The sequence below is a fragment of the Homo sapiens genome, chromosome 3 (assembly GCF_000001405.40).
Source record: "Homo sapiens chromosome 3, GRCh38.p14 Primary Assembly".
NCBI lineage: Eukaryota > Metazoa > Chordata > Mammalia > Primates > Hominidae > Homo > Homo sapiens.
The window spans coordinates 153,178,384-153,322,562 of NC_000003.12; the positions used below are offsets into that span (position 1 = coordinate 153,178,384).

Genomic DNA, 144,179 nt, shown 5'->3' on the forward strand with positions numbered 1-144,179 from the left:
TGAATGTGTAGTTCTTAAGAATAGAAGGTTGAGGAAGGTCAAAGGCAATGTGGTGTTTGTAGAATTTGCAGATTAAGAACAGGTAGGTTGCTAAGTGATTGAAGTATTTACTTAGAACTGCAGCCATAATATTTTACTGTTTTGAACTAGGAAAAATGATGTTAAAATGCACATTTAAATTCATGATGTATGGAACTCATGAATGAGATTTCTTAGCTCATTAGACACTATAGATAATGATTTTTTGGTGGTGGTGTTTTTGAGATGGAGTCTTGTTCTGTCACCCAGGCTGGAATACAGTGGCACGATCTCAGCTCACTGCAAGCTCTACCTCCCAGGTTCAAGTGATTCTCCCACCTCAGCCTCCCGAGTAGCTGGGACTACAGGTGCATGCCACCACACCCAGGTAATTTTTTGTTTTGTTTTGTTTTTGAGATGAAGTCTCGCTCCATCGCCCAGACTGGAGTGCAATGACGCAATCTCTGCTCACTGTAACCTCCACCTCCCGGGTTCAAGAGATTCTCCCGCCTCAGCCTCCAGAGTAGCTAGGATTACAGGCATCTGCCATCATGCCCGGATAATTTTTGTATTTTTAGTGGAGATGGGGTTTCACCATATTGGCCAGGCTAGTCTTGAACTCCTGACCTCAGGTGATCTGCCCACCTCGGCCTCCCAAAGTGCTGGGATTACAGGCGTGAGCCACTGCACCCAGTCTAATTTTGTATTTTTAGTAGAGACGGGGTTTCACCATGTTGGTCGGGCTGGTCTCAAACCCCTGACCTCAAGTGATCCACTCGCCTCGGCCTCCCAAAGTGCTGGGATTACAGGCGTGAGCCACTGCTCCCGGCCAATTTTTGTATTTTTAGTAGAGATGGAGTTTCACCATGTTGGCCAGATTGGACTCAAACTCCTGACCTCAGGTTATCCGCCTGCCTTGGCTTCCCAAAGTGCTGGGATTACAGGCGTGAGCCACCGAGCCCTGCTGTTACTGAACGATTTTTATTATTTATTTCCCTCACTAGAAGTTAAACCTCCTTGGGCAAGGACTGTGACTTACTCTTTTATCTCCAGTATCTAGAACAGAAGCTGGTGCAAGTCAGTACTCAGTATTTGTTTAATGAATGAATGAGTGAAAAAATTATTGATAAGGGGAAAGAAAGTAATTTTGACTGCAACGCTAAAAATAAATTACAATTACCGGAAGAATTGGAATGCCTGTATTTCAAAGCTCTGGGTCAACTTCAGGCAAATATTATAGAATGAAAATCTGTAGCCAGGCACTGTGGCTCATGCCTGTAATCCCAGCACTTTGGGAGGGAGAGGCGGGTGGATCACGAGGTCAGGAGTTCGAGACCAGCCTGGCCAACATGGTGAAACCCTGTCTCTACTAAAAATACAAAAATTAGCTGGGCATAGTGGCATGCGCCTGTGGTCCCAGCTACTCAGGAGGCTGAGACAAGAGAGTTGCTTGAACCCGGCAGGCGGAGGTTGCAGTGAGCCAAGATGGCGCCACTGCACTTCAGCCTCGGTGAAAGAGTGATACTCCATCTCAAAGAAAAAAAAAAAAAAAAGAAAATGTTGTAGGCTGTTCTTTTCTTTATCAGTTCTGAAAACTTATAGCTTGGAATGGCAATGCTCATAATTATAGTGTTAATTGGACTTAAACTTTTGTACAGTTGTCAAAAGCAAAGTCAAAATAGTTTCAGAATTTTGAGGAAAGAAGTATACTGCATTGTTTTATAGACCTATGTCCTCTTCTGCACTGGTTTTCCAAATGCAGGTGTGCCTTGGTTTATACAGTGGATATGATTCTGAAAAAGCTATATATCAAAATTAAATCATATTTAAAAACTTGCTACTTTTTAATGATTCAAATTTGTGTTATAACACTCTCACACTGGAATTTTCTCTTTCTTGCCCTTCCTTCCTCCCTCCCTCCCTTTATTCTCTTTCTTCCCTTTACTTTTCTTCTGTCTTTCTTTTTTCTTTTTCTTAGGTGGGATCTCACTCTGTCACCCAGGTGGGAATGCAGTGGCACCATTTCAGCTCACTGCAACCTCCGCCTCCCGGGCTCAAGGCATCCTCCCACCTCAGCCTCCTGAGTAGCTGGGACCACAGGTGCATGCCACCACGCCCAACTAATTTTTTGCATTTTTTAGTAGAGATGGGGTCTCGCCATGTTACCCAGGCTGGTCTCGAACTCCTGAGCTCAAGTGATCTGCCTGTTTAGGCCTTCTAAAGTGCCGGGATTACAGGCGTAAGCCATTGCACCTGGCCTCACACTGGAATTTTCTACGCACCTGATGAGGTATGCTTGTGGCAGTGGTTCTCAAAGTGGGGTCCTGGAACCAGCAGCATCAGCAGCACTTTGTTAAATATGCAGATTCTCAGGTCCCACCTCAGACTTAATCAGAAACACTGAGGGTGGGGACTAATAATTTTTACCCTCCAGGTACTTTTATTCATGGTAGTGTTTGAGAATCACTGCTTGATGAGATATAGAAATAAAAACTTGTTATGGATGGTGGCTGTTTTGTAGACAAGATAAAGACATATGCACAAATGACAGTAATAACTAATAAAAGTGACATTTGCCATAAGATGGTCATAAAGTGCAATTGGAATTTGGGGGAGATGTGATTACTTCATTATGAACATGATATCCTCATTCATTCATTCATTCATTCATTCATTCATTCATTGAGGCATTCTAGGTCCTAAGACTAAGTAAGGCACAGTCTTTGACTTAACAAGCTGAAGTGACATAATAGGTGGTTCTCCTTGCTAATTACCACATGGCTAGATTACACAATCCAATGATCTCCACACTTAAAAGTGCATTTGAATCACTTGGCAGGCTTATTAAAACACAAATTGTCAAACCCCATGCCCAGAGTTTCTGGTTCGGTAAGTAGGTGGGTGCCAAAAATTAGTATTTCCAAAAATTTTTCAGGAGATAACTGATGCCACTTGTCCAGGGTTTGCAATTTGAGAATCACTGATATAGTCAGTAATTTAAAGACAGTAGTACTAATGCCCAGAAATATGACTTTGTTTAACAAAGCTGGCCTAAGCTAGAAATGAAACCAGATTCCCAGTTCAACATAACCTCTACTGCAGCCTGCCTTTGTGACCCCTGAAAGAGGATGCCTGTTTGATCTCACAGGGATTCTAACACTTACAGGACAGTAAAGAATGGATGACTTTATGATACTTCATCTGTCTCATTTTTATGTTGTATTTTAATTTCTTATTCCAAAATCAGCCATGTTTCTGACATCTACAATGCAACTGTGAACCATCAAGCTCTCCATTCTGTGTAGGGAGATCTGATCTGTACATAAAAGTAACATTTGAATTACAATATCACCTTGAAAAGAGTAATATATAATATATTTTATTATCTTCCTGATAATAGGAGGTTTTGAGGACAAAGATCCTCAATTACAAAATATTTCTCCCTTGTACCTCTCTGTTAGATGACTGTGAAACTAACAAAAGACCATGTTTGTTGAGAGAAAGGCATAAAAATATGTACTGGGAGACAAATCAGTGGAGATAATAGGCTGTGGGTTCTTTGCTGATAATTCACTCTATTTCAAAAGTATGTGTGGTTTATCCATAAATCCATGATTAAGTTCTCTAATTCTGTAATTTGGAGAAAATATATTAATCTTTTTTGAATGGAGATAAAGATAGATTCCCCCAAATTTAATTAATCTATTTTGCATCCTTGAATGATTACATGAAAACTCAGACCCCTCAGCATAAATTATGTAATTGAATTTCAAATGATAATGTGGAAAAATTGGGCATGGATGAAAATAATATATTCCCAATTGTATAATGACTTTCTTTGACCATTTAAAAATATTTTAATTGCTTTTATTTTAAATCAAGTATTTTAAGGAAACTATTTTGATGATTTGAAGGTGAGCACTGAGAAGGACTAGAAATGAGGAAGAGAAGTAGGGGCCTGATGGTATTTTAGTCTCAACAGATGAATTCTGGTGGATATTGGATGGTTGGTTTGCTTAATCCTGTAGTGATTAATGGCCTATCAAGGGATGAGAACATATTTTACACACTTATTTCCTAAATATATGTGCTAAATTCCTACCATGGAATCAATGCTATTACATAAAGGATAGGGAAAATCTCTCTGTGTTTAGGTTTCTCCTCTCCCCTGCGGTTAATCTCCCCTTTCTCCCATTTTGTCAAATAGGGTATAAAAAATGTTAAGACTTCAACGCAGTTAAATCTTAGGCACTTTCACTTGTCACAGTCATCACCCAGTCTCCCAAATTAAAGAGCAGCTGTTCAGATTCTCTTGGGTAGGACATGATGAGTCTTATTTCCTACTTCCTGTGGAGCTCAGTTTAAACTATTTCTGATCCTCTAGAACTTGAGGTAATCATCTACTCTGTAAAAGAAGACAAAAACTCAATATTACTTTCTTGAGTAATTTGGATGGCCATTTATTGCTTTCATCCTGAGAACAACTGGTTTATTTTGCCTCCAAATATAGCATTCTTAGAGTTGCCTGAAAGAATTTATTTCATATACCTATGTTGCATCGCTAGAAATAGCATAAAGTTTCTGCCCCCTGTGAAATAAAGCCAGATAATTGGGTGATCTCTTTTTTTAAAAAAAGAGTTTTTGTGTTGTCAGTAATCCGACTTCGGCAGAAAGCTGCTTTCTGATGCAATTTAACTCAGTTTTCTGAAATTGGCTTCTTGGGCTCTAAAAAGAAAAAGAAAAGTGATGGTTGAGTGAGAGGAAAGAGAGAATTTTAACTAAGGATGAACTGGATCTCTAATAGGTTTTTTTCCCTTCTATCTACTTTTCCTGCGAGTAGAGGTTTAGGGGAAATTTTAGTTTTGAAGTGCCTTTCAGCCCAGATTTCCTGGCTTTTAAGTATACAGAGTAATTTCATCACTGAATCCACTTGATTTCATTATTATGATGTAAAAATCAGGGTGGCAGTTGGGGGTTTGGGGGTGGGTGGTGACTCACACCTGTAATCCCAGCATTTTGGGAGGCTGAGGTAGGAGGATCATTTGAACTCAGGAGTTCAAGACCAACCTGGGCAGCATAGTGAGACCTCAGTCTCTACTAAAAATAAAAAAATAAAAAAAATAGCCGGGCATGGTGGCACATGCCTGTACTTCCAGCTACTGGAGAGGCTGAGGTGGGAAGATCGCTTGAGCTCAGAAGTTCAAAATTGCAGTGAGTTATGATTGCACTACTGCACTCCAGCTTGGGCAATAGAGTGAGACCTGTCAAAAAAAAAAAGGAAGAAAGAAAGAAAAGAACAAAAAGTAAAAAGAAAAGAAAAGGAAAGGACTGGGTGTGGTGGCTCATGCCTGTAATCTCAACACTTTGGGAGGCCAGGGCAGGTGATCACTTGAGATCAGGAGCTTGAGACCAGATGGCCAACATATTGAAACCCTGTCTCTATTGAAAATACAAAAATTAGCTAGGTGTGGTGGCAAGCGCCTGTAATCCCAGCTACTCAGGAGGCTGAGGCAGGAGAATCATGGAACCTGGGAGGTGGAGGTTGAAGTGAGCCAAGATCACGCCTCTGCACTCCAGCCTGGGCAACAGAGCAAAACTCAGTCTCAAAAAAAAAAAAAAAAAAAAAAGAAAAGAAAAGAAAAGAAAAAACCAGATGTTCTTAATATTAGTGTGTCAGATTGTTTTACCATTGTAGCTCAAACTTTAATATGCATGTAAGTCACCCAGAAATTTTTCTAAAATGCAGGTCCTGATTGAATAGGTTTGAGATTCTGTAATTCTAACATGCTCCATGATGTTGCTGATGGTCTTCACTGGACATAGTCCTCCCTTTGAATATCTCAGATGTATACCATGTAATTCATAAGTGAGTTTATATGTGAAAGTTTATTACTGTCTTGTTCCTTACTTCTCTCTCTACTTTTTTTTTTGATATACATGAGACAGCTTCTCAAGATTAAATAATTTCTCTGGATTTCAAAGGTTTCATTGTAGAAAAAAATTATGATTATGGAAAAGAGCTTTAAAAATAATTGTTTTCTAAGGTAGAGAATTTGGACTTAAAAGAAGGTTTTGTTTTCAATAATCAAAAGAAACCAAGGTTGAAACCTTAGCATCTCTTTGAATTAAAAAGTTTGAAAATGTGTCTAATTCCTAATGATTCATTTTGACTACCCTGAATTCTTCAGTTCTCATTTCAACATGAATGTCAGTGCTTAGAGAAATTTAGTGTCACTGAAAATCAGGTCCTATTTTATGAATATCAATGAATAGTTTTAAACCAAATTTAATTTTAGAATGTATGTTTTGTTTTGTTTTGTTTTGTTTTGTTTTTGAGACAGCGTCTTGCTTTGTCGCCCAGGCTGGAGTGCGGTGGCATGATCTCAGCTCACTGCAACCTCCGCCTCTCGGGTTCACGCCATTCTCCTGCCTCAGCCTCCCGAGTAGCTGGGACTACAGGCGCCCGCCACCACGCCCAGCTAATTTTTTGTATTTTTGGTAGAGACAGAGTTTCACCGTGTTAGCCAGGATGGTCTCGATCTCCTGACCTCGTGATCCGCCCGCCTCAGCCTCCCAAAGTGCTGGGATTACAGGCGTGAGCCACTGCGCCCGGCTAGAATGTTATGTTTTAAGAGTCTGGATACCAAATAAATATGACGTGGTTCAATGACAGTTGAATTGTTTCATACTTTTTATCTCTCTCTTAATAAAATATACATTTGGGGAAATAGGAGTCCAGGAAATTTGGAGTGCCAGTGAATGGATAGCATATTCTGCATCCAATGTGTAATTAAATTGTGGGCCCAAAAGCCTCACAGATAAGATTAAGCCTTTTTTTTTTTTTTTTTTTTTTTTTTTTTTTTTTTGAGACAGGGTCTCACTCTGTCGCCCAGGCTGGAGTGCAATGGTGCAATCACCATTCACTTCAGCCTTGACCTTCTGGGCTCAAGCAGTCCTCCCACCCCAGCCCTGCCAGTAGCTGGGACCATAGGTGCACATCACCACACCCAGCTAACTTTTGTATTTTTAGTAGAGATGGGGTTTCGCCATGTTGCCCAGGCTGGTCTCTTTCTCTTGGGCTCAAGTGATCTGCCTGCCGTGGCCCCCCAAGTGCTGGGATTGCAGGTATGAGTCACTGCGCCTGGCCTTCTGTTGTATTTCTGGGTTGATGCACAGATAATTTTATCTGTCAACTGTACCAATCAATTTCAACAACAATGGTTTATTTAGCACCTGCTGTGTGCCAGGTTTTATTTATATATATATATATATATATATATATATATATATGTATATATATATATATATTTATGTAATCTCATATAATCCTTGACATAATACTACATGTAGACAATGTTTCTTCTTTTTTATCCCAGAGAATTTAAATAATTTATGAGGTTGAGCAGATAAAAAGACACTGAGCTGGTTTGTTTCCTTCCTCCCTCCCTCCCTTCCTTCCTTCCTCCCTCCCTCTCTTTCTTTCTCTTTCTGTCTCTCTTTCCTTCCTTCCTTCTTCCTTTCCTTTCCCTTTCCCTTTCCTTTCTCTCACTCTGTCACCCAGGATGGAGTGCAGAGGTGTGATGTTGGTTCACTGCAACCTCTGCCTCTGGGGTTCGAGTTATTCGTATGCCTCAGCTTCCCAAGTAGCTGGGATTATAGGCATGCACCACCACTCCTGCTAATTTTTGTATTTTTAGTAGAGACAGGGTTTCACTATGTTGGCCAGGGTGATCTCAAACTCCTGAGCTGAATAGATCCACCTGCCTCGGCCTCCCGAAGTGCTGGGATTACAGGTACAAACCACCACACCCGGCCAACTGAGCTAGTTTTCTAATATGTCTATTCTCTGGCATGATCACAGCTCACTGCAGCCTATGCCTCCCAGGTTCAAGCGATTCATGCCTCAGCATCCTGAGTAGGTAGGGTTAAATGTGTGTGCCACCACACCTGGCTAATTTTTGTGTTTTTTAATAAAGATGGGGTTCCACCATGTTGGCCAGGCTGGTCTTGAACTCCTAGCCTCAAGTGATCTGCCTTCCTCAGCCTCCCAAAGTGCTGAGATAACAGGCATGAGCCACCATGCCTGGCCCAATAATGATGTTCTTATTCTCATGTGCCTCCTATACTGCTGCTCCTGAAATGCTAACTAATTTTAAATATTTGTGTACAACAAATATAGCTGTGGTTCATGTTGTTTCTGTTGTAGAAAAAAATAGATTATATTACATTCTTAAACCAAGTAGTTGGTATATTATGATTTTTGTACTTTTGATTTTCCCATTTGATTGTCTTACTCTGTTAATTAAAGGGATTTAAACTTTTTTAAAAAATTAGATGACCATGATAATAGTTGTTTTAAAAATGCTAATCCACATTTGTAGTTCATTAAAGGCAATCATGACAGCTCTGTCTGAGTCTTTGCCCCAGATATAGTTATTGGCATTTCTTCACGATTTTATTGCTTAGTTTTTTTATTATGACTGTAATGTTTAGCATAAAAATGATTCAATCATTACTTTATAAGTAAACAGATTTGTTTAAAGTCCAGTTTTTCTCAAATGAAACTATTATGTTAAAACTAACCTTTTCATAGTGATTTATTTCTACAGTTTTCTCTTCAATACTTTCTAAAGATAAAGTGCTTGTCTTGTTCATTTATAAAATCAGGTATGAGCATAGAATGGCAGCAAGCAAAAGAAATACAGATTATGTCTGGTGAAGCCACTTACATTTTCCTGTTGATTCCTACATTCTACTCATATCCACTTAAAATCTAACTCTAAAATGTCACACACTATATCAATAAACAAAACTTTTTGTAAAACTCTTACAATTTTTTGTCATAGTTGAAAAATGATAATCAGTTTTCCTATAAATTGCTTTGAAAATAAATTATATATTTTTAACTCTAACATCTGTTTTGAAGCAGACAAATCACTTGCCCAAGGAAGGAATTTCTCTTAATTTTTTTCCAGGAAATTTTTCCACACACTCATATAAAACTCTTATTTAAATAATTGTGGCTCACAATGTGTCTAGAATATTTCTTTCCAAATTAGGTCTGCTTTGCAAATATTAAATGGTAATCTATCCTCATGTAGTTGTGAGGGAGAGAAAGTGGAATGCAATGTTGTAAACATTGTTCAGCAAGTTACATTTGTTTACTATCACATGCATTAATCTGGAATAGTTTTATTCTTTATTCTCCCATTTGATTGTTAGATTGTCAGTTGGTGTCATTAAACTCACTGAAGGATAGTGTTTGTCACAAGTTCACTTAAGCAAGATGCCCATATTCTAGCTCTACATTTAAAGTTGCTTCACTTCGTAGGAACTCGTTTTGCATTTATTAGGAAGATTAGCAGGAATTTAAAAAAAAAATTTGTTTTGAAATGAGTTCTCACTATGTTGCCCACGCTGGCCTGAAAGCCCTGGTCTCAAGAGATCCTGATACCTTAACCTTCTGAGTATCTAGGTCTGTAGTTATGCACCACCACATCCAGCTAGATTTTTATTTTTTTAGTAACTTTTTCTATCATTTGATTAATGGAGTCACTTTTAGTTTGCAACAATCATGTCAGTGCAATTAAGGCATCCATTTATAAATGCTACAAACACAATCCTTTTTAAAAATTAAATTTTGGGTGCCTAACTGTCATTCGTGAATGTGCTTCCTTAGCTAGAGTCAAAAGATAAAAGCCTTGTTTTTTAATTAAATACTTTGGGTGGATGTTTGGAATGTAATTGAGATTTTTATTTTATTGAAGGCAACTTTTAATTTATTCTTTTGTTGAATCAAACTATAATGTATAGTGTTTTAATTAGAGCATAGTATCAGTCAGTTATGCTGTAGGTTTAAAAGAGTAATGGGAGTAGCTTACAAAATATTAATCTTAAGAACTCAATACATTCAAGCATTTCAGATTTTTAAATAATTTTAACCAATTATTTAAATAATTGGTTTTAAATAATTGGTTTCAAGTCATGTACTAATTTTAAGAGATTGTTGTGAATATGGTAGATATTACCTGAAACAAGACAATGAGATAAATGTTTCAGGCTTGAATTCTGGAAAGTACAACTGAATGTATTTTCTTAGCTTGTGCATGGGAAAATTGTCTTTAATAGCTCTAAAATACGGGTCTGAAAAATATAGGTATATTTAATAGGAATCATGAGATTTAGTTTTCAAAATTGAATATACACAGGAAAATCTTATCTTAAAAATAATCCAAGGCCGTGCATGGTAGCTCAAGCCTGTAATCCCAGCACTTTGGGAGGCCGAGACAGGAGGATCACCTGAGGTCGGGAGTTCGAGACCAGCCTGGCCAACATGGAGAAAACCTGTCTCTACTAAAAAATACAAAATTAGCCAGGCATGATGGTGCATGCCTGTAATCCCAGCTACTCGGGAGGCTGAGGCAGGAGAATCGCTTGAACCCGGGAGGCAGAGGTTGTGGTGAGCTGAGATTGTGCCATTGCACTCCAGCCTGGGCAAAAAGAGCTAAACTCCATCTCAAAAAAAAAAAAAAAAAAAAAATCCAAAATATGTATCTCCACTGAAGGGTTGCAATATATCAATGTATCATAAGTAATTATTTACTGATAGTAATTACATTATGAAACTTGGAGGAATGGTAACTTTTCTTTCTTCATTTTTTAATTATTATTTTTAAAATTGAGACAGGGTCTTGCTCTATTGAGACTGAAGTGTAGTGGCACAATCACAGCTTACTGCAGCCTCAAACTCCCAGGGTCAAGCAATCCTCCTGCCTCAGCCTCCCAAGTAGCTGGGACTTACAGATGAGTGCCACCATGCCTGGCTAATTTTCTTTTCTTTTTTTTTTTTTCTGAGACAGAGTCTCACTTTGCTGCCCAAGCTGGAGTGCAGTGGTACGATCTTGGCTTACTGCAACCTCTGCCTCCTGGGTTCAAGCGATTTTCTTGCCTCAGCCTCCCGAGTAGCTGGGATTACAGGTGCACACCACCACGGCTGGCTAATTTTGTTTTTTTTTTTTTTACCAGAGATGGGATTTCACAATGTTGGCTAGGCTAGTCTCGAAGTCCTGACCTCAGGTGACCCACCCCCCCTTGGCCTCCCAAAGTGCTGGGATTACAGGAGTGAGCCACTGCACTCGGCCCTGGCCAATTTTTATATTTTGTTGTAGAGACCAGGTTTCACCAGGTTACCAAGGCTGGTCTTGCTCCTGAACTCAAGTGATCTGCCTGTCTCGGCCTCCCGAAGTGCTAGGATTACAGGTGTGAGCCACCAAGCCTGGCTAGGTTACTTATTTTCTTTATAAGCAGAGTATATTCAAGATGAACTATTTTATGATGAGATTTTTACTCACATTCACTTGCATTCTCATGAACTCTCTTGAAAGGAAAAAAATGAATGAAGTTAGAGTGAACATTTTAGAGACTTCTTGGGAGTGTGTCTATGGAGATCATCACTAGTGAAGGTTTCTGCAGAAAAAAAGCTGATTGCTGCTCTTACGGGTCATTTGTTCACAGTGAAAGTAGCTTTTTAACTTGAAATGTCCTATTGTGTAGAAAACAATGGGAAATGGGATAAATTTCATATGGAGAAAATAAACGCTTACCTTTTCATTTTGATTTATTTTAGTTTCCAAAAACAGACTCGAACCATTACCATTTGACTTCAGATAAAGAATAAAACTTCAATAAAAGAAAAACCTTAAATTTGTATATATTTCTTAGGTGAAAATCAGCAAAATTCCAGAAGGATGAAGTTTATTTTTACATGTGTTTTAAGCATGCTGCTAAAAGATAAATGGCAATGTTATTTGTAGTTTTAAATTTCTTTTTTGCAAATACAGTTTAGAATTTGGGAGAAGGCTGGGCGAGGTGGCTCACGCCTGTAATCCCAGCACTTTGGGAGGCTGAGGCGGGCGGATCATTTGAGGTCAGGAGTTTGAGACCAGCCTGGCCAAAATGGTGAAACCCTGTCTACTAAAACTACAAAGACTTAGCTGGGTGTGGTGGTGCATGCCTGTAATCCCAGCTACTCAGAGGCTGAGGCAGGAGAATCGCTTGAACCCAGGAGGCGGAGGTTGCAGTGAGCCCAGATAGTGCCACTGCACTCCTGCCTGGATGACAGAGCAAGACTCCATCTCAAAAGAAAAAAAGTATTTGGGAGCAAAAGACAAATAAAGTGGCCTTTCAATTTTGTGCTAATGGAGGTATATGTCCATATACCCACAAGTACTTTTGCAATATACAGCATCTGAATTTGATTTCTGGAAAATGAAATATTGTGAGAGGGGGTTATAACAGTATAGTGAAATTACTTGTTGCTTTCTTTTGTGTGAAATGAAATGTAATTTCAGGCTAATTTAGGGAGTTGAGAGAATTATCTTGAGCTGTTTTACTAAAGTCTTTATTAGCTTCTCTTTCTCTCATTGTTTCTCAGATACTCAGATAGATTCAGTAAGTGCCCAAGGGTACAGCATACCACTTTGACTCCATCGGGAGTTCCCTGGCAGATACATATCAAATCTGAAAAACACAAACCAATTCTAACTACTAATAGTAGTTTTTCAGAAAAGCAGTGCATATTATTTAATTACGGATGATTTATTCATAAGCATTAGGAATATGAAATAAAGTTAATGTATGAAGATTGGTTTCTTACTCTGTGCTGTTATATGCAATAAGATATAAGGTTAACTGGCTTATCCTCAGTGACTTGACCTTTCTCTTTGTTTTCATTATCTTAACGATTTGATTTCATTAAAGAAGCATTAAACAAGGCATTTTATGGTGAATAGCTCAGGCCTTGCACTTTAGAATTCATCTCTTTGGCTATTAGTTGCAAATAGATTGAACTGTACATCAGTAACTCCTACAGCACTTAAAACTTTTCATTCAAAATTCTTAAGTCCTTGCTTCACATCAGAGTTACTTGTGCATTAGAAATTATGGGATTTTATCTGTAATTTTTTTTGTAGTGGCAAAGGGATTTAGGAAAATCTGGTTTATTATCTAGATCTTGTATTAATCACTAAAAGCAAGAAAATGCATAACAGATGATCTTTGTCCCTTCATGTTATGGAAGAAATGATATATTAGAAGAGCAGATGGTACTACAATCTGTTTTTGTCTTAAAATGATTTTCTACTCAAGACTTATTTGAGCCTAGCTCCTGAACAAATTTATTTAATCCCAGACAAAACCTATTCTAAAGTTTATAATACAGTCCCTGCTTCAATTTATTATATTTTTTCCTCCAAATATTTCCATTTTTTTGTTTTAAATATTAATCGAGTAAGTCTGGTTGGAATCTAGGACTAAAATCTGTAACTCTTAATATTCTATTGATAACTTTTGTTCTGTTATCCCCAAGTTTGCATTAATATACACATAGATTCAGGGGCCAACCCATTTGTAAATTGGCAGCTAATAGCAAGACAAAAAAGTTGATTCAGGACTTATAAAGTAATAATTTTAATTTAAAAAAACACTAAAGTATTTCTGAAACCAACCTAAATTTTTAAATTGAATTAATGTCTTCTGCATTTTCAAATTTTATTATCTTTACACCTATTTTTAAAGTTAATTTTAAATTAGCCTTAAAAATTATTTAACATCACCATTTTTCAAGTACCAAAATATAACTTCATCATCTTTTTATAGTTTTTTTGGCATTTGGCATATCTTCACTGACAGTTTATAAATAAACTCTTAAAAATATTATTTTCTGTGAAATAGAGAAATAGTTATAGGAAATTCATTTATCTATGATGCTATTCATCATTATAGTTAAGCTATGACTTGGCATTCCGTTTTATTTAATTTGGGGAAGACCTCTTTTCACATGGATTTGGTATCAATAATTGTGTTTTCCCACAATTTTTAATTATTTGCACTGACTTATAATTATGATAGAGTTCATATACTGTATTTAGGTATCAAGTTATTCCAGCTTTATAAAAAAGTAGTTAGATATAAGTGATGTAGTATTTTAATGGGCTGAATTATGTCCATCCAAAATTCATATGTTCATGTCCTCAGTACTTCAGAATGTGACTGTATTTGGAGACAGAATTTTTATAGAGGTAATTAAATTAAAATGAGGTCATTAGGGTGAGTCATAATCCAATTTTACTGATATCCTTAGAAGAAAAAGAAATTAGGACAGGCACATAGAGAAGTAAGACCATGTGAAGACATAGGGAGAAGATAGCCATTATAAGCCAAGGAGAGAAGCCTTGGGAGAAACCAACCCTACCTACACCTTGATCTCAGACTTCTAGCCTCCAGAATTGTGAGAAATAACTGAAAAATTTTTAAATTTATTTTTTTAAGACAGGCTTTTGTTCTGTCACCCAGGCCTGGGGTGCAGTGGTTGATGACAGCTCACTGCAGCCTCGACCTCCCAGGCTCAAGGGATCCTCCCACGTAAGCCTCCTGAGTAGCTGGGCAGGTGCACGCCACCACACCAGGGTAATTTTTTTTTTTTTTTTTTTTTTTGGTAGAGATGGGGGTCTCACCATGTTGCCCAGGCTGGTTTCGAACTCCCCTCTCAAAGTGCTGGGATTATAGGCATGAGCCACTGTGCCCAGCCAGAAAATAAATATCTGTTGTCTAAGGCACCACGTCTGTGATACTTTCTTATGGCACTTCTAGCAAACACAGGCATATTTAGGATCAGGAAAAAAAAAAATGTCTATTAGAATTTGAATTTCAAAGTTTAAATAATGTAATTTCATTGTTTGTTACTTTAACTACATAATGATCCAATGTGAGATTAAAGGAATTCCTAACTCAGATTTATGTGAGAAGCATTGAGGGAGAATTTGAACTTAATGAAAATTTATCACTTAGTCCAGTCAAAACACAGACATACATTGGAAGCTGAGGCACATATAATAGTGATAAAATCATTAACACTTATCATTAACACTTACATAGTGTTTGTTATGTTCCAGGCACTGTTCTGAATATTTTTTACTTATCAAGTCATTTAACCATTACAACTCTATGAAGTGTAATCTAATTACTATAATCATGTCTGTTTTACAGATGAGAAAACTGAAGCCAAAGAGGTTAAATAACTTGCCCAAGGCCATACTCACAGTGAGGAGTAGAACCATATATGAACCTAATCTTAACTTTCTGCTGGCCTTTTCTTTTCTTTTCTTTCTTTCTTTTTTTTTTTTTTTTGAGATGGAGTCTACCTCTGTCGCCCAGGCTGGAGTGCAGTGGTGCCATCTCGGCTCACTGCAACCTCCACCTCCCGGGTTAAAGTGATTCTCCTGCCTCAGCCTTCCAAGTAGCTGGGATTACAGGTGCCTGCCACCACGCCTAGCTAATTTTTGTATTTTTAGTTGAGACGGGGGTTCACTGTGTTGGCCAGGATTGTGTCAACTCCTGACCTTATGATCTGCCTGCCTTGGCCTCCCAAAGTGCTGGGATTACAAGCGTGAGCTACCATGCCCGGCCAGGCCTTTTCTTTTATTACACTCTGGGAGCTACAGTAAATGTCATGACAGAAGACAAGGGAACTACAAAGGGCACATAACATGTGTATGTCTGCATCTGTTAGGCAAGACTCAGCCAAGTCTCTAAGGAATGGTGTGGTCCAGAGAAGACCACAGACTTAATCCTTCCTAGTCCTACCATAGTTGATTGAGTTATCTGCCTTAACTGCCTACTTTAAAATGAGCATGAGTATTGAGAGCTTCTCCGCGTCAGGTGTGGTGGCTCACCTCTGTAATATCAGCACTTTGGGAGGCCAAGGTGGGGGTATTGCTTGAGGCCAGACATTTGAGACCAGGCTGGGCAACATACTGAGACCACTATCTCTATATTAAATAATATTTTAAATAAAATTATTATTATTATTTATTTATTTATTTATTTATTTATTTATTTATTTATTTTGAGACGGAATCTCACTCTGTCACCCAGGCTGGAGTGCAGTGGTGTGATCTCTGCTCACTGCAACCTCCGCCTCTCGGGTTCAAGCGATTCTCCTGCCTCAGCCTCACGAGTGACTAGGATTACAGGCGCCCGCCACCACGCTCAGCTAATTTTTTGTATTTTTAGTAGAGATGGGGTTTCACTGTGTTAGCCAGGATGGTCTCAATCTCCTGACCTCATGACCCGCCTGCCACGGTCTCCCAAAGTGCTGGGATTACAGGCATGAGCCACCGCGCCCAGCCAAAATTCTTATTTTTTTAACACAACTTCTCTGAAATCAAGGCAACAACCTGAGCTGACAGGAGAAAAAAGAGCAACTCTTTGTCACCCAGGTTGCAGTGCGGTGGTGCCATCTCAGCTCACTGCAACCTCCGCCTTCCAGGTTCAAGTGATTCTTGTGCCTCAGCTTCCCGAGTAGCTGGGATTACAGGGATGCGCCACTACACCCGGCTAATTTTTGTATTTTTTAGTAGAGATGGGGTTTCATCATGTTGGCTAGGCTGGTCTTGAACTCCTGGCCTTAAGTGATCTACCCGCCTCGGCCTCCCAAAGTGCTGGGATTATAGAAATGAGACACTGCGCTCGGTCGTTGTAAGTTATTTTTATTTTTATTTTTATTTAATTATTTTGATACAGTGTCTCGCTCTGTTGCCCAGGCTGGAGTGCAGTGGTGCGATCTTGGCTCACTACAGTCTCTGCCTCCCGGGTTCAAGCGATTCTCCTGCCTCAGCCTCCTGAGTAGCTGGGACTACAGGCGTGCACCACCACGCCAGGCTAATTTTTGTATTTTTAGTAGAGACAAGGTTTCACCATGTTGGCCAGGCTGGTCTCAAACTCCTGACCTCATGATCCACCTGCCTCAGCCTCCCAAAGTGCTGAGATTATAGGCGTGAGCCACTGCGCCTGGCTGTAAGTTATTTTTAATCACTGTCATATAAATAAATAAAATTTACAATTCCCAGGTGAGCAACTCTTAAATTCCCAAGCCAGTGCTACAAGAGCACTGTGACCTAAGTTGGCCATCTGTAGAAAAAACAAAGCAAAACAAAAAACACTTGGTTAATCCCTCTGTGTGGCATTCTGGAAAGGGAAAAACTGTGGAGACAGTAAAAGGATTCGTGGTTGCCAGGAGTTAAGGAGGAGGGAGGGATGAATAGGAGCACAGAGGAGTTTTGAGACAGTGGAACTCCTCTGTGTGATACTATAATGGTAAATACATGTCATTATACATGTGTCCAGACCCATAGAATGCACACCAAGAGTGAACTCTAACGTAACTATGTGCTTTGGATGATAAGGATGAGTCAGTGTAGGCTCATCAATTGTAGCAAATGTACCTGTTTGGTGTGGGATGCTGATAATCAGAGAGGCTATGCATGTATTGCAGCTAAGCGTATACGGAAAATCTCTGTACTTTTTGCTCATTTTGTTGTGAACTTAAAATTGCTCTAAAACATTAAGTCCATATGGAATAAACAAAACACATTTGATTCATTGTTTTCTGATTGATCGATTCATTCAGTAATTCTGCAGACATTTATTGACTGCCTACTGTGTACCAAGCATTGTATTAAAGTTTAGGGATGCCTCAGTAAACGAAACAGGTCAAGCTCCTGTGTTCATGGAGATTATGGGGAAGTCAGATAATAAGTAGCTACATGTAAAATATCAGGTAGCGAAAAGCGCTAAGAGGAAAATTAAACATCTTAAAGGGACGGAGTGCTGTGGGTGATGAGGGGCAGAGCTCTTTAGGCTTTTAGGAAATGCCTCTCTGAGAGGTTACCTTTAATAGACACTTGAGAAAAGTGTAATGGGCTGAGCCATATAAAGATCTTGGGTTAGAGCAACTAAGGCATAAGATCAGCAACAGAAAAGGCCCTGAGGCTTGGGATCTTTGAGGAAAATCAAGGGGCTTGTGAGCCTAGGGCTCAGTGAGTGATGGGAGAGTATTAAGAGAGGCAGTCGGAGAGTGAGCCAGGTGCCAGAGCACACAGAGGCTGGCAGGGGTGCAAACACAGGTTTTATTTTGCTTGTGATAGAAAGAGAGTTGTAAGGTAGGAAGAGAAATGATCTGATCTAATTTAGTCAATGGGGACAAGAGTGAAAGCAGGGTGGCTGTTAGGAAGCTGTGTATAGGAATCTGTTTGAGATCCTGATGTCTTGGAATAAATTAGTGCATTGAAATTGATAGGAAGTGAGTTGAGCCCAAGATCTATTTTTAAGGTATAGGCAAAGAGATTTTCTGGTGAAGTGCACAGGGATTGAGATTGAGAATCATGGATGTTACCAAGGGTTGGTTCAGATAGGTGAATGGTGGTATCATTTATTAAGATGAGGTACACTGGGGAAGGATCAAGTATGGGGATAAGAATTGAGAGTTTAGTTCTGGTTAAGGTGGAGCTGCTTATTAGTATTCGAGTGAAGATGTTTAGTAGGCTGTTGGATATTTGGAGTTCAGGAGACAGGTCAGACCTGAGATGAATATTTGGGAGCCATACTTGCATGGATCACCCAAGTAGTCAGTGTGTGGGGAGCGCTCAGGCCTGAGCTCTGGCTTTCTCCAACGTTTAGAGGGTCCAGTAAAGGGGACAGAGATGGAGGCACTAGTATGACTAAACTACTAAAAACAATGAAAATTGTAAATGTAATATCAGAATCATTAAAATTATTAAAACAAGAGACTGGGACATTCTAGATATTGCGGTACCCATAAATTAATTTATACCTGAAAAGATGCCCCCAAATCCTCATTCTCTTCTCTGCTATATTCAAGGGTATAATTGAGCTACCATCTTTTTCTCAGTCACCAGAGAGACTATGATTTTGAGGTTTAACCATGGATGAAAGAAATGCCAACATGTAAAGAACTTGTGAAGATATGAATATGCCAAATAAGTGAATTTTTGGATATGTGAAAATGCCAAGTTGCAAATAAACAAATATGTAAAAATGAAATATTTGTTGATTTATCGTGAGTGGCTTTTTCATAATTCTAAAGCTTTTGTTAACACTTGCATATCAGTATCACCTGGGAAGCTTTAGAAACATACCAATGCCTGGGATCTACCCCAGACCAATTACATCAGAATTTCTGAAGCATCAACTTTTTTACTTTTTTTACAACACTCCTCAGGAGATTCTGATATGCATCCAGGGTTGAAAACCACTTGCCTCTATGTTCATATCACTTTATGTAGCTGTAATTATTATAATAAATACAATATTGGTTTGATTCTTTTCATATGGTATTTCCTTTTTGCATAATCATTACAATTTGAGACTTGATAAATTGAATAATATTGACATAGTATCATATACAGTTCTTAGTCATTGTCCAATAGTTAAGACAAAGGTTGCATTTAATTTTGGAGGACATGTATAACACTGCAATTAATTTTTTCACCAGTCATATTGTATCCTTCAGCAAAATAGTAGGACATGATATGCAGTTCATTATATTCATATTACTTTCTAAGCCTTTAAAATGATTTACAATCCCCTGGAGTATTTGGGGAAACAGATTCATCACAATCTTACCCAAGTTGAGTGTTAGGTATTTTCTTTTTTAATTGCTAGAGTAGTGGATTGTATTAATAAGAGCACTTTTTCTTGCAAACAGTAGAAACCAACTTGAAGCCTCTTAAAAGAAAAATGAGAATTGCTTTCTTATGTGACTAAAAAGTCCAGAGGTTATCAGAATTTTGGCAGCGATGGATCCAGGGAGTGAAATAATGGTGCAAGATTCAATTTCTCTTTTTCTAGTGGTCAGCCTTGCATTATTCTTCATGGCCTTTATTCTTGGGCAGGACCTGCCAGTTTAGACTCTTTTAATACTCTAGCATAAGCCTGGGATTCATTCTGATCGGCTCAGCCTGAGCTAATCACTTTGGCTACATGCCTCTCTTGGACTCAGGTTTGAAATCTCCATATCAGAAGAACATGGATTCAGAACTGGAGGAGAATGATGCTCTAGAGAGATGCTAGGCAAGCAAAAACCATGTCTACAACATAGATTTGAGATTATGTGTAACTTTTAGCATGCATTTATGTTAATGTTCTAACATTATTATAGTACAATATGTAGGATGTTTACATAGCAACATATACCACATTATTTAATTAAGTAATCATTTTATTTATTTACTGAGGCAGGGTCTCTCTTCATCACCCAGGTTGGAGTGCAGTGGGGCGATCTCGTCTCACTGCACCCTCCGCCTCCCGTGTTCAAGCGATTCTCGGCCTCAGCCTCACGAGTAGCTGGGATTACCGGGGAGCACCACTGTGCCTGGCTAATTTTTGTATTTTTGGTAGAGACAGATTTCACCATACTGGCGAGGCTTGTCTGGAACTCCTGAGCTCAAGTGATCTGCCCGCCTTGGCCTCCCAAAGTGCTGGATTACAGGCATGACCCACTGTGACTGGCCTATTTTAAAAATTATATTTATTTAAATAAAGAATCCTATAAAATATTTATAAAAGAAAAATAAGTGATTTTCAGAATAACAACTTTGCTTGTTAAGAATTCTACATATATAAACTTTTTCTTGACATCTGTAGGTCAAGATTTGGCTCAAATGCTTATGAAATTAGCATTCATAAGCATAGGACATAGTGAAGAAAAACAAACATAAAAAAGAAATTAGCATTGAAATTATGAAATTAGACATGTAGAATGTCCAGTTGCACATATGGTATTCTATGTGATAGTTATTCTGAACATATTGTGCTCTCACAAATTATATCTCTTGAATTTTAGGTGTGGTAGAAGATTCAGCAGCTCCTGAGATATTTCTTTTTAATCTGTTGGTGGTTTATTAAAAAGAGAAATCATAACTTTAACCAGTCCATCACCATAATTTTAAAGTTTGCAAAACACAGCAGCAATCATATATAATTGAAGTTGTATTGGTAAAGAAGAATTATTAATCATTTATTCAAGGTGATGGAGCATAACACTCATGCCTAAAATTCTGAAGGGAAGATGAAAAAGCAATATAGCAATCTCTCTTAAAAGCCAGCTTATCATTTATACAGTACAAGGCACAGGAGTAAAAATAAAGTGCTTATGTTCATTTCTGAAGGCACCACTGATACATTAGAACCCAAAATGTGATAAGGACAAGATTAGATCAAATTTTCTCTGCAGTAATACTGAAACATTTGGTTACATGAGAAAAAATATTTATGCTGTTTCCTATTTGCTTCTTTTTGTTTTCATCTATTAAAATTAATGTGATCTGTAGTAGCAGCATGTCACATTCTTATGATACTTAAGGTACATTTTAATGTGCTATATTAACAAGAATACAGACTAGGAAAATGATTTTTTTAAATTTTTTTTTTTTTTTCTTTTAGGGATGGGGTCTTGCTATATTGCCAGGCTGGAATGCAGTGGCTATTCACAGGAGCGATCCCACTATTGTTCAGCACGGGACTTTTGACCTGCTCCATTTCCGACCTGGGCCAGTTCACCCCTCTTTAGGCAACCTAGTGGTCCCCTCCCAGGAGGTCACCATATTGATGTCGAACTTAGTGCGGACACCTGATTGGCATAGCGCACTACAGCCCAGAACTCCTGCACTATAGCCCAGAACTCCTGGGCTTGAGCAATCCTCCCACCTCAGCCTCCCAAGTAGCTGGGACTACAGGCCCACACCACTCTGCGCCTGGCTGTTTTTCTTTAGTGTTGACAAATTGAGGTCATTTGGCAAGAGAAACAGTGGAAACATAGCAAGGTGGAGAACATTTGTAATTATGGCATGGTATAATATTTTAAGACATGAATCTCTATTTACTTGTGTACACTAACGGCAACTAATAAAATGTCTCTGCTACAGATATACAACAAAATAATATATGTATGGATTGATATTCTTAAAAATTGAGGCTCATAGTAATTTGTCTTTTAACTTTAACTCATGAATTTTATTTGTAATTCATTAGATATAAAATTAGCTCAGAGACTAACTGTATAGAAGTAATATTGGTATTCATCTTCACCTAAGAATGAAGACATTCTTTACACCTAGAATCTTAAAAAATGTTTTTGGCTGAGCGTGATGGCTCATGCCTGTAATCCCAGTACTTTGGTAGGCCGAGGAAGGAGGATCACTTGAACCCAAGAGTTTAAGACCAGCCTGGGCAACACAGGGAGACCCCCTCTCTACAAAAGTTTAAAAAAGAAATTAGCCAGGCATGGTGGTACAGGCCTGTGGTCCCAGGTACTCGGAGGGCTGAGGCAGAAGAATTGCTTAAGCCTGGGAGATCAAGACAATAGTGAGCTGTGGTCGTGCTATCAGAGTGAGACCCGGTCTCAAAAAAAAACAGTTTCTTCAGCTATTTGGTTGGATACAGACAAACTTTCTATTACATTTGAATTTCTGGATCTTCAGGCCTGTCAAATCATTATGCCCTACCCCACATTCTATCCTTATGAATGTTCCAATAATAGACATATTTATAGATGATTTCTACATTTCTATGATTCTAATCTGGATGCATTCTTGCAAGTTAACTTTTCCTTAATTTATTCGTAAAATAAGAGCTAACACTTACTGTTTTTATATGCCAGTTATTCTTCTAAACACTTTACCTGGATGTTGGTACCATTTTACAAATGGAGAAACCGAGTCAAGGGAAGTTAAGTGTCATGCCTACAAACACATAGCTAGTAAATGAAGTTATTCTGGCTTGGATGTCCAATACTCTATGACCTCACATGGAGCCTTATCACCTTTAGGGGGGAACTTCTTTTCTTTGTAAGAGCTAAAGTGTCCATCTACATTTATAGAGCAGTGAAAGAGCTAAAGAGATAGTTGAAGCCTTTCTAGGACACCAATCAATGAGCTCTGAAGAAAATACCAGAAACCAGTTTTAAAATTCTGATTAAAATTTTCATAAAGCATGAAATTAGAAATTCCTCAGACTGTGCTGGGCACGGTGGCTCACGCCTGTAATCCCAGCACTTTGGGAGGCCGAGGTGGGTGGATCACAAGGTCAGGAGTTCGAGACCAGCTTGGCCAACATGGTGAAACCCCGTGTCTACTAAAAAGTAAAAATAATTAGCTGGGCATGGTGATGCGCGCCTGTAATCCCAGCTACTTGGGAGGCTGAGGCAGGAGAATCGTTGGAAACTGGGAGGCAGAGGTTGCAGTGAGCTGAGATTGCACCACTGCACTCCAGCCTGGGTGACAGAGCAAGACTTAGTCTTGGGAAAAAAAAAAAAAAAAGGAAATTCCTCAGACTACACATTTTAAGAAGACAGTATTGAAATTTAATTATTTCTATTGACCTTATGGAATCTAACAGTGGAACCTGACAAAAGTTTCTCCCAGCATTTTTCTTACTGTGCTAAAGAATCACATGTATGATATCACATTGAAGATTGAAACTCTTTCTCACTTAAAAAAATTTTAATGAATATGAGGGTCAAAGTTCTCTTGAAGTTTTCTTTATTTTAACAGAGATTACTTTTAGAATTAAAACTAAAAAGTCCACATAGCTAGAATGTTAGTATGCCAAAACAGTAATAATTTGGAAAAAATTGAGTTGGTTAAAAATCATAGCATTAACCATCTAATGTGGCAGTTCTCATTTTCTTCTCAGAACACTTTTGTGCTCTTAAAAATTGAGAATTAAAAGACCTTTTTTGTTTAGAAAATTTTATTTATTAGTATTTACCATACTAGAAAAAAGGAAACTTCTTTAAAACAATTAATTTTAAAAATAACACATCGTTTAATATTAACATCTATAATATGTTTTTTATATTTATTTATTAACATTATTCTTTTCTTTCTTTTCTTTTCTTTTTCTTTCTTTTTTTTCTTGGAGACAGAGTCTCATTCTGTCACCCAGGCTGGAGTGCAGTGGCATGATCTTGGCTCACCGCAGCCTCTGCCTCTCAGGTTCAAGCGATTCTCCTGCCTCAGCCTCCCGAATAGCTGGGATTACAGGGATATGCCACCAAGCCCGGCTAATTTTTGTATTTTTAATAGAGATGGGGTTTCACCATGTCGGCCAGCCTGGTCTCCAACTCCTGACCTCAGGTGATCTGCCCACCTCGGCCTCCCAAAGTGCTGGGATTACAGGCATGAGCCACCGCACCTGGTCATTAACATTATTATTTAGAGACAGGGTCTTACTCCGTTGCCCAGGCTGGAGTGCAGTGGCATGATCAGAGCTCACTACAGCGTCAAACGCCTGGGCTCAAGCGATCCTCCTGCCTTGGCTTCCCAAAGTGCTGGGACTTCAGGCGTGAACCACCATATATATGTTTTAATGAAGAAATAATATATTTTATAGAACATATAATTAGTGATAAGAATGCATTTTACATTTTTACAAGTATCTTTAATGTTTGGACTAAGAAAATACATTTGGATTCTAATATCTGTTTCTGGATTCAATCTGTTGTGATAATGTTGCTTTGATTGAAGTATAAGAAGACAGTCTGGCCTCATCCAGATATGTAGTTGGAAATAGCATTTTTAAAAAAGATAATTATAGATTTTTTTTCTCTTATTATATCCAACTTGTCAAGTGGTAGTTTCTTGAAGGTTGCTTGCAATGTGGATCTGAAACCATATCAATGAACTTCTCGTCTCTGTTACCTTAAAATTCATTCACTGTCTTGCACTTTAAATGGATCATTATCCATGCGTGATTCTGTAACATCATGCATTGGTCATTTAGAAAATACTGGCTCATTGATTTTGCAGATCTTCCAAATGTTGACATTTCTTTAGGCAGTATCACAAATCACATTTATTCTTATCATCACCAATTTCATCAGAAATGTCTTCAAGTATTGGGCAACTGACAAGCTCATTGTGGAGAATACAAGTTTTTCAAAATTCTAGGTTTAGCTTGAAAGCTTAAATTTTATCATTGGTGACATGTAACGCCAGTTATTTTTCTTGAAGTGACAGTAGAGTGACCAACTTGCTCAGCTTTGCCCAAGACCTCCAAGGGTTTGCAGATCTCACTTTGAGACCTACTGATTTAACAGAATATTGTTTATACAGTGCAAATCACGAATATTTGATATTAATTGCTCTTGAGTAAACATTACCACAGTTCTTACCTTTTTTTTGTCTTTCCGTTCATTGTTATAGAGGTCAATATCTCCATTTAAAACTATATTCACCTCTGGAAAAGGTACTTCAAATAACTTCAAATTATGAATCAGAAATACCCTCTTGATGTGGAGAAGGGTCAGTTAAAAAAAATACTGTGAATATAATATAGTGAATGACAGTCAGGGAAACACTGTCTCCCTAGGGGTCATGGAAATATATGGGCTGGTGTTTTGTTTTATTTGAATTTGTTGTTGCAACTGGGGAGAGGAGTCACTGGCATTTAGTACCCCAGGGTTAGGGATGCTAAATGGCTTCCCAACCAAGAAATCCAACCCCATTAACAAAAACACCACTTTTGAGAAACACTATATGTTCTCTAGCTTTCTGTAGTAAAATGACAAGTGCTTTGTTCCTTCAGGAGGAATATGTACCAAGGAACAGTAAGTGCTATGTCAAAGGAGAAGAAGAAATGACAACATATTGCTGGAAGGTATGTGTGCGAATGGGAATGGGACTGAGTTATATGGCCCTGTTAATAGAATTACTAAGGATGGAGGGAGGAGAGATTGATGGCATGCGTGAGAGCACCACGTCTTCCTTATGAATTACCTTCTCTATCTGGCACCCCCAGCCCTGGTTATGGTATCATTTCAACAAAGATGATTTTTAAGTTGTAATTTATAGTGTGATACATAATATATATACACATACGTTTATTGCGTATTCCAAAATACATTTCCCCTATATTTCCTTATTATTCAATAGGAGGCAACTTGACAAAGTTCTAAAACAAAAATAAAATTTCTGTTTTTTATATAATCTATATAGAATAAAACTGATAGATTTACTATTTTCAGAGTTTTTAGCTACTTAGTTCCTATTGTTTTAAAACAGGAAACTTAGACTCCAAGGAGGGAATAGACTTAGTAAAAAAAAATCACTTGGTAGCTCAATGAAAGTAACTGCCAATACATGGAGATAACTGGACTTAGAAGGTCATGACTAGACCAGGTATTTAGAATTTATTTGCATTTTAAAAGTCTAATCCATTCTTTTTAATTATTGCAAACTCATATGGGTGAAGCTTGAGGTTTTGCTTTTCGGTTTCAATGTTTTATAAAAGCTTAGCTTTTTAGTTGTGGTAAGTATCAAAAGGAAATATTGATTAAAACAAAGTATCTTAATAATCCTTTGTGCAATTTTGTCACAAAACATTCTCAATTTCTCATATACTTTTTTTTTTTTTTTTTTTTTAGGAGACCAGGTCTCATTCTGTTGCTCAGGCTGGAGTGCAGTGACACAGAGTTCACTGTAAGCTTGAACTCCTGAGCTCAAGCGATCCTCTTTCCTTAGTCTGCCGAGTAGCTGTGACTACAGGTGCATGCCACCATGCCTCAGCCTCTCAACGCACTGGGATTAAAGGCGTGAGCACCTACGCCTGGCCATGGACTTATTTATTTTTTTATTTGTCAGCTGGGAACTTTGATTCCTACTTATTTTCTGCTCTAATATTTTGGCTGTTTCAAGACTCCTAAGACATTATCTCTCAATGGTCAGAGAAAGACTAATACTATTTATTTATTTTCTATATCTTTGGTTGCCTTGATAAAACAAATAATTGAGGAAAAATAGTTTTAAACAAGAAACTTTACCTAATGAATCATCAGTGAACTTATCTAGTATTTGGCACTTCAGATCATGTTTCTCCTACCCCTATTTTAGTAGTTAGGAGAAATCTGTAGATTGTTTCTCTTTGAAATCAGAACAAGTGGATTTAAATCCTAGATCTGCTTCCATCAGCTGAGTGACTTGGCTAAGTTTCTTAAGCTCTCTAGGAATCAGTTTCTTCATTTGGAAAATAAGGAATGGGCCGGGCACAGTGGCTCATGCCTGTAATCCCAGCACTTTGGGAGGCTGAGGCGGGCAGATCACCTGAGGTGGGGAGTCCAAGACCAGCCTGACCAACATGGAGAAACCCCGTCTCTACTAAAAATACAAAATTAGCTGGGCATGGTGGCGCATCCCTATAATCCCAGAAACTTGGGAGGCTGAGGCAGGAGAATCACTTGAACCCAGGAGGCAGAGGTTGTGGTGAGCCGAGATCGCACCATTGCACTCCAGCCTGGCCAATAAGAGCAAAACTCCAACTCAAAAAAAAAAAAAAAAAAAGGAATGACATTTATTATGCGATTATTATGAGGATTAAATTATATTCAGCTTATAAATTAAAATTCTCAATGCCTGGCCAAGAGTTGATACTTAACAATGATTTCTTCTTAGATCTTCTTTAAAAAAGGTAAACTAAAATCAAATGATTTTGGATATGTGCTTAGTTTAGATTACAATTAACTTTGATTTGCCTTAATTTTGATTCATGTTTCAGTTTCTTTTGAGGTCTTATTTTAAAATTTGGTATTTGCTTAAGTGGATTTGAAATTTGAATCTAGGTAATAATTACCCATGTTGTTCTGACAGGAAAAACCTATGAATAAAAAGTGCTTTTGAAAAGGAGGTGGGGCCAGGCATGGTGGCTCATGCTTGTAATCCCAACAGTTTGGGAGGTTGAGACAGAAAGAATACTTGAGCCCAGGAATTCTGTGCAGGGAGACTGTCTCTACCAAAAAGAAAAAGAAAAAGAAAAAAAAGCCAAGCATGGTGGTACACACCTGTGGTCCTAATCTACTCAGGAGGCTGAGGTGGGAGGATCACTTGGGCCTAGTAGGTCTAGGCTGCAGTCAGCTGTGATCACGCTATTGCACTCCAGCCTGTCTTTAGACCCTGTGTAAAAACAAAACAAAAAAAAAAACAGGAGGTGGGCTTACGAGGTTAAGGAGGCCCCCAAACTGTCTAGGATTTAGCACAGCATCTGTCATCTATTGGGGCTCTTAGCTGATCAATGAATGTGTCCCATTTCTGCCTTTCACATCATGAGCATCTCTGGGTGTGCTAGTGTGCTAGTGGGCAGGTGGAAGGAAGCCTCTTAGGGTTTGGTTCACCACTGGATATTTTTTCCTTTTTCTTGACACAGGATCTCACTCTGTCACCCAGGCTGGTGTGCAGTGGGGTGATCACGGCTCACTGCAACCTTAATTTCCCGAGCTCAAGTGATCCTCCCACCTCAGCCTCCCAAGTAGCTGGGACTACAGGCATGCACCACCACGCCTGGCTAATTTTTGTATTTTTAGTTGAGATGGAGTTTTGCCATGTTGCCCAGCCTGATCTCAAACTCCTGGGCTCAACAGAGTCACTTGCCTTAGCCTCCCAAAGTGCTGGGATTACAATCAGGAGCCACAGTGCCAGGACAGATACATTTTTATTAACTTATTTATTTATTTATTTTGAGACGGAGTCTCACTCTGTCACCCAGGCTGGAGTGCAGTGGCGGAATCTCGGCTCACCACAACCTCTGCCTCCCAGGTTCAAGCAATTCTCCTGCCTCAGCCTCCCCAGTACCTGGGATTACAGGCGCCCACCACCATGCCTGGCTAATTTTTTTGTATTTTTAGTAGAGACGAAGTTTTGCCATCTTGGCCAGGCTGGTCTCAAAATCCTGACCTCAGGTGATCCACCCACCTTGGCCTCCTAAAGTGCTGGGATTACAGGCGTGAGCCACCGTGCTCAGCCATTAACTTATTTTTATCTGTTACAAAAATTATAAACATGATAGAACCATTAGTAAACACAAATGAGAATAAACAACAATTTAAAAATAATCCATAGTCATTGTTCTCAGTATTACAAACACTTTAACATAGATACATCTTTTAAACAAAAATAAGATGAGATATTTAATGTCACATTTCTGCCTGGCTGCTTTTAGGATGAATATTGGAGAGCTGGCTACATTAAATCCATAGTTTGAAAACGAGGTTTGGGTAGTTTTTTTTTTTTTTTTTTTTTTGAGACAGAGTTTCGCTCTTGTTTCCCAGGCTGGAGTGCAATGGCGCGATTTCAGCTCACCGCAACATCCACCTGCCTGGTTCAAGCGATTCTCCTGCCTCAGCCTCCTGGGTAGCTGGGATTACAGGCATGCGCCACCACGGCCGGCTAATTTTGTACTTTTAGTAGCGACAGGGTTTCTCCATGTTAGTCAGGCTGGTCTCGAAGTCCCAACCTCAGTTGATCCGCCCGCCTCAGCCTCCCAGTGTTGGGATTACAGGCGTGAGCCACTGCGCCCAGCCTGAGGTTTGGGCAGTTTTAAGGCATATGCAATTCCTAAGAGTCCTCAGTTTTTGAAGAATTGAATACCTATTTATAAATAGTAGCATTTAACAATACCTTATTTATAAGCTTTTCAAATCCATACTAGTACTATGTACTGAACTATTATTTCTGTGAATTATTAAGTTGCCTCATACTTTGAGCCTATTCATCCTGAGGACAATTCAGTTTTCAATAATTTCTAAGCCTTTATTGAAGTCTTGATTTCCCCTTCCATAGAAATAAACAGAAGGTAACTGAGAGAGACAACAAGCCTGTTGTTTATCAGCAAGCTTTTAGCACAAAATTGCTGTCTGCACAAGTGGTATCAGCAATCATTACACCTGCTTGCAAATGTGAAGACAAACAGGGCCATGATCGGTCAATCTGGTTATTGACTTCAGGCATCTCACTTCAAAGGTGATTGCAGTTTCACCAACTGTCCCAGCCATGTGTGAAAACTGTGCTTTAAGGAACTCTGCCACCAATGATAGGTTAAATGAGAAGATTGCTTTGAAAGTTTATGAAGATTCCCCAGGCAATGAGAATATGAGCTGTGATTCTAGCCCCTTCAACTGGCATTTGCAACCATTCTTTTAAATTCTAGTGTCAAATTTTAAGTATCTCATTGTAGTTTTTCTAACAGTAGCAAATTACAGAAAAGAAGATCTTACTTTTGACTTTTAAACAGCGATTAAGCATTTGCCTCTAAAATTCTAAATTTGCTTCCTTCATGGTAAGGTCAGCTTGGTTGAATTAGCTAAAAACGTGTACTTCTTCATATACTGACTTCCAGAACAGTTCAAGTGATCTTTCGCATTATGTTCCTGTAGATACATGAGATTTAGAGAAGAGGTAAAAGCTGAATTAGTCATTATTGCACTAATTTTGTAATTATAAATTTGCTTGGAGGTCCTTTAAAAGTTTTAATACAATTGATAGCTCGGCCTATTTAAAGAAACAACAGGTCTATGACTATGCACTAGGCTTAGCATTAAATTTTCACTGCTTTCTGATGTCAGTGCTTGTTATTGTCTTTGTAATTAAATCTAGTTTCCATTTGTCATCCAAACCAGGCAATCAGCAACTTTACATTTATCTTCCATTACCTTCAAAGGAGTATTTTGTGAATCCTCCATTTACTCATCTATTTTCAAATGCCCCGGCCTCTACCTGCCCATATCTCATGAGGCTGTGCACAAAAATAAATAAGGCCAGAAAGAATTGAGGTTTATAATTATACAGCTTATTGACCCTTAGAGTGGTGTTTTTAAAATTACTATTTTTAGTGATTTTTTTTTTTAAACAATTAAAGATTCAGAAAAAGGCAGAATTGTGGACTTGCTTTTCATGTCATCTCCACGAAGACGTTAAGAAGAGCTGCTCTGCACCCATCCTGTTTGTAAAAACAGCCTTCCCAGAGGAACCCCACACCATTATTGTTCTCCCCGTTCCTGCTGGTAATTGATTCAGGAAGCTTTCTTGAAGAATGGGGGTTTCTACTTCATTATCACTACTGCTGAATATTTTACACATGGATGGTAAAAAATTTTAATGCAAGAAAATTAATAGCAATACAACTATAATGAATATAATTTAGGCCTTCAGGGTACAGAATTTGCAGTGCTGCAAACATTCATTTTGAACATCAGTGATAATTACATTGTAGCTATAAAAATACAGAAAATGGACTGAAATGACCTTCCTTCTGTAATACTCTGCAAGTTGTTCGATAAAAGGAATTCTGTCACTTGTTCAGTTGTCTGTTTCGTATGTAGGGGAAGTTGGAGGTAAGGGTGTGTGGAATGGGAGACAATGAGAGGAAGGCAGATGGGAGTGTGGGATGTAGTTCTTTATTTTGTAATTGTATTACAGTATATAAGAAAGAGTGATGTTAGTAAGCTTCAGCAAGGACCCACCATAAATGTAGGTAGAGGCAGGTACAGAGAGCAGGACACCGAAACAAGTTATATGGTCTCAGTAATGGGACAATGCCACTTTGTTCTCTTCTTCTTCTTCTTTTTTCTTTTAGGGAATGCAAGTCAAACAATAAGTGGAAGACTCTTGAGCTTAGTCACCCAGGTTATGACATGAAGGTCAGTTTGGTCTCTCTCTTCATTTCCTCCCGCCCCACGGGGAGTCATCTGCTTGAGGAAGGAAAGACACATTGCCGGGCTACAGCGCAGGGCCCATTGTCATGCTGAGCCACCCTTGCTTCCCTGCAGGCCTCCTGAGTCGCAGCCTAGGAATGTAGCAAGAGGTGAGCCAGTGTGGCCGGGTTTTCCTCTCCCACACGCCAAATATGTCCACAGCTTCGGGTACCACTTTCCTCTGAGCAAATTCTTCCCCACTCTCTTTCAAAATGTTAATTAGAGTTTATCCACTATGTTCCCAGCATTACCACTTTTTGAGCAGGTAAATCAGATAATTCTTCTCATGAGCTTCAGCTTCCTGCTGAGTTGTGTACTCTCTCGCGGAATGACTGAGGAAAGGTGCTGTGCACAGTTGGTCCAGTTAATGTGTGGCTGCTCCACTCCTCCAGCTGAGACCATTTGTTTGAAGGATATTCCCATCAGTTACAATGGAATCTTGAAACATTTTCACTCCAGTATGCTGCAATCTTGCAATCTCCTTGAGCACTAGAGAGATTTTTTTTTCTTAAGGCTTTTTTTTTTTTTTTTTTTTTTTTTAGATTTCACCAGTAGGAGGAAGCCTCCCTCGAAATGAGCGAGGCTCAGCAGGTCTGGCACAGCTAACCTTGATCGTTCCTAGCTGGTATCTTATTGCTGCTTCTTGCCCAGCCTCCTTTCTGTTTTTTAACCTGGCCTCCTCTTTTATGTTCACTTATTTCATTATTTGAAAGAAAACAGCAGGACCTGGAAACTCTAGTCCAGTCATGCTCCTGGACTTCTGTCTTGCCCTGCGGTCTCTTTTGATCTAAATTTGTTTCTCACTGTTACAAATATGGTCGCTGAGAAGCCTGCAGAATCTGAAATAAACTAAGGGTTTGTATGAGGAAGCATATATTAATATAAGTGTGGAAAGCAAGGTTTATCTTCTATATATTCGTACCTGATCTCATGTTGGCTATAATGGCAGATACTGCATCCTTGCTTCCCAAGCAGAGGTTTTATGGCCACAAGGAAGTATGAGTTCCTACATTTAATTACAACATATGGTGAGTTACAACATGCTCTGCTGCTGGTTTTACCACTTGAGAAGTAATTGGGGGATTGTCCATTCTTAGATATTTAATTGCCTCAGGGCTGCAGAAGAGGTGTTGCCACAAGCTGGTTTCACAATGAAAGGCCACCTCAGGGATGCAATAGATTAGGCTGGCCTGCTTTTCTTGGGCAAAGACAACATGAACTCCAGGCTGCCTTTGTAATAAACTGCTCTTTCATCTTTATTTTTTGCTTTCTTGGCTGGCTTTTAGAAGAAAAAGTCAAATTTTAAAAGAAATGGTACTTAAATTGGAAATTGGCTGCTCACGATTCAGTTAGGGAGGGCACATGTGGCATTCTATCAATGACCCATCATGTACATATTTTTATTTGAATTCCTGTAAGTGGCTGCCCTTTTCCTAAATCTCCTTAATTTATTCAATAAAAGTGTTATCCCCTTGGGAGGCCGAGGTGGGTGGATCATGAGGTCAGGAGATCGAGACCATCCTGGCTAACACAGTGAAACCCCGTCTCTACTAAAAATACAAAAAAAAAAAAAATTATCCAGGCATGGTGGCTGGCACCTGTAGTCCCAGCTACTCGGGAGGCTGAGGCAGGAGAATGGCATGAACCTGGGAGGCGGAGCTTGCAGTGAGCCGAGATCGCGCCACTGCACACCAGCCTGGGCGACAGAGTGAGACTCCGTCTCAAAAAAAAAAGTGTTATTCCCTAGATATGCCAGACACTAAGGGTTTTAAATTTTATCTTTTTTTATATTACGTATTTCATGTTGGATATTTAAAATAATATTATTAGTTTGTGTTAATATACTATGTTCCATTTGAGCCATGTTGACTTTTTAAAAGAATTTCAAGATACAACTTATATCTACATTTGGACCATAATGTGAATTCATGATTTTCAACTCACTTGAAATACTAAGTTTTTAATTGAGTTGATTTGTTTTGTAGACTAACTTTATGTGTAATTGAAATGTTTCTTTTATAGATACTTCAGTACATTTTGTTGCCATGGATTCATTTCTCACATCTAATTCCTAACCCTGGAAAAATAATTTTTAAAAATTAGCAGAGAATATTTCTTTTTAGATGAGTCTTAAGACCTTTCCAGTTCCAGATTGCTTTCTGTTGAAATGAGAAGTTGTGTTTTAGAAGGACACGATTTATCTCCATGATGTCAGCCTCAAAAATCAATCAGCCTAAATAAGGAACTAGAGCTTCATGGAGAAAGGCTAATTTCACGGTTGTGGCAGGGAAGGTACATGATAAGCCTGGGATTTTTGTGTCAGAAAATAAGGAGGTGCTCAAATGATGGTGAGTATGCATCAACATGACACAGAAGCCAGCTTGAATGAATTCCAACTGGTATCCCCGTTCAAATCTGGGATAATTTTAGCAAGAGCGAGAGAGAGAAATTAATTAATTATAAATGAATGAAATAAGAATTAATGGGTCCAAACTCATAATAGCTAAATAAGGAAGAAGAAAAAGCTGTTTCTCACAGCAAAATCCTGGCTGATAGAGAAGACAAATGGATAAAATGGAGTTAGAAAATTACCATTTTATAACCATCAGAGTAAAACTGATTCTGGCTAGAATGATTAATAGATGCCAGATCTAGCAGAGGGAATTTTGATGAGGAGCAAGTTATTTACCCAGTCTCAAAATGCCTCTCCACAAGTTACTTAATAATGATGAGGGAAAATAGTGTAGAAGCAGAATAACATCCTACTTAACCAAGTAGATCAACACTGATATCATCAACAAGAGGCAAAGGAATATCAAGTGCCTCCCAATGTGATAACACAAGCAAAACAAAACATCACTCATGTGGTAATCCAACCAAAAATGGATTAGCTCTGTCTAATCATAAGGAAGCAGCAGAGAAACCCAAATCTTAATAGATATATTCTATGAAATAACTGGCCTGTATTAATCATAAATGCCAATGGCATGAAAGACAAAAGAATGTTGAGAAAGTGCTTTAAATTAAATGAGTCTAAAGAGACAGGACAACTTAATGCAATATGTAATCCTAGACAGTATCCTGAACTGGACAAAGATTCTTTAAATAATATTTTGGAAACAATTAAGGAAATTAAAATGAACTTTAAAGTATTCTATCAATGTTAAATGTCCTGAGTTTTTAAAATATTTGGTAATTATTACACATTTAATAATTATACTGTGGTTAAGGACAAAATTTTGTTCTTATGAAATGTAAGCTGAAATATTAAGGGATAAAGAGGCATTATGTGTGCACCTACTCTTATATTGTTCAAAAAATATATATTTAAAAATGTGTAATATATTTAAATAGATATACATAGATGAAACAAAGCAAATGCTAAAACTTGGAAAATCTGGGTAAAGACTTTTTCTATTTAAGTGTTCTTTTTACTGTTCTTGCAATGTTTCTGTAAGTTTGAAATGACTTCAAACACAAAAATAAAAATAGAAGGAGACAATCAGCCAAATTACTTTTGTGAATACTTAATACAGCCTCATTACTCTGAAAAACAAAAAGGTACTAAGAGACATAGAACTATTCATTAGAACTTTAAAATCTATAGGCTATCCAAAAAAGACAAAAAAGTAGAAAGAAACACCTTTAAAATCTAGTGGAGAAGACTATATTAGCATATAAAATAATTAAATGAATTAATCTTTTTAAAAAAACTTTTTAAGACAGAATCTTGCTCTGTTGCCCAGGCTGGGGTGCAGTAGTGTGATCTCGGCTCACTGCATCCTCTACCTCCCAGGGTGAAGTGATTCTCCTGCCTCAGCCTCCCCAGTAGCTGGGATTACAGGTGCCATGCCACTGTACCTGCCCCTGGCTAATTAAATGAATGAATCTTAAGAAATAAATGAGCTATTTATTATTGTTTATTCATACAAGTTATGGAATAAACCTTTACAAGTTAGGAATGTATTTATTTGTCCTAACTTTCTAGCTTTCTTTCTGAAGTCATGTAGACTCAGTTTATTATCTGGACTTTTTTTCCCCCCAGTTTGACTATGTAATAGAAAAGCATTGTCCTAGGATTCAGGATATGTAGTTCCTAGCCCATCTCTGTCATTTAAGAGCTGTTTGACTATGTCAAGTCACTTGACTTTTGTGGACTCAGTTTCTTCACCTGTGAAATAAGGAAGATGAACTCAAAAATCTTTGAGCTCTTTCAGCTTTAAAGGCCTATGATGCCACATGGGATGAAAATCATAAGAGCTAATGAAAATAGCTGGATATGTTAAATCTCCTTTGGTGATTTGCAGTTAGGATGCATAAGCAATTGATCAAACTTCTATGGAGGCTAGACACTTTGATGGTAAAATCACTTTATATTCCAGTGCTGCTTTTATTTTCTCAAGCATTCCCATGCCTTTAATATGATTTGACACTTCTAGCAAAGTTGCTGTGATATGAGTAGGGCATATATCATCAACTCCATTTTTCAAAAAACAAAACTGAGGCACTGAGAGGTTACTTACCTTTATACCTTTTTTTTTTGAGACAGAGTCTTGCTCTGTCGCCCAGGCTGGAGTGCAGTGGCATGATCTCGGCTCACTGCAACCTCCGCCTCCAGGTTCAAGCAATTCTTCTGTCTCAGCCTCCCGAGTAGCTGGGACTACAGGCATGCACCACCATGCCTGGCTAATTTTTGTGTTTTTAGTAGGGATGGAGTTTAACTGTATTGTTCAGGCTGGTCTCGAACTACCAACCTCAGGTGATCTACCCCCTTCGGCCTCCCAAAGTGCTGGGATTACAGGCAGAGCCACCATGCACGGCCACCTTTATATGTTTAAACAAATTAATATTTCTTTCTTGATCTATAAACTCAGAAATCTGGATTCATAGTCCTATAAAACAAGAAAGAATGCCCCACATACTCCCTCTGTCTCTGTGCTATCTGCATTTCCCAACTTTTTACATTGTCAATATTTCTATCAGTTGGGTTCTGTTCTCAATGACTGATTATTCTGTACTTTGCCAATAGGTTGATTGATATTTTTTAAGTAAAAGGATTTTGCACTATTATAATAATGTGAATATTATTACCTAAGGCACAAAGTAGCATGATTGGACCCATAAAGAAGGAGATATATAACTGTGTGTTAATAAACCTGTACTAATTGAAGAAGAATATTTCAAGTGTCAAGGTCAAATAGATTCTCTTCTTCAATTTATTTAAATATTACACAACATTATAGATTGTTTTATATTTATACCATGATTTCTTTACACATCTTTTCAAGAATTTGAATTTCTAATTCACTTTTTTTGTGAGCAGAATTATAATATGCCTTCAGCTTTCATCTTGTCAAAGATCATCCAGTTCTTAATAACAATATTTCCTACTTGAATATTTCTACTTGAAACTTACTCTTCAGAGCCCTCTGATTTCCTATTACTATTTGGACTGTTGATTTCCTAGGCTTGCTAGACAGCTCTCATCCAAAAATTATTTTTCATAGATTTCTAGGTAAAGTTTACTTTTTTCTCGGCTGCCATAATCTTCTTTGTCTTGGGTTACTTTTTATTTTTGCTCTGGTACGTCCCCAGATAATTGTTTTTTTCAGAAAGTATGCATGGGAGTTAAAAAATAAATTAGAAAAGTCCATAATTCTAGTTTCAAGAGAATTTTCCCTCAGAACTATTAAAGCATTTTCTATGATCCTCTAGCAACCAATTTTGCTGGGAAGGGACTGGCACCAGTCAGATTCTGATCTCTTTATAGATAATTGGTTTCTTTTCTCAGAAAGTTTTTAGGCTTTATATTTTGACATGGGGAAGTTTCAGAAAAGGTGTCTAGATGTGCATTTTTAAAAATTTGTGTATCATTTGCTGATCTCCTTATGCTAAATTGCTTAGTCAACAGAAACAGAGAGGCAGCAGTTACATGCCAAGTACACATAACAAGGATCTTAGCCCTTTATAGGAAGGTTGTTTGACTTCTTTAGAGATCACTTTTTTGGTTTTAGTTTAAATAAGGCTACACATCACCCTTGTATGTAGATGAGGGAGTACAGAATGGGTTGAAGGTGGGCTTGTACAGCTTTACTGTAAGCGTTAAACCCATACCCTTGATTTCTGTCTCACTTTCCCCTGGCATTCTTGCCAGTTTCAAGCTTTGAACTTGCAGCTTTCTTCTGTTTAATTTCTTGGCTGTAGATTCTCTGGCTTCAATTTATAACAACAAAATCTAACTTTTATTAAGCAGCATTCCAGGAACTGTCCTAAGTATTTATATTGTGATTTACTTGGCCAATCCTCACAACAACGCTATGAGGTAGCTACAGTCGACTCTGAGTATATGCAGGGAATTGGTTCCAGGAACCCCACATCTGCCAAAATCTGTGCATACTCAAGTTTGGCAAATTGGTCCCTTGGGAAATGGCGTATGCAAAAGTTAGCCTTTATTATAGGCCAGTTTCGCATTCCACAAATACTGTATTTTTGATCTGCCCTGGGTTGAAAAACAATCCACATGGAAGTGGACTCATGCAGTTCAAATCCATGTTGTTTAAGGGTCAACTGTCCCATAATTATCCACGTTTTATAATGAGGAAACAGGATTGCTCAAAGTCATACAGGTTATGACTGGCAGAGCTGATATTTGCATCCAGGCAGTCTGCGATCCCATCCTGCACCTCTCTTGGAGAAATATATAGAAATCTGTAATTCCTTGATCCTGGGATTTATTATGAACTTATTCTCTTTTATATGCATATATTTTAAACCAGCATTTCAGTGGAATGTGAGGTTGAGGGGCCAAGAAGGAAAGGCATGGTGTTCTGTCTGCAACAGTTAATTGAAATCTACCCATAATTTCTGAGTGCCAAATTCACCAAGGGTAAATCCAGGTATAGGCAGTTGCTTATGCTGTGAGTTTACGCAGCATAATGACAGACAATGAGCAGTCAGAGACTTACTTTTAGAGGTCTAAGACTGCTGTGGCCATTCTTTTCCTTCACTTTACCTCCTACTGCTGCAGCTAGAACAACCTCTCCCTGAGAGAACCTAAAGATACAGGTTCCATCTAAAAACACCCCCTCCACCCCGTTTCCTTCCATGCTCATTTCTCTGATTAGACAGGTCTAGGTAGGGCTGGTAGGTGGAAGGAGGCAGACAACCAAAGGAAAACAGCACTAAGGCTAAAGGAAGGAGAGAGAAAAGAATGAAATTTGTTTGGGAAGCTAGACTTGACCCCTGTTTCCTGCTAATTACCAGAAGTCTATAATGAGTCATGCGTTGTTATAGGTGTTCTGTGTGTATCATTCAATTTACTTTTCATAATGACCCTGTAGCAAAGGTATAGCAAAGGTATTACACCCATTTTATAGATGAGGACATTAAGGCTTGGAGATGTTAAGGAATTTACCCAAGGTTACAAAGGAAGTATGTTCATCCGACTTTAAAACCCATGCCAATTTCTCTGCCATGATGCCTTTTGACTCCTTATGGCAGCATTTGGAATGGAGCAGGTGTTAGTGCAAGCTCACCCTCCCTCCCTTTCTCTCAGTACACTCCTACACTCATAGACACACAAACACAAATACACACACAAACACACACACACATGAATTAACTAATTGAACTGATATTTCTTGAGCTGTTTATGTGCTAGGTATTTGGTAGAGTCTACACTGTCTTCTGTGAGTCAAATCATGCCTCTAAAGCACACAGTAATCAAACTTTCTTTTTTTTTTTTTTTTGAGACGGAATCTCGCTCTGTCGCCCAGGCTGCAGTGCAGTGGCGCGATCTCGGCTCACTGCAAGCCCTGCCTCCCGGGTTCACGCCATTCTCCTGCCTCAGCCTCCAGAGTAGCTGGGACTACAGGCGCCCACCACCACGCCCGGCTAATTTTTGTATTTTTAGTAGAGACGGGGTTTCACCGTGTTAGCCAGGATGGTCTCGATCTCCTGACCTCGTGATCCACCCTCTGCAGCTTCCCAAAGTGCTGGGATTACAGGCGTGAGCCACCGCACCCGGCAGTAATGAAACTTTCTAGAGGCGGGGATAGGGGAAAAGGGTGTGGAATCTATGTTCAAATAGTTGGCTTCTTAAAGATCAGGACTGGAGGGGCTGCACAAGTCCATTGCAGAAGAGCAACTCTTTCTAATTTGCCACTGGGCCTGGAATTCTGACTCTGAAGCTCAATTCTCTTGAGGTAAGATATTTTGCCATATTAAGAAGCAAAATACTTTCTTAGGAGTCCTCATCACCTTATTGTGAATTAAATTTATGAAATTTCTTCAAATGTTAGTGTAATAGATCACAAAATGGTCAAATTACTTATAACCCTGTTCACAAAATGGTCACAAATTACTTATATCCCTTTGCAGTGGGATTTTTGCCAGGCCTCGCATCAAAAGGTTGAGTTTATTTCTCTATCCTTTAATCCTGGGTTTGGCTGGGTAACTTGCTTTGGCCAATGGAACATTGAAAAATATGGTGCAGGCTGGGCATGATGATCCATACCTGTAGTGCCAGCTACTCAGGAGGCTGAGGCAGGAAGATCACTTGAGCCCAGGAGTTTGAAGCCAGCCTGGGCAACAGGCTGGGCAGATATGGTCTCTGAGAAAAAAATGTGCAGAGGCTTGAGGGGGGCTTGCATATAGGGTTTACCTTTTCCTGCTGCTGAGAATGTTTCTGCCACCATGTGAACTACACTCTTTGAGGATGAGAGAACATGTGAAGAAAGGCCTTAAACATACCAGTTGTCCTAGCTGTAGCCCCAGATGTGAGAGGGAGGCCATTTTAGATCACGCAACTTCAAATGAGCTGGCCTCATCCAGAAACACTATCACCACCAAATTGTGAGGAAGTATAATTGGCTGTTTTAAGTCCCAAAGATTTGTAGTATTTTGTTGTGAGGCAAAAGCTACCTGATGTATGTACCTAGTTGAAGTAGGCTGGGGAAGGGGGAGCAAAACAGGAAGGAAAGGAATTGAGTAGAAAGCACCTTGATTATCATTTGTGCAATGTAAGGTTCCTGAATGTTTGGGTAGAGACAGGGCAGCCCCTAAGGAGAGAGAAGTGCAGAAAAGAATGAAGGGAGTCCACTAAACACAAAGTTCACTCTTCCTCATGACTGACCTTTTTATAACTCCAAGAAGAAACATCTAGAATGTGAGCACTTTATCCCATTGTCAGGGTTTTGCTGTAATTTGAACAATTCAAAAGTGATTTGACACTCTTGTTTACTTTTTACTTAGTGGTTCAGCAGAGATAAATAACTTCCCAGTAGATTCATTTGAATTTCATCTTGACCCAGAACTCTGGAGTGCAAATATAACCATTATCTGAAACTGTGAAACATCAGAAGTGGAAGCCATCTCAATCTGTTTTATGTCCAACTCCCGCCACCTTGTTTTAACATGGTACCGTGTTAAAGAACATCAGACATTCTAATTCAGTATCACATCTTTATTTGAGTAATATGCTTTCTCCCTCCTCTGCCCTCAAGTATAATGCTTTCTCTGTCTTTTGCAATATAAATGATTCACTTTGTTATGTGGTTATTCAAATGGATGTCTGCTGTCTTCAGAGGCTTTAAACTTTCTCTGGGAAGAGATCTTGTTTTATTATTCATTCTTTCATTAATTTATTCATGCAGGAAATGTTTATTGTACAATGGTGGTTCAGGCCTGCTTTCAAGGATCTTATTATCTAAGTACAAGAAAAGAAAACATAAACCAGTTTTTAAAGAGCATGTTAATGTTGAGTATTTACAAAATGTATGAGCACAAAGAAGAAAGAATTGGCTTGACACATGCACCTATATTCTAACTCATGTTTCCTCTTCTACACTTGACTCCCTAACATTAAGTGTGCACTCACTCAACAGCCAGAGTGATTAGATATATCTAATTAGATATAACAGCCAGATAGATTAGATTATATCAATCCTCCACTTTAAATTTTCAATTTAAATTTCTTTCTTTTTTTGAGATAGAGTCTCGCTCTTGTCACCCAGGCTGGAGTGCAGTGGCACGATCTCAGCTCACTGCAACCTCCACCTCCTGGGTTCAAGCGATTCTCCTGCCTCAGCCTCCCAAGTAGCTGGGACTACAGGTGCGTGCCAACACACCCAGCTAATTTTTTTGTATTTTTAGCAGAGATGGGTTTTCACCATGTTGACCAGGATGGTCTCAATCTCTTGACCTTGTGATCTGCCTTCCTTGGCCTCCCAAAGTGCTGGGATTACAGGCGTGAACCACCACGCTCGGCCTCAATTTAAATTTCTTACTGGTCTTACAAAGCCAATGGGATGTGGCCCCTGACTGTAATTCAGTCATGCTGGCTCCTTTCAGTTCTTTGGGAACTCTAGCTTGATCTCTAGGCTTAGCACCTCTGAACCAGTGGTTCCTGATGCCAAAATGCTATTCCTCCTATTTCTGCATGATTAGCTCCTTCTTGTCATTCAGAACTCAACTTAGGTGGCTGGATTCCTGATACCTGATGTAAGTAACCAGTCAGTTAACGGATGTCATTTGACTCTGTGTAACACTAGCCATGATTTGTTAGTGTCTTTGTTTTCCTATATCCCTCTCTTTCCCCTCCCTCCCTCTCTTCCTTCCTTCCCTTTCTTCCATTTCTTTCTTCCTTCTTTCCATACCTCCTTCATTTTTCTTTCCTCTTCCTTAACTTTATGCCTCTCTCTCTGCACTAGAATGCATGCCCCATCAGAACAGTGACCTTGTTGTCTCCTGCTCCCATGCCTATTCCATAATAGGTATTCAATAAGTACTCCTGGAGTACATGAACAGATGGATAGAAGAATTCTAAATGCCGGAGGATGTGCAGGTACATACTAGGTGGAATGCAGGGGGGAATGGCTTTTTAGACAGCGAAAGAGCACCATATTCAAACACGTGAGACAAGGAACAAGAACATTAGAAGTATATTGGGTTGGCTGGAATACAAGGTTTGGGTTAAGTTTGGGAAGAGCAGGAAAATAAAAGGAGGTGAGAATTGAAAGATAGTTTTGCTGTCTTTCTACGCACGCACACACACACACACATCCTCCCAAGAAATTTTTCAGTCTCAGAGCTAGTTTGTTGATTGACACACAGATATTCAGATTTCTGCTACTTTTTTTTTTTTTTTTGACATTGCTACCTTGCAGGAAGACAATGAGATGGACTTGTCAAAAGCTACTGACATTTGGTCTGTTGTAAACAACTCGTTGAAGAGTTTTGACTTTTGATTTTTAGTAGGGATTTTTTTTTTACATTTTTTTGAATCGTTGGAAATAGATTACTGAACCTGGCCAAATGCAGGAAATATATAAATCATCATTTTATATCATTTACTCATTTGAGTCTTACAATAAATCACTGCAAGCAGCAGATTTATTTATTACTCACACACACATATAAATGTATTTTATATATTTGGGCTTTGTTTACTATTTATGAGGTTTAAAACAATTTTGGGAGATCAGATGAGGCTTTCATTCACTTTGATAGCTTCCTCATCTGTAAAATGGGAGAAATAATAATGTATAGATCTCAAAGGGTAGTTGTAACCCTTAAATGACTTAAATTGCAAAAGTGTTTAGATCAGTCCTTGGGGTAATTGTTAGCCTTTATTATTATCATAATTGTTTGCTGCTCACATGAAGAGAAACATGAGTTGAAGGAATTTTACTCTAGGTCCCAAATTCTACTGTAAATGCAATTGCATTTTGCTGGTGAAATACTTTCTGCCATTTTGCCATTGTGGAAACATTGCTTGACAATGACTGATGTCATTTCTTGCATGCTTTTTAAACTTGGTATAAATGAAGTCTAATCGATTGAATTATATCAAGCCCATTGTTTTCATTTTTAAAAACAATACGAAGGCCAGAACAAGCCAGGGAGATACTGAGTAAATATGAAAAGAGAAATCTCTACAGAAAAAGTATTCTTGTAGAAAAAAGAGAAAAGTATTTTCCTTGCAGCAGGGCCCTGACGTGAATCCATTTCAAGAGCTGATCGCAGTTGCTCTGTCTCTGACTCCTGGCTCCAGCCGTTCTCACCAAGACTCTAGGCTAGTTGTGGCCTGTGGTTCTGCAACTCAGCTCTTCGAAGGGCAGGAAGGAAGGGTGGACCTGCTTGAGATTTCCTGTCTTGCTGTGAGTCACTGATACAGAGCACTTCTTTTGCACTTCGCTGTCTACTATCCAGAGAGCAGGAATGCAGCAGCTGAAGTCAAACCGGAACCATCCCTCTGCGTCATGATAACTGCTCTCACCACCTATTCGTGCATGGTCTGCACATCCTCAGGGGTTGCTCTTCCGCCTATGGAGCAAGACACTGAAAGAAAGGCTCTATTATCTCCTGTAAGGAGAAGATAATAAAACTTATGACAAATAATATCTTTATGTAACATTTAGGTCTGGTGGAAAAGGAAACTTATTTTATAGATGGGAGACAACTCTTCAATGCTGACTAGACTAGGGAAGATTGTAAGCCTGTCTCATACGTAATTCCCTTTCTTTCCCTGCCTGCCTTTATTGTAAACAAATTGAAGTTGAGGTCAGGTGCAGTGGCTCATGCCTGTAGTCCCAGCACTTTGGGAAGCTGAGGCGGGAGGATTGCCTGAGGTCAGGAGTTCCGGACCAACCAGGGCCAACATGGTGAAACCTGGTTTCTACTAAAAATACAAAATTAGCTGGGCGTGGTGGTTCACACCTGTAATCCCTGCTATTCAGGAGGCTGAGGCAGGAGAATCCCTTGAACCTGGGAGGCGGAGATTGCAGTGAGCAGAGATTGCACCACTGCACTCCAGCCTGGGTGACAATAGTGAAACTCCATCTCAAAAAAAAAAAAAATTGAAGTCGAATATGGGGTTTTGAGATTCCTATAGGTAAATGCCTTGTAAATAAAATTTTAATCTTAGCCAGGTGTGGTGGTGCATGCCTGTAGTACCTGCTATTTGGGAGGCTGAGGCAGGAGGATCACTTGAGCCCGGGAGTTTGAGGCTTCAGTAAGCTATGATCATGCCACTGCATTCCAGCCTGTGTGACAGAGCAGGACCTTTTCTCTAAAATAAATAAATAGGCCGGGTGCAGTGGGTCACACCTATAAGCTCAGTACTTTGGGAGGCTGAGGTGGGCGTATCACTTGAGGTCAGGTGTTCCAGGCCAGCCTGGTCAACATGGTGAAACCCCCTCTCTACTAAAAATAGCTGAATGTGGTGGCAGGCACCTGTAATCCCAGTTACTCGGGAGGCTGAGGTAGGAGAATTGCTTGAGCCTGGGAGGTGGAGGTTGCAGTAAGCTGAGATCACATCACTGCACTCCAGCCTGGGTGACAGAGCAAGACTCTGTCTGAAAAAAAAATTTTTTTTAAATAAATAAATATATACATAAATAAAAATTAAAAAAATTAATTCTTGCTTGTGGAGTATAATGTGAAAGGGATTAATCTTTGTAGAGGAATTCTGTCAAGACAGCTGTGCTACCTAACTTCTAAGCCTGTTGGAAGGATAAGTAATAATAGTGATTGAGCATATGTTTTACACTAGATATTATATAATCTATATATATTATTGGTGATCATCACAACCTCCACAAGCTTTCCATTCTACCAGCTGCCTTTTTTTTTTTTTTTTTTTTTGAGACAGAGTCTTGTTCTATAGCCCAGGCTGGAGTGCAATGGAGAGATCTCAGCTCACCACAACCTCTGCCTCCTGGGTTCAAATGATTCTTGTGCCTCAGCCTCCCTAGTAGCTGAGATTATAGGCATGCACCACTACGCTGGGCTAATTTTTGTATTTTTTAGAAGAGATGGAGTTTCGCCATGTTGGCCAGGCTGATCTTCAACTCATGACCTCAGGTGATCTGACTGCCTCGGCTTGCCAAAGTGCTGGGATTACAGGTGTGAGCCACCAAGCCCAGCCCCAGCTGCCTTGAAATGGGATAATATAAGTGGCAGTGCTTTGGAAATCTTAGTCATTAAATAAAAGTAAGTATATAAGTAACCTAATAGTAAATATTTCAAAAATAATATGTTATTTAGTTTGCAAGGAGCATGAGTAACAAAACTAAGTTCAAATATGATTTTTGCCCCTTTATATCTATAGGACTACTGCTCAGTTACTTCTCTGCTCAGTTTCTTCCCATGTGAAATGGGCATAATAACAACTACCTCCTGGGATATTATTGAAAACTTCTGAACTCCATGTTTGACAGGTAGAAGATACACCACCAATATGAGCTCCCTTCTTTTTTAGATTTTTCCTAGAGATAATAGAACCTAATCTAGAAACATAAATTAGGTGTTTTATCATTTTTCATTAAAAAATTTTTTTTTTGGAGACAGTCTCTCACTCTGTCACCCAAGCTGGAGTGCAGTAGTGTGATTTCGGCTCAATGCAACCTCCACTTCCGGGGCTCAAGCAACCCTCCCGCCTCAGCCTCCTGAGTAGCTGAGACTACAGGTGCCCACCACCATGCCTGGCTAATTTTGGTATATTTAGTAGGGATGGGGTTTCACTATGTTAGCTGGGCTGGTCTCAAACTCCTGACCTCAGGTGATCCATCAGCCTCGGCCTCCCAAAGTGTTGGGATTACAGGCATGAGCCACTGCACCCGGCCAGGTGTTTGATCATTTTTCAGAGTGCCTGCCGAAATATTGAGAAGAAGGGAGGACAGGTTGAAGAATTAGAAGTAACGGAACACTACAGATGAAGCAATCTGCTGCCCAAGAGGAAAATTGTCTGATTGTTTCTATAAAGTGCATTTGAGAGTAACTGGGTTCGAGACTTGAAAATCATGCTATAGAGTTGTAATAGAAGAGAAATTATTAAAAATTCATGTTATTTAACACTCTTGGACCATGACAATATAAAAATGATTCTAGGGCTTTGGTAGGGAAGTTGCGATGAATTCAGTTGTGATATTAATGAATTTAAATTGCTAGTCATTAAGTGGCTACCTCAGAAAACCAGAAACACGAACTCTCATAGTGTGTATTTATTAGAGAAGAGACAGTAAGTTGTAAAATAGTCACTGCCATGACCATTTATAGACATTATAAATTAAATTTTTAAAAATATTTTTATTTTGTTCACATAATTAGATTTTTAAAAATTTTATTCATGAAAGTTGGGTCAGCTCTTAAAACAGTAATTATTTTATTAAGCAACCGGCTCTTCTCAGTTGTTCCCTAACTTTACACCTCAGAATAGAAAAAATAGTAGTAACTTTTTAATATCAGTACAGGTTACCTTCAATATGTTTTGCAACATTCTCTACTTTTCATGAGAAATTTTATGAATTTGGAGTTTGTTAGCACACTTAAAAGACCACTTGGGCTGAAAAAAAAAGCCTTGAGAACTGGCCGGGCGCAGTGGCTCTCGCCTGTAATTCCAGCACTTTGGGAGCCTGAGGCAGGTGGATCACGAGTTCAGGAGATCGAGACCATTCTGGCTAACACGGTGAAACCCTGTCTCTACTAAAAATACTATATATATATATTAGCCGGGCATGGTGGTGGGCGCCTGTAGTTCCAGCTACTAGGGAGGCTGAGGCAGGAGAATGGCGTGAACCCGGGAGGCGGAGCTTGCAGTGAGCCGAGATCGCGCTACTGCACTCTGGCCTGGGCGACAGAGCAAGACTCTGTCTCAAAAAAAAAAAAAAAAAAAAGTCTTGAGAACTATCTCAGCAAACACTTTGACAGCATCCTGGTTCCTGAAGCATTGCAGTTTTCTGTTCAGGCAAACTTTTTATAGACTTGAGCACCACATTGTTGTGTTAGGCCTAGAGACTTAGTAAATCATTAGTATTCTTTTCCACAGTTTTGGGAACATAAAATCCTGGGTTTCTAATTACGTTTGCACAACTAAAAATAAAGTATACTTTGCAAAACAAAAAATAACAAGAGAAAACAAACCCCAAACCACACAGAGCAGGATAAACATTCTTAAATAATAATAAACTTTTTACTACAAGTTCTTCATTTTCTTTCAGAGCATCTCCTAGTAACATGTTTATTCTATCTGTACCTACATCCTCTACTGTTGGGATGGCTCTAGTTATGCGTGGTGTCTTAGTCCATTTCATGTTTCTATAAAGAATACCTGAGACTGGGTAATTTATAAAGAAAAGAGGTTTATTTAACTCACAATTCTGCAGGCTGTGAAGTTCAAAGATTGAGTGACTGCATCAGGTGGCTCCTGGTGAGGGCCTCCTACTGTGTCAAAATGAGGTGGAAGTGGAATCAAGTGCATGAAATAACTGTCAAAACATGAGAGGTAACCTGTCTTTATAACAACTGGCTCTATTGGGAATTACCCCACTCCAACAAGAACTAACCCGGTTTCGTGAGAAAAATATTAATCCAGTTCATGCACGTCCGTGTGAAGAGACCACCAAACAGGCTTTGTGTGAGCAATAAAGCTTTTAATCACCTGGGTGCAGGCGGGCTGAGTCCGAAAAGAGAGTCAGCGAAGGGAGATATGGGTGGGGCCGTTTTATAAGATTTGGGTAGGTGAAGGAAAATTATAGTCAAAAGGGAGTTGTTCTCTGGCGGGCAGGTGTGGGGGTCACAAGGTGCTCAGTAGGGGAGCTTTTGAGCCAGGATGAGCCAGGAGAAGGAATTTCACAAGATAATGTCATCAGTTAAGGCACGAACAGGCCATTTTCACTTCTTTTGTGGTGGAATGTCATCAGTTAAGGCAGGAACTGGCCATCTGGATGTGTACTACGTGCAGGTCACAGGGGATATGATGGCTTAGCTTGGGCTCAGAGGCCTGACATTCCTGTCTTCTTATATTATACGAAAAATAAAATGAAATAGTGGTAAAATGTTGGGATGGCGAAAATTTTTGGGGATGGTATGGAGAGATAATGGGCGATGTTTCTCAGGGCTGCTTCAAGCGGGATTAGGGGTGGCGTGGGAACCTAGAGTGGGAGAGATTAAGCTGAAGGAAGATTTTGTGGTAAGGGGTGATATTGGGGGGTTGTTAGAAGAAACATTTGTCATTTAGAATTATTGGTGATGGCCTGGATACAGTTTTGTATGAATTGAAAAACTAAATGGGATAAGAGAAGGAGAAAAACAGGTATTAAAGATCTAAGAATTGGGAGGACCCAGGACATCTAATTAGACTGCCTAAGGAGATTCAGCATAGTCCTGCCAGCGAAGATTATTTGTTTACTTTAAGAGTAAAGAGTGGCAGTTTGGGGATAGCAACAGGAGATATCAGCTGTGATGGCTTGGAGAAACAGTGTAAGCCGGCAGTGTAAACAAGAGCAGGGTATGTATGAGTAGTTGAGAACGGTGAATAGGAGTATGACTAGACAGAAGATAGTAGGGATAACAAGTTTTTTGGGGCACAGTCCAAGTTGGTCTGGTGTCTGGAATGAGACTGGGGCCTAATAAAAAGGAGCGTCCTTACAGGAGCTCAAATGGGCTATACCCTGTAGCATTCCGAGGGCAGGTCTGACTTCTGAGAAGGGAAAGTGGTAAAAGTATTGCCCAGTCCTTTTTAAGTTGGTGGCTGAGCTTGGTGAGGTGTGTTTTTAAAAGACCATTAGTCTGTTCTACCTTTCCTGAAGACTGAGGACTGTAAGGGATATAAAGGTTTTACTGAATACTAAGAGTCTGAAAAAAATGCTTGGCTGATGTGACTAATAAAGGCCAGTCTGGTATCAGACTGTATAGAAGTGGGAAGCCTAAACCGAGGAATTATGTCTGACAGAAGGGAAGCAATGACTGCGGTGGCCTTCTCAGACCCTGTAGGAAAGGCCTGTACCCATCCAGTGAAAGTGTCTACCTAGACTAAGAGGTATTTTAGTTTTCTGACTCGGGGCATGTGAGTAAACTCAATTTGCCAGTCCTGGGCAGGGGCAAATCCCTGAGCTTGATGTGTAGGAAAGGGAGGAGGCCTGAACAATCCCTGAGGGGTAGTAGAATAGCAGATGGAAAACTGAGAAGTGATTTCCTTGAGGACAGATTTCCACAATGGAAAGGAAATGAGAGGTTCTAGGAGATGGGCTAGTGGCTTGTAACCTACATGGAAGAGGTTATGAAATGACGACAGAATTGAATGGGCCTGTGAGGCTGGAAGGAGATTTTCCTTGGTCTAAGAACTATTTGCCTTGTGTGGGAAGAGATTGATAGGTGGAAGTTTCAGCCGGGGAATAGGTGGGAGTGACTGATGTGAAGGAGAAAAACTGGCCATGAGGGACAGAAGTTGGAAAGCTAGCTGCTTGTCTAGCCACCTTATCAGCATAAGCGTTGCCTAGAGCAATGGGATCTGATGCCTTTTGATGGCCTTTGCAGTGAATTGACTCCAGCTTCTTTTGGAAGTAAAGTGGCCTTGAGCAGTGTTTTTATTAAAGAGGCATTAATGATGGAGGACCTTTGCGTAGTGAGGAAACCTCTTTCAGCCCATATAACAGCATGGTGGTGCAGAATATGAAAGGCATATTTAGAATCAGTATAAATATTGATGCGTAGTCCTTTTGCAGGAGTGAGGGCTTAAGTTAAGGCAACTAATTTGGCTTGCTGAGAGGTAGTGGAGGGGGACAGAGCAGTAGCCTCAGTGATAGATGTGGAAGATACTATATATAGCATAGCCTGCCTTTGCTGGTGAGTAGCGATTAGGCCTGGTGGAACTGCCATCAATAAACCAAATGTGATCAGGGTGAGGAACAGGAAATAAGGAAATATGGGGAAATGCGGTGAATGTCAGGTGGATCAGAGAGATACAGTCATGAGGGTCAGGTGTGGTATCCAGAATAATATGGGAGGCCGGATTGAAGTCCGGGCCAGGAACAATGGTAATTGTGGGAGACTCAACAAAGAGTGAGTATAGCTGAAGGAGCTGGGAAGCAGAAAGTATATGCATCAGGTGTGAGGAAGAAAATAGATTTTGGAAGTTAAGAGAACTGTAGAGAGTGAGTTGACCATAGTTTGTGATTTTTAGGGCCTCTAAAAGTATTAAAGCAATGGCAGTCACTGCACGCAGACATGAGGGCTAGGCTAAAACAGTAAGGTCAAGTTGTTTGGACAGAAAGGCTACAGGGTGCGGTCCCGGCTCTTGTGTAAGAATTCTGATCGCACTAACCATGCCTAGGAAGGAAAGGAGTTGTTGTTTTGTAGAAGGGATTGAGGTTTGGGAGATTAGTCAAACACGAACAGCAGGGAGAGCACGTGTGTTTTTATGAGAATTATGCCGAGATAGGTAACAGATGAGGATGAAATTTGGGCTTGACTGAAGTAATGGGGGCTATCTGTGAAGGCTTGTGGCAGTACAGCCCAGGTAATTTGCTGAGCCTGATGGGTGTCAGGGTCAGTCCAAGTGAAAGCGAAGAGAGGCTGGGATGAAGGGTGCAAAGGAATAGTAAAGAAAGCATGTTTGAGATCCAGAACAGAATAATGGGTTGTGGAGGGAGGTATTGAGGATAGGAGAGTATATGGGTTTGGCACCATGGGGTGGATAGGCAAAACAATTTGGTTGATAAGGTACAGATCCTGAACTAACTTGTAAGGCTTGTCTGGTTTTAGGACAGGTAAAATGGGGGAATTGTAAGGAGAGTTTATAGGCTTTAAAAGGCCATGCTGTAGCAGGCGAGTGATAACAGGCTTTAATCTTTTTAAAGCGTGCTGCAGGATTGGATATTGGCGTTGAGTGGGGTAAGGGTGATTAGGTTTTAATGAGATGGTAAGGGGTGCATGATCGGTCGCCAAGGAGGGAGTAGAGGTATCTTATACTTGTGGGTTAAGGTGGGGGGATACAAGAGGAGGACGCAAAGGAGGCTTTGGATTGGGAAGAAGGGCGGCAATGAGATGTGGCTGTAGTCCAGGAATAGTCAGGGAAGCAGATAATTTAGTTAAAGTGTCTCGGCCTAATAAGGGAACTGGGCAGGTGGGGATAACTAAAAAGGAGTGCTTAAAAGAGTATTGTCTAAGTTGGCACCAGAGTTGGGGAGTTTTAAGAGGTTTAGAAGCCTGGCCGTCAATACGCACATCAGTTATGGAGGCAAGGGAAACAGGCCCTTGAAAAGAAGGTAATGTGGAGTGGGCAGCCTCCGTATTGATTAAGAAGGGGACGGACTTACCCTCCACTGTGAGAGTTACTTGAAGCTCTGCGTCCGTGATGGTCTAGGGGGCTTCCGAGGAAATCAGGCAGTGTCAGTCTTCAGCTGCTAAGCCGAGAAGATCTGGGAAGGAGTCAGTCAGAGAACCTTGGGCCAGAGTTACAGGGGCTCTGGGAGTGGCTGCCAGGTGAGTTGAACAGTCTGATTTTCAGTGGGGTCCCACACACATGGGACGTGGTTTAGGAGGAATCCTGGGCTGCTGGCATTCCTTGGCCTGGTGGCCAGATTTCTGGCACTTGTAGCAAGCTCCTGGGGGAGGCGGGCCTGGAGGAACGCCTGGCCACTGCGGTTTAGGCGTTTGGAAGTTCTTGTGTGCTGGAGATGTGGCTGGGGTTTGTCTCACAGTGGAAGCAAGGAATTGCAACTCAGAAATACGTTACTACTTGTCTGCCTCTACTCTATTATTGTACATCTTGAAGGTGAGGTTAAGTCCTGTTGTGGGGTTTGAGGGCCGGAATTTAATTTTTGGAGTTTTATTTAATGTCAGGAGCGGATTGGGTAATAAAATGTATATTGAGAATAAGACGGCCTTTTGACCTTTTAGGGTCTAGGGCTGTAAAGCATCTCAGAGTTGCTGCCAAACGAGCCATGAACTGGGCTGTGTTTTTACATTTGATGAAAAAGAGCCTAAACGCTATCTGATTTGGGAGAGGTCAGATAAAGAAAAAGGAGCATTAACCTTGACTATCCTTTAGCTCTAGCCACCTTTTTAAGAGGAAATTGCTGGGCAGGTGGGGGAGGGCTAGTTACGGAACGAAACTGTAAACCGGACTGGGTGTGAGGAGGGGAGGTGACAAAAGGATTATAGGGTGGAGGAGAAGAGGCTGAGGAAGAATTGGGACCTAGCTCGGCCTGGCGAGGAGCAGCCTGGGGAGGAGGGGAAAGGTCAGATGGGTCTGTAGAAAAGGAAGACTGGAAAGACTCAGCGACGCTTGGGGTTGGGACTGAGGGGACAGGCAGGAGGGAAAGAAGGAGGATTTGGGAGGAATCGGGAACAGAGACTAGGGAGGGAATGAAGTGTGAAAAACGCCTGGACGTAAGGCACCTCAGACCATTTGCCCATTTTTCAACAAAAATTATTTAGGTCTTGTAGGATGGAGAAATCGAAATGCCGTTTTCTGGCCATTTAGAGCCATTGTCAAGTTTGTATTGGGGCCAAGCGGTGTTGCAGAAGAAGATAAGGCATTTAGGTTTTAGGTCAGGTGTGAGTTGAAGAGGTTCTAAGTTCTTGAGAACACAGAATAAGGGAGAAGAAGGAGGAATGGAGGGTGGAAGGTTGCCTATAGTGAAGGAGGCAAGCCCAGAGAAAAGAGAGAGTAGAGATATGGAGGGAAGGGGTTTGGGGGTTCTTACCCTCCAGAAAAGTGGGAAAGGGGTCGGGGCACAGAAATAAGGGGTTGGGGCACAGAGATAAGAGGTTGGGGCATGGAAATAAGGGATCAGGGCACAGAGATAAGAGGTCAGGGCACAGAAATAAGGGGTTGGGGCACAGAGATAAGAGGTTGGGGCATGGAAATAAGGGATCAGGGCACAGAGATAAGAGGTTGGGGCATGGAAATAAGGGATCAGGGCACAGAGATAAGAGGTTGGGACATGGAAATAAGGGATCGGGGTGCAGAGATAAGGGGTCAGGGTGCAGAAATAAGGGATCGGGGGGGTTCTTGCCCCCAAGAAAAGCAGAGAAGGGGTAGAGACAGGGAGAGAAGGGGTCAGGGTTCTTTCCCCTCCCCCAGAAAAGCGGGACTTGCCGCTAAGGGTGAAGGACCAAGGCAGGCATCCCTGCGTGGTTAGACATCTCTTAAACATGGGTTAATAATCAGGCATCCCTGCAATGATTAAACACCAAGGGAAGGCTGCCTTCCCGAGTCCGTGACCAGCGCCGGAGTTTTGGGTCCACGGATAAAACGTGTGTCCTTTGCCTCTACCAGAAAATGAAAGAAATTGAAATTAAGAGAAGGGAGAGATTGAAGGGTGGCGCCAAGATTGAAAGGAGAAAGTGGTTGAGGGATAGTGAGAGAGGTTGGAGAACAGAGTAAGAAGAGGACGCTTACCCGATTTAAAATTGGTGAGATGTTCCTTGGGCTGGTGGGTCTGAGGACCTGAGGTCGTAGGTGGATCTTTTTCACGGAGCAAAGAGCAGGAGGACAGGGGATTGATCTCCCAAGGGAGGTCCCCCGATCTGAGTCACGGCACCAAATTTCATGCGCGTCCGTGTGAAGAGACCACCAAACAGGCTTTGTGTGAGCAATAAAGCTTTTTATCACCTGGGTGCAGGCGGGCTGAGTCCGAAAAGAGAGTCAGCGAAGGGAGACATGGGTGGGGCCATTTTATAAGATTTGGGTAGGTAAAGGAAAGTTATAGTCAAAGGGGGGTTGTTCTCTGGCGGGCAGGTGTGGGGGTCACAAGGTGCTCAGTAGGGGAGCTTTTGAGCCAGGATGAGCCAGGAGAAGGAATTTCACAAGATAATGTCATCAGTTAAGGCACGAACAGGCCATTTTCACTTCTTCTGTGGTGGAATGTCATCAGTTAAGGCAGGAACTGGCCATCTGGATGTGTACTACGTGCAGGTCACAGGGGATATGATGGCTTAGCTTGGGCTCAGAGGCCTGACAATCCATCTTAATGACCTAATCACTTCTTAAAGGCACTACCTCTCAACAAAGCCACACTGGGGAACAGGCTTCAACATGAGTTTTGGTGGGAACAAACTATTTTTAAACCATAATAGGTGGTAAATAGAAAATTAACAAATTGAGTAAATGTCTCCCTGATAATTATCTTGAACATTATGGTTTCAGGGACTGAGAGAGAGTTGTACTTCTCCCATGATAGCTAAATTTTATTAAGTAAATATTTGATTAAGAGTTTAAAAGGCATTATCTTGAAATGTGAGTCCATGGCTTTAGAAAAGATAGAGATAAAAGGAAATGAGTGAAATTTAGTGCATCTCTCTTTTAAGAGCAAGATTTTGTTTACAAGATCTTTGCATGAGCCAAGTTTAACTAATGGCAACAGTGTTTGTTGTAGCTTTTATTATTCCTGGATGTCCTGAGGATATAACTTAAAAGTATTTTAATGCTACTAAAACTGCTAAGCTTAACATGAGTTTTTCAATCATGAAAGAATTTTCTACTTGTTTGGTTCCTTATGATAGAATTATTCTTGGACTAAAATGTAAACTGCGCATTAAAAAAATATTTAGTTGTTTGATATTTCTGACCCACACAATGTAGGATCCACATCTAAAGAACAGAAATTTGGTGATGAGTCATATGGAAAATAAATCTGAGTGTTTTTCAGGGCAAAGGAATTTAGCAGTGATGTTGTAAAAATAGGCGAACTTAACTGTGCCTCGTCTGCAAGAAATGTTTTCTTCTTTCTTCCACTTAATCTCCCACAGATTATATACTAAATCTAGAAAGGTTTGCTATTTTTAAAATAATTATACTTAACGCAAGAAGCAACAAAGGCCAATCTGAAAAATTATTATCATTATTATTACTATTATTATTTTTGAGAAAGAGTCTTGCTGTGTTGCCTAGGCTGGAGTGCAGTGGTGCCATCTCAGCTCACTGCAACCTCCGCTTCCTGGGCTTAAGGGATCCTCCCAAGTCAGCCTCCCAAGTAGCTGGGACTACACAATGCTTGGCTGATTTTTGTGTTTTTGTAGACATGAGGTTTCTCTATGTTGCCCAGGCTGGTCTCGAACTTCTGGGCTCAAGCAATCCATCCGCCTCAGCATCCCAAAGTGCTGGGATTACAGGTGTGAACCACCACGACCAGCCCACTTTTTTTCCCCCTTCTACTGGTTTTCATTATACAATTAGAAATTATCCCTTCAAGTCCTCAAATGTGCAGTTGAAACTTTTATTGGAAGAGATAAGAAGGCAGAAAAATCTGGGCCACAACAGACCTGATAGTACTTAGAGAATTGTAGTTTCCACTTACATCCTAAACTCATAATGTCCCTTCTCTGATTAGCTACTTTAACCCACAAGTCAGTCTCCCTAGTCAGAGGGAATCCCTATTCCACTCACAAATGCTCCAGCTCATGCTTGGCTTTCTGACTGCACAGGTGCAATCTTGATGCAAATAGGCCTCCTTAATACTTTAATGTGCATTAGAACTGCCTGGAGGACTTGTTAAAACACAGCTTGCTGAGGCCTCACTCTTGGAGCTCCTGATTCATTAGGTCTGGAGCAGCACCTGAAAAGTAGCATTGCTAGCAAATTCTTAGATAACATTCATGCTGCCATTCTGGAAACTCCATTTGGGAACCAGTAGTGTGATGCCAAGAGACCAGAAGTAGAGAGTTAAGAAATCTTGTCTTTATTTGCTTTCATAACTTCCTGCCACTGAAAGTACCTGTCCCTGGTTTACTCATTTGTAAAACAAAGGAATTGAGCTGGTAAATCCTTGCTCAGTACAGGCATTTTGCACTTTACAGGTCTTGTGTTTTGCCCAAAATGAAGGTTTGTGGCAACCCTGTGTATACTAAGTCTATTGGCACCATTTTTCGAACAGCATGATTGCATACTCTGTATCTCTATGTCACATTTTGGTAATTCTTGGAATATTTCAAAATTTTCGTGATTATCATATCTGTTATGTTGATCTGTGATTGGTAATCTTTGATACTAATAATAATTATTTTGGGGTGCCATGAGCCTCACTCATATAAGACAGCAGACTTAATTGATAAATATTATGTGTGTTCTGACTGCTCTACTCACTGGGTGTTCCTTCATCTTTCTTTTCCTCAGGCCCCTCTATTCTCTGAAACATAACAATATTGAAATTAAGCCAGCCGGGCACGGTGGCTCGCGCCTGTAATCCCAGCACTTTAGGAGGCCAAGGTGGGTGGATCACCTGAGGTTGGGAGTTCAAGACCAGCCTGACCAACATGGAGAAACCCCGTCTCTACTAAAAATACAAAATTAGCCAGGTGTGGTGGTGCATGCCTGTAATCCCAGCTACTCAGGAGGCTGAGGCAGGAGAATTACTTGAACCTGGGAGGTGGAGTTTGCAATGAGCCGAGATCGTGCCATTGCACTACAGCCTGGGCAACAAGAGTGAAACTCCGTCTCCAGGAGAAAAAAAAAAAAAAAAAAAAAATTAAGCCAGTTGGCTGGGCATGGTGGCTCACATCTATAATCCCAGCACTTAGGAAGGCCAAGGTGGGAAGATCACCTGAGGTCAGAGTTCAAGACCAGCCTGACCAACATGGTGAAACCCCATCTCTACTAAAAATACAAAATTAGCCGGTTGTGGTGGCACATGCCTGTAATCTCAGCTACTCAGGAGACTGAGGCAGGAGAATTGCTTGAACCCAGGAGGTGGAGGTTGCAGTGAGCCAAGATTGTGCCATTGCACTCTAGCCTGGGCAATGAGAGCGAAACTCTGTCTCAAAAAAAAAAAGAAAAAAAAGAAATGAAGCCAGTTAACAACCCTACAATGGCCTCTCAGTGTTCAAATGAGAGTCACGTGTCTCCCACTTTAAATCAAAAGCTGGAAATAATTAAGTTTAGTGTGAGGAAGGCATGTCAAAAGCCAAGATAGGCTGAAAGCTAGGCCTCTTGTGAAGAACAGTTAGTCAAGTTCTGAATGCAAAGGAAAAGTTCTTGAAGGGAGTTAAAAATGCTGCTCCAGTGAACACAAGAGTAACAAGAAAGCAAAAGAGACATTGCTGATACGGAGAAAGGTAGAGTGGTCTAGATAGAAGATAAAACCAGCCACAACCCTCCCTTCAGCTAAAGCCTAATCCAGAGCAAGGCTCTAACTCTTTTTTTTTTTTTTTTTTTTTTGCCATACCTATACCAATTTATTTGGAATTCTATCTTGGCTTTTTTTTTTTTTTCTTTATACTTTAAGTTTTAGGGTACATGTGCACATTGTGCGGGTTAGTTACATATGTATACATGTGCCATGCTGGTGCGCTGCACCCACTAACTCGTCATCTAGCATCAAGTATATCTCCCAGTGCTATCCCTCCTGCCTCCCCCCACCCCACAACAGTCCCCAGAATGTGATATTCCCCTTCCTGTGTACATGTGATCTCATTGTTCAATTCCTACCTATGAGTGAGAATATGCGGTGTTTGGTTTTTTGTTCTTGTGATAGTTTACTGAGAATGATGATTTCCAATTTCATCCATGTCCCTACAAAGGACATGAACTCATCATTTTTTATGGCTGCATAGTATTCCATGGTGTATATGTGCCACATTTTCTTAATCCAGTCTACCATTGTTGGACATTTGGGTTGGTTCCAAGTCTTTGCTATTGTGAATAGTGCCGCAATAAACATACGTATGCATGTGTCTTTATAGCAGCATGATTTATAGTCATTTGGGTATATACCCAGTAATGGGATGGCTGGGTCAAATGGTATTTCTAGTTCTAGATCCCTGAGGAATCTCCACACTGACTTCCACAATGGTTGAACTAGTTTACAGTCCCACCAACAGTGTAAAAGTGTTCCTATTTCTCCACATCCTCTCCAGCACCTGTTGTGTCCTGACTTTTTAATGATTGCCATTCTAACTGGTGTGAGATGGTATCTCATTGTGGTTTTGATTTGCATTTCTCTGATGGCCAGTGATGATGAGCATTTTTTCATGTGTCTTTTGGCTGCATAAATGTCTTCTTTTGAGAAGTGTCTGTTCATGTCCTTTGCCCACTTTTTGATGGGGTTGTTTGTTTTTTTCTTATAAATTTGTTTGAGTTCATTGTAGATTCTGGATATTAGCCCTTTGTCAGATGAGTAGGTTGCAAAAATTTTCTCCCATTTTGTAGGTTGCCTGTTCACTCTGATGGTAGTTTCTTTTGCTGTGCAGAAGCTCTTTAGTTTAATTAGATCCCATTTGTCAATTTTGGCTTTTGTTGCCATTGCTTTTGGTGTTTTGGACATGAAGTCCTTGCCCATGCCTATGTCCTAAATGGTAATGCCTAGGTTTTCTTCTAGGGTTTTTATGGCTTTAGGTCTAACGTTTAAGTCTCTAATCCATCTTCAATTAATTTTTGTATAAGTTGTAAGGAAGGGATCCAGTTTCAGCTTTCTACATATAGCTAGCCAGTTTTCCCAGCACCATTTATTAAATAGGGAATCCTTTCCCCATTGCTTGTTTTTCTCAGGTTTGTCAAAGATCAGATAGTTGTAGATATGTGGCGTTATTTCTGAGGGCTCTGTTGTGTTCCATTGATCTATATCTCTGTTTTGGGACCAGTACCATGCTGTTTTGGTTACTGTAGCCTTGTAGTATAGTTTGAAGTCAGGTAGTGTGATGCCTCCAGCTTTGTTCTTTTGGCTTAGGATTGCCTTGGCAATGCGGGCTCTTTTTTGGTTCCATATGAACTTTAAAGTAGTTTTTTCCAATTCTGTGAAGAAAGTCATTGGTAGCTTGATGGGGATGGCATTGAATCTGTAAATTACCTTGGGCAGTATGGCCATTTTCACGATATTGATTCTTCCTACCCATGAGCATGGAATGTTCTTCCATTTGTTTGTATCCTCTTTTATTTCATTGAGCAGTGGTTTGTAGTTCTCCTTGAAGAGGTCCTTCACATCCCTTGTAAGTTGGATTCCTAGGTATTTTATTCTCTTTGAAGCAGTTGTGAATGGGAGTTCACTCATGATTTGGCTCTCTGTTTGTCTCTTGTTGGTGTATAAGAATGCTTGTGATTTTTGTACATTGATTTTGTATCCTGAGACTTTGCTGAAGTTGCTTATCAGCTTAAGGAGATTTTGGGCTGAGACAGTGGGGTTTTCTAGATATACAATCATGTCGTCTGCAAACAGGGACAATTTGACTTCCTCTTTTCCTAATTGAATACCCTTTATTTCCTTCTCCTGCCTAATTGCCCTGGCCAGAACTTCCAACACTATGTTGAATAGGAGTGGTGAGAGAGGGCATCCCTGCCTTGTGCCAGTTTTCAAAGGGAATGCTTCCAGTTTTTGCCCATTCAGTATGATATTGGCTGTGGGTTTGTCATAGATAGCTCTTATTATTTTGAAATACGTCCCATCAATACCTAATTTATTGAGAGTTTTTAGCATGACGGGTTGTTGAATTTTGTCAAAGGCTTTTTCTGCATCTATTGAGATAATCATGTGGTTTTTGTCTTTGGCTCTGTTTATATGCTGGATTACATTTATTGATTTGCGTATATTGAACCAGCCTTGCATCCTAGGGATGAAGCCCACTTGATCATGGTGGATAAGCTTTTTGATGTGCTGCTGGATTCAGTTTGCCAGTATTTTATTGAGGATTTTTGCATCAATGTTCATCAAGGATATTGGTCTAAAATTCTCTTTTTTGGTTGTGTCTCTGCCTGGCTTTGGTATCAGAATGATGCTGGCCTCATAAAATGAGTTAGGGAGGATTCCCTCTTTTTCTATTGATTGGAATAGTTTCAGAAGGAATGGTACCAGTTCCTCCTTGTACCTCTGGTAGAATTCGGCTGTGAATCCAACTGGTCCTGGACTGTTTTTGGTTGGTAAACTATTGATTATTGCCACAATTTCAGCTCCTGTTATTGGTCCATTCAGAGATTCAACTTCTTCCTGGTTTAGTCTTGGGAGAGTGTATGTGTCGAGGAATTTATCCATTTCTTCTAGATTTTCTAGTTTATTTGCGTAGAGGTGTTTGTAGTATTCTCTGATGGTAGTTTGTATTTCTGTGGGATCGGTGTTGATATCCCCTTTATCATTTTTTATTGTGTCTATTTGATTCTTCTCTCTTTTTTCTTTATTAGTCTTGCTAGCGGTCTATCAATTTTGCTGATCCTTTCAAAAAACCAGCTCTTGGATTTATTAATTTTTTGAAGGGTTTTTTGTGTCTCTATTTCCTTCAGTTCTGCTCTGATTTTAGTTATTTCTTGGCTTCTGCTAGCTTTTGAATGTGTTTGCTCTTGCTTTTCTAGTTCTTTTAATTGTGATGTTAGGGTGTCAAGTTTGGATCTTTCCTGCTTTCTCTTGTGGGCATTTAGTGCTATAAATTTCCCTCTACACACTGCTTTGAATGCGTCCCAGAGATTCTGGTATGTTGTGTCTTTGTTCTCGTTGGTTTCAAAGAACATCTTTATTTCCGCCTTCATTTCGTTATGTACCCAGTAGTCATTCAGGAGCAGGTTGTTCAGTTTCCATGTAGTTGAGCGGTTTTGAGTGAGATTCTTAATCCTGCGTTCTAGTTTGATTGCACTGTGGTCTGAGAGATAGTTTGTTATACTCTCTGTTCTTTTACATTTGCTGAGGAGAGCTTTACTTCCAAGTATGTGGTCAATTTTGGAATAGGTGTGGTGTGGTGCTGAAAAAAATGTATATTCTGTTGATTTGGGGTGGAGAGTTCTGTAGATGTCTATTAGGTCCGCTTGGTGCAGAGCTGAGTTCAATTCCTGGGTATGCTTGTTGACTTTCTGTCTCATTGATCTGTCTAATGTTGACAATGGGGTGTTAAAGTCTCCCATTATTAATGTGTGGGAGTCTAAGTCTCTTTGTAGGTCACTCAGGACTTGCTTTATGAATCTGGGTGCTCCTGTATTGGGTGCATATATATTTAGGATAGTTAGCTCTTCTTGTTGAATTGATCCCTTTGCCATTATGTAATGGCCTTCTTTGTCTCTTTTGATCTTTGCTGGTTTAAAGTCTGTTTTATCAGAGACTAGGATTGCAACCCCTGCCTTTTTTCGTTTTCCATTTGCTTGGTAGATCTTCCTCCATCCTTTTATTTTGAGCCTATGTGTGTCTCTGCACGTGAGATGGGTTTCCTGAATACAGCACACTGATGGGTCTTGACTCTTTATCCAATTTGCCAGTCTGTGTCTTTTAATTGGAGAATTTAGTCCATTTACATTTAAAGTTAATATTGTTATGTGTGAATTTGATCCTGTCATTATGATGTTAGCTGGTGATTTTGCTCGTTAGTTGATGCAGTTGCTTCCTGGTCTCGATGGTCTTTACATTTTGGCATGATTTTGCAGTGGCTGGTACTGGTTGTTCCTTTCCATGTTTAGCGCTTCCTTCAGGAGCTCTTTTAGGGCAGGCCTGGTGGTGACAAAATCTCTCAGCATTTGCTTGTCTGTAAAGTATTTTATTTCTCCTTCACTTATGAAGCTTAGTTTGGCTGGATATGAAATTCTGGGTTGAAAATTCTTTTCTTTAACAATGTTGAATATTGGCCCACACTCTCTTCTGGCTTGTAGAGTTTCTGCCGAGAGATCCGCTGTTAGTCTGATGGGCTTTCCTTTGAGGGTAACCCGACCTTTCTCTCTGGCTGCCCTTAACATTTTTTCCTTCATTTCAACTTTGGTGAATCTGATAATTATGTGTCTTGGAGTTGCTCTTCTCGAGGAGTATCTTTGTGGCGTTCTCTGTATTTCCTGATTCTGAACGTTGGCCTGCCTTGCTAGATTGGGGAAGTTCTCCTGGATAATATCCTGCAGAGTGTTTTCCAACTTGGTTCCATTCTCCCCGTCACTTTCAGGTACACCAATCAGACGTAGATTTGGTCTTTTCACATAGTCCCATATTTCTTGGAGGCTTTGCTCATTTCTTTTTATTCTTTTTTCTCTAAACTTCCCTTCTCGCTTCATTTCATTCATTTCATCTTCCATTGCTGATACCCTTTCTTCCAGTTGATCGCATCAGCTCCTGAGGCTTCTGCATTCTTCACGTAGTTCTCGAGCCTTGGTTTTCAGCTCCATCAGCTCCTTTAAGCACTTCTCTGTATTGGTTATTCTAGTTATACATTCTTCTAAATTTTTTTGAAAGTTTTCAACTTCTTTGCCTTTGGTTTGAATGTCCTCCTGTAGCTCAGAGTAGTTTGATCATCTGAAGCCTTCTTCTCTCAGCTTGTCAAAGTCATTCTCCATCCAGCTTTGTTCCATTGCTGGTGAGGAACTGCGTTCCTTTGGAGGAGGAGAGGCGCGCTGCGTTTTAGAGTTTCCAGTTTTTCTGTTCTGTTTTTTCCCCATCTTTGTGGTTTTATCTACTTTTGGTCTTTGATGATGGTGATGTACAGATGGGTTTTTGGTGTGGATGTCCTTTCTGTTTGTTAGTTTTCCTTCTAACAGACAGGACCCTCAGCTGCAGGTCTGTTGGAATACCCTGTTATGTGAGGTGTCAGTGTGCCCCTGCTGGGGGGTGCCTCCCAGTTAGGCTGCTCAGGGGTCAGGGGTCAGGGACCCACTTGAGGAGGCAGTCTGCTGGTTCTCAGATCTCCAGCTGCATGCTAGGAGAACCACTGCTCTCTTCAAAGCTGTCAGACAGGGACATTTAAGTCTGCAGAGGTTACTGCTGTCTTTTTGTTTGTCTGTGCCCTGCCCCCAGAGGTGGAGCCTACAGAGGCAGGCAGGCCTCCTTGAGCTGTGGTGGGCTCCACCCAGTTCGAGCTTCCCGTCTGCTTTGTTTACCTAAGCAAGCCTGGGCAATGGCGGGCGCCCCTCCACCAGCCTCGCTGCCGCCTTGCAGTTTGATTTCAGACTGCTGTGCTAGCAATCAGCGAGACTCCGTGGGCGTAGGACCCTCTGAGCCACGTGCGGGATATAATCTCGTGGTGCGCCGTTTTTTAAGCCGGTCCAAAAAGCGCAATATTCGGGGGGGAGTGAGCTGATTTTCCAGGTGCGTCCGTCACCCCTTTCTTTGACTTGGAAAGGGAACTCCCTGACCCCTTGTGCTTCCCGAGTGAGGCAATGCCTCGCCCTGCTTCGGCTCGCGCGCGGTGCATGCACCCACTGACCTGCGCCCACTGTCTGGCACTCCCTAGTGAGATGAACCCGGTACCTCAGATGGAAATGCAGAAATCACCCGTCTTCTGCGTCGCTCACGCTGGGAGCTGTAGACCGGAGCTGTTCCTATTTGGCCATCTTGGCTCCTCTCTAACTCTTTTTAATTCTGTGAAGTGTGAGAGAGGTGGAGAAGCTGCAGAAAAAAGGTTTGAAGCTAGTAGAGATTGGTTCTTGAAGCTTGCGGAAAGAAGCCATCTCCATAACGTAAAAGTTCAAGATGATGCAGCAAGTACAATGTAAAAGCTACAGCATTCTCCAAAAGATCTAGCTGAGGTCATTAGTGAAGGTGGCTACACTGAATGACAGATTTTCAATGTAGATGAAACAGCCTTCTATTGGAAGAAGATGCCGTCTAGGACTTTCATAGCTAGAAAGGAGAAGTCAATGCCTGGCTTCAAAGAACAGGCTGACTCTTGTTAGTGGCTAATGTAGCTGGTAACTTTAAGTTGAAGCCAATGCTCATTTACTATTCTGAAAATCCTAGGATCCTTAAGAATTATGCAATATTTACTCTGCTCATGCTCTGTAAATGGAAGAACGAAGCCCAGATGACCACACATTTGTTTACAGCATGATTTACTGAATATTTTAAGCTTGTTGTTGAGACCTACTCTCAGAAAAAAGATTTTTTGTTTTCAAAAGATTACTGCTCATTGACAAATTCACCTGGTCACTCAAGAACTCTGATGGAGATGTACAGGTATGTGAATGTTGTTTTTATGCCTGCAGACACTACATGCATTCTGCAACCCATGAATCAAGGAATAATTTTAACTTTCAAGTCTTATTATTTAAGAATTAAATTTTGTAAGGCTGTGGGTGCCATAGATATTGTTTCCTCTGATAGTTCTGGGCAAAGTAAATTGAAAACTTCTAGAAAGGATTCAGCATTCTAGATTTGTGATTTATGGGAGAAGGTCCAAATATTGACCTTAACAGGAGTTTGGAAGAAGTTGGTTTTAACATTTATGGTTGACTTTGAGGAGTTTAAAACTTCAGTGGAGAAAGTCCCTGCAGATGTGGTGAAAATAGCAGAACAAGAATTAAAACTGGAGCCTGAAAATGTGACTGAATTGCTACAATCTCATAATAAAATCTGAATGGACAAAGAATTTCTTCTAGTGGATGAGCAAAGAAACTAATTGCCTGAGATGGAAAGTACTCCTGGCGAGGATGCTGTGAACATTGTTGGAAAGACAACTAAGGATTGAGAGAATTACATGAACTTAGTTGATGAAGTAGCAGCAGGGTTTGAGACGACTGACTCCAATTTTGAAAGAAATGCTACTGTGGGTAAAATGCTATCAAACAGCATCTCATGCTACAGAGAAAGCTTTCATGAAAGAGAGTCAATCAAGTTGGCAAATTTCCTTGCTGTCTTAAGAAATTGCCACAGCCTTTAGCACCTACCACCCTGATTAGTCAGCAGCCAACCACATTGAGGCAAGACCCTTCAACCAGCAAAAAGATTGCGACTCACTGAAGGCTCAGGTGATTGTTAGCATTTTATAGCAATAAAGTATTTTAAAATTAAGATATATACATTATTTTTTAGATACAATGCTATTGTACATTTAACTGACTACAGTATAGTGTAAATATACTTTTATATATGCTGGGAAACCATAACATTTGTGTGACTTGCTTTATTGCAATATTTGCTTTATTGTGATGGTCTGGAACTGAACCTGCAATACCTCTGAGGTATGCTTGTGTTTATCGATGATTTTTCTTTCTATGTAATCTATGCCATCGATTCATGGCACCCTTCTAGGAGTAAAAAAATGTATTCCAACAGTCATTTCAAATTGTGAACCTCTCCTTTGGGGGTACATCGCAGTCTCCTTGAAGGTATTAGAGGGACTAATTAGAAAAAGCATTTCACGGTGCCTGTAGTCCCAGCTACTAGGGAGGCTGAGGCAGGAGAATGGCGTGAACCTGGGAGGCGGAGCTTGCAGTCAGCCGAGATCGCGCCACTGCACTCCAGCCTGGCAAACAGACTGAGACTTCGTCTCAAAAAAAAAAAAAAAAAAGCGGCTCACTTATTTCATGAAATAAAATACTTTACAATCAAAGTTTTAGATCAGAGCTTCCCACAAAAATCCCACGAAAAGTAAGTATGCCGAGATATGGGTCTTTTCTAGGTAGTCCATCTTTAGAAAAGTCTTTTCACCCTAATATGCCATAAATACATTGTGATTTTCTTTCTTTCTTTCTTTCTTTTCTTTTTTTTTTTTTTTGAGTTGGAGTTTCCCTCTATTGCCCAGACAGGAGTCCAGTGGCATGATCTTGGCTCACTGCAGCCTCTGCCTCCCAGGTTCAAGCAGTTCTCTCCCTCAGCCTCCCAAGTAGCTGGGATTACAGGTGCATGCCACCATACCCAGCTAATTTTTGTATTTTTATAGAGACGAGGTTTCGTTATGTTGGCCAGACTGGTCTTGAACTCCTTGCTTCAAGCGATCCTCCTGCCTTGGACTGCCAAAGTGCTGGGGTTACGGTCATGAGCCACTGCGCCTGGCCGTATTTTCTTTTTACCATGCTGTAACAAGAGTTTGGGAAGCACCATTAGGTTAAGTAAAACAACTTTGTTTTTTCATCTGTTCTGTAGTTCTGATATCTTTTATATATAATTTATTTAAGAAAGAGGTCCGCTATATTAAAAAGACTGACTGTGGTACGTTAACTTAGTTTTTCAAATGTTAGTTGGCATCATTCTTGATTCATTTTACTTTGAAGCAGTTTAGTAGAGTATGGAAGAGATGATTTCATTTCTCTGAATCTGCCTGAGAGAGAATCTGCCCCTTCTAGCACTGCAATTTTTTTGTGTGTATCCATCAGCCACACTCTGTGTACAGTACATAATAACAAATGGAAGGCTGGGATTAAAAGGAAGTGGGGCTCCTGTAAGTGTGTGCACATGTACAGTGGCTGGAGTTTGGGAATGGAGAATAGAGAAGAATGGTGCTGAGGTCCTTGGGTTGGACTTTCAAATTTCCTGAAGGCATGGAAAATGCTACCAGCCGGATCTGTCTCTTCACCGGAAATCCCATAGGATTCGGATAGGGGCTGGATATATTGCTCTGTCTCCTCAGGGACTAGAACGGTGCTTGGAACAAGATGGATGCTTAGAAGATGTCTTCAAATATCTTCATAAAGGCTTGGCAAAGATCACTAGGTTCCAACCTATTGTCTGGGAACGTATATTATTTACAGTTCATATAAGAGAAGCCACAACGCGAGAAATGGTGTGGTACAGAATGGAATATTTTACTGTACAAAATAAGCAGACTTATTCTACCAGTTCTCCTTCCTCTATCAACTCATTTCAACTTATTTTGTAGATGATCTAATTCCAGTTTGTTTTTAGAAAAACAGTGTTCTGTTATCTTGACATAGAATTAGTCTTCAAATGTATGTCACCCCACCCTTTTGTATAGTAAATTTAAAGAGGCTTTTTACTTGCTGAAGTGTTGTGTAATGTAATACTTATGAAATAGTTTAAACTGACTCAGTCTTCTCAGAGAGCTGTTCACCACCACCAATGACGTTGTCTGCGATGAAAAACTTACATTAAAACTCTGTATCATTTTATAAAACCAAATATCTAACAGCCAACTGATCTTATTGACACGGTTGACAAAAATACACACTGGGAAAAAGACACCCTTTTCAATAAATGGTGCTGGGAAAATTGAATCACCATATGCAGAAGAATGAAACTGGACCCCTGTCTCTCACTATCTACAAAAATCAACGAAGAGGGATAAAAGACTTAAAAGTAACACCTGAATCTATAAAAATGTTAGGAGAAAATCTAGGGAAAACTATTCTGGACATTGGTCTAGGCAAAGAATTCATGACTAAGACCTCAAAAGCGTGGGCAACAAAACCAAAAATAGACAAATGGGACTTAATTAACTGAAAAGCTTCTGCAGAGCAAAAGAAATAATCAACAGAGTGAACAGACAATCTGCAGAATGGGAGAAAATATTTGCAAACTATTAATATGAAAGGAGACTGATATTTAGAATATACAATGAACTCAAACAATGAGAAAAACACATATCATCCCATTACAAAGTGGGCAAAGGACATGAATATAAATTTTGCAAAGAAGACATACAAATGACCAAGAAGCACATGAAAAATGCTGAACATCGCGAATCATCAGAGAAATGCAAAATAAAACCACAATGAGACACCATCTTACACCAGTCAGAATGGCTATAATAAAAAGTCAAAAAATAACAGATGTTGTTGAGGATGCAGAGAATAGGGAATGCTTATACACTGTTGGTGGGAGTGCAAATTAGTACAGACCCTGTGGAAAACAGTATGGAGATTTCTCAGAAAACTAAAATTAGACCCACCATGAAACCTAGCAATCCCTCTACTGAAATGCCCAGAGGAAAAACAATCATTACATAAAAAGATACCTATTGTGTAAAAAAAAAGATACCTGCACTTGTATGTTACAGTAGCATTATTCACAATAACAAAGATATGGAATCAGCCTAGGTGTCCATCAATGGTTGGGTGGTTAAAGCAAATGTGATATATATATATATATATATGTGATATATATATATATATATGTGTGATATATATATATATATATGTGTGATATATATATATATATATATATGCAATGGAATACTATTCAGTCATAAAAAAGAATAAAATCATTTCTTTTGACTGGAGGTGATTATCTTAAGTGGAGCAATTCAGAAACAGAAAGTCAAATACATGTTCTCACTTATAAGTGGGAGTGAAATAATATATACACATGGACATAGAATGTAGAATAATAGTCATTGGAGAGTTGGAAAAGCGGAAGGGGATAAGGGAAGAGAAATTACTTAATGGGTACAATGTACAGTATTTGGTTGATGGTTACACTAAAAATCCAGACTTCACCATTATGCAATATATCCATGTAACAAAACTTCCCTTGTACCATTTAAATTTATACACACACACACACACACACACACACACACACATATAAAGCTTTGTAGCATTTTATATTGGAACAGAAATGATTTTCACACACTGTGAACAAAATTAATTGATAAAAATCTTCGTATTTGTGGTAGTAACTAAAAAAAAAGCAGTGTAATTCATAGAATACCAAACTGATGTTTAACTTTAATCATTTTTAGCAGGGGGAAAGCAGGTTACAACATTGTGGTTAGTCCTTTCAAAAGACAGACAAAGTCTAGAGTGGATATGAGGCTACCCTAGCTTCCAATTGGAAAAAGAAAAAAATCACTTTCCTGGAACTCAATTCCACTTTTTGCTTCTCCTCCAAACTTCACTTCTCAGTTTATATTACTCATTACTGGTAATTCTGTGTTTGACTCTGGTTGGGCATGCTTTTGAAATGGCCAACCATGTATTATTTTTATTTAACATTGCTTCAGGCTTAAAAGAGTCTGAGGATCACTGTTGGTTGACAGGAGACTCTTCCAGATGTACATTCCAACAGATATGGAATTCGATTTTTTAATAGTCACATCTGCTTAATATGAGCCAGTCTTCCTATCAAGAGAGAAATATCAATTACTATTTTGTACCTTTCTACACTTTTCTGGTTTTCTTAAGACTATTTCTACTATTATTCTCTTGAATATTAAAAACAAGTATACTGCTACATAACATCTTACTGAGGCATACCAACACCATCATCCCCAAAAGCTTCACTTGCCATCTTATAGTTCTTCATCTAATTCTTGTCTATTTTATCTTTCAGTAGGATTTCCAGCTCCTAGAAGACAGAAATCATGTTGTTCATCTTTTGCATCCTTCCCAGAATCTAGTGGAGCACTGAGCATCATGTGAGTAGTCAATAAACAATTGTTGAGTCATGTTGCATTGAATTAAAAATCTCCACTTTCCCGGTGTTAATTGAAAAAGTAATGGAAAATACCCCTGCTTCTGTAGTCTGAGACTATTATCAAAAGTAATTATTATCAGATGAACTAACATTACAGGGAAGGAAAAGCCAAAAACCAAATTAAATAGCACAAAGAAACGTTAGAAGAAAAACAATGTCCCTTTAACCAGTTCTGTCTGAGCTGCAGAAAGGGGATGTTTGGTGAATGTTTGGTAAATGTTACAACACCCGTGATCTCTTGTGATTGTCACATGTACCAGCAGCATAGAGCAGACAGATTTTTAAAATATATATAAATATATATATTTATTTAAAGTCTGAAGTTCTAATAAAAAGTTCTGTGTTTATTTTATACCATTTCTTTGAAGTTTTAGTAAGCTGGTGTGTGAAAGTAATTTTCCACATCTATGACTAATTTCTAAATACTAATTCAGTGCTTTAGACATTGGATTTTACTACGTATTCTCCTCCCTATTGTAAACCTTGTGAGTGTCATGTGCAGGAAGAAAGACAGGGAGAACAGTGTCTTCTGTGCACTTTAGCAGTATCACATGGGCTTCCTTGATCCAGCAGGCTTGGGCTTCCTATTCGAAAACTGCGCCCTCATATTTTTCTAGACGATGCATTTACTAGCTTCTGGTTTTTAAAATCAACTTGTTAATTTTTTTGTCTTTATAGTTAAATTATTAAATCTTTCACTTTGTACATTTTCTTGTGTCTTTCCCAGTATCTAGTGGAGTCATAAGCATCCTGTTTATATTCAGTACACAATTGTTAAATCATGTTGACTTGAATTTAAAATTGAAAAGGAATTTTAAAATACTATTTTTTGTTTCCAGGGTGAAAGTTTTGCACAGGATCTATTAAATAATATTATAAAATGGTTAAGCAAAATAGCAGTTTTACTAAAACTGGGCATTGCATATATATACAGTCAGGCCTTGCTATTTCCTGTAACATTTGTCTTATATCTTTTACATAAAGATGTCTCTGGAAATACACCAAGCACATTTAAAACAGTGTTTGGAATTTTTTGTTGGGTAAGAATGTTTAGGTAATACTATCTGGACTCTTTTTTCTTCTGTTACCTTAGCTTTTTAAAAAACATTTTTTTTTTTAAGTTCTGGGGTACCTGTGCAGGATGTGCAGGTTTGTCACATAGGTAAACATGTGCCGTGGTGGTTTGCTGCACCTATCAACCCACAACCGAGGCATTAAGCCTGGCATGCATTAGCCATTTTTCTTAATGCTCCCTCTCCCCAACCCCACCTCCCAACAGGCCCCAATGTGTGTTGTTCCCCTCCCTGTGTCCATGTGTTCTCATTGTTTGGCTCCTACTTATAAGTGAGAACGTGCAGTGTTTGGTTTTCTGTTCCTACATTAGTTTGCTGAGGTTAACAGCTTCCAGGTCCATCCACATCCCTGCAAAGAACATGATCTCATTCCTTTTTATGGCTGTATAGTATTCCATGGTGTATGTGTACCACATTTTCTTTTTTTTTTCTTTTATTGAGATGGAGTCTCGCTTTGTCACCCAGGCTGGAGTGCAGTGGCCCGATCTGGGCTCACTGCAACCTCCGCCTCCCAGGTTCAAGCGATTCTCCTGCCTCAGCCTGCTGAGGAGCTAGGACTACAGGCACGTGCCACCACACCCGGCTAATTATTTGTATTTTTAGTAGAGACGGGGTTTCATCGTGTTAGCCAGGATGGTCTCGATCTCCTGACCTCGTGATCTGCCCGCCTCAGCCTCCCAAAGTGTTGGGATTACAGGCATGAGCCACTGTGCCCGGCCCACATTTTCTTTATCCAGTCTGTCATTGGTGGCCATTTGGGTTGATTCCATGTCTTTGCTATTGTGAATAGTGCTACCTTACCTTTTAAAAAAGTAAACTCAATTTTTCAAATGTTTGTGAACATTACATGATATGTCATATATATCTGTCCTAGAGATAATCTTACCTGCAGAATTGGTCTAGTAACATAATATCTCGACAACACCCCACTTTCATTTTAAGGGATAATCTATAATCATGAATTCTCAGTCCTTATGAGAGCGATCTCATGCAGATGATGGTATTCTGAATGAGCACAAGTGTATACAAAAGACCAACAGGGAATAAAATTATACTCATATGAAAACGGCTTTTATCTAAATTACAAAAATTGGATTATAAAATAAAGATGGTGGTCTTAGTTTTCTAACACTAAATATTCCCTTTTGTAATCTCATTGGCTCTTGCGCAGTGAAATAAAAATTTGAAACTAGTCTCTGTTTTTTCTTTATATGTAAATATCTCTTATGATTCACTTAATAGGTCACCGTTGTCATTGGCAAAGCTAGAACATTTTATAAAACAGTTATTGTACTAGAACTTTGGCACTATTTAGCAAAATAGCAGGGAGAAGGCAGATTTTGCTGTGCTCATAGATCTTATTAGTTGCCGTTTTGTTGTTGTTGTTGTACATAGCAGGACTGAAAGCAGTGTTTCCCAAAGCATGGTCTGAGGATAATATGGGAAGTTTATAAATTATGCAGATTCCCAGGCATACACAGCCCTATCTAATCAGAACCTCTGGGAGCAGGGCATGGAAATCTACATTAAACCTGTTTCCTCCTCTTGAATTTAAATAAGCATCCTAACTGATTATTATACTCACTAAATAAGAAATCCCTGCCCATAGACTCACATTTAATTTAAGAATATACAATTCATCTTTGGGTAAAGCGTTTTTCATTTTAATATTCCTCTCCACTCAGCATACTTCTGTGTTATTTGTTACTTTCTCTTCCTCTTCTTGCTCCTCTTGCTAAGTTTCATAAAATCTTAGAACTATGTATCACTAGAATTCTTTGGTTATAAGCAATAGAACCTAATTCTGGATAAGCTAAAGCAAAAAATATTACAATTTATGGGATACATTATAGATTTTAAAAAACCCCGAAGAACCAGTGTTAGGAAAAGACAAAAACTAGAGTCATTTCAGATATGTTAAAAGTAGGAAGTACTAACCATACTCAGTGCCTGTGTCACTTTATTCAGATTTCAAGTTGCATTTAAAAAGCACTAGCTTTGCCTAGTTGGTCATGTGTCAATATTCTGACCAGGAAGCAAAACTAAAGGAAACTCTAGAACTATATCCATGCAGTTTTCCAAAGCAAAATAGCAGTACGGTTTTAAGAAGAATGGAGGATTTCTGTGCAGTCAAAAGCAAGTTCACCTCCAAGCAGAAAACTTTAGAGCCATTGGGGGAAAAAGTACTCATTTTATTCAGAAGTCAACTAATTCCTGAGAGTTAGTCAACAAGTATTTATTACACACTTAGTATTCTGAGGCAGGTGCTATATTAGGTGTAAGGACTAAGTAGGAAGAGCTTGTTAAAATAAATAGAAACACTGAATAAGGATACTTTTTTATTTACTTGGACTATTGTTTTCATTAACTAAGGACAATGTGGTAAACATTGCTTTTGCCTGCTGTGTGTTTTTATGGTTCCTGCCTTAAATAGATATGAGGGCTTACAATTTGGTAGTAGTTGAATTAAATAATCATTGAGTGAATAAACTTATGTGATTACAAGTTTTTCTCTAAAGTAGTTGAATATTCTCTCTGAAATTATATTATGTCATATTATATTATATTAGTTTACATTATTTACTTAAACAGACCTTATTACTTCAACCAACTTTTTGAACACCTAATATGTGCTAGCTACTGGGGATAAAGATGTTTCCAGCAATCAGGGAGCTCACATTTATTCTCAGGGAATGCCTTTCTTCAGAGATAATGAAAAGGCAACCTTTAGCCTGGTTTTATATTAATTTAGCCCGTTTCATATTTTGCCCCTTTATATGTCTTTGTCTTCACACAGATTATCCTTTTGCCAAGAATGCTCTATCCCTTCATTTATCCACCTAATGGGTACCAACTTATTCTTCTTATTTAACATCAAAAGACTCTCTGGTGATAGTTTTCTCTAGCTTCTCCTGGTAACTTCTCCCTGTGGCATTTCTTGCCAATATTTCCATTGTGTCATTGCTTACCTGCCTTCTTCCTCATTAGACTCTTAACAGCTTTTCTTCTTCATCTTCTAGAAGCCCAGACCCTCTTTAGCACATGGCTCCAGCCACCATTTCTATACTGAGAATACTCAGAGATATGTCTCCAGATCAGAGACGTTTGGCAAGTTCTGGATGGGTGAGTCTGTTCTTGCGTTGCTATAAAGAACTACCTGAGACTGGGTAATTTATAAAGAAAAGAGGTTTAATTGGTTCACTGTTCTGCAGGGGGTACAGGTATGGCACCAGCATCTGCTCAGCTATTGGTGAGGCCTCAGGAAGCTTACAATCATGACACAAGGTCAAGGGGAGCCAGCGTGTCACATAGCAAGAGAGGGAGCAAGAGAGAGAAGGCAAAGTTGTCAGCCTCTTTTCAATGACCAGATCTCATGTGAACTAACAGAGCGAGAACTCACTGATCACCAAGGGGATGGTACTAAGCCATTCATGAGGAATCCACCCCCATGATTCAACCCCTGCCACTAGACTCTACCTCCAACACTGGGGATCACATTTCAACATAAGATTTGGTGGGAGCACATATCTAAACCATATCACTGGACTTATACAGCAGGCTGCACAATCAGAATTTCCAGTCTTATCTCATGGATCTTTCCCTTGAAACCTGTTTCCTCCTCTTGAACTCTCAATCTGGCTGAACAGTTCTGCCTTATTCCTAGTTTCCCAAGGCAGAAATATGAAATATCCTGTGACTTCTCTCTTTCTCCTTCCACACAGAATGCAAAGCTGTATTTCAGACCCACATGATTTTTTGTCAGGAGAACTTCAACAGCTTCTAAATTAGAGCTGCCTACCCTAGTCTAGCCCCTTCTAATCCATCTTCCAAAGAGATAGCAGGAGTAGACCTTACAAAACCAAACCTGTTTTTCTTATCCCTTTGAAAAACATTTCAAAAGCTCCCTGTAATACCTAAGATAAAATTCAAGTTTCTTTACTTAACAGAAAAACCTCTTCATTATCTACTCCTTCCCATCAGAGTCTAGCTTCTAGGTGTGCCCAATGTGGCAAGTACTGTTGATGCTCTCAAAGTCTCCCCCAGCCATCCTCATTCTAGGATCTTACCTTTGTAGTGAAACTGACTTTCAACTGCCTGAAGTCTTTCTCCCCCAGCAATCCTTAACCAATGAATGAAAAAAGTTGGTGCATAAATAAGTATAGTCATGCATTGCTTAAAGAGGGGGATACGTTCTGAGAAATGTGTTGTTGGGCGACATTGTCATCATGCACACATCATAGAGTGTACTCTCACAAACCTAGATGGTATGGCCTACTACACCTCTAGGCTACATGTTACAGCCTATTGCTCCTGGTTTACAAATCTGTACAGCATGTTACTTTACTGATTATTGTAGGCATTTGTAACACAGTAGTATTTGTGTATCTAAACATAGAAGAGGTACAGTAAAATAGTATAAAAGATAAAAAACGGCATACCTGTACATGGCACTTACCATTAATGGAGCTTGCAGAACTGGAAGTTGCTTTCGGTGAGTCAGTGAGTGAGTGGTGAGTGAACGTGAAGGCCTAAGGCATTACTGTGCACTACTGTGGACTTTATAAGTACTATACACTTAGGCTACATTACATTTACAAAAAAATTTTTTCTTCAGTAAAAAACCTTAGCTGACTGTATCTTTATTACTTTATACACTTTTTAATTTTTTAAACTTTTAGGCTCATTTGTAATAACAGCTTAAAACACAAGCACATTGTTAGAGCTGTATAAAAATATTTTATTTCTTTATATCCTTATTCTATAAGCTTTTTCCTATTTAATTTTTTTTACCTAAAAAAGTTTTATGTTAAAAATGTAGACGAAAACACACACATTAGCCTAGGCCTACACGAGGTCAGGACCATCAATATCACTGTACTCCACTGCCACATCTTGTCCCACTGGAAGGTCTTCAGGGACAATGACGTGCATGGAGCTGTCATCTCCTATGATAACAATGCCTTCTCCTGGAATACCTCTGGAAGGACCTGCCTGAGGCTGTTTGATAGGTAACTTTTTTTTTTTTTTATAAGTAGAAGCGTACACTCTAAAATAACAACAAAAAGTATAGTAAAGTATAATATATTAAATACATAAACCAGTAACATTTATTATATTATCAAACATTGTGTACATAATTGTATGTATTATACTTTTATATGACTGGCAGCAGAGCAGATTTGCTTATATCAGCACCACCACAAATACTTGAATAATGCATTGTACTACAATGGTTACAACAGCTATGATGTCATTAGGTGATAGGAATTTTTCAGCTTTATTATAATCTTTTAGGACCACCATCATGTATGCGGTCCATCACTGACCCAAAGTGGTTATGTGGCACACAGAAAGTTATGTGGCACGTAACTGCTCCGACTCTCTCACACTTGGCTTAAACAACTGTGAGGCCTGTGTTCCGCATCAGCTCCTAGAACTTTCCCGTGTAGATAATTTCCACTTACTCATAGTCCTTTTTTTTTTTTTTTTTTTTTTGAGGCTCGCTGTGTCACCCAGGCTGGACTGCAGTGGCACAATCTCGGCTCACTGCAACCTCCGCCTCGCAGGTTCAAGGCAATTCTCCTGCCTCAGCCTCCCGAGTAGCTGGGATTACAGGGGTTTGCCACCATGCCCAGCTAATTTTTGTATTTTTAGTAGAGACAGGGTTTCACCATGTTGGCCAGGCTGGTCTTGAACTCCTGACTTCAGGAGATTCACCTGCCTCGGCCTCCCGAAGAGCTAGGATTACAGGCGTGAGCTACTGTGCTTGGCCACTCATAGGCTTAAGAGGCTTAATAAAATACCTTTTGTTGGCTGCCTTTCCTTTCCCAGCTTACTTTTCCATACGCCTGCCAGTGTTTCCTGGGATCACCTCATCAATAAACAGTTTGCACTTGAATCCTTAGCACTTCATCTGATTTTGAAGAAGCCAGCTAGGCCACCCAACATGTTTCCTTTGTTTCAGCCAAACGAACACAAAAAAAAGTTCATGTTTTTTTTTTTTTTTTTTAATGTCATGTTTTCCCATAGTTCTTCTGCCCAAAATGATTCTGGCTCCCACCTCCCTTACCTAGCCAAATGGTATTAATTTCTCAAAATTATGTCCATCATCATCTCTTTAAGGGAAGCTTTTCTAAGCACTGATTGAATTGTGGACTGGAAACTCTATCCCACTGCACCTGAACATACCTGTATCGTGGCAGACACCTTAATCCTTGATTTGTTTATTTGACTCCCCAAATAGACTGATCTCCTTGAAAGCAGGGACTAAGATATATTTGGATTTTCAGTCCACCCCACCCCCACAAAATAGGGGAAGATAGCATTGATTAAACTACTAAATGTTTGCTTGAATGAATTGTTTTTATTGAACACATTTATGAATGAATGAGTAAACAAAAAACAAAGCCAACAAGAGCAAATTTTATTAGAGGAAAGAAAATCTACTGTGAAATGAATGTTTATGCAACTAATTTCAAAATTCAGAATAAAAAGTTTTGGCTTATTTGCACGACTGTCCTTCCCAGTAAGTGTGGATAACAGTAACAATACAATTAACACACCCAAAACAATCATTGTCTTAGAGACTGTAAGTGCTTTAAAAAATTACACACTTAATCTTCTTATTGTATATACCATTATTATATTACATTGTATTACATTGCACCTATTATGTAGAATTTATTATTATTACTATTGTTATTGTTAGTTCCATTTTACAAAGAATACATAACGCTCATGTTAAATATTTTAAAGCAGTTTTTTTCACAAGGCCAAGAGTCTCAGAAAGTTCCATTATGCTTATTAGGGCAGTGAAGAGTAATAAATTCAAATAATGGATAAGGTTTAGGAACTTCCCTTCTTTCGTTCTGCTCAATGCAGAGGGTTAATAACTACTGGGGCAAGCTTCCTGCCTCATACTGTTTTGTGACTTAATGTAGCCAAAATAACACCCTTTGACTATGAGATAGAATTTCCTAAAACCAGTTTCAGAGTTATATTATCCACACAATCAAAATTTGGGCTCAAAAAATGTTGTGACATTTCATGTATTTGATAAACACATATTGGATCTTTTTTGTTTCTATTGCATGGTGTTAACCTCTGGCGATATATAAACTTAACTAAGTCAAGAATCTGACCATTGGCATGCGGTAGCTCATCCTGAATAACAATTGCCTTTGCAACTTTAGGATCAATGGCCAAAATGTACCATCTAAGTCTTTTCTTTTGTATCTGGAATTAAAAATGGAGATTTGCTTAGTCTTTGATGATGTTGCATTCATTTTAGAGCCCTTCTGGAAGGAAGTTCCAGATGCTTTATAAATATTAACACATTTATGTTGAAATGACCACTCCCTTTGTTTCATAACTGAACTAACCAATATTTTCATTTTTTCCTATGAATTCCTTATTGCCTCTTTATTTTTATTTTTTGGTTTACTTACATGGTTTCCTCTCTGTAAGAGTGTATTATTTAAGGAAAGGGACCATGTCTTATCGATTTTTGTATCCCCAGGACCTGATATAGAACCTGGTACTTCATCAGCACTGTTTCTGAAATGGATGAAGAAAAAATCGTATATGGCATTTAGTATAATGCTTTAAGCATGAAAAAGTAGAAATGCTTTTACAAAGTGGTTCTATATGAGTTTATAAATAAATACATTTTAGTTTAAGTCCTATGAATTAATCTACACCCTCTTGAATTCCCCACCCTCATCTTTTCTTCCAGACATAATTGGAAGTCAGTAATAAATTCCAATTCATAAAACAAATCTCTAGTGTTACATCCTGTCTGCCCCATTCACTAGCTTTCCAACAATCATCTGAGGTAGTCACTGTGTAGTAATCAGGAAATCTTAATGGCATGTTTCCAAGCCTTGGTCATCTTTTGAGCCCTAACACGGCCAAGTCACATTGACTTAGTCTCAACCACATGAATGAAAATTCCTCCATGTCTTTAGTCACTCTATGCAGGTCCATAATGTACAAAAAGGCTGCTGGCTTTTTTGTTTTTGTTTTTTTTTTTTTGAGACGGAGTCTCGCTCTGTTGCCCAGGCTGGAGTGCAGTGGCAAGATCTCGGCTTTCCTGTTTCTAGACTCATAGGTTTCTTTGAATATTCCTGCAAACGTTTCGACAAAGGGCCAGATAGTAAATGTTTTATTAGGCTTTTCAAGCCCTACAATCCCTGTCACAAGAATTCAGCTCTGCTAGAGATGATGCATAATCAGATGAACATGGCTGAGTTAGAATAAAACTTTATTTATGGACACTGAAATTTGAATTTTATATTATTGTCATGTTCCACTAGTATTATTCTTTGGATTTTTTTTCCAAACACTTAAAAGTGCAGAAACAGGCTGGGTGCGGTAGCTCATGCCTGTAATTCCAACACTTTGGGAGACAGAGGCAGGCAGATCACTGGAGGCCAGGAGTTTGAGACCAGCCTGGCCAACATGGTGAAATCCTGTCTCTATTAAAAATACAAAAAAATTAGCTGGGTGTGGTGGTGTGTGTTTGTAGTCCCAGCTGCCTGGGAGGCTGAGGCACAAGAATCACTTGAACCCGGGAAGCAGATGTTGCAGCAGGTCAAGATGGCACCAGTGCACTCCAGCCTGGGTGACAGAGTGAGACTCTGTTTCAAGAAAAAAAAAAAAAATACAGAAACATTCTTAGCTCATGTGCTGTATAAAAACTATGTATGGGGCATAGTTTGCCAACTCTGCTTTAAAGCAATATATGTTTAACTTCAAATTTACTAATATCACCTCTTGCCTCCTAGTTTATCTCCCTCATGAACCCTGCACTCCCGTTTTGCTCTCAATCCCCTTTATAGCATCCCTTGCAGGACTACTCTACCCCAAAGTATCCCCTGATCTAATATTTCTAATCTTTCCTTCCCTTATTTCCCACTTTTTGAATATAACTTTCCAGCTAGTTCTTTTAAAAAAGCAAATGTGATTCACTAAGAAATGCTGCTACCAGAATTATCTTTTGAAAATACAGATCTGGACCTGTCACCCCAGTGCCAGCATTTTCACACCTGTCCTTTGACTAAAAGATGCAGCTTAATATCTTAAACAGAGCCCATTAGGTCTTTGACAATCCGGCTGTCATATACCCACCAGATCCTTGATCTTTATTAGCTCTGTGACTCTCCATGTTTACTACACATCCTGTGGCCAGACCAAATATTTCTTCCTTACCATGCAGGGCTCTTTCCTGTCTGTTTGCTTTGTGCATGCCACTGTCTTTGCATAGAACAGTTTGACTGTGGAACTTTAGTTGACCCTCCAAGGTCCACTTTAAAGTCACATTCACAGTGAAACCTTTGCTAATATCCCCAAAAGATCACTTTTTAAAAACATAGTAACATTTAAAAAATTATGTATGCCATATTACACATTTTCATGTCACGTTTTGTTTATATACCATTCTTTCTTACCAGATTCTGGTTTCAGGTGGACACACATTGTGTCTTCTTCATTTTCATTAACATCTTCCTCCTGTATTTAGCACAGGGCCTAGCACAGAGTCAGCAACATAGTATATTCCTATAAAAGATATTACATTGAATCCACCCAGAGGTATTTTCACTTTTAGAAGCATAGATTTGTTAATTCAAGTGACCTTCTGACAGAGTTTTAAGCTATAGTAAAAGGAAGTGAAGGGATTTAGGCAGAAAAAAACAAAAAAAAAAACAAAAAACAGATGCTATTTTGGGGCAGAAGGGGCCATGCCCAGAGCAGGGCGGCTGCTCTCCTTCTCTCAACCCCATCTCTCTTCAGGGTCAGCTTCCCAAAAGGTCCCATGTTTCATGGGTCTGATTTCTTTCAAGCTCAATGTCATATTCAGTGTTCTTAAGGCCACCATGGGTAAGGCTTTAGATTTGAGAAGGGAAGTGGGGACAAGAAAAACTGCCAGTTGAACTACAAGTCAATTGTGAGTTGTTTGAAAGTTGGTACTTGGTTCTACCACGTTTCTTTATCTGAGCAGCAGAGAAATTTTTAAATGACACTGACATGGACTCTAAAATATGTCACTTAGAATTAAATAATTTCATCAAAGGCAAAGGTGTTAGAGAGATAGGGAAACAGCTTTTTTTTTTTTTTCTTTTTTTTTTTTTGTGAGATGGAGTCTTGTTCTGTCACCCAGGAATGCAGTGGCGCAATCTTGGCTCACTGCAACCTCTGCCTCCTGGATTCAAGCGATGCTCCTCTCAGCCTCCTGAGTAGCTGGGATTACAGGTGCTCGCCACCACGCCCGGCTAATTTTTGTATTTTTAGTAGAGATGGGGTTTTACTATGTTGGCCTGGCTGGTCTCAAACTCCTGACCTCAGGTGATCCCCCTTGCCTCGGTGTCCCAAAGTGTTGGGATTACAGGTGTGAGCCACTGTGCCCAGCCCAGAAACAGCTTTTATACCAAAGTAAGTGCTAGTGATTCAAACGAAGGCCCTGTCAAGAAGATAAAATTTTTAAAGTTCTCTGATTTCTCCTTGGAAACCTCTCAACCCATTAAACCCTATCAATCTAATTTTCAAGGCAAAGATAAAACTACAAGCAACAGAAAGGATATTTCTCATTTGGTATTTTAAAATGGTTATTCACTTGTTAATTAATTAATTTTTTTCTGGTTTGCAAAGTAGTTTTATTTCTATTGTCATTTTGATTTTGTCAGAAACTTTTGAAATTGAGAAGTAGAGATTTGATTATCTATGGATTACAGCAACTTTCCAAACCTGGTTTTATTTCAGTTTATTAAGTAAGACATCATGGACTTATTTCATCTTTCCATTACAGGAATTACAAACTAATTTTAAAGTCGGGGGCTGGGCATGGTGGCTCATGCCTGTAATCTTAGCACTTTGGGAGGCTGAGTTGGGTGAATTGCCTGAGGTCAGGAGTTCAAGACCAGCCTGGCCAACATGGCAAAACTCCGTCTCTACCAAAAATACAAAAAATTAGTCGACGTGGTGGTGCATGCCTGTAACCCCAGCTAATTGGGAGGTTGAGGCAGAAGAATCGCTTGAATCTGGGAGGTGGAGGCTGCAGTGAGCTGAGATCGTGCCACTGTACTCCAGCCTGGGTGACAGAGTGAGACTCTGTCTCAAAAAAATAAAAAAATAAAAAAATAAAAATAAAATAAGACAAAATGGGTCTAAACCAGGTGTTCTTAACTTGGAAACTAGCACCCCTATGATGCCAAATAGAAAACCAGATGTGGTCCTTGCCTTCATGAAATATTCCCACTTCCTTCCCTGAATTATTTATATTCCAGTCTCTTTGTATATCATTTCTGTATTTATGCAGCCTTCAACATTTTGCATTATGCCTGGTTCTCAGTAAAATTTGGGTGAATATTAATAGAAGAAGAAGACCAAGGATTTTGAGATGCTGGAAAATAAAGAACTACTAAACGTAGGTGGTCACCAGGATAAACATGAATGACTCATGGACCACCAGTATGGGAACATTTAGATCTGAGAAAATAGGTGGACAAACTAGCACAGACGAGAAGCATCAAGTTTAGAAAGATCCCTGTTGAATCATATTTCTTGTGACTCCTCTGATATGGTTTCACTTATTAGTAGATTAGTTTGATCTTTCAAGCCAAGAGAGCTCAGATATGGTGAATGGGGAAAAGACGGAGAGGCAGGCAAAAGAGCAAAATTTGGAGAAGAATAATTACTGGAAGTAATTCCCCACTCAATAAGGTTACCTAACTGAGGATAAAACACTCTTAAAATTTGGGATTTGCAGGTCTTTGAGGTATGAAAATGAAAGCTTTCTTTTTCTCTGTCTCTTTTTAAAGGAAATGAATGCTAGCAGCTATTAAACTAATAATTTTTGTGGAAAACATTTCTTGTGATATGAAGTGAATTTTAAAAACTTGGGGGAACACTTTTGATTAAGAATGTCAAGTTTAACTTTAGATTCTGTCTTGGGTCCCCCTTGAATTGACTTCTCAAAAGCAAAATCTACTTTGTGTCATGTTGGCTTAGAAACTGTGTTAACACATAGGGATTTTAAAACAATACAGAGCCTGAATGCAATTAGAACTGTAATGGGATCTGGGCATGATCAGTAACATTTAAATAGCTTTTCTTCAGCAGACCTGCCACATAATTTAAATACATTCCTGCAGAAGGTATTGCAGGATATTTCTGGTTAAGTGCACTAAAATTCAGTTAAGCATTCTGTGCTGTTGATTTTTTTGTTTTTAAACAAATAAAACCAGAGAGGTCAGATTCCAGTGGTGGCTGCCATGGCCCACTTTCTGAATTCCTGGCAAGTGAAGATTGTGCGATAAGTATCTTCTACCCAAGTTACAAATTCAAAGGTTTTCTTCAATGAGGGTGGAAAACAGGCACAAAAGTTTATCTTCTATTAGATGGTACAGCTGCTATCTTCAGGGCTGGTGGACTCAATGGAGATCAGAAGAAAGGCAGGTATTTAGATTAAAAAAAAAAGTTTATCAGAATAGGATTCTTGCTATCAGATACTTAATTCTGCTTTTAAAAGTCCAAAAAAAAAAAAAAACCAACAGCAAAAAAAACCACACACAGTTAAGTCGGCCTTTTCCAGTATTTACGTGGTCTTTTTAGAGCACTGCGTATGGTAATGATGTATTGCAATGTTCTGTAGGTCAAGATGATGTGGAAGACTATAAGATAGTGAAATTTCAATACATTTTGATGAATAGTCTTTATTTATAAGGTTGTTGCTTCCCTTGTAACTCTATATAGCATTTTCAAAAGTGACAAACTCACTTTCAGTCACAATATTTTAAAGTGAATATCTAAGGAATATTACAAAAAACTGTAGATTCCCCTATACCTAAAAACATAGATGAATTTTTTTTAGCTCTTTCTTAACAAACTACCTATATATTTACATGATAATATAATTTGTCAGCTTTATTTTATTTTATTTTATTGAGACGGAGTCTCACTCTGTCGCCCAGGCTGGAGTGCAGTGGCGAGATTTTGGCTCACTGCAAGCTCCGCCTCCCGGGTTCATGCCATTCTCCTGCCTCAGCCTCCTGAGTAGCTGGGACTACAGGCGCCTGCCACCACGCCCGGCTGATTTTCTTTTGTATTTTTAGTAGAGACGGGGTTTCACTGTGTTAGCCAGGATGGTCTCAATCTTCTGGCCTCATGATCTGCCTGCCTCAGTCTCCCAAAGTGCTGGGATTACAGGGGTGAGCCACCACGTCCGGCCAACTCATATTTTAAGTTTTAAGAATATACAGTGAAAACACAGGAAGGTATAATTCATCACAGATCTTTAATTTGTTAACAATTGTATATAGGTCACAAATTATAGAAGACAAATTATAATAGACCATCACCTCATCTTTCTCAAGAAATTATGTTTGGTAGGCTGCTCTGACCCTATGTCCATTGTCAACATTTTTCTTAATGACCAACTAGTTATTCTGCAACCTTGTTTACTTGCTCTGTATCTAAGTAAGCACTGATATCTTCTCTTTTTTTTTTTTTTTTGTTTGGGATGGAGTCTCACTCTGTCGCCCAGGCTGGAGTGCAGTGGCGCGATCTCGGCTCACTGCAAGCTCCACCTCCCGGGTTCATGCCATTCTCTTGCCTCAGCCTCCCGAGTAGCTGGGACTACAGGTGCCTGCCACCATGCCCGGCTAATTTTTTGTATTTTTAGTAGAGAAGGGGTTTCACCGTGTTAGCCAGGATGGTCTCGATCTCCTGACCTCGTGATCCGCCCATCTCGGCCTCCCAAAGTGCTGGGATTACAGGTGTAAGCCACCGTGCTGGGCCAATATCTTCTAACTAACACTCTAAGGTTCATATATCTTTCTTAGGTTGAAAAAATTATCTCATATAAAAACTAATGATTTACATTTGTTGTATGGGGGAAGGAAAATAGAGTTGTTCCATGGCAACTAATAGAGTGAGATTTCGGAAGTCTTCATTTTGAATTTCCTCTAAGTATTCAGTAGTAATGATTTCCCCAGGGCTTTGAGTGTGCTATATCCTCATCCCTGTCCAACAGTTAAACAGCAAGTTCTACAGGAAAGTGCTATTCTAGGCTTTTTGCTTATATAAATTATTTAATCCTTCCAAAAACACTGTAAGACAAGTCTACTATTAATAGCTCCATTTTACAGTGAAGAAAATAAAATATAGGGAGGTTAAGTACCTCACTCAAGGTCACAGCTAGTAGCAGTGGGACCATCATTCCCGCCAGGATAGTCTTACTTCAGATACCATGATTTTCACCCCTGAGCTTTCTCCACACGTCCAGCCTCTTACAGGCCAGAGCAGAAAATGGTAATGCACAAAACAGCCATGTTGTCTTCTAGTATTAAGTATGGAAGAGAAGATTAACAAGAGATTAACATTCACCATCTTGAAATGGAAAAGTGGACAAAAAATTCAGGGGAGAAATTAGTCTCAGGTAGTTATTTATTCAAATAAGTCAATATCTGTATCCTCTTTCCTCTTGAAATTACAGCTTACATTGCTAGTACATGGAATCTCATTATATCATCCTTCAAAATTTCTCTGAAAATATGTTTGTCTTCATCATATTATGTTTACCTTGTACTCGGAAACTTGCATACTTGCTAATGGAATTGTATGTGTTGTTATGCAACTTCTTAAGCCATTTTCAGCCTTTTGAGAAGGGGAATTGTTAGTCTTAAGACTACTATTAAGGTCAGTTGAAAAGCAGTCATCTGTCAAATCTTTGGATATGAGGGCATATGGGTCAATTATCTACAGCATTGCAGGGAAGATACAGAGAAATAGGGATCTTGAGCTGGAGGGCCCCATGGGGTTAACATAGGCTAAAAGGAAGTTCTGCCTGACTAGTGGATTCCAAGAAAACAGGAGCATGCCATGTTGTGAAGTGAAAAAGAGCACTGGATTTGGAGTGAGGAGGTCTAGAATTAAATGTTAGTGCTACAAATGCTACTTACACAAGCTGATGTGAGTTATTTAACCTCTTGGATTCCTGGCTTTCTTTGAAGCTCTTAGGATTAAATAAGAAGATAGATATAAATATGCTGTGAATTGTTACATATATTTGAGCATTAAAAAAAAAAAGATGGACAGTGGGCACTAAATTAGACAAGCACGCTGGTATGTGTCCCTGATGTGACAGAATAGTAGTTTCCTAGTAGTGGTCAAATGCCATGATGGGTAATCCAGATCAGGAGTTGGAATTTTAGACCTCAGGGACATCTGTGAAGAGTTACCAGAACTCTAGCCACTGGGCTGGGGTTCGGATAGAAAGTTCCAGTTTTGAATATATTAAGATGCTAGGCAAACCTTTGGTTATTCAAAAAGGAAGAGACCAGATCTTGGGTATCAGCTGGACTAGTAGTAAGAGTTCCATGTTCTGTGCTCCATAACGTGGGCTAAAAAGTGCCTTCAATCTTTTCGACTAGTAGGTAGAGTTGAGTCTGAAGATGGAGCTCTGGCTGTGGGTTAAAAGGGACCCTGCCAAGTCTGGGAACCTGATCCTAGCCTTCCAAAGTAATGGATTGGCTGGGCACAGTGGCTTACACCTGTAATCCCAGCACTTTGGGAGGCCGAGGCGGGCAGATCACAAGGTCAAGAGTTCTAAACCAGCCTGGTTCATATGGTGAAACCCTGTCTCTACTAAAAATACAAAAATTAGCCAGGCGTGGTGGCATGCGCCTGTAGTCCCAGCTACTTGGGAGGCTGAGGCAGGAGCACTGCTTGAACCCGGGAGGCAGAGGTTGCAGTGAGTCGAGATCATGCCACTGCACTCCAGCCTGGTCGACTCCATCTCAAAAACAAACAAACAAACAAACAAACAAAAACAAAGTAATAGATCACACATGATTCTTGGGTTACAGAAATGGAGACAGCTTCAAGTGGGTGGAAAATGAGGACTCAAAGGTGACTTTGTGGTTTCTAACCAGAGTGTCTGGGGCCACATATCTAATTTACAAAGGTTGCAGTGTGGGGAGTCAAAGGTGAGAAATAAGAGAGATGGGAAGAGAGTAATATTCTAGAAAGGCAGATTAGGATGATGGTTGGGCAGTCATGAGATGCTGTTGGAACTGTAGGCTTAGCACTCAGAAGCAAAATTAGAACTAGAGGTATGAGTTTTAGAAATTCTCCATAGATACTGGTACAAAAACAGACACATAGACCAATGGAACACAATGGAGATCTCAGACCACACATCTATCTACAACCACGTGATCCTCAACAAACCTGACAAAAACAAGCAATGGAGAAAGGATTTAATAAATGGTGCTGGGAAAACTGGCTAACAATTTGTGGAAAAATTGAAACTAGACCCCTTCCTTCAACTTTATACAAAAATTAACACAAGATAAATTAAAGACTTAAATGTAAAACCCAAAACTATAAAAACCCTAGAAGAAAATATGGCAATACCATTCAGCACATAGGAACAGGCAAAGACTTCATGACAAAAATGTCAAAAGCAATTGCAACAAAAGCAAAAATTGACAAATGGGATCTAAGTAAACTAAAGAACTTCTGCACTGCAAATTAAACCATATTATTAGAGTGAACAGACAATCTACAGAATGGGAGAAAATTTTTGCCATCTATCCATCTGGAAAAGATCCAGAATCTACAAGGAACTTAAACTAATTTACAAGAAAAAAACAAACAATCTCATTAAAAAGTGGGCAAAGGACATGAAGAGACACTTCTCAAAAGAAAACATTTATGCAGCCAACAAACATATGAGAAAAAGCTCAACATCACTGATCATTACAGAAATACAAATCAAAATCACAATGAAATACCATCTCACACTAGTTAAGAGTGGTGATTATTAAAAAGTAAAGAAACAGCTGGTCGTGGTGGCTCAGCCTCCCAAAGTGCTGGCCTGTAATCCCAGCACTTTGGGAGGCTGAGGTGGGTGGATCACTTGAGGTCAGGAGTTCCAGACAGCTTGGTAAACATGGTGAAACCCTGTCTCTACTAAAAAATACAAAAATCAGCCAGGCATGGTGATGCGCACCTGTAGTCCCAGCTACTTGGGAGGCTGAGGTGGCAGAATTGCTTGAACCTGGAAGGCAGAGGTTGCAGTGAGCCAAGATCATGCCATTGCACTCCAGGCTGGGGAACAGAGTGAGACTTCATCTCAAAAAAAAAAAAAGAAAAGTCAAGAAACAACAGATGCTGGTGAGGCTGTGGAGAAATAGGAAGGCTTTTACACTGTTGGTGGGAATGTAAATTAGTTTAACCATTGTGGAAGATGGTGTCACAATTCCTCAAAGATCTGGAACCAGAAATACCATTTGACTCAGCAATCCCATTACTGAATATATACCCAAAAGAATAGAAATCATTCTATTACAAAGATATGTGTACACATATGTTCATTGTAGCACTATTCATAATAGCAAAGACATGGAATCAACCCAAATGCCCATCAATGATAGACTAGATAAAGAAAATGTGGTACATATATACCATGGAATACTATGCAGCCATAAAAAGGAATGAGATCACATCTTTGCAGCAGCTTGAATGGGGTTGGAAGCCATTATCCTCAGCAAACTAACACAGGAGCAGAAAACCAAACACTGCATGTTCTCACTAATAAGTGGAAGCTGAACAATGAGAACACGTGGACACAGGGAAGGGAACAACACACACTGGGGCCTGTCAAGGAGTGGTGTTGGGGGAGGGAGACATCAGGATAAATAGCTAATGCATGTGGGGCTTAACAGCTAGGTGATTGGTTGATGGGTGCAGCAAACCACCATGGCACATGTTTACCTATGTAACAAACCTGCATGTCCTGCACATGTATCCCAGAACTTAAATTTTAAAAAAGGACAGAAAAAAAGAAATTCTTCATAAAACAGTTACCTCCAAGCCCTTGGAGAGTGTATTAGTTTCCTGGGGATGTTGTAACACAGTAAAACCAACAGGATGGCTTAAATAACAGAAATTTATTGTCGTGTAGTTCTGAGGGCTAGAAGTTCAAAATCAAGGTGTCAGCAGGGTTAGTTCCTTCTGAGGACTGTGAGAGACAATCTATTTCATGTCTGTCTCTTAGCTTCTGCTAGCCTCAGGCATTCCCTGGCTTGCAGATGGCATTCTCCATGCAACTTCAGATCATGTTCTCTCTATGCATGTCTGTCTCTATGTCTAAATTTCCCTCTTTTGTAAAGACATAGTCATATTGGATTGGGATCCACCCAAATGACCTCACTTTTTAATTTTTTTTTTTTATTTTTGAGACGGAGTCTCGCCCTGTTTCCCAGGCTGTAGTGCAGTGGCACAACCTTGGCTCACTGCAACCTCCGCCTCCCAGGTGCTAGTGATTCTCCTGCCTCAGGCTCCTGAGTAGCTGGGATTATAGGAGCCCGCCACCACGCCTGGCTAATTTTTGTATTTTTAGCAGAGACAGTTTTCACCATGTTGCCCAGGCTGGTCTCAAAGTCCTGACCTCAAGTGATCCACCCGCCTAGGCCTCCCAAAGTACTGGGATTACAGGTGTGAGCCACCACACCCAGCCATCATCTTAATTTGATTATTGACGAAACCTGATTTCCAAATGAGGTCATATTCACAGGTACTAAAATTAAGACTTTATCATCTTTTTTTTTTGGGACACAATTCAACCCATGACAAAGAGGATGAGGTGGTTTCTGGAGAGTTTAGAATAAGCAAAGTGCTCTAGAGGCTGAAGCAAGGCCTTTGAAATTGTAATTCAAAAGACCGAAGAAATAGGTGGATATAGAGGATAATCTGAAAAACATAGTAGCCAAGGAGAATTTCACACAGAAAGGAGGCATATTTTTAAGTGATAGAAAAAAGTCAGGCAGTAGGATGAAGTATAAGAAAAGGTAATTGAGGCCGGGCACGGTGGCTCATGCCTGTAATCCCAGCACCTTGGGAGGCCAAGGCGGGAAGATCACAAGGTCAAGAGATTGAGACCATCCTGGCCAACATGGTCACACCTGGTCTCTACTAAAAATACAAAAATTAGCTGGGCTTGGTGGCGTGTGCCTGTAGTCCCAGCTACTTGGGAGGCTGAGGCAGGAGAATCGCTTGAACCCAGAAGGTGGAGGTTGCAGTGAGCCAAGATCATGCCACTGTACTACAGCCTGGCGACAGAGCGAGACTCCGTCTCAAAAAAAAAAAAAAAAAAAGTGTCTATGACATAATGTTTCTGGAGACAAACTCTATGGCCTAAAATGTAACTTAAGGCCATTACCATAGGATATTAGTACACTACGTAAAACTTCTTTTTATTGTTTTTTTTTTTTTTTTTTTTTTTGAGATGGAGTCTTGTCCTGTTGCCCAGGCTGGAGTGCAATGGTGCCATCTCAGCTTACTGCAATCTCCACCTCTCGGGTTCAAAAGATTCTCCTGCCTTAGCCTCTCTAGTAGCTGGGATTACAGGCGCCTGCCACCAAGCCTAGCTATTTTTTATATTTTTAGTAGAGACAGGGTTTCACCATGTTAGCTAGGCTGGTCTGGAACTCCTGACCTCATGATTCATCTGCCTCGGCCTCCCAAAGTGCTGGGATTACAGGCGTGAGCTACCGCGCCCAGCCACATTACTTAAATCTTCTAGGTCTAAGTGCCTCATATGTAAAATGGAAATGATAATAATAGTACCCACTTAATAGAGCTGTTATGAGGATTAAATAGGTTGTGTTTAATAGTTGTCCTTTGATAGTGTGCATCAAAGGATACTATCAACATAATGAGAAGGAAATCCGTGGAATAGAAAATATTTGCAAATCTTATGTATGACAAGCGATATCCAGAATATATACAAAGAACATCTACAGCTCAACAACAGAAAAAGAATGACTCAACTAAAAAATGGTCAAAGTGAGAGGTGACAGCATGCTGGCGGCCCTCACTCGCTCTCAGCGCCTCCTCGGCCTCAGCGTCTGCTCCGGCCACGCTTGAGAAGCCCTTCAGCCCACCGCTGCGCTGTGGGAGCCTCTCTCTGGGCTGGCTGAGGCTGGAGCCGGCTCCCTCTGCTTGCAGGGAGGTGTGGAGGGAGAGGCGTGGGCGGGAACCGGGGCTGACCACTGCGCTTGCAAGCCAGCTCGAGTTCTGGGTGGGTGTGGGCTCGGCGGGCCCCGCACTTGGAACTGCGCGGCCCACCGGCCCGGGGCACTGAGGGGTTTAGCACCCAGGCCAGCAGCTGCGGAGGGTGCGACGGGTCCCCCAGCACTGCCAGCCTGCCGTGCTGCGCTCGAATTCTCACCGGGCCTCAGCCGCCTCCCCGCGGGGCAGGGCTCGGGACCTGCAGCCAGCCATGCCCCTTGCCGCCCCCCCCCACCCGCTCCTGACCTCCTCCTCGGTCCCCTCCGCTTGCCGCTTTGGGCTTCCGCGCGGCCGGAGTCTCCCCGATGGGCGTCGCCCCCTGCTCCGCGGTCCCATCGACTGCCCAGGGGTCGAGGAGTGCAGGCACCTGGGGCGGGACTGGCGGGTAGCTCCGCCCGTGGCCCTGGCAGGGGATCCACTAGGTGAAGCCAGCTGGGCTCCTGAGTCGGGAGGGGACTTGGAAAACTTTTATGTCTAGGGGGAGGATTGTAAATACACCAATCAGCACTCTGTGTCTAGCTCAAGGTTTGTAAACACACCGTGTGTCTAGCTAGAGGACTGTAGATGCACCAATCAAGTGTTTTAAAAACACAATCGTGAAATATTTTTAAGTTGCAAATTAAACAACAAAATTTGTTTTACTGACATCAAAATTTGAATATATAATGGTTCCTTGTATCTAAAAATAGAAAACTGAGCATTGTTTTACCATATTTCAACAACTAAAAAGTGTTCTGAAAACCGGTTTGAGAATTTAACCTTAACAGCACAGTTCCATAAACATAAGCCTGTGAAATTACTGAAAAGACAGTACCTGTTGGTCTGTACTTATTTTACTTACCTTGACTAAGAAGATGAAAATATCTTAACTCTCAAGTTAAAAGATATTTTACCAAAATTATGAGAGTACACAAATAATTGAAGTCCTAAAGCTTTTATTTATTTTCCTCACTTGGTTAGTTTAATTCTTCATGTTTTATTGCAGAATAACACTGTCAAAGGCTTAGGTTTGGGGGTAGTTACATATGACAACTGCTTTTACATTCTGTTTTGGTCAGGACTATTTCTAAATCTAAACATGAACATATTACCGGAAATATACTTGACCTCAGAGTTTAAGAGCCTTTAATACTACTCGTTAAGATACAATTAATCAATAAAACCTACTCCAATTATTTCCAAAGTCAATATTGAGAAAGCTACCCCTTGAACTTTAACTAAATCAACAGAATTACCTCCTAACCTAGGCAAGTCATGATCCAACTTTATTACACTTAAGACTATCAGTGTCTTACATTCGCTTTCTTTTCATAATGGCGGTATTCATTCAGTGCCTACACTTCTGTATATTGATTTTTTAAAAATATGAAACTTTTGCTATTGTTACTTCCTCTTTATAAATATCATTTAAGAAATAGTTTAAATTCTATCAAGTGGGTGTACTATAACTGAAGTATTTTCTTGTGAGAAATATTCAGACTACTTTCTATTTTTGTAAAGAACCATAAATGTCATCTCTGAAACATTAATGAAAATGAGACCCACAGATTATAGTTTCTCAAGCTCAGCGTCATTGACATTTTGGGCTGAATATTTCTTTGTTGTGGGGAGCTGTCTTGTTCATTGTAGAATGTTTAGTAGCATCTCTGGTCTCTACCCACTTGATGCCAGCAGCCCCCCTCCTACCCAGTTGTGACAACAAAAAAAATCTCCAGTCAAATGTTACTTGGCAGGCAAAATTGCCCCTTGTTGATAATCTCTGCTATAGAAGCCAAGTTCAAGTTCAATCACTGGAAGATCCAATATTAAAACTTAGCTTCCTGAATCCAAGTCCAGGGCTTTTTATTCCACCTTCAATGCTCTTACTCCATCATTTTTATGAAAACTTTTGAACCCCTAGTTGCAAAGTGGCTTCTGCCCACAGGAATCATAAAGACATTCCTGGCAAAAAGGTGGGATGTTGGCAAGTAGTAAGAGTCAAGGACACTCTTCATGAAGAGATAGTCTTTTTATTGAGAAGTGATGCCTTCCATGGTGCCTCTGCCTCTGTATTATTAACCAGAATTGTGTCATATCCCCTTGACCCACCTCTGCCTGTCATGAAAGAAGCTAGGAGTTCACATTTTTAGCTTTAACAGCTTCTATACTAGAGTCAGGCATGGGAGAAGGGTGGTCACAAATGCTTTTTGAATCAACAATACTTACTAAATTTCCTATCCTAGTACAGTCACTTTTTTATGGTAGATGGAAGGGGCAGAATTGAAGCTGCTAAAAATGTTTCATTATATATATGTGAAGCCTCAGTGTGCTGTGATTTATTATCTCAAGAGTGCTTCATGATATCCTTTTTGGCTGATTGATTTGGTAGTTTCTTTATTCTGTTTTCTCTGAATCAGAAAATTGTATTCATGTACAAGTAGTGTCATTGAAGAGACCCAATTAATTTCAGCTAGAAAGGTCACTCCTTCAAACCAGCAGTGCTTTTACCAGTGGTAATAAATATGCCTATCAATTCATATCATCCACAGCCAACATTTAGAAGATTCAAATTGGTTTCATGTCATATCCATCCAGCAATATTCAGCAGTGACCCAAAGTCCTAAATGCCAGCTGCATCTGAAGATGTACAGGATGTGGACTTACCAGACATACAACAAAAATACAATACAAACAGCAACACAATTCACTGGCTAAAAGTGTAACTGTTTGTTTCCTTATCTACCAAATCACTGAGAAATTTTGTTTAATTATGCAGTTTCCCAATTTCCTTTCAAAGAAACAAACCTCTACCCAAGTGTTGTGGGTTGTACTGTATCTCCCCTAAAAGATTCTAACTCCTGGTAATTGCATGTAATATTATTTGGAAGTAGGGTTTTTGCAGAAGTAATCGAGTTACTACAATGTCATTAGGGTGGGCCCTAATCCATTATGACTGGTGTCCTTATAAGAAGAAAGAGAGAGAGAGAGAGACACTCCAGGAGAACACCATGTAACCACAGAGGCAGGAATTGAACGAACGTGTTAATAAGCCAAGGAACACCAAGGCTTGGCAAGAACACCAGAGGCCAAGAGAAAGGCATGGAGCAAGTTCTCCCCTAGAGCCTTCAGAGAGAGAGCATGGCCCTGCTGACAACTTGATTTCAGACTTTTAGCCTCCAGAACTGTGAGAGAATAAATGTCTGTTGTTTAAAGCTATTCAGTTTGTGGTACTTTGTTTTGCAGCCCTAGGAATACAATACATCAAGAATAGAAAAATAGTAACTGCTTGCTGATTGAAAAAGCAGTAGTACCCTCTATCAGGCTCTTTAAGATACAATTTTATACAACACTGTCCGATTCTGAATATACATTTTCTATCTTTTTATTGGGATGGTACGTTTCCCAGTGTTAATTTTCTTTTTCATTTATCACATGATAAAATCCTTTCCAAATTGAATCTCATTTAGAAGGAAGGGTTGATTTGGGCCTGGCATTCAATACCAAGGGAATGGTGGCACTGAGAGACGGCTCTTTCCCTCTTTGTAATATTATTGCTTAGGGCTGGGATGCTTGGGTGAGAGACAGATGTCAAAGCTCAACATGATGGAACCTCAGAATGGATTGTGCCATAGTTGGGGTCCTCTGAGAAGCAGACACTGATGTGGTTTGAACTTGTGTCATCATCCAAATCTTGTATTCAGTTGTAATCCCCAGTGTTGGAGGTGGGGCCTGATGGGAGGTGATTGGATCATGGGGGGTGGTTTCTAATGGTTTAGCACCATCTCTTTGGTGCTGTTCTCATGACAGAATTCTCATGAGATCTGGTTGTTTTAAAGTGTGTGGCACTGCCCCTCCGCCCCCTCCTGCTCTGGCCATGTGAAGATGCCTGCTCCACATCATGAATAAAGGTTTCCTGAGGCCTTCCTAGAAGCCAAGCAGATGCCAGAATCATGCTTCCCATACAGCATGAGGAACCATGAGCCAATTAAATCTCTTTTCCTTATAAATTGCCCAGCCTCAGGTATTTATTTATAGCAGTGTGAGAACAGGCTAATACAGTCACCAAGCTAGAATTAGATATGCAAAAAATATATCCAGGTAAATTCCTGAGAAGCATACAGGGGAAGGAGCTGGAGAAGGCAGCAGGAGCCTTGAGACCACAGTGCTGGTCTGACACCCATGAAGGAGGCAGAAAAGGAAGTAAGTCTGGATAGAAAGAGTGTTGAGTTGCAGCATGGTTCCAAGAAACGTTCAGCTAGGTCAATGGAAAAGTTGCTGATTATAAGAGTTCTGCATCTCAGGAATAGGCTTTCATTAGTACCCTCACCAGGTTCATGGTCAGCAAGAAGCACTCACCAAAGCAAAGCTTGAGCTGCAATGTGGTGGTGGATCCAGAGGGACAGCACCTGGGCGATCAGGCCATCCTCCTGGAGAATGACATCTGAGCAATGTATTTTTATAGCCACCACTGCATTCAAAACCAGAACAAATTTTGGATGTTACCAGGAGATCATAAAAGGACCAGTATCTTGAGTAATAAGGCAGCTTCGGTCTAATTCATTTACTAGTCCTTGCAGTGATAGTTCCTTTTTGATAATGGCTGGCTAGAGGCAGTTTTCTTGTTAGGCTTTCCTGGTGGCACCAATTTCCTGTCAGTGGCTCCCTGCTGTGCTTCGTGGTGGCAGCTCTTGCTAAGAGCATCTCCCATTGAGAAGAAGTGGAGTCAGGTCCGTGGTGAGCCCCAAGCTGGGCTACACAATGCTTAACAGTGGTGATCTCTGACTGTAGTGGCTCCAGTTGTTCCAGCAGCAGGTTCTAGTGCCTACCACCCCTCCTTTGCTCTCATGGTCCTCTTTCCCAGGACACTCCTTCCTTTTCTGTCCATAAAAATGCGGCCCAAGGCCGGGCACGGTGGCTCATGCCTGTAATCCCAGCACTTTGGGAGGCTGAGGCTAGTGGATCACCTGAGGTCAAGAGTTTAAGACCAGCCTGGCCAACATGGCGAAAGCCCATCTCTACTAAAAAGCACAAAAATTAGCCAGGTGTGGTGGTGGGCGCCTGTAATCCCAGCTACTCAGGAGGCTGAGGCAGGAGAATTGCTTGAACCAGGGAGGTGGAGGTTTCAGTGAGCTGAGATTGCATCACTGCCCTCCAGCCTGGGCGACAAGAGTGAGACTCTGTCTCAAAAAAAAAAAAAAAGAAAAAAAAAAGTGCTGCCCAGACTTTAAAGCTGAGCTCGATTCTGCTGACTACTTATTTTCAGCATTCAAAGACACATCGTCCATATAACCTACTCATCATTCAATCAAGTATTTCCTTGTTCATTAACTTTTCATGTGGAGCCTATCTTATTTCTCTAATAATGGATATGATAAATTCTTAAATGTATGAGCCAGTATATATACTTCTCTATGGAGCTAAAAAAAATGAGAGAAACACTGACGCTGTTGGTATTATTCAGTAATTATTAGTCCAATGAATCCCTGCAATGACAAAGAAACCAGCCAGTCAGTAACTATTTCTGGCTCCCTAGCTGCTCATCACGTTGTTCATGTTTCCAGAGTCTGATGATTCATTGTGAGTTGATATTGCAGTATTCTCGATGCTAAAGAATATTTCAAATTATGATTTTGGAATCATAGAAACATTTTGCAAACACTCAGTTAAACAATATGAATTATAAAAAAGCTTTTTTTTCTGCAATATATCTCAGAGCTTTTAAAAATATATTGTCACTGTGAATCTTAAAGAGTAATAAAGTATGCAGCATTTACCAAATTTCTTTGGCCACAGAATTTTGGGTCGTTTTGTTTTGTTTCCCTGCATCATCCTAAGGGACTGAAAATACATATATTTTTAGAAATGCTCGATTAAATATCTAACCTTCTCAGGGGTGATTTTCATTTTTATGAGAAATGCTAGAGGACCTAAGAGATTTCATGATCTAAAAGAGTGATGCTACAATGGTGGAATTTGAGGCATGGAGAAAGTCAGGAAGGTTATGAAGAGGAGGAGAGATTATTTTGGCATGTGTCTCATGCTTGATAATGTTGATCCTTCCAGCGACCTCATGGAAGCTCATATTAAGAGCTTCAATTATGCAGCATGCTGTCCTGATTTGGATTCAAATTGGATTGTTGTATTATTCACAGACTTCATGTTATCATTCGTTACTCCTCTCCCTCACTTCAGTGCTGAGCCCTTTCCCAGCAAAACTTCTTGTTGAGCCTAGAAATGCAGTCTGAGAAATTGCATGATTTCTCCATACTTAGAAATAATGTCGTGTTTTTAGTCTAAATTCAGGACCCTATATCAAGAGATGTGACACTGCCTGTTGGGTTGGGGATACTTCAAGCTTAACCATATCAACAAATAGCCATTAAGTAACCAAAACGTGTAAAGTCCTATGCTTATGTTTATCTGAGGTCATAATTTTCTCTGTTTCTTGAGGCAATCTAGATTAATGGAACAAACCTAAACTTGGTAGCCTGATTATCTAATACTAAATTTAATATCATGGTTTTATTTTGAATGCTAACAGAGAACAAAGTGAGATCTTTGTTAAGGTCTTGACTTAAATGATTTTCTTTTTAAGTTGAATGTATAATTGTGTCATGATCCGTCCCTAAAAATTTCTGCTTCAGATGATTGCTGTGTAGTCCATTATTCAAAACTGTCTTCCAAAGATGTGTGAGTCTCTGTGGAACCTACAGACTCAACTATTAGACTGTGTTTGTTTGTCCTTTATGGATTTCTCACAGCTAGTGAATGGGAATAAATGTGGCTGATATATTCATTTTAAATAATCATATTAAAGGAAATTTCATGAATGCTTTTTAGGTAGAGATGTGTTATTTCCCATTTAAACTTCTTTATTGTACATAACATTATTATTACTACTAATGCAATTTCCTTTTCACAAAGATCAATAATACTTTATAGACATGATTTCACTAATATTGCTTTGTTATATATATTTCCAGATATGGTGATGATGCAATTATCAATAATGACAAGGAGAGGGCAATATTCAAGCTGGATTTATATACATTCATAACAAGCAAACCTATTAATTGGCTGTGGCAAAAGGAAAGTTATTTTTTCCCTGCTTTTATTTATTTGTTTTTTTCCCAGTTGGGGTGGTATGTTGATTACTAAGCTAAGACTGGCTTGCTACTCTGTGGTGCCTTATTTTTGGATGTATTTTGGACATCTGGGCCTGGCTGTGTCTTGGGGGAAGGAGGGCCAGTAAAGTGGAGGTGGATGTGTGGGCAGCTGGGGTGAAGTAGGTGGGCAATGGAAAAGATAATATGTGCCTACTTCCCAGCCCCACTCTGTGGACTAAGACTGAGGTCTGTGAAGAAAAGGAAGATGCTGAAGAAAGTGTTTTAACCTAAGAACCAACAAGGAACCAGAAGGCAGGCCCATTGCCCAAGGGAACAGGAGCCATACACAGGTTGACTATATTCCCTGGTTTGCTTGGGACAGCCCAGTTTATCCTTCTGTCTTCGAGTAACTATTAATTAGAGCCCCCTTTCACTGTCATATCTGCTCGAGTTAAGAAAATATGTAGGCCAGGCGTGGTGGCTTACGCCTATAATCTCAGCACTTTGGGAGGCCGAGGCAGGCAGATCACAAGGTCAGGAGATCAAGACCATCTTGGCCAACATGCTGAAACCCCGTCTCTACTAAAATACAAAAAATTAGCCTGGCGTGGTGGCGCTTGCCTGTAATCCCAGCTACTTGGGAGGCTGAGGCAGGGGAATCGCTTGAACCTGGGAGGTAGAGGTTGCAGTGAGCTGAGATCGTGCCACAGCACTGCAGCCTGGCGACAGAGCAAGACTCCGTCTCAAAAAAAGAGAAAATATATATTTACCTAAACACAGAACGAGGCAAAAGAGAGATTCACTCCGCTGTGCGCAAGAAAGGCACTGTATGCCCCTGAGACTCAGAAGGCTGAAAGGAAGGCAGAGACATTTTGTCAACTCTCGGGTTTGTGGCTTTAGGAGCACAAGGGGAATCCCCTCCCTGATTATTCTCATGGAGAACCTGGGCAGTAATGACAAATGTCCCTCAAATGGCTTCATGGGTTGTGGGCATCACTAAGAGGCTGCGCTGCAAGCACTTGGGCTGATTTGTTGGGGAACACATGGAGAAATCCCTTCAAAATGCCCCAAATACTGGAGAAGGCCCTCTGTCAGGAGAGTAATTTTTGTTGTTACTTCACTTGGTCTCCCAGGCTGCAGAAGGCTCAAAGAAATTAACACGTGGGCTCTGGCAGTAATTGTAGGTAGAAAATGAGGGCACATTTTCATTCTAAGAGTTATTTGTTTATTTGAATACATTCAGCAACATTTTGAAATGAGTGAGATTGAATCACGGTGAATCCTGTTTTCCTAAGGTAAATGGATCTAAATAATGCAGAACCCGTTATCAAATTGTAGAACTCAGCAATTTAGCAGTCTGAATCTTGGTCTTTTGAAATCCTGTGTCTCCTGTCTTAGGCAGTTACTCAAAAATTCCTGTAGTGATGACAAGATGAGGATGATGACTAGGTTTGCTTCTAGGTGTGGAACTAGTTTGAAAATAACTATAGCACATTTTTGACTGATTATCTCATGCTCTCACATTAACATGATCATGTCTGTCTGATTTATTTTTATTGTTATATAACCAAAACCTTTCCCAACACAGGAATAAAGACAGAGAGGACTGCCATAAGTGGACATTATTTGTTCTAGGGGTAGCTTTATTTTTGTTGGTTCTCGGAGAACTACTTTAAATTTACTTGTGCTTCATCAAAATAAGATTAAAGATAAATTACCCTGCTCATTTTGGTTTTGGTGACTTAACTTTTGCAGTGAAAAGGGCCTTTGAACTAGTGCCCTGAATAAGTTAGTCTGAATAAAGACTCAACTGACCTCAAAGAACTGAAGTACTTTTCCCAGTGAATAATTCTTTTCTTCCCTCATCTTCTCTCCTCCTATTTTTTTATTAGTATGTATAGGCTATTTCCTTATAATATATTAATAAAAAGTATTTTTTCTTTTCTACATTTTTTTGGTGAATAGAATTCACTCTCCTAAAGAAAAGCTAAGTTCTTTTAAGATTTTGTTCCACAAAGCATAGTAACTAACAATACAGATATTCATAGATATACTTCGTATTAATATACTTTAATTTTATATTGTATTTTTGTTTCTTGGGGCATTGGCTGTAAATATTCTGAATTATTTATTTTTGAATAATCTCCTTATTTTACTTTCTTAATATTTTAATATATTTAATTTATCCATATTTGTGTATTTGATATTTATATTACTCTTTTCATTGTATGATGTTATAAGTAGAACATTTTAGTTATTGGATTTTTCCATTGTAACTTGAACCTTTCTTTTTAATAATAAGAAAAACGAATCAGTGAAAAATAGTCATTTTGACTGAAATGAAATTGGGTAGGAAATTATCTATTGCATCTTTAAAAAATAATAGTTATCTAATTATAAAAGAAATACATACCTTAAGTTTTTGGCTTTTCTTACCTAAAGTAACCTGGTCAGCTATGCTCCCTAACACATCTCCCTCAACTTCCCCAGGACCTTCCTCCGTGAAATAGCTCCTTCTCCAGAAATAATCAACTCTCTCTTGATTGTCTCCTTCCCTTCTACCTATAAACACCATCAACCTTTCCTTATTTATATAAACAAATAAACAAAACACCACCACTCTTTCTACAATCCTGCAACTTCCTTTACTACTCTTTCACTACCAAATAACTTGAAAAAATCACTTTTGCCTACTTTGCTTCAATCGCTTCTCTCTTTTTGTTATGTGACTGTCATAGTTTCTTTGTGCTGCTATGAAATACCACAGACTGAGTAATTTATAAACAATGGAAATGTATCTCTCATAGTTCTAAAGGCTGAAAAGTCCAAGATCCAGGTGCCAGCATTGGTGTCTGGTGAGGGCTGCTCTCTGCTTCCAAGATGGCACTTGGTGGTTGTGTCCTCACACGGCAGAAGGCTGAAGGGCAAGAGAGTACTCCCTTCAAACTCAAGCCCTTCTATACGGGCGTTAATTCTATTCATGAAGACAGAACCCTCATGACTAAGTTATCTCTCAAAGGCCACACCTTTTAATAACTCCACAAGGGGCTTTAAGTTTCAACAAGAACTTTGGAAGGGACACACATCCAAACCATAGCAGACTTGCTCAGGTCTCAACAGACAATTCTCAACAGACATGTTGGCACGGCCTCTCAAACTCTCTGAGCACATGATAGTATTAACCACACCCTCCTCCCTCTCTTGAAACTGTTTTTTTCTCTGCACTCATGGCATGATCCTGTTCATGATCCCTGAGCCACTTTTCTTGTTTTGTTTTGCATTGTTTTTTGAGATGGAGTCTTGTTCTGTCACCTAGGCTGGAGTGCAGTGGTGCGATCTTGGCTCACTGCAACCTCCACCTCCCTGGTTCAAGATATTCTCATGCCTCAGCCTCCCGAGTAGCTGGGACTACAGGCATGTGCCACCATGCCCGGCTAATTTTTGTATTTTTAAAATAGAGATGGGGTTTCATCATGTTGGCCAGGCTGGTCTCAAACTCTTGACCTCAAGTGATCTACCTGCCTTGGCCTCCCAAAGTGCTGGAATTACAGGCATGAGCCACTTTGAATCATTGAGTCTGTCCCTCAACTTAACATGATATATTTATCCAGACTCTAGCTCATCATTTAGGAAAAATAATACTCCAGTTACATAAATACTTAGCACTAGTGTATAAAACATGGCATAAGACTTTCTGCTTTTTGAATACTTTCACCATCGAACTTTGGGAAGGTTAAGTAGAAGTTAGCAAAGTTTCTGGCTTTGCTACCAGAAACCCTGTGAGCCTCAGGTTCCTAATGTATCACAGACTAGACCTTCCAGTGATTCATTAGTAGAGTTAGAACAAAACAATAAGGATGTGGCACAGTTTTAAACATTCCCTAAGCATTCTTATCTGTTATTAAAAGAGAGGCATAAAGATTTAAATGAAGCTTCTCTGTGACTGATACCAGCTGAGGGGGGCAGTGTAGTGTCTTTGGAACGTTTTCAAAGTGCTTTAAAGGTTAAGAGCTACTTACTCTTAATGCTTCTGTTCCTCTTCACATTGTCCACTGTGGGCAATCCCCATGGCAGCACAGTCTCTTCACTCTCTCTCCTCTACCTAGATGGTCATTTACATTCTTTTACATCATATTTATTCAATCAATATTTACTAAACACCTCCTAGGGGTGAGGTCCTGTATTCCACACTGAGTATAGGCAAATTAATAAGATACAACTCTTATTCTAGCTTATAGTCCATTAGGGGAAACAGACACATAATAAAATATTTACAGTATACTTAAAGTGACACTTTTGTCTGCTTGGTAAATGTGCCTTTGACAAACAACTCCTCATTCCTCCATGTTTACTTCATGGAATTCAGAGATTGGTCCAAGAGTAAGAACATGAGCCGAGGCTGGGCATGGTGGCTTATGGCTGTAATCCCAGCAGTTTGGGAGGCTGAGGTGGGCGGATCACTTGAGCCTCAGGAGTTTGAGACCAGCCTGGGCAACATGGTGAAACCCTGTCTCTACCAAAAACACAAAAAATTAGCCTGGCAGGGTGGCTTGTGCCTGTGGTCCCAGCTACTTGGGAGGCTGAGGCAGGAGGATCACTTAACCCTGGGAGGCAAAGGTTGCAGTGAGCCAAGATTGCACCACTGCACTCCAATGTGGGCAACAGAGCAAGACTCTCTCAAAAAAAAAAAAAAAAAAAAAAGAAAAGAAAAGAAAAGAAAAAAAGAACATGGGTTGAGTAAATCAGGACCCTTTCATAAAATGTGAATACCAGGAGATACAAGTTGTCTCTTTTTTTAAGATTATAAATTTGAGATAACCAGCAGCCTCTCATATAAAGACAGCCAGCTTGAGGGTGAGAATATTAGATACAGAAAAAATAAGTAACACATGGAGAGAGACCAGGTCATCATGACACCATTTGATTATTTAAATCCAGCCATTCCTAGTCTAATTTCTTTGAGCTGACAAGAGTTTGAAGTAGCATACTGTAGTAAGTGCATTGAGAGATCACATGTGAACATTATGGGATCACAGATGCAGAGACCCAACTTAGAAGAACAAGGCTTGGCTGGATGGAGTCAATAAAAGTTCTCTTACAGGCATAAGTAGCATTTTTGGATAGAACCTGAGACTGTACCAACATCCCCAAAATATCAGTTCACATTGCTTTACACTCAAATATTGAATTTATTAATTTTAATTATCAATTGAAATTAATAACTTGATTAATGGATCATCTGAAAATTTTACTTCATTAGAAATAGTGCAACTTGAAGTTTAATGTGTCACAGATGGAACTGTTTACAAAGCGTGTCAAACTGAGATTTATCAGAGGATTTCTTGGGTCCAACCGACTCTTGCAGCCCAACACAGGGCAGGGGCTAAATTTTGGTATTGGCTCTTCATGAGAGGTGACAACGTGCTAGCAGCCCTTGCTTGCTCTCCGCGCCTCCTCGGCCTCAGAGTTCGCTCTGGCACCACTCAAGGAGCCCTTCAGCCCGCTGCTGCGCTATGGGGGCCCCTCTCTGGGGCTGGCTGAGGCCAGAGCTGGCTGCCTGTGCTCGCCTGGAGGCTGGAGGGAGAGGGCCGGCGGGAGCCGGGGCTGCACGTGGCGCTCGTGGGCCGGCACAGATTCCGGGGGGGCACATGCTCAGTGGGTCCTGCACTCGCACTGGCACGGCTGGCAGGCACCTGCTGGGCTTGATTGGGGTATGAGCTCCCTCTGGGCTGCTGGAGTGCCGGGGCTAGGTGCCACAAACTCGAGCGTCCAGTGACATTGAGAGGTGAAGCTGCTGGGCTTCTGGGTCTGGTGGGGACCTGGAGAACTTTTCTGTCTAGCTAAAGGTTTGTGAACCCACCAATCAGCACTCTGTGTCTAGCTAGAGGTTTGTAAAAGCACCAATCAGCGCTCTGTGTCTAGCTAATCGGGTAGGGGACTTGGAGAACTTTTGTGTCTATCTAAAGGGTTGTAAATGCACCAATCAGCGCTCTGTGTCTAGCTAAAGGTTTGTAAATGCACCAATCAGCGCTCTGTCAAAACGGACCAATCAGCTCTCTGTAAAACGGACCAATCAGCTCTCTGTAAAATGGACCAATCAGTAGGATGTGGGTGGGACCAGATAAGGGAATAAAAGCAGGCTATGGGAGCCTGCAGCGGCAACTGGCTTGCGTCTGTTTCCACTTTTGGAAGGTTTGTTCTTTTGCTCTTTGTGGTGAATCTTGCTGCTGCTCACTTTTTGGGTCGGCGCCGCCTTTATGGGCTGTAACATTCATGGCGAAGGTCTGTAGCTTCACTCTTGAGGCCAGCAAGACCACGAACGACTATGGATGGAAAGAACAAACAACTCCGGGTGGAAGGAATGAACAACTCGAGACGAGCCGCCTTAAGAGCCATAACACTCACCTTGAAGGTCTGTAGCTCCATTCCTGAAGCCAGCGAGAGTATGAACCCATCAGAAGGGAGAAACTACGGACGTGTCCGAACATCAGGAGGAACAAACTCCGGACATACCATCTTTAAGAACTGTAACACTCACCGCAAGGGTCCGCGGCTTCATTTTTAAAGCCAGCAAGACCAAGAACCCACCAATTTCAGCCACATTCATACCACCCTGCATGTCATCTTCCTCAGACTTAGCATCCTAAAAATGGTTTTCCTGAGAGAGAATGCAACTCTGAGGGCTTCCCTACTGTGTTCACATCCCATGCTTCTGGCACAGTGCCTGACAAGCCGTGGCTCCTCACCATAGTTGCCTTGTGGAATGGTCTTAAGAGTGGGAACATCGCATGTGAGCTACAGTCAGGAATCTTTTTCTATTCTGAAGTAGTTCATGGAAAGCATAAAAATATGGAAAGAAAGAATAAATGTCTTTGGGGGCTGACAGAAAAGATAGCAGTTTTGCTGGACTTATTAGGAAATATCTTTCTACTTTTTCTCCCATATATAGTGTTTACCATGGGTGAGGCTAGTCCAGAGGGAGGTGTCAGTTTCCCAAGTAGAGATATAAGTCTTTCTAGAGATCAAAATAAATGTGTTCCACAGAACTACAAAATGCTGGATAACCTAAGGCCTGGGTTGAAAAAGCCCTCCTAGTGAAAGGCTGTAGTCGAGAAAAGGTGAGGTCACTCCAGAATAATCAGTGTCATGAAGGCTACCTGTTTATTTCTCTCCTCTTTCTCTCCATATGTAGATATAACACATTAACTATATATATATGTATGCATAACACTATTGTAAGATTATTGCCAGATTTTTCAGCCTGTGTAAAATTATGATGCTAATTACCTGGGAATGTGCCTGTAAAATTTTACTTAAATCAGCCACATATGCAAAAATATACACATATAAACTTTGCCATTTCAAATTTGAAGAAATGTGATCCCTAGATATGTATCACATTTTTTAAATTTAGAAGTTTGCACAAATAAATGTGCAAAGCATAATCTCCCGTGCTTCAACAATTAACTGATGGCCAATTTTGTTTTATTTATATTCTTACCTATTCACTCCCTTCCCCATATTTTTATGGAAAGCCTAGACTTTATATTATTTTTCATAAATATTTCTTTATGTATTTTGAAGGAAAAAACTTTTTAGGCTGGGCACGGTGGCTCAGGCCTGTAATCTCAGCACTTACACTTGAGGCTGAGGGGGGCAGATCACAAGATCAGGAGATCATGACCATCCTGGCCAACATGGTGAAACCCCGTCTCTACTAAAAATACAAAAATTAGCTGAGTGTGGTGGTGCGTACCTATAATCCCAGCTATCCGGGAGGCTGAGGCAGGAGAATCACTTGAACCAGGGAGTCAGAGCTTGCGGTGAGCCGAGATCGTGCCACTGCACTCCAGCCTGGAGACAGAGTGAGACTCTGTCTCAAAAAAACAACAACAACAAAAAAACTTTTTAAAAACATGACTACAATAAAGTATAACTTTAAAAAGTTACCTTTAAGACTTAACAGTTATATTCAGAAACTAGAATTAGCTAATAAAGTTAATTTTTCATTTAGAATGGTAGATACTGGTTTGGCCTGTTTTCATAAAAAAGATGACACTTAAAATTGGTAATCTGTTTCATCATTCAAAAGCAAATAATTTCTTCTTTAAACAGAGTAAGTCTTCTAGGGTCTCATTAGTTGTGTTAATTTTTTCAGGACACCCGTATCACTTATTAATGGGAAAAATGGCAATCTGTACTTCTTGTCTGATGGGAGGAAAATTCACATCAACAGTGCCATCTAATAGTATCTATTCACTCCATGACTTTTGGAGTGTTTTGTGTTTTGTAGCCTAAAATGCAATTAAAATAGTTATTTTATTTTGCAACAGAATCCTGTAAGTTGGTTATTATCAGATTTATATTCATTTAAAGAAGAGGAGCTACAGCTCAGAGAGGTGAAGTGACGTGTGTAAGCCCCGAGTCAAGCTCCAAAACAAAAATTCTGTGTCGAACTCTGGAATTTTTTCACCTAATCATACTGTTTTTCTATGAAGTCTTCTATTAGCACCCTCTGGCAAATTTTTACACGATCCATATTTCACATGATCAAACTTTCAAGTCCCTAAGTAAAGGGGAAAGGTAAAATTGAGAATGTGTCCTGCCTTTCTAATCTGACTAGGCTGCTGATGCTCAACACGTGTTTTTAGCTTGCATCACCCACACACACGTCTTCTGACACAGCGTGCAGAGCCAGGCTAGTAATACAATCAGAATCAGGAAGTGAAATCAAACAAACATCTCTTCCTCCCTGGAGAAAAATGACCTCTTGTTGGAGGGATTCCTCTTCCAACATAAAATTCTCTTCTGCCAGCATTAGTTACACCCACATTGTTAAGGATCTGCAGGATATATGCTTTGCTAAAACAAATATGTAACATGATTTAAAAAAATTTATAAACCTCTCTGCTACTCTTTATTCTTTTCTTTTCACCACATCAAAAAAGCTCATGCCTGACAGAATTTATTTTCATCATTTCTGTTGTCATGGCTTTTATATTTTATTATTATGGTTAGATATAAGAAGACTTGATTCATATTACAAATCCAGAATTGATTAGTGGAACACTCAGAAACAAAACAAATTGAAATTTTAACAGTCCTCAAAGGTATTATTGCTCTTAATCAAGTGATCACTTGGAACACAATTGTTTTATGAAGAAGAGAAAATAATTTTTGAGGTTTGGAATAGAAACAATTGACCAGTGGAAAACATTTTAAAAATAATATGTTAAATTAATATGTAATTATTATAATTTAGTGATCGTTATCAGTTATTTTGTTGCTTTTCTTTTGGAAATAGAATTACTACTCCGTCCCTCCCATCCCCCCCGCCACCCCATGTAAGTTACAATGAGAGCCTCCTCATCATCTATGATCCTGACTGCTACAGTCATTGTTGGGGTGGGTCCCTGTCTCAGGCTGGTCTAATCATAGTACCCAGCACTCCTGGACACAGTGACTGGTCGAGGTGTAGAACTATGACCCAATTCAGCTTGGAAAAATCCCTCCACAAGGTTTTTGTAGCTGGGCCTGTGAGTGTTTGTTTCCTCTTTGGTCACAAGTAAATAAGGTTTACATCAGGAGCTTCTGGAAGCCAGATCTCCTACTCCTCAGAAAGCCTGTCTGAAAGAATGTAGACTGCCTGCAGAGGGAGGCAGAAAAGAAACCTGGAGAGGGAGAGTCCTGAGAATGCCAAAGCCCATGTTGCTGCTGACCATCCAGCCAGCCCTTCCCCTTCCTTGATCATATTTTGAAAGGTAGCCAGAAATTACTTCCCTGTCACTGTTTTTGTTTCTGTTTTGCCTGTGCTGGTTTAAGTTTTGGTCATTTGCAAATAAAAAAAATCTTATGTCTAGTATATATACACAATATTTTATTTCTAACACAGAAGTAGATATAGGTTAGAATTCCTGTTCCATTCCTGTGTATCCTTGGAAAAGTAACTTAAACTCTCTAATATTTATTCGTTGTCATCTACTTATGAAATGGTTGTGTGGATTAAAGGAGATGCTGTGTGTAAAATGCATTACTCTAAGCTTCTAAAAAATGCATAACTCTAAGCTTCTAAGTTGTACCTGCTCTTATTATTTTGTTTCCTCAGTGAGTTAAAAAAATGTGGTAGATTGAAATATTGGGCCCAATACTCCATCTCTTCCTATGCCTGTCTCCTTTGTCTGTAACTTTGCAGTTTCTCCCTCTAAAGGCGGATATACTTCCTCATCCCATTGACTTTGAACTTGGCCTCATGACTTATTTTAGCCCATGGGTTGTTAGCTGACTTAACACAAGTACAGGCTTGAATAGTGCTTGTATTATAGGGTTTGCTCTCTTGTACTCTGCCATTGCCCAGAGAAAAACATATCCTGGCTGGCTCCAGGAGAGTGTGAGACGTGTGGAGCAGAGCTGCTTCAGGGGACTTATAGACCCTTGAGTCAAACACATTCTTCCTTTGAGATTTTGTGGTTACTGTACAATAATGGCTGAGTGATACAGCAGTTAGCCACACCCCAGTAGGTAGACTTTAACTCATACTGATTCATATAATAGAAAATCATTCAGTACAAGGGCATGTATTCTACCAATGGTAAAAACAAAACAAAACAAACAAATAAACAAAAAACCCTATTGACTACAGATACCAGAAAAGAAAGGTTTTGTCTGATGGGAGGAAAATTCACATCAGCAGTGCCATCTAATAATATCTATTCACTCCATGACTTTTGGAGTATTTTGTGCTTTGCAGCCTAAAATGCAATTAAAATAGTTATTTTATTCTTCAAAAGAATCCTGTAAGATATAGCAGAAAATGACCAAGGATACTGGTTTCTAACCTACTGGGGTCATAGACTCTTGAGAACATGATTAGATCTCTGAACTCTCATGATTATGTTACAAACACAATATTGTGGGTACAATTACATGGAGCTTACAGATGTCTTAATGCCCACTGAATCTGTAATCCTCAAATTCAGATTCTTTGGTCTACTGAGTCATAGTATAGAAACACTGAGATAGCTGTGTAGCATTCAAAGTCTGCAGCTTTGACAAAAATCCTGATTCTGGGAAACTATATAGAAGTATAGTTTGCAGGGCTATGACTTAAACAGGCATTTTGGCCTCACTCTACCTGATATCCTCAGGATCATTCAATGTGAAAAATATATACATAGTAATTTTTAAATGTAATATGCGTATTCAGTTGATATTTAGCATAGGTCATCTTATATGATTTTTTCTTCTTTTTTAAATTAATGTACTATATGTGTCTACATATGAATGCTAGCTACAAGAGTTCAGCAGAAAAAAGAATGACGGGTTGGGTGTAGCTGAGAAGTCATTTGTGAAATATGTAGTCATAAGCTTTACCTTGAGGGAAGCATGACTCTTAAGTTAGTAGGAAACATGAGAAACACCACGTGATGTGGGTATGAATTTCAGCAAATGTATATAGAGAAAAACAGACATGTCATGTATTATTATGGCTAACTTTATGTATCAACTTGACTGGGCCATGGGTGTCTAGATATTTGGTTAAACATAATTCTGGGTGTGTCCGTGATGGTGTTTCTGGATGAGAATGATGAGTGGATTGAGTAAAGCAGACTGCCCTCCCCAATGGGGAGGTGAGCTTCATCCAATCTGTGGATATACTGAAGAGAACATGTAGGCTGAGTAAGGGGGATTGCTCTCTCTGCCTGTCTTTGAGGTGGGATATCAGTCTTCTCCTGCTTTCAGATTTGGACATGGTTTGGAGCTTACAACATTAACTTTCCTGCTTCTCAGACCTTTGAACTTGCCATCAGAACTATACCATTGGCTCCTGGGTCTCTGGCTTACTGACTATAGATTTTGAGACTTAGCTTTCATAGCTGCCTCATGAGCCAATTTCTTTTAATCAATTAATCAATCTCTTCTTTCTTCTCTCTCTCTCTGTCTTTTTCTCTCTCCCCTCCTTTATGTCTGCCTGTCTGTCTGCCTGTATCTATCTGTCTGTCTGTGTGTCTGTGTGTCTGTCTGTCTATCTATCTATCTATATCCAATAGCTAGTCATCTATCTAGATATTGGTTTCGGTTTTGTTTCTTGAAGAACCCAGACTATTACATGTGTTGAGTGGCATATTTTTATGAGAATGTGAATCTATTGCATAAGGTGAGATGAAGGACATTGTTTAGGTGGTAGAAATAAATAAAAGTTAGGCTAATAAATTTAGAAACGACTGCCTAGAGGTCAGCCAGCCTTTGTGGGAAGGAAGAGATAAAACAATAGGGTAACAGTGTAGAACTTTGGTTTGGTGTGCTTCCTTTTAACCATAAGACTGAGTCTAGCCTAGAAATAGTGGGATTTTTGATTAGGCCTAGTTAAGTCTTTGTCAAAATTGTTTTGCACATTCTCTTCTTTGCCCTACCAATAGAACCTCTGCCTTATGGTAATTGCATTAAATGAAAATAAAGTAAACAAGACTTAGGTTTAACTAGGTGACTTTTTATATTTATTTATTTATTTTTTGAGATGAAGTCTCACTCTTGTCCCCCAGGCTGGAGTGTAATGGCGTGATCTCGGCTCACTGCAACCTCTGCCTCCCGGGTTCAAGTGATTCTCCTGCCTCAGCCTCCCAAGTAGCTGAGATTACAGGTGCCTGCCACCATGCCCGGCTAATTTTTGTATTTTTAGTGGAGACGGGGTTTCAACATGTTGGCCAGGCTGGTCTCAAACTCCTGACCTCAGGTGATCTGCCTGTCTCGGCCTCCCAAAGTGCTGGGATTACAGGTGTGAGCCACTGCGCCTGGCCAGTTTAATTAGCTTTAAAGCTTCCCTTGGAGAGAGTTTGTGCCAAAGACAGAGAGGAAAGAATTTCCGGTAACCATTGACTTGTTACTTCTTTTGCTGACTTTGGCTGGTGTCATCTTTGAGTAAAGAATCTTGGAATATTTTATTTACATTGTCTTGCTTAGGATCCTCTGCATTGCTGTTTATAAGGAAGTCCTAAAATTCTGAAACCCAGAAATTGGGAAAAGTGAAAAGCAACTTTTCTTGTGCCGACTATTGGGAGTGCTGATTTGGGTAGAGAGGTAGATAGAGATGAGGTCGGCGAAATAAACAAGGAACTAGTTGTGCAAGGCCTTGAATGTAAGGTTAAAAATTATCAAAAATTGTATGTATGCGTGTTGCCTTGGATTCAAGGAGTTAGGTGAAAATATTGATTTAATGATAATCACATGAGACCATGGATTGATAAATTAGAGATAAAAAACCACATGAAATGGCAAGTGTACCCTACACCATCATGCGGACTACTGTGCTGGGAGATTCAGAAGATGTAAGTCAACAACTGTTCTTTTCTTGTATGACATCAACACACAGAACAGCACCTGTATTATAACAGCACCTGTGTATTTAAAACAGTACTAAAGTGCCCGTGATATATTCAGAAGAAAATGACAAAGACAGAGAAACAAATAAGTAAGCACTTACATCGCCAAATTGTGTTCCCAAAAAGTAAGGGACAATAAGTGGTTTGAAATTAAATGAATGATAAAAGTGTTGGAGAGAATGAGTGTGTGGGTAAAGACTTCCAAATTGGGGAAATTGTATGCAATAGATTGCAAGGTGAGAGAGCAGCAAAGATGTTAGCAAAGCAATAGAGTGGCAGTGGTTATGAGATTATAGGGAAACGAAGCACTAGTTATAACCACCGCTTAAGAGTTACATCTTAAAAAGCTGAGTCACTTCAGGGACTAAAATAAAATGTCATGTGCTGATGACTGCAATGACTGCACATAGGAAGGGTGACCAGCAGCAGTGGGAAATGCAGTGAATTCATTTTGTTTGAATAGAATTTGTGGTGGGAGAAGAGTTAAAAGCAGTTTGCTACAATGTTTTAACATATCTGAAGATCAGCGGAAAGGAAGAGGGATATAAGAAAGGTGGGGAAATACAGTCTGAATTGTAAAGATGAAAGGATTGTTTCTTTTGCAGTGGAGTAAAATAGAGTTTGAGGCACTTAATTGGTATAAGACTTTTCAGATGTAGACATAACAAGGCATGTTTCCTACACTAATGGCAAATATAGAGAAAGTAGCAAACAAAATTATTTTCTTCTGTTCTTGATTATTTAAAACTTGGAAAGAAAGGCTTAATTATGCTATAAATATCAGGTGCTGAGTAATCCTTTTCTATAACAATTTAAAAAAATAAAACATTATTTCCACAATGTCAAAAAGTTTTGAAGATTTATTGCCAGTATTAACAATATAACGAATGTATTTAAAGGGTGCAATTTTTTTGGCTCCATATTTAAAGCCTCAGCCTATATCACTCTTAATGTGATATAATATGACAGTGTTTTAAATTAATAAATAATTTACAATATTGATGTGCAAGTACAAAACCATGATGCATAACCAAGTTACTTTTTAATATGTAAAACACTGAGTTTATAGAATCTACATCTTTGAGTAATGAATGTGTTTTTCTCTTTAGCATATTGCTGTAAATCAAGTTAATCTGTGAGCAGGATAGGAAGTTACAGAAAATTTAAAATCTTCATTTAGCTTCTCTTCTTAAGGATTATGACATCTAGAAAAGCTTAAAGAGGTATTCTGTCACATGAAACACCTTTTGCTAAAGAAAACCTTCATGTAGGAGGCAACTCCCCCTGCTGTGATGTCTGGGAACAGGGAAATCAAAATCTGTGGTTGAGAGGTGGCAAATGTGGGGGTTTTCATAGAATTAATAGGCTGAAATTATTTTCTTTTTATATCCAGGATCAGATGAGGAAACATTTTCATTGTCAATATTGTGTTGCCAAAAAGAAAATAGAAGCAATCTTCAATATTTGCATATGCAGCTCCTTCTGTCCCTTTCAAGAATTCTTTAAGTAGAATTTTGCTTTTTGTTTTATTCTACCACATAGTGCATATTTGTTCTGCTTCAGCTTCAGTCTCATTTAATTGTATTAAAACTTTTCCATTGGGCTGGCAGAACTTCAGGATAAACCACAGTTTCAAAGGAACAGCTGCTTTTGAGTACTCAAGAGATTGAATTGTTTCAAAATTTCATCTTTTATTGTAGCAAGCAAGTGCACATAATGATTTTAAAAAGGTACTTTTTATGGACCGTATAAACACTCAATGACATACCTGTAATATATTCAGAGTAAGATGACAGAGATAGAGAAACAACAGCCCATGCAGCACAGAATGAGCTTTGTAGCTATGCTTATTCAATTTATGAGAATGTTCAGTCTTTAAGCAATAGGCAATGCAGTCATTTTATTTCTTCAAAAGCCTGAAGCATTTTTATGTTGGATAACATCACACTTGATGGCATGGAGAAATAAATGTGTTCTTTTTATTTATCTCGTAATTATATGGGGCTGATGAATCTGGTTTCTCCTTGACCCTCTGAGGAAGTCAGTAGAGGGAGCCAGAGTTACCTTGCCAGTGGCCCTGACCTAGGACGCTTCAATCAATTAAGAAAAAGGGATGTAGCAGAGAGCCTCCTTCCTGTTTCAAACAATCGGAATAGGTGCAGTGAGGGTAGCAGAAGTTTTCTAAATGAGATATGACAAGATTTTTATTAAGTGTTTTGATGTTTCATAAAGAAAAGACTTACCATTTACAACTGAGGCCTTTATGATTTCCCATGATAAAGAGCAACATTTGTAATTTATGCAAATTAGGCATTGCATAATCTACTTATAAGCAGTTCTCCTTGGAAATGTGAGTTTTTGGATTTTGTAATTGTTATCTGAGGCACTGATGTGTGAGTTAGAGTACAGAAGTAGTGCACTGCTAGGTTTTGTCTTAGTTCTCAAGTTTTCTGTCCCTCACTACTGTCCTCTTGATGCTTGCAAAAGAATAGCCTCCTGACAGATCTCTCTGCTTCCACTCTTACTCTCTTATACTCTGTTTTCAACATGGGAGCCAGGGTGATCCTTTACAAGTATGTTACATGTCAACAGCTCTCTTCAAAAACCTTCCAGTGGTTTCCTACTCAGAGAAAAAGCCAAAGTCCTTACAATGGCCTCTGAGATCTTCCAGCATTTGGGGACTTACAGCTCTCTATGAGTTACCTGCTGCTTTCCTCTGTTCCAGCCACTTGGCCCCCATAACTCCTCAAACACTCACGCTCATTTCTGCCTTAGCGGTTTTGCAGTGGCTGTTCCCTCTGCTGAATGCTTTTCCCACAGGTAAACACTGATTTCCTAAATCTTTGCTCAAATGTCACCTTCACAATAGACCTAGGCTACTCCTGGTTCTCCTTACTCTGCCTTATTTTTTTTTCTATAGTATGTAATCACTTTCTATCCTACTATATAATTTACTTATTTACTATGTTTATTACTTTTTGTCTGTTTCCAGCCACTAGAATTTAAGTTCCAAAGGTAAGGAATTTGTAAAAAACAAAAAAAACTTTCATTTTCACATAATTGTTGATTCACATATAGTTGTAAGAAATAATACAAAGAGATCTTTTGTGTTAGATCCAGTGTCCCCCAATGGTAAGGTTGCAAAACTATATTATAATATCTCAACCAGAAAGTTGACACTGGCAGAATCCACTCACTTTTTTCAGATTTCACTAGTTTTACATGTATTTATTTGTGTGTGTATTTAGTATGATGCAATTTTATTACATGTAGATTACATGAATGTAGATTTGTGTAACTAATACCAGAGTGAAGATATAGCACAGCTCCCTCAGAAGGATCAACAGTAATAATTTTTTTTTGTTTTAGTTATTGATATATTCCAAAACCTCGGCACACAGTGTATGCTCATTAAATGGTCAGTAAATAAACCAAGTTATTTTTTGAAATGGAACTTGTATAAAATATTATAAGCATTGTGTTCCTAAATAATTTGAAACCATACTCAAGTTTTTTTTAAGGTTATTGTTAATTTAAAATATATTTTTAGGGGAGGCCGAGGTGGGCAGATCATGAGATCAGGAGACCGAGACCATCCTGGCTAACACGGTGAAACCCCGTCTGTACTAAAAATACAAAAAATTAGCCGGGCGTGGTGGCAGGTGCATGTAGTCCCAGCTACTCGGGAGGCTGAGGCAGGAGAATGGCGTGAACTTAGGAGGCGGAGCTTGCAATGAGCCGAGATTCCGCCACTGCACTCCAGTCTGGGCAACAGAGCGAGGCTGCGTCTCCAAAACAAGAAAAAGAAAACACACCTATTAGTCTGTTGTTTTTTAAAGTGCTGATTAATTATGCTGTGGTTAATGAAAATGTGATTTAACATAGATTCTAAAAACATTATTGCTTAAGGGCATAGAAAAGTTATTAAATATTCTTGATATTTTAACTGTATTTAAATGTAATTTTTTTTAGAAGAAAAAGACAAGTGTTTTACTGACAAGCTAACCCCATTTCATACAGAAAAATAGTATGAGAGTGAGTGTGGCAAGACTGGCAAGCCACTTTTTGATGTTACTATCCTTTCTGGAGAGGACTCATTAATATAGCAAAACTGGAATCACACAAAGTCTTCTTCCACCAGGACAATATTTTATTATTATCCACCTACGTTTTCTTGTCGTTGTGCTGATTCACTCTGTAATAACAGTGATGGTTGCTCAACTGTATTTGTCAGTTTATGAAATAGCTGAGTTGGTTGCTTAGTCTGGAAACGAGGAGAGCTTTCCTTTTTTTTGTAAAGTTCTTGGCATGTTCAGGCATTGCACTCAAAGTTTTAACCGTAATTAACACTACAACTTCATAATGCGGTGGCTAGGATAGATTACTGTGGGAAGCCTTCTAAGTTCAACAATTTCTATCAAGATAATTCTCCAACCAATGAAATACATGAAACTTAAGGCTTATCAAATTTTTTAGAAAACAGAAAACCCCTTCCCTTTCATTGCCTACATGCAAACTTAAAAGTTTAAAAATCTAAAAGCAACCTAACTTCCTCCTATTTTTCCTTGGGTTTTGTATCTCTTATGGCCTTGGATGACATTGTTTAGTCCTGCAAGAAAAAGAAACAAAGCAAAGAAAAACTGAGAGCTCAAATAACCTTGAAATGTAGCTCTCCCTACTTAGCTATGTCTTGAGCATTTTTTTTGTTTTGAACCAGGCACATCCAATTTTGATTAAGCCTGACTAATTTTGATAACTTCAGTTTTACACCTAGATTATAAATCTTATTAGCATAAGTAGAATGCTAAAGAAAAAGTAGCTAAATTATATGAGATTAAAGATTTTCTAAAGCCTATGGTGTATAAATATTAAATAAGGAAATATAAGAAAATATTAGCTATCTAGCTGGGGAATTATTTAATTAGCAAAGAATATTAAAATAAATTATAAACAAAGGATCAACAGATATGATTAACATGAAACACTTTGTATTTTTAAAATTCATATTATATACATCTAAAACAAACTATGATGGAGAAGTACTTAAAACAAAGAGATAGTTAATATATTTACTACATAAAGCATTTTTAAAACGTTCTATGCCTTAGGCATTATTTTAAGTTCTGTACATAGTTCAGCTCATGGCAACTTGGAAATATATAGAAATCTTAAAAATATTAATCCTTTTTGACCAAGTAATTCCATCTCTTGGGTTCTACTCTAGGTAAATAATTACAAATGCAGAAAGTGATTTAATTAATTTATTTATTTATTTATTTATTTATTTATTTTTTGAGGTGGAGTCTCGCTCTGTCGCCCAGGCTGGAGTGCAGTGGCACGATCTCGGCTCACTGCAAGCTCCGCCTTCCGAGTTCACGCCATTCTCCTGCCTCAGTCTCCCGAGCAGCTGGGACTATAAGAGCCTGCCACCACGCTTGGCTGGTTTTTTGTATTTTTAGTAGAGACGGGGTTTCATCGTTTTAGCCAGGATGGTCTCCATTTCCTGACCTCGTGATCCGCCCGTCTCGGCCTCCCAAAGTGCTGGGATTATATAGGCATGAGCCACAGCGCCCGGCCGAAAGTGATTTATTTTTAAAGGTATTCCTCACATCAAAAGAATAGTTAGACATAGTATATTTATGTAAAGGGCTTCTATGCAGCTATTAAAATCATATTTAAGAGTGACTTTGAATAATGCAAAAAATTTATATGCTGTAATATAAAATGTGGTATAGTGTAATCACAACTATGGAAAAATAAAGCATAGAAAGATTTTGGAAAGAAAAAATGGTTAAAAATAGTTGCCACTAGGTGATTTTTTTTGGGAGCCTACTTAGAAAATAATATAATTTAGATAATTACATAAGCTATAATTATATAATTTCCCAAAACTATACAATAAGTTTGCATTGATTTTATAATCAAAATCCATGAAAAATACTTTAGTAGCACAATAACTTAGCATAAAGCCTTCAATTCAAAGTGTTCATAGAGACAGATGAACTCAGAACTCTCAAGTTTTTCAAAATTGTTATAATAAAAGCAGCAGCAGCAACAACAAAAACACCACAACGCTGGTACTTTTATGATCTCATTTTATAGATGAATAGATGGTGCAACCAAGAGGTTCCACAGAGAGGTAAAGTAACTTTTCCAAGGTTGCACAGAAAGCCATTGGTAGTGCTGGGGCCTGTACTCTTAACTCCCCATGCCATTTATTGCCACTGTTGGTTTGAAAGAGAGTTCCAGAAAATAAACAGTACTTGGCATTCATAGAACTTGTTTTCATATACCAACTCATATACCACTGATTCGCTGTTTGGCTCTAGTTAATTTAATAATGTAAAGATCAGTTTCCCAGTCTGAAAAGGTATGATGATGTCCATCAGTGAACCTTATACTGTATGTCAAAGCTAACAATTATAGAAGTCTAATATATGTTAGCTCAATATGAGTATAAATTGAATACAAATATTTATCTGTATTTGACTTGGCCATTTTACTAAAGAAGATATAAACATCTTTTTAAATTTAAATATTTGACACATGTTTGAATTGGAAATAAACGCCTATCATATTGTCTTATCTTTAAATAATATTAGTAGGTGAGAGAATCAATATACTTTTACGCTATCTCCACCCTTTTTCTTTTTAATTCCAGCTATAGCTATTTTTTAAAAATAATTTCTACATTGTGTTCAGTAACCATAATACACATGTTTATGTTTGTTTTAGTTACCACAAATAAAAGGAATTAATAGTCATTGCTAGTCAGTTTGCATGGTATTTCCAGACAACTCTTGGTCAGCTGAAGTTTGTCCTCTAACAGTTTATGTAAGAGAAGTGATGGAAAATATATTCTCTGGGTTCTCACATATTCAGAAAAATTTTTCAATGGCCTTTATACTTGCACAATAGTTTGGCTAAGAATACAATGTTTGGGTTATACTTTCTTTGTGGCTTTTGAGAATACTGCTGCAATGTTATTGAGTTGAATGTTTCTTTGTAGTCATACAAGGCCAGCCTGCTTATTTTCTCATTATGATGATGTGATTATTATACCTAGAGATCCAAGAAAGTCTTTATTTTAGAATCCCAAGATCTTACTAGGATATATCTCAAAGCTTACCATTCTGTGCCTTTTATATTTTTGGTCTGAGATACAGTACTTCCTTTCAATCAGAAAGAAACTTCTTTCTGAAAAGTTTTCTTAAAGTAAACCATTATTTATTGCCTTTCATTATTTTTCTTTATTGTGAACATCAATTATGTACATATTGTACATCTTTTGTCCATTCCCCATATTTATTATTTTCCCTCAAAAATATTTTTGAATATTTTATTCATTTATATTTTATGTTATTCTCTTTCCTTTGCCCTGTTCTTTATATGGCCTTCTTGGCTCACTAAAATCCCTAAAACCTAGGAGAGTGAAGCAGAATAAGTATTTACAGCACAAATAAATTATAGTGTACAGTTAAAAAAAAAACTCCTTAACTTTCTAGAGCCATAATCAAGAGGCAATAAAGAGTAATGTTTAAGAACGATGCTCCCCAACCTTTTTGGCACCAGGGGCGGGTTCCGTGGGAGACAATTTTTCCACGGGAAGTCGGGGATGGTTTCAGGATGAAACTGTTCCACCTCAGATCATCAGGCATTATTTGGATTCTTACAAGGATCACACATCCTAGAACCCTGGCATGCACAGTCCACAATAGGGTTCAGGCTCCTATGAGAATCTAATACCGCTGCTGATCTGACAGGAGGTGGAGCTCAGGTGGTACTGCTTGCTCACCTGCTGCTCACCTGCTGCTCACCTCCTGCTGTGTGGCCCATTACTAACAGGCCACTGGACAGGTACCGGTCCATGGCCTGGGGGTTGGGGAAACTGAGCACCGCATATTCTCACTTATAAGTGGGAACTGAACAATGAGAACACATGGACACAAGGAGGGGAACAGCACACGTGGGGGCCTGTCAGAGGTGGAGTTGGGGGAGAGAGCATTAGGAAAAATAGCTAATGCATGCTGGGCTCAATACCTTGGTGATGGGTTGATAGGTGCAGCAAACCGCCATGGCATATGTTTACCTGTGTAAAGACCTGCACATCTTGCGCATGTACCCTAGGACTTAAAATAAAAATAAAAATTAGGAAAAACTTCCTAATTAAAAAATAAAAAGAGGGTACAAGCTCTGAAGCTAGCTATGATCCTGGACAAATTTCTTACCTCTTTGTAACTCAGTTTTCTTATTTGTATCAAGAGGATGTTAACAGTATTCACTTTATGAGTTTGATATGAGGATTAAATAAATTGAGTATGATATAATTAAAATAGCACTTGGATGATATGTGTTGTTGTTGATGTTATTATTGTTGTAAATGTTGTTACTATTATTATTTTGACAAAATGAAACTGCAAGTTCAATGAGTCTTAAGGAAATAAAATAAAAAATCAATCTACTACTGGTTCCTACAAAATCAGAGACAGATGTCCACGGTACGAGGCATCCAATAACATCAAAGAACCAGTTGAATCATAGATAAGTGAAAACGTTTTATAAATAGATAAAAAGAACATTTAGATGAAAATAGCTTTTGAGGACAGATTATTTGATGAACTCTTTCCCAGTCACTTGTAATTAACAAAATGAGTCAAATACTGCAAAGACAGTTTGAAGCAGAACATGGTTTTCGAACACCTTAATCTTACAATTAATCATCTCATCTCCTTAAATCTATCTCATGAAATCTCTTTTTTAATCTTAAAGTTATTTTAATTATGAAATATTTCAAATGTACAGAAAAATGGAGAAAATACCTCCTCCCTTTTTTTCTCTATTACTCACCTATTAACATTTTGCTATATTGTCTTTAGGTTCGTTTCTATCTATATTATTCTCTGTCTCATAAATTCTGCCACCTAAAGAAATTCTGTCTTATTTTAGTGAGGCCGAATTTCTAAATACTCATAGAGATCTTCTTGATGCTCATTCCACTTTCTCAAGATTTTATGGTATCATTTTAATGATTCAGATTGCATATCATAGTTGTTTTTCTTCCCCACCTAGCCAGAAGTTTTAATTGACAAGTCATACCTCAAGTCTTGTTTATAACCCTTTTACTTTTGAATTGTTAGAGCTGTGCACTCCTTTATTTGGGGAAGGGAGAAGCCTCCTATGGGGTGTAGTGGTAGTTGAATGTACTTCTGCCTTAAATATCTACACCTCACTTGAAAGCTAATACATGCTTTTTACCTCTGTGATAAACTCTGATATAATAATGTAAGGAAAAGAAATAATCACCTTTGGTCACTTAAAAGATAAAAAGAAATTTTTGTTGCTATGGATACTTGAGTCTTCCTGGCTTTTTCTCATCATTAAAACCCCAATACTGTAACATTCTAGTCTCAACTTCCCCTGTTACAATAATGAATTAGTTAAAGATATAATTATTTCAAAGCTTCAAGGCAGGAAAATGCCATGGTTTCCGCAAATCATCACATATTTTATATAAAAGCTCCACAGCCAAAGTGAAAATATTAACTGTGGAATCAATAATCGCAAATATGCTTAGGGCTGCCTTGAAGATAAACACAAAGCATTTGCTAATGTATCCTTTTGAAAGTTAGACCTCCTCTAAAGTATATGAGCTTTTTACAGTGGAAGAAAAGGGATATGTATTCACAGGTTGAGTCAATGGAATTCTGTGTGAATTATGAGCACATATACTTCATTTATTCATTCAACAAATATTTATCAAACAGTTATTGTATGTCAGGTACTGTTCGAGGTGCTAGGACTATACTGGTGAATGAAATAGAAAAAAAAAGGGGAGATTGCTAATTAATATATTAGATATTTATACATTTTTCCTCTAACTATCTTCACCTGTATCAAAGAGTTATGAGTCAGGCAAAGAGTTGGATTTAACCAGAGTAAGGATTTTGCCGAGTGAGTACAAAGATGAGAAGTCAAGGTAAGAAAGTTGAGGGTGTACTCAAGGGAATACCATAGGCTTCACCATGAAATGGAATCTTCTTAAGTGAGAAGTAAGTAAATAAGTGTGCGGTGGGGGGCTGGTGGGAGGAGGGGAATCGAATGCTAGAGAAGTATTTGGATCAATGGGTTGTAGGTCCCAGTGTAGTTGAAGGACCGAAGGACTAAGATGCTTGAATGGGTGCTTAGAATTTAGATTTTAGGATTGCTTTATTTGTTGTGACGAGGTCTAGCATTCAACTGTGGGAGTGAGTGGCTGAGGTAATATAGAGTTCATGACAATTGGAGCACAGGAATTCAGAGAGCTACATGACAAGGATGTTGGAACTTGTCATGGAGCACAGGAATTCAGAGAGTTACATGACAAGGATGATGTTTAACCATTAAAGGATAGTGTTGGATAGAGTACCAATAAGATAGAAGCTAAAATCTTCCAAGACTAAAGGGAAATAATATAGTCACTAAAGACTGCAACAAAGAAGTACAGGATTATCTAATATCTTATGTACAGGGAACTGAGATCCAAAATTTTGAACTGACTTACCCAGGATTATATAACTGTAAATTATTAACTCAGCTGTACAACTTAACATAACTAATCTATCTCCACGCCAAGTGTTTTTCCCACTATATAATACTATCAATCATGATAATTTCTGTGAATTCAACACTGAATGAGGATAAGAAATACGAGGAATTGGGAACTTTCTTTAGCTGTGTGTAGTAAGATGATGAATTAATTTTATTGCAGCCCAAATTTGAGGTACCTGTGAACACTACAGTGAAGAGGGTGACAATTAATTGCAGGTTATACATTCAAGTGGAGAGGTTTTGTAGGCATTTGGAGGTCACAGAGATCTCAGTTAAAGGTATAGCTTTGTGAACCATCAGTTTCTAATGATAGGTGAAGCAATCAATACAGATAAAATAAAAGAGGGAAAGAATGTAGGGAGAGAAAAGAAGGCTAGCAAAACATTGAGGAGCAAAATATAAAGAGTGAACAGAGGAAAAGGAATTCTGTAGGAAACAGAAAAGAGAGCCAAAGAGGTAGAATAACCAAGAATGTAAGGATTTCAAGTAATATTGAATGATCAGTGGTAACAGATGCCCCAAAGAAATTAAATGGAGGAAGGTATGGAAACAGTCCCTTGGGTCTAAGAAGGTCATGGGACTATAGAGTTGAGTTACTGCTTAGTAACATAGATCATTGAACAATGAATAGTAAACATGAAGCCCTGGAATTTCAGAGATAAAGAGGAAGGCAAAAGAGATTATGCAGTTTTGACCACTGCAGTTCTGCTGGACTCATTGTCCACTAAGTCTATGGGAGAGCTCCAGTCCTTTCATCAGACAAGTGTCCCAACGATGTCAAAGGTTTTCACATGATGAATGACAGAAGCATTTTCCAGAACACTTCTCCAAAGATATTCCTTAAGATAATGGTTCAGTGGTCAAATAATTTGGGAAACTAGTATTTAATTACTCTTTGAGGTTTACAGTTTATTTTAGTATATGCAAGCCTTAAGAAGTCCTACAGCAAAGAAACTAACTAAATTTTTATTAGCAAAATCTTTCCCAAGCTTATTGAGCGAAGAACCTTATTATTGTTGCTGTTATTATTATTAGCAAATTCCCTTTTAACATTCTAAGATTTATGTTCTGCAGAACACATTTGGGGAAATGCTGGTTTATATTATTAGGCCAGAAAACACCGGTAAAAAGAAAATACTTCCAGCCATGAGGGTATACCTGGTCATAAATGTAGTAGGGGGTAAAAAATATGATTGGCCGGGCGCGGTGGCTCATGCCTGTAATTCCAGCACTTTGGGAGGCCGAGATGGGCGGATCACGAGGTCAGGAGATCAAGACCATCCTAGCTAACACAGTGAACCCTGTCTCTACTAAAAATACAAAAAATTAGCCCGGTTTGGTGGCAGGCGCCTGTAGTCCCAGCTACTCGGGAGGCTGAGGCAGGAGAATGGCATGAACCTGGGAGGCGGAGCAGCCTGGGTGACAGAGCAAGATTCTGTCTCAAAAAAAAAAAACCATATATATATACACATATATATATGCATATATATGTGTATATATATATATACATATATATATGCATATATATGTGTATATATATATACATATATATATGCATATATATGTGTATATATATATATACACATATATATGTGTATATATATATATACACATATATATGCATATATATATGTGTGTATATATATATATAAAATTAAGGGAGCATGAAGCACTAGAGCAACCCCTAAATGTAGCATGATTGCTTCCTAATCATGCCCAAAAAGTAAACCTACTCCTATTTTCATTGATTGCTACTATTATTATCACAATTTAAATTCTCAGTAAACCAGAGTTTTTGGTCCATAGGATTATAATACTTTAGTTATTAAGTCACCCCAAACCATTTTTTCTGTATATTAAATTTTCAATAATGATTGTGTTGAAAACCTCATTAAAAGTGCCTTGATTTAAGTTCACAATAACAGACTGATCGATTCAGATGAAAGAAAAATAAACCTCAACCTGCCTAGAATTTTGATCAGTTTTTTTTTTTTTTTTTTTTTTTTTTTGCCATCAGAGGGAAAGTATGCTATTTATCTGAGGCTGTCTGGGACTTTCTTTAGGATTTATAGATGGTCCCTGCTAAGTATATTAAAGGAAAATGACATCAGAATTATTTGTGACTGACATTCATAAATTTTAAGATTGGCAGTACTAACAAAGTAGCTAGTTAAGAACATTCTTGGTGATGACAAATTACGTTATTATTGAATTTAAACCGCCAAAGAGAGAAATGGCCTTAAAGCCAATAAAAAAAGAGATGTTTTTAAACATTTACCATTCAGTGGGTAATGAGATTAAGACTTATTTGAACAATGGAAATTAACCTATTACATAAGAAATTTTGTGATTTTTAAGGTTAAATTTATGATCGTACATTACTTTGTTACACACTACAGATTAAGTAGGTTTTTCTGAATGCTGTTATTATTCTCTTCTTACCAATGCGAACATTGGTAAGCACTGGTCAGTTTCAAGCAGAAGAAAAGCATCATCTGACTTGCATTTTCTTTTTTTTTTTTTTTTTTTGAGACGGAGTCTCACCCAGGCTGGACTGCAGTGGTGCAATCTTGGCTCACTGCAACTTCCGCCTCCCGGGTTCAAGCTATGCTTCAGCTTCAGCCTCCTGAGTAGCTGGCACTACAAACATGCACCACCACACCTGGATAAGTTTTGTATTTTTAGTAGAGACAAGGTTTCACCATATTGGCCAGGCTGGTCTTGAACTCCTGACCTTGTGATCCACCCACCTTGGCCACCCAAAGTGCTGGGATTACAGGCGTGAGCCACCGTGCCTGGCCCTGATTTGCATTTTTAAGACCCTTCCAGGGCTGCATGAAGAATGAACTGTAGGAAAACTTGCTAAAGCACACCAGCCCCGGGGCAGAGAGGATGCAGGTATGGACCAAGAAGTTAAGAGTGAAGGTGGTGAGAAGCGAACACATGCGGGGGGCGGGGGGCGGGGGGAGGGGGGTATTTTGAAGGCACAGGTGAAAGCTATTGGATTTGATAGGGGGCCTGTGGGAAGAAGAGCCAGCAAGAATCATGGCTCTGTGTGGGCCTGAGCATTTCAGTTAATTATGTGAGATGGAGAAGACTAGGATAAAAGCACATTTACACTAAATGTTAAAAAAAAAAAAAAAAAACCTCATTAACACAATCAGAAGAGTCTCTAAAAATTCTTAAGGCTGTTTTTGTAAAGTTAGTTTACTTTGATAAAAGAAACTCCACTAGAATTTCAATTTTTTTTTTTTTTTTTGAGATGGAGTCTCGCTCTGTCGCCCAGGCTGGAATGCAGTGGCGCAATCTCGGCTCACTGCAAGCTCCACTTCCCGGGTTTACGCCATTCTCCTGCCTCAGCCTCCCCAGCAACTGAGACTACAGGCGCCCGCCACCACACCAGGCTAATTTTTTGTATTTTTAGTAGAGATGGGGTTTCACCATGTTAGCTAGGATGGTCTCGATTTCCTGACCTCGTGATCCGTCCGCCTTGGCCTCCCAAAGTGCTGGGATTACAGGCGTGAGCCACCGCTCCCAGCCTAGAATTTCTATCTTAATTACAAAAATGCCTTTGCTGGAGTAACGGGTTGCAAAAATGTATATTTGGGTTGGAAGCTGCTATTTGCAAGCATTTTTATTACTTCAGGAACATAAGTGAGGACAAAAATAGTTCATAATAAGATATAGATTTATATATCTCTTTGTGTCCTTCTCAACAAACTGTCTAGGCTAAATTAGATAGTGTTTTCAGTAAATACAAGTTTACTTGTACTTTTTCCTTTCTTTTCTTCTTAAAATCTATTTTCTTCCATGGAAGCACAAGAAAAAAAACAAATCAGCAGCCAGAGAGTCTTATTTGCCTTTAAAAATAAAAGCAGCTATATTCATACTGAGTTATAGATGAGGAAGAATAACCTGCTAACCTTTCCTTTCACTGAAAACATAACAAGAACAAATTATGGAAGCAGTGACTGGAGTTAGGCACAGAGTAAGAGTTTTTGGCAGTAAATCAGTCTTATAAACAAGTAGATGTTAGTCTAGAGACACCTAGACTTTAGATTATAACAAAACATTTTTCTATAACAGGCTTATAAAGAAACAATAAACTTTTTTTTTTAATCTCCACAGGAAACTTTTCTTATAATTACTATTACATAATAAGAGAAATGGGGAATAATTATATTTACCTAAAAATACCATCAAATGTTTTTCAGTAATACTGAACAGTTTCAAGACACTGAGGGCTGTTATATTTGTTGAAATAATCTGTAAGGTATTATATGAGGATTCCTTACTGTATAAGCAATTTTAAGCAAGGTTTTTTCATGGTATGCTTTGAATGCCCCTTCCATGGTTTGAGCCAGTAAATTGAAGTGTTTTGAGTTAACAGATGGACAGAACTATACTTTATGAAATTTTCCAGATCAACATCAATGTTTAATTTTTTTCTCAGTTTCATGAATTTTTGATATATGACTACCTCTCAGATCTGGACACAATAAAACAAAATTATCTAACTGTTCAGGGCTTATGTATTTAAAAACAAGTGAGCAGATCCTGTATGATCATACTTTTTGTCAAATTAATTGTATTTTAGTTGCTTTCAAGCTGTCTTTATGAGTGCAGCTGAATTGTGAAGTGTTCAATTCTTTAAAGATTAAGAAATTGTGGAAAAACAGAATTGCAAGATTTTCCAGAATGACCACCTCAGGGACTGAAAAGATAAGGTCTAAAGTCTTTTCTCTAAATTTACTGCAGGCAGTAAACATTGATTAGCTCACCTTTGCTTAGGTCAAAATGTGTAGTGTACAGATATTTTGAAGGGAGAGAATTATAAAAAAGAGAGAAACTAGTTTTTCACTATGACATGCTTCCAAAAACAAGAAATATTGCCACAAATGGTGATTTCTATTTTCCTATCTGCCTATTGAGTAGGTCAGTGTGGGACCTTAAATTTATTTCATGATATGTGAATTTCAACTCTTACTAGACTTGCAGAGGGGATCTCAGCTCTAATAATGTATGAGTCCAAGAATAGCCATACCAAATTTAATTAATACTCAAGAAAACATTCCCATTCATTACATTATAGGTATGATTTGTTACTTTATAACAATTTTGTGTTTATTGCCTCACTTTTATATCCATTGCAAATGTATAATAACAAACTATTGGCTTAATTCACCATAAATTACTCAGTAGAAATTGAATGTAATTTGCTTATATAAGGGAGTTAAGCCAGTTAAAAATTGTCTTTACCTTTAGCAATCTTTAGTGTGATGTTAAAATGCTTAATTCATACACTGAATGCAACAAATTACAGTAAAAAGACCCCTTAGTTGTTCCTGTACGTTATCAGGTTATATGTATTAAATAACCAGAACTAGATCTGCAAAAGAGAACTGTCAAAATTCTAAAGACAAAAATTTGTGCTCATTTAATTTTTTTCAAAGTAAGGATAACTTTCTTCATGTCTGAAGAGCCAGGCAATCCATCTGGGAAGCTCTCCTGAGCAGGCTTGATGAAGTAATTTAGGTTGACCTTGTTTGGCAGGCAGTGCCGTCTGTTCTATGGTAGCACTACTTGGCTGAAAATGTGGGCCACAGGTGATTTTCTCCTCTTAAAATATAAACAAAGCATGACTTATCTCTGTGTGCTTTGCAAACATCATATGCCGTGCATTATTTTGCTTACAACATGAACTTTTTGAGGACCTGAAGTGGAAAATTTGAAAACATGGTAATTATTGCCAACTAAGGAACCCTGCCAAGCTTTAGAGGATACCAATGTTCCAGGCCAGGCAGAAGACACTGTACAAAAGTAAATCTTCAAGATAAAGTTCACAGATAGTGGAGAGAAACATGAAGATGGGTTGAATAATAATCTAGTCCTGCTTTCCGGCATTAGAGAAAGGGACTTTGGCAGAAGAGAGCCCTGGGGATACACACAAAAAAATCACCTGTGGGGATCTCTAAACATAATTTAGGGTGAGCCAATTCCTGATTATACTTCTAAGGAATATTTGTTCATAAAAGGTTTAACTTAACTAAACTAATTGAGGGATGTGATGGAATTAGACTGGGAAGCTGTGAGCTGTCCTATCTTTGAGAGTTGCCAAGGCAACTCAGAAGGATTGAATTGGGTATCTATGGGGTAGGTTTTTAAAATGAGACCTGGAGGAGGGAGAGAAGGGGGAGGACCAGAAAGAACAAACAGCTGGTATTAAACAGTAGCTGGAGGCAAAAGAACTGGTAGGCTCCCCTTATAAACAGAGCTGATTGGGCCCTGTTGCTCATGCTGAGCCTTTGGTATTTATACATGAGAGAAACTTAGCAAGTCGCTGGTTGGTCTTGTGTATATTCTGGACCACATAATATGCAAAAGCAGGGCTGCATATCCAGTGAGATAAGGCATTTGGACTCTATTTTATTATTATTGTTATTGTTGATTGTACACGTCCCCATTTGTTTTCAACTATTTTCGATGTGTGTTCATGAGAATACTGAATTTGGAAGAGACAAAATGAGAATTCTAGAAGCTGATCCACATGTAAACCAAGCAAGGTGATAAAAGATAATTTGATAAATGTATTGTGGTTTACCTAGCCCCAAAAAGTTAAAACCAAAATGTTTTACTGTGACAGACTAAATCTTTAGCTTCTAAGAATTTTCTTTCTTCAAATTTGCACTGCCAAATACAAACATGCTTTACCAAAACTGCCATCTTCTCCCCGATACCCTCAGGGCCATGGTGCTTTTTGTATGGGAGTTGTATATGTTGAGCATTTTTTTTCTGAAGTTTGAACCTAAGTCAATTAAAAACAAAGTTCACTTCTTTTAACATAGAACATTATTTGTGATTATTTTAAAAATCCAATCAATTTTCTTCAGGCTTATTTTCAAAACAGCCTTTTAAAAGTGTGTATAAAATTTTAGTGAACTGCTGTCCAAGGATGCCTATTCATAGCTTTTATAAAATAATTTGATTTTAAACAGCTGGTCCTAAGAAGCACACAGTCAAACCCAGAAAAATTGATGCTGGACTTAAAATGTGGCCTTTTGGTCAACATCTCCCTGTTCTGAACTCACCTATACCAATTTGGTGATACATAATGCATGAATTCTTTTGAGAAGATACATCAACAGTATCAGCGGATGAAATTTTGAGCTGAGTGAGCACTACTCATGCTCTCTCAACCCAGCATTGTGCTGGTAATGTTAAACAACCAGCTCTGAAAAATGTGTGTGTGTGTGTAATACAGGTTTATTATACATTTTACTGATATACAAGATGCGAAGCATGCAATTTACAAATAATCAAATATTACAACATTCATTATTGTAAATTCCATATACCCAGTTGATTCTCATGGAATATCTCACCAATTTGAACCAAACTAATATCTGCAGCTAACCTATGATTATAATTGATGAATACGTAGGATCTACATGAATATTAGTTAATTTTTTTGTTGGTGTTAATGAGGAAGATGAAAGTAGAACTTTAAAGGCACATTGGAACTCGATTTTATCAACAATGACATAAGCAACTTTGCTGAATCAGATGAGTTTTTAGATATTGGAAGAATTCCTCAGTTTTTTGGTAATATTTATAATGTAATGGCTGTAGACATGACATGCTCTTAAGTTTAATCTGCATTGTTATTTTCTGCAACACTTTCTTAAGACAATCAATAAAACTAAATCAAACCCTGATTTGTAGAAAATAACTGATAGAGATGTGGATAAGAGAAACACTTGTGGTAGCTCCCTTTGAAGAACAGTCTTCCTAATTAGAAGGCTAGTGGGCCACGCCATAGACTACTTATTCTTGAATAAAAGGTTTGCAGCCTCAACTATTGCATAAGCCAAACGGTACATACATAATATTACACTGTATATGTTAAAGTATTTTAATGTGCATTATAGCTATTGTAACACTGCCCTTTGATATCACTAAGATTTATTGGTTGTCACGTGTCAACATGTCTGTAATTAATTACACACAAATAATGAGGTATAAAGTCTCAGTATATAAAAAGTGAAGCCCTAGGGACCACACAGAGTAATACAAAAGTAGTATATACTTTCACACAAAAAATTAATAAGATAAAACAATATAAAAGCATATAAAATTAAAAAATATGAAAGTTACTACCCCCTTGCCTACTACTTTAATCCTATTTTTCAGTTAACCTCTTTTTTCTTTTCTTTTTTTTTTTTTTTTTTGAGACAAGGTCCTGCTTTGTTGCCCAGGCTGGAGTGCAGTGGCATGATCTTAGCTCACTGCAACCTCTGCCTCTGGTGCTCAAGCAATCCTCCCACTTCAACCTCCTGAGTAGCTGGGACTATAAGCATGTGCCAACCTACCTGGCTAATTTTTGAATTTTTGGTAGAGATGGGGCTTCATCACATTGCCCAGGCTAGTTTCGAACTCCTGGCCTCAGTGATCTGCCTGCCTTGGGCTCCCAAAGTGCTGGAATTACAGGCATGAGCCACTGCTCCTGGCCAGTTAAGCATTCTTTGTAGTTGGAATGTATCCTTTAAATTTTTCTGCACACATAATTATTTTAATGAGATTGTATTATAATATGCTTTACTTATTTTTAATAAGATAATATTCTACTATTTTTTAATCTTTTTTTTTTTTTGAGATGAAGTCTTGCTCTGTCACCCAGGCTGGAGTGCATTGGCATGATCTTGGCTCACTGCAACCTCTGCCTCCCAGGTTCAAGCGATTCTCCTGCCTCAGCCTCCTGAGGAGCTGGGATTACAGGCAGGCGCCACCACAGCCAGCTAATTTTTATATTTTAGTAGAGATAGGTTTTCACCATGTTGGTCAGGCTGGTCTCGAACCGCTGACCTCGTGATCCACCCACCTCGGCCTCCCAAAGTGTTGGGATTACAGGCATGAGACACCGTGCCTGGCTCTATTTTTTATTCTTAAAAGGATACGTTTATAAATATAATTCTGCAACATTTTTTTCTATACTTAATATATTCTTCTTGGTCAGTACATATCGCTCTACTTCATATTTTGTAAGAGTGGCAAAGCATTCTCTAGCAATAATTTACCACACATTGTAATCATTCCCATACTAAGAGAAGTTTAGAGTTTTTTCAAGTTTTTCACCGTTTCATATGCTTTTTTATTTTTCAATGAAAATAGCAGTAAATATCCTTGCACATATATCTTTGTACAGCATATGAATTTCTATAGGAGATAGAATCCTAGAAACAAAATTTGCAGGCTTCTTCAATCATTGATCACATATTCATTTATTTTGCAATTATTGAAATCATTCTGGCTTTAATTCTAGTTCTGTATACAAATATTTGCCAATACACCATCCCCACCTAGTTACCAAATAAACTTCAAGGGTTCTCCATCTTTTGAGGTCATAGAGTTCTGCATTATTTTGCTGTTGAATATTCTGTGGTTCAAAAGTTTTTGTTCTGGAATTAACATTTGCTACAAATGCTTTTATTAAAGAATTATCTGACTATTCATTTTAAAAAAACAAGTTATTTTATTTATCACATTTATTGTTAACAAATGAGAGTGGATGGAATTCTTATGTTTTGGGTCTATTAACACAACTTCAGAATGAGATTGTCAATGTCTCACTTATTTGGGTAAAAGAGTATATGTCCTTAAGGTACACTTGCTATTAAAGTGAGACAAACATTTAAAATTGTTCAAGTAGCAGAGATTGTTGTCCACAGGTTAGAATCTGTAAAAATGACTAGCTGAGCTATGATAGGTATACTATTCTGGTGGCAACTTTCAGAGCTGTAACACAATAGGTGATTATTAAGCCATTCAAAATCGAAGCTACTGCTGGAATCTGGGACAGGCAGATTCTTGAGTCAAGCGAATTTTAAAAGGTCTAAATGCATGGAGGTCTTGTCAGTTTGCTCTTAAAAAACATTTGTATCACATATATAATATACTTCTTTCTGTTAGGTCTATCAATGTTGTATCTGCAATTGAGCTAAGTGATTTGCAACATAAACTTGCTTCACGTATATTCATTGGTGTTATTCAATGAGCTTAATTATCTGTTTTAATTTGTTTTTATGCATTTGAGCCTTTCTTTTTTGCCATCTTGAAATACTCAGATTATTTAAATGCTCTTGTGTAGAAAATGCAATCTGTATTGGGTGAGCAAGGTGTGGTGTGTATGTGTGTGTGTGTATGTGTGTATGAAGCTATTGTGTATCTACTCAAATTGGTGACTTAAAAATATGAAGATGTTATGATCTCTAAGAAAAAATAAAACCCTTAAGTACACTCTCTTGAGAAATGGGCTGGAGTGTGGGCACCCAGCACCGTACAGAATATTCACTGAGGAGAGAGCCTGATAAGGATAAACAGAAATAACTTAAAGAATTCTAGAAATAAAAATTCCAGGATCCTTCAATCACTGATCATTTGTTTTTTATTTTGAAATCATCCTAGTTTTAATTCTTGGTAAAAATTTCTCAGGTTTTCATTAGAGGACAAAGCATTGGTTATAGAATCTGAATGGGGCCTTACCAACCTTATAAATTTTTTCTGTCACTTTTTGGCTTGAGAGGAACAGAGCTAAATTCATTAGCAGCTTCTCTTTCCACAGCTGGGTGAGCTCAAACTTCTGATCTGTAGGCCTTACACTGTATTGTCAGTACAGAAATTAAAGCAAATCACCTGGGCTCTCACTGAGCTAGAAAGTCTATAGATCCAAACAATGGGTTATCACAGAATTATGATGTGGGAAGATCAGGGTAATTTTTCATCTTTACTGAAAAATCATCAGTATTTGATTTACAAGAGCAACAGTTTAGAAAAAGCAGTAAGACAGAAAGTTCCTGAAGTAAGTTTTCTTGCTGTTTAAAACACTTCATCCTTTGTGATAAAAATCATTTTGGTGTTTAATTTTAAGGACAATAGACTGGAGGTTTTATAAAGACCATGAGAATATCTGCTTTGCTCCCAAGATCTCCAGGGAGGGCCTGGCACAAAGTAGGTGCAAGATAAATACTGCTGAATGAATGAATGGTGGAATAACTAACTGCATTTTCCAGGCATAAAGCGTTGTAAAATTGTTTGTCATTGAGGTTGGCGTCTCTAGAATGGCTCTAATGATCCCTGCCTCCAGGTGTTCATGCCCTTTTGTAATCACTCTTTAAGTATGGGCTGGATCTAATGACTTGCTTCTAGTGCACAGAGTACAGCAAATGTGATGGAATGTCTCTTCTGATATTAGGTTACAGAAAAGATTGTGATTTCTATCTTGTTTACCCATCCTTATCCCCCAAGCCCTCATTCTGGAGGAAGCAAGCTGGCATGTCATGAGTCCTGTGAAGACGCCCATGCAGAAAAGAGCTGATGTCTCTGGCCAACAGCCACATGATTGGGCTTAGAAGTGGAGGGTTCCCCAGGCGAACCCTGAGATGGCTGCAGACCTGGCCAACACCTTGATGCATGATATTGTGGCCTCATGGGAGACACTGGGTCGAAGGCACCAAGCTAAGCTACATGTGGTCTCCTGACCCACAATAAATTATGGGATAATAAATGTTGGTGGTTTTCAGCCACGATGTTTTGGGGGGTATTTTGCTACACAGCAATAGATAACCAATGTAGTTGAATTACTTCTTGGACTAAATTCATTAGTTATAAAAGCTCCTTCTAACTGCATAACCCCTGAGTAACACTGATAGTTTGTTGAGACATATAATCCTTCCATTTCAACCTTATTTCAAATGGCCATATCTTCTAAAACTAAGTTACTTTACTCAAATAAATATTCATTTTGAGTTACTTAGTCATTAAGAAGTAGAAATATGTTGATAGTCTTTTTACTGTTATATGGGTGAACATTACATTCAAATCAGTGAATACTATACTTACTTAGACATTTATTATCTTCAAGGAACTATGCCCACACATTCAGATATAGTCCCATGCAGAGCACTGTGGTGAAACTTGTGGTCGGTGGTGTCAGACAGCCTGGATTTGATGCCAGCTTAGTTATTTATTATAAATAACTTAATACATTTGGGCAAGCTACTTGTCTGGCATTAGTTTTGTCATTTACAAGGGAAAAGGAATAGATTGTAAAAATAAATGAGATATATAAAGAGTAGTCCATACAGGAGATGAGATCCATGTTCAGATAATATACAAATAATCTACACTTTCACTTTTCATAGAGTTTGCTCGGGGAAGTTCCTTTTTCCCGGTCTTTTCAGTTATATAATGTCCTCTGTTTGAATGATATTAGTGCATTTCTGTATTCATGGAATAAGTGGACAATCTATCAACAACAGTGCTCCTTTACAATTTTTTTTTTTTTTTTTTGAGACGGAGTCTCGCTCTGTTGCCCAGGGTGGAGTGCGGTGGCGCGATCTCGGCTCACTGCAAGCTCCGCCTCCCGGGTTCCCGCCATTGTCGTTCCTCAGCCTCCCGACTTCTTTACAATTTTTTTAAAAAAGTTATCACAGTTATACATGCACATAGTTTAGAGTTGTCCTGTTGAATAAGGACGCCTTAGAGTTATGTAGCTACTGAGTGCTTGAAATGTGGCTAATCCTAATTGAGATGTGCTGCAAGTATAAAATACACCCTGGATTTCAGACTTAGTATGAAAAAAATATAAAATATCTCTTTAATAATGATTACTTTTGAAAATGATGGTGTATTTGGTTAAATAAACTATATTAAATAAAATACATGGATAGACTGGGGGCGGTGGCTCATGCCTGTAACCCCAGCACTTTCGGAGGCCGAGGCGGGTAGATCACGAGGTCAGGAGTTTGAAACCAGCCTGGCCAACATAGTGAAACCCCGTCTCTACTAAAAATACAAAAAATTAGCCGGACGTGATGGCGGGTGCCTGTAGTCCCAGCTACTCGGGAGGCTGAGGCAGGAGAATCATTTGAACCTGGGAGGCGGAGGTTGCAGTGAGCCGAGATTGTGCCATTGCACTCCAGCCTGGGCAACAGTGCAAGACTCCGTCTCCAAAAAAAAAAAAAAAAGACATATTTGGTTAAATGAGATGCATTAAAGTTAATTTCACAGCTGGGCACAGTGGCTCATGCCTGTAATCCCAGCACTTTGCGGGGCTGAGGTGGGTGGATCACCTGAGGGCAGGAGTTTGAGACTAGCCTGGCCAACATGGTGAGACAGGGGTCTCCACTAAAAATACAAAAATTAGCCGGGCATGGTTGCAGGCACCTGTAATCCCAGCTACTCAGGAGGCTGAGGCAGGAGAATCACTTGAACACGGGAAGTGGAGGTTGTGGTGAGCCAAGATGTTGCCATTGCACTCCAGCCTGGGCGACAAGAGTGAAACTAAAAATAAAAAATGAATTTCACTAGCTTTTTTTTTTTTAACTTAAATGTGGGTACTATAAAATTTACACTTACAAATGTGGTACTCATTTTATTTCTTTGGAAAGCATTCTTATAACTCTTTGAAGTTTGTTAAGAAAAACAGCAGTACATCTCTTCTCCATCACCTCTGCATCTTCAGTGTTTGCATGCATTTTCACCTCTTTTAAGTGATTTATTTGGTAATTATAGCGTTTTCTCTAAATAACATACTTCTTTCATAACTTTTTGATTTTTCAGCCTCAGGCATTATCTTTTGACTGCACATTCAGTCACCCCTCTGTCATCTCTCAGTCCCCAAGGATTATTTTCTATCCCATCATAGCAGTTGCATCATTGTGACTTAAGGGAGCCTCATTCACAATTGAGGCCAGTGGGGAAACATGATTGATTCCTTTTTCTGTACAACTTTTTGTTTCCTTGCCTTCTTTCTTTTCATTTGCTGTGTTTTCTATGTACTTATAATTAATACAGTCCCAAATGCTTTGCCAGTTTTCTACCTCTCTTCTTAAGATGTCAGATGTGTCTGGCATTCTTCTGGTTTCATCTTTCACAGAAGTCCCTCCCAGAGCCACTGAAAACCACACCAGGTGATCTTTTTATCAGATGTACAGTTACCATCTGGGAATCTTTCTCTGCACCATCCCTGGGATTCCCCTTCTCAGGCTCCTCTGTAGGATCATTTCAACTTTATACCAGGACTTCTTCTTTCTTGGCTTATTTCTTCTTTTCAGTGGAGTACATTTTCCAAAAGTTGTCAAGAAAAGTGAGCATAGGAGGTACATTTTTTGAGATGTGCATGTCTGAGCATGTTTTCCTACTGGCTGGGATGGTTTGGTTGTGTAGAAGTCTGTAGAATTTTCCTTTTGAATTTTGAAAACCTTCCTTAAAATTTCTTAGCATTCATGCTGCTACTGAGAAGCCTGAAGTTATTATTTTTTTTTTTGTACTTTGTGGCTATTTTTTTCCTTTCTCTGGAAGCTTTTGTGATTGTCTTTTTGTCCCAGTGTTTAGTAATTTCACTATGATGTATATTGGTTTGGGTGTGTCTGAATCTAATGACTCCAGGATCCGAGGTCTTTGTCTGTTTTTGTTGTTTGCTGTGATTGCTGACTCTTATTTCTTTCTCATTCTTTCCTCTCTGTGTGTGTGTGTGTGTGAGCATGTGTGTTAGTAATTATGTAATCTTAATTTTTAAGCTTCTAAATAGGAATTTTGTGATGCCTGGGTTGAGAGGGAATCAACATTTACTGCTGCTATGGTGCTGGTGAAGTCCATCATCATCCACTCCTTAATAAGGTTTCTTCTTGGGGAATTTTGGGATAACACATGTGTGAATTCAGGCTTGAATGGGCTAGTTTGTCCTTGCTAAATTCCAGGGGTATTTTCTGCTGGCTAAAACATAGAGATTAGACAGTTTTCTTTTTAATCTACCATTGCTAAAAAGGTTTTCTTGTAGGCCATCCTGTTTTATACGCATAGAGCCAGCAAGGTCCTAGCTTTATTTGGGGTGGTTCAGATCTTTTATCTTGCCCTGCACAGGTGCCTGAGGCTTCAGGCCATCTGCATGAATCTCATAGATGCCCTCATGCTATGCTACATACTGTTTTCTCATTCTCATACCTTCTGAGGTTTTCTGCTTTTTTTTGCTCTTGACAATAGGGGATACCCTGAAGTTTAAAAACTACTGGTGTTGTGGTCTTTCTGCTCCTTAGCTCAGCTAGGTCCAAGTTCTTGTCTCACAACCAGGAAGAATTAGGCACACAGACACCAGAGAGTGAGTGGAACAGAATTTATTAAGTGAAAGGAAAGCTCTCAGCAAAGAGGGGATGTAGGGGTCGGAGGGTGGTTCCCCTACCTGAAGGTGGGAAATTTCTCCCAGGTGGCTGAGTCTGGGCCTCTTATGGACTCAAAATGAGGAGTACATGCTGACTGGTTTGGGAATATGTAAAAAAGGTTAAGGCAAAGACACCACTCAAAGATGGGCACGACAGTATAGAAAACCAATTAGGAAGGGGTAGGTATATGTAAAATAGGTGAAGGGTTGGGATCAGTTAGAGGAAAGCAAGCCAAATGGGAAGAGAAGTTCTCAATCCAGTCAAGGATGTAACTTGCAGCTTGTCTTTCGGCTTTAAACAGCCTTGGGCTTGGAGGTAGGGTTTCACTGGGGACCCACCCCTATCTGCCTAGGCATTTGGCTGCCTCCTGCCACTCTTACCAGTTCAACGACTTAAATCTATACTACGTGTCATTTCTAACTTTATAGATGAGAAATTTTAGGATTTTTAATCTGTTATGATAAAACTAGAAGCAGAAATATAAGGCACTTTAAAAACTATGAATTATTTTATCATGTAGTATGTATAATGTAAAGCATAATATACATAAAATTCATCCCCCCACCAATCAGCTTAAGAAACAGAACACTTTCAATGTTTGATGCTCCCTATTTGCCTTCCATAATTATGCTGCCCTTTCTACCCAGATCTCAGTTATTCTGAATTTTGTGATATCATTTTCTTGTTTTTCTTAGTAATTTTACCAAGTGTGTGAGTATTCCTTAAAAATAATGTTTACTTTTGCATGTCTTCATATTTTACATAAAAATCATACTGCTTCAATTTATCTTCAACTGGCTTTCTTTTATTTGCTGAAGATTGTTAAGATCCTATAAAAAGCTTTTTAGTTTCTCAAGAAAACCTACTATTCATGAAATTGTCATGTCACTGAATAAACACCATAAAACAAATAATTACTAGAGGGCTTGGGAATTTCTATGCCTTCTTTTTACTGGAAATAAAAATTTACTAGAAAAGCTGAATACTATCTTCCAAATTAGAAAAAAAGTCATGATTACATGGAAAGAAATGCATGTTCTTCTGTTGTGGCAGCAGTTTTCCATTGTATTTGTTATTCTTCTCTCTGTAAATCCAGTGCCAACCACACAATTCCAGATGAGTTAAGAATGTTTAACTCAGTTTTTAAGGATTATAAAACTAAGCAGGAATGTAAGTAACTTAAGCTTTCCCTTTATTTTTATACACATGCACACACAAAATTTTAACTTGTTAAGAACTTTGAATTGGATGACATTTGTTGACTTTTTATTGATCCATTCAGCTTCAAACAGACTTATCAATCTAACATTTTCTCCCTTTTTGTTTACTTCTGTTTTGTAGGGAAGGCTGGAAATACTTCTTAAAGAATTATACATCTATCAAGTTTCCCCTTTTCTCCTCAGTCTGTTTTCAGATATCTGCGAGTTAATTTCTGGGGTGGTAAGAGCCAAAAGCAGAGAATAAAATAACAACTGAGATAAAAATAAGAGAAAGGAAAAGGGCATGCTAAATCCTTTCCCCCACCCCCACCATAGGGAAACTGCCATGCCTTTTTCAAGTGCATAAATGCTTTTTTCAGGCTAATGTCTACCTGCCACTCATCAGGCTAGGCGAAGGGAGTTTTATGAAAAACAGACTAGATGTCATAAACTATCATAATACACAGTCTGCCTTAAACAATGGGTGAACTCAACAAATGTTTCGCTTTAAGTAAATTTCAAGTTTCTCTTCAGATTTTCACTTAAATTGCCTCTTAAACCTACACACCATAATATAAATTCTGTAACACATATATTGAAACATAGCTTATACTGCTAACATTTAATAGAGGTTCTGTCATTGTAGAACTTCTTTTATTATCAAATTTAGCCATAAATATTTCTGGTGGAGTCATATTTTCAACATTTAGAAGTTACAGTATTTTCCTATGGAAGGTAGCATCTTGACAGTTCTCTAAAACAGTATGTATATTATTACTTCTAAAACACTTAGTGTGTCTATCATTCAGCACTACTATATATTACCATCTATTTTTCTATGTTTTCTTCATTTGTACATGCTTTCTCCTCTCAACCAAATACTCAGTTTCCACTGCTTTCTAATTTTTATGCATTCTCCCCTCTCACTAAAACATTATTGGGCACCCTGTCATCCAACAAACCTTTCTTGAGCATCTACCGTATGCCAGGAATTGTTTTGAGGGCTCAGGATACAGGATAAGAAAGACACATACTCTGCTCTTGGATAACTCATAGTGGAGAGGCAGGCAATGAAGAATAAATTAAACAAAAAAGAATGAGATGATTTCTTATAGTAATTGGTGCAATAACAAAGAAATAAAAGAAGATTATATGAAGCACAGTGTCCAGGATGTAAGAGCCTTCTTTACCTTTTATTTATTTATGTTTATTTTTATTTTTTGAGTCAAAGTCTTGCTCTGCCGCCCAGGCTGGAGTGCAGTGGCGGGATCTCGGCTCACTGCAAGCTCCGCCTCCCGGGTTCACGCCATTCTCCTGCCCCAGCCTCCCGAGTAGCTGGGACTACAGGCGCCCACCACCACGCCCGGCTAATCTTTTTGTATTTTTAGTACAGACGGGGTTTCACTGTGTTAGCTAGGATGGTATTGATCTCCTGACCTCGTGATCCACCCGTCTCGGCCTCCCAAAGTGCTGGGATTGCAGGCGTGAGCCATCGCGCCTGGCCAAGAGCCTTCTTTACCTTTTCTTAAGAAAAATTATACAAATTTTACTGCATGTCTCTTTAATACCATACTGGTCTACTGTCTATCAGCCACTAAGAGTTATTTAATTCTTTATGGGTGTATCAATGTATCGATGCTTGTCTTAGTATTTACTAGTGATTAGGGTCCAAACTCTGAAAAGTTACATGTTAACATGAGGATTATTGTCCAGTAGAAATACCAGTGGGTTCTATCTGGCAGAAAAAATCGTGTCCGATTTTATGGCTTTATTGTCTTATAGGATATAACTAGTTTTATCCCTAATATAGCGAATTTATTTCTGTATACCTTTCCGGAATGATACATAAACATCTGTTTCTTAATTTTTCCTTGGAAAAAGGAAAACTATTTTTCTGGTTCCCTTATTGATGAGTGAAATAAATCTAATATTCATTCAGCTATTAGTATGATAGTCATGATTTTACCTTTTTGAAAATTATAACTTGACCAGAGGAGGAAAGATAAAATTTTTCTAAGAGAATATTTAAGCCCAAATATAAATGACAAGAAGGAGACAGCCATGTGAACAACTGGGAACTGAGTGCTCTAGGCAGACAGAATAGGATCTTTAAAAACCTAAACCAGGAGTGAGGGTGGAGTGTTGGCCTATATAGAGCATAAGAGTAGAGGGAAGTGGCCCGGCGCGATGGTTCACGCCTGTAATCCCAGCACTTTGGGAGGCCGAGGCGGGCGGATCACGAGGTCAGGAGATCCAGATTATCCTGACTAACAGGGTGAAACCCCGTCTCTACTAAAAAAAATACAAAAAATTAGCCGGGCGTGGTGGCAGGCGCCTGTAGTCCCAGCTACTCAGGAGGCTGAGGCAGGAGAATGGCGTGAACCCGGGAGGCGGAGCTTGCAGTGAGCCGAGATCGTGCCACTGCACTCCAGCCTGGGCGACAGAGCGAGACTCCGTCTCAAAAACAAAAAACAAAACAAAACAAAAAAATTAGAGGGAAGTGAGTTTGAAGAAATAAGCAGGGGGTAGATTTTTTGTAGGGCTTTGACGACTGTGAATAATGGCTTTATTATTTTTTTTTTTTAGAAAGAGAGAGGAGCGAGACTGAGGAAAGAGGAGAGAGAGATGAGAGACAGGGAGAGATGACGGACGGAAAGAGGAGAGAAAGACACATACACAGAGACCGAGAGAGAGGGAGAGAGAGAAGGGAAGGGAAGGAAGGGGAGGAGAGGGGAGGGAAGGGAGGGGAAGGGAAGGTGAAGAGAGAGAAAGGAGAGAGAAACAAGGAGAGAGAGATGAGAGAGGGAGACAGAGAGAGGGAGACAGAGAGAGAGAGGGAGACAGAGAGAGAGGAGAGAAAGAGGGAGAGGAGAGAGAGATGGGGGAGAGAAACAGGGAGAAAGAGACGGAGAGAGAGGAGAGAGACAGACTGAGAGAGAGAGGAGAGAAAGACTCAGAGAGAGAGAGGAACCCAAAGAGAGGGAGACAGAGAGAAGAGAGAGAGAGGAGAGAGAAAGCAGAGAGAAAGAGAAAGAGAGGAGAGAGAGAGGCAGGGACAGAGAGGAGAGAGACAGATGGAGAGAGAGGAGACACACACACACACACACACACACACACACACACACACACACACACCAAGGAAAGGGAGACAGAGAGGAGAGAGAGAGCAGAGAGAGACACACACAGAGAGAGAGGAGAGAGAGAGAGCAAAGAGAGAGGAGAGAGAGGGGAGTATGAATAATGACTTTAATACATTTTTTAAATTATATATTTTCTAAGAAATCTCAACTCATATGTGTTTGTTTCCATACCTAATGTGAATCCTTCAATTCTCTAAAAAAAAAAAAATAAACAAAAATAAAAAAGAAGTTTTAGTGGAGAAAAACATAAGGATTAGCACAAGCAACAGAAGGAGAAAACTAGAAAAGGTATTTACAATTAAGAAAATATATTGAATCACACACTCTGAGATTGTGGCTTCATTTAAGTTAAAAACTCTAGGTGGGGTTGCAAATATTCCTACAGGTCCTCTTTCATTTCTTATTTTTCTCTGCAAGGAAGAGAAACTCCAGACTCCAAAATTATCAGAGATCTGGGATGGAGAAAATAAAAGCAGAGTTCTGTGACCAATTCTGCCTCTGACTGACTGTGATTTTAATGGTGTTTTAGCTTCTCCATCTCCACTGTGAGGCTGTAATTGCCTAGAGATCTGGGTGGGTCCTCCACGGAAAGGTTTTAAGACAGCTACAATTAGCTGTAAGTTATCTTGACTTTTAAGAGAAAGATTTCAGACTCTGTGGCTTAAGGGTTGTCTTTTTCCACCTTGCTTTGCCTCCATGTTTCCTCATATGGCAGGAGGAATAACAAATACAGAAAGGACAGCTCTAGTTCCTTAATCTTTTCTGCTTGTGACCAGAATACTCTGTGCTGTTAACATTTCACTTCTCAATTTATAAAAGGTCATAATATTGTGTTGGTTCTGTGTGGTCTTATTTTAGTATTTTGTCTTATTTTATTGGGAAAAAATGCAAAGAATTAGCATAGCAGATTATGGGGAATTTTATCTTTATTAATTGTTGAACTTGCCCTCTTCTCCTAGTTTCTTTATCATTGTGGACTGACGTTTTTGCAAAGTTCATTTTCAGTTTCTATTTTATTTTTCCAGTGTTGGGGAAAGGTCTCAAGTAAGACAGAGAAGGCAGAAATTCACCAGCAAATCCAAACTGGGGAAATCCCAGAGTTGAAGACAAGAAACTTAAGAAAACCTTACAAAAAGAAACATGCTTGGGGCTACTCTTGTTTGCTGGTAGAATGATCTGTAGAAAATTCTGAGATAAGGTGTTAAAAGTAAGAAAATGCAGGCATAATTATGATCAGACTGTCAACTTTCCCCTTGTCTAATGGGAGCCAAAGAATGATGTTTTAATGCTCAGCTTCTAGATGAAATATGTATTAGCAAACTATTCTAGGCCTTTATATTCCTTTATTTTTGTTTTCAAAAATTCCCATGACAATATTCTGGCATCCATGCCACATGAGGATACATTTCGTGCCAAAACAAGCTTAGGAAATCTGCAGTTTAAAGGAGGAAGGTATGCTGCAGCTGAGAGCAGACGCTTCTAAGGCATCTTGGGAAGGTAAGTTCAGAACGGCATATTCTTTGAATACTGTCTGAGTATTGACAAGAAGATTCAAATAGACGCTGCAAACAATGGAGCGTTGTGAATTGTGTACATCTTGAGAAGTAATTTGAGTGGCATATATTTAAGACAATCCATCCATATTTGAGCAAACCCAAGCAATTTATATTTCCTGGATGTCAGCTTGAATAGGAGGTTAGAAGAATGGCGATGCTTCAGTCTCATTTTAGATAAAAATAATGGATAATCATGTATTTACACATTAATTTATGTCACAGAAGTATGTCAAGTATGAAAATAGGACCTTTATACACTACTGTTGAGAGGATAAATTGTTACTAACTTCCATGAAGGACAATTTGTAGATGTATATACAAAAGCTTAGAAATACTCATGATCTTTGAATCATCAATTTTTCAATAAAATAAAAAGATAAATGTTCAGGATTATGTAACTTATTCATTATGTTATCACTGTGTTTGTAATAGTGAAAATCTGGAAAGAGCCTATAATACAGGCAGAAATAGAGGAATTTTTAATATGGTTTATTCACACAATAGAATATTTTGCAGCATCTATAATGATAAAAATTTATAATTATTGACATTGAAATATGTTTTTAATTATAAAATAAGACTACAAAATAAAGCATGATCTCATTCTGTAACAAGATATTGTTCATTTGCTGGTATGTATGAATAAAACATCTTTCAAATCATTGAATTACATCTTAAGCTTTGTCATTGACTTAAACTTATGTTTCCTATTTTTTCCATCACAAAAATTTTTGACTACAATGTCATATAAGACTCTATTATTTAAAAAAGACTTTTATGCATATCTAACTTTACAATTAGGAGTTTGATTTTCACTACCACCTTCTCAAGAGAATTCAAAGTTCTCAAAGAGACAATTCAAAGTTCATAATTTACTATTATATATTTCTCTTAGGAAACACATTTTTTCCATGTTAAATTGGATAAAATGGTTAACCCATGGGGTTCACGGACTTCTGCTTCCCCTTTTGCCTGATCAGTTTTTTTTTTCTCTCTTCCATCCCGAGAAAAAGGACAAAATTTCATGAATGGATGCAAAAAGTAGAGAGGGATTCAGAACAAATAATTTTTCTCTCTAATTCCAAGCACTGGGAAGTCAGGAAGTGTCCTGAGTGTATTACGAGAAACTGTGCACTTTGGAGCAGCAGTTGATAAGGAGGACCAAGGTATAAGAACAGGTGAGATGAGTGAGAAAATTCTTCCTAGATGAGAAGGAGACACCTGAGAGTTTGTGGTGCCATACATTAAGAACATTTGCTGTAGTCTAAGTATTTGCAGCTCCTTAAAAGTAAAAAAGGGCATGACTGAAGATTATATGTATTCCTTTTTGGGTCTGGAGTCTATATGTGAGACACTGCTCCTGGATTGGATTTAGGGGTGATAGCTTTATAAACATTACTTGTGTATCTAGAGAATTCTGTCCACATGCTCTCATCAGGCCAATTCTTGCTTTTGTGCCTTTTATCACTTCTTGAAACCCTATTCTGTGTCAAAAGAGGAACAACAGTATGTCTATTCTAAATCAGTCCCTCCCAAAAAACAGACGTAGGGCTTTATAATCAAATGTGAAATATGTTTTTTCTTCCCAAGGTCATACCAAAGATTTGTTTGTGGTTCTTTAATTGCAGTTTTTAGTGACCATGAAATGCTTCACTAAAATACACATTA

The 144,179-nt window shown here is 39.1% G+C and overlaps 2 long non-coding RNA genes and 1 pseudogene across 3 annotated transcripts in view, besides 4 other annotated features; 2 read left to right on the top strand and 1 right to left on the bottom strand.

Moving 5' to 3' along the window:
* The first annotated feature begins 2,206 nt into the window (after window positions 1–2,206).
* On the top strand, window positions 2,207–70,142 carry LOC105374164 (uncharacterized). Its single transcript, XR_924592.3, has 4 exons — window positions 2,207–2,308; window positions 25,462–25,533; window positions 31,276–31,503; window positions 69,064–70,142. It is a non-coding gene; the product is annotated as an uncharacterized LOC105374164 (long non-coding RNA).
* RN7SL300P (RNA, 7SL, cytoplasmic 300, pseudogene) lies at window positions 21,317–21,634 on the bottom strand (annotated as a pseudogene).
* Window positions 47,702–48,327: an enhancer, noted in NCBI's record as "NANOG hESC enhancer chr3:152943874-152944499 (GRCh37/hg19 assembly coordinates)". NCBI's record gives its function as "activates a minimal SCP1, AML or CMV promoter by ChIP-STARR-seq in naive H9 embryonic stem cells {active_cell/tissue: H9 hESC(naive)}" and the evidence as "EXISTENCE:reporter gene assay evidence [ECO:0000049][PMID:30033119]".
* Window positions 48,684–48,884: a silencer, noted in NCBI's record as "peak4867 fragment used in MPRA reporter construct". NCBI's record gives its function as "represses an SCP1 promoter by STARR-seq MPRAs in K562 erythroleukemia cells {active_cell/tissue: K562}" and the evidence as "EXISTENCE:reporter gene assay evidence [ECO:0000049][PMID:32103011]".
* Window positions 75,957–76,251: a silencer, noted in NCBI's record as "tiled region #1900; HepG2 Repressive non-DNase unmatched - State 24:Quies". NCBI's record gives its function as "represses a minimal TATA promoter and a strong SV40 promoter by Sharpr-MPRA in HepG2 cells {active_cell/tissue: HepG2}" and the evidence as "EXISTENCE:reporter gene assay evidence [ECO:0000049][PMID:27701403]".
* Window positions 111,057–111,351: an enhancer, noted in NCBI's record as "tiled region #4515; K562 Activating DNase matched - State 5:Enh". NCBI's record gives its function as "activates a minimal TATA promoter and a strong SV40 promoter by Sharpr-MPRA in K562 cells {active_cell/tissue: K562}" and the evidence as "EXISTENCE:reporter gene assay evidence [ECO:0000049][PMID:27701403]".
* LINC03109 (long intergenic non-protein coding RNA 3109) overlaps window positions 142,096–144,179 on the top strand; it is a 66,028-nt gene continuing 63,944 nt past the window's right edge. For both annotated transcript variants that reach the window (XR_002959654.2, XR_001740975.2), the window contains exon 1: window positions 142,096–142,452. This is a non-coding gene — a long non-coding RNA (long intergenic non-protein coding RNA 3109). The remainder of the gene's footprint in view (window positions 142,453–144,179) is intronic.